Source organism: Peromyscus maniculatus, chromosome 2 (genome assembly GCF_049852395.1).
Source record: "Peromyscus maniculatus bairdii isolate BWxNUB_F1_BW_parent chromosome 2, HU_Pman_BW_mat_3.1, whole genome shotgun sequence".
Lineage (NCBI taxonomy): Eukaryota > Metazoa > Chordata > Mammalia > Rodentia > Cricetidae > Peromyscus > Peromyscus maniculatus.
The window spans coordinates 156,230,817-156,370,920 of NC_134853.1; the positions used below are offsets into that span (position 1 = coordinate 156,230,817).

The 140,104-nt window shown below is 50.0% G+C and overlaps 2 protein-coding genes and 1 pseudogene across 28 annotated transcripts in view; 2 read left to right on the forward strand and 1 right to left on the reverse strand.

Moving 5' to 3' along the window:
• Positions 1 to 2,622: 2,622 nt before the first annotated feature.
• Usp48 (ubiquitin specific peptidase 48) lies at positions 2,623 to 69,709 on the forward strand. 8 transcript variants are annotated; one of them, XM_015999280.3, is made up of 29 exons: positions 2,623 to 2,815; positions 3,220 to 3,432; positions 10,753 to 10,873; positions 12,128 to 12,284; positions 13,536 to 13,663; positions 14,852 to 14,976; positions 15,398 to 15,506; positions 17,291 to 17,424; positions 18,046 to 18,128; positions 21,490 to 21,669; positions 25,899 to 26,027; positions 26,522 to 26,671; positions 31,023 to 31,220; positions 33,248 to 33,362; positions 35,183 to 35,313; positions 38,650 to 38,721; positions 42,293 to 42,417; positions 42,622 to 42,744; positions 43,146 to 43,207; positions 44,126 to 44,236; positions 45,741 to 45,794; positions 46,600 to 46,724; positions 46,992 to 47,098; positions 48,308 to 48,412; positions 53,818 to 53,973; positions 60,961 to 61,086; positions 63,825 to 63,873; positions 66,252 to 66,278; positions 67,223 to 69,709. In XM_015999280.3, the coding sequence occupies exons 1-29, from the start codon at positions 2,811 to 2,813 to the stop codon at positions 67,243 to 67,245; spliced, it is 3,243 nt and encodes a 1,080-aa protein (XP_015854766.1). In that variant the 5' UTR covers positions 2,623 to 2,810; the 3' UTR covers positions 67,246 to 69,709. The 8 variants fall into 8 exon arrangements, 6 of the variants coding, with proteins under 6 accessions (XP_015854766.1, XP_006980918.2, XP_006980919.2 ...); XM_006980856.4 differs by having other exon boundaries at positions 25,902 to 26,027; XM_042272122.2 differs by lacking the exon at positions 2,623 to 2,815 and adding an exon at positions 3,074 to 3,092.
• On the reverse strand, positions 54,289 to 57,749 carry LOC121827104 (ubiquitin-like protein 5 pseudogene; annotated as a pseudogene).
• A 5,892-nt stretch (positions 69,710 to 75,601) lies between the features above and the next one.
• The window catches only part of Rap1gap (RAP1 GTPase activating protein), a 65,216-nt gene continuing 713 nt past the window's right edge, over positions 75,602 to 140,104 (forward strand). The window contains exons 1-25 of one of the 20 annotated variants that reach the window (XM_076565467.1): positions 75,605 to 75,708; positions 115,290 to 115,383; positions 121,041 to 121,076; positions 121,934 to 121,981; positions 122,729 to 122,767; positions 123,128 to 123,313; positions 126,694 to 126,797; positions 127,028 to 127,106; positions 127,450 to 127,503; positions 128,393 to 128,476; positions 128,669 to 128,769; positions 128,901 to 129,030; positions 129,959 to 130,114; positions 130,438 to 130,509; positions 131,085 to 131,171; positions 131,464 to 131,601; positions 133,215 to 133,346; positions 135,156 to 135,233; positions 136,092 to 136,201; positions 136,885 to 136,998; positions 138,086 to 138,206; positions 138,873 to 138,975; positions 139,247 to 139,350; positions 139,518 to 139,558; positions 139,854 to 140,104. The exon at positions 139,854 to 140,104 is cut by the window's right edge and continues 713 nt beyond it. In XM_076565467.1, coding sequence (XP_076421582.1) covers positions 121,059 to 121,076; positions 121,934 to 121,981; positions 122,729 to 122,767; positions 123,128 to 123,313; positions 126,694 to 126,797; positions 127,028 to 127,106; positions 127,450 to 127,503; positions 128,393 to 128,476; positions 128,669 to 128,769; positions 128,901 to 129,030; positions 129,959 to 130,114; positions 130,438 to 130,509; positions 131,085 to 131,171; positions 131,464 to 131,601; positions 133,215 to 133,346; positions 135,156 to 135,233; positions 136,092 to 136,201; positions 136,885 to 136,998; positions 138,086 to 138,206; positions 138,873 to 138,975; positions 139,247 to 139,350; positions 139,518 to 139,526 — 2,067 coding nt within the window. In that variant the 5' untranslated portion in view covers positions 75,605 to 75,708; positions 115,290 to 115,383; positions 121,041 to 121,058 and the 3' untranslated portion in view covers positions 139,527 to 139,558; positions 139,854 to 140,104. Of the gene's footprint in view, positions 75,709 to 93,450; positions 93,474 to 115,289; positions 115,384 to 118,643; positions 118,811 to 121,040; positions 121,077 to 121,933; positions 121,982 to 122,728; positions 122,768 to 123,127; positions 123,314 to 126,693; positions 126,798 to 127,027; positions 127,107 to 127,449; positions 127,504 to 128,392; positions 128,477 to 128,668; positions 128,770 to 128,900; positions 129,031 to 129,958; positions 130,115 to 130,437; positions 130,510 to 131,084; positions 131,172 to 131,463; positions 131,602 to 133,214; positions 133,347 to 135,155; positions 135,234 to 136,091; positions 136,202 to 136,884; positions 136,999 to 138,085; positions 138,207 to 138,872; positions 138,976 to 139,215; positions 139,351 to 139,435; positions 139,559 to 139,853 lie in introns of those variants that run through there. The other 19 variants (XM_076565468.1, XR_013049413.1, XM_076565457.1 and 16 more) reach the window with 19 other exon arrangements.

A 140,104-nucleotide genomic window follows, 5' to 3' on the forward strand; every position in this document is an offset into this window, starting at 1 on the left:
TTAACATAGCTCAAAGCTGACTCTGGTTGCCAGTCTGTCTCAGTGCTTACCTGTTTTACAGACTCCTCCTGGTTGGCATGCCTTGCTTGCCCCTTACCCTCAACTCTCAATGCAGCTGCTCGTCTGCCCCTCCCCCAGCTTCTCTGATTCCGATATAACCCAGCCATTTTGGCTACCACACAGGTCTCTTGGTTCTTGTTCTCCTGGCCTCTTGGCTTCTTGCTAGTCTCCTCTCCCCTCTCCTTTCTTCCCACATGGCCTAGTTTAGTCTGGTGGCCATGCTCACTTCAGACTCTTCCAGATGCCTCTGCTCTCCCTCATCTACATTAAACCTTCTCCTTCACCGTAGCTTGGTATGTCACGTGCTCAGTGCATTTTTCATTCATTTTCTCCATGAATGAAATCTCACATTGCCTTAGATTTCCTGTTTAACCAACCAGGCATGACCTCGATCTCCTGATCCTCTTGCCTCTGACTCCTATGTGCTAGAATAATAGGACTATGCCCACCTGCAGCAAGTCTTTGCAGCAAGTCCCATGAGAATTCCGTATCTAATTTAACCTTGACTCAGACTGAAGATGATGCAAATCTTCACTCTATCAATCACTAGCTATAACTTTCACAATCTCTAAGGCAGAGATTGACCTCTATACTCACCTCTCCCTGAGAATTTTCTTTTGGGTGTGTTACCAGTCAGCAAAGATGCCTTTTTCTAACTTAAAAAGTTGAACAACTCCATTCTACTTTTTTTTTTTGTTGTTGTTGTTGTTGTTGTTTTGTTTGAGACAGGGTTTGTCTGTGTAGCTTTGTGCCTTTGCCTGGATCTCACTTTGTAGATAGCCCAGGCTGGCCTCGACCTCACAGATCCGCCTTGGCTTTGCCTCCCAAGTGCTGGGATTAAAGGCATGCGCCACCACCGCCTAGCCTACTTTGTTTTTTTAATAAGAAATATTTGTTTTATGTGCATTGGTGTTTTGACTGTGTGTGTCAAACCCCTGGCACTAGAGTTACAGACAATTATAAACTATCATGTAGACGCTGGGGTCCTCTCAGGAGCAACTAGTGTGCTCTTAACCACTGAGTATATATCTCTTCAGCCCTTGAGTTTGAGAGCGTCTCACTATGTAACTCTGGCTGTCCTCAAACTCATTATATTCTGAAAGATCTACCTGCAACTGCCTCCCAGAGTGCTGGGATTAAAGGCAGGCAGCACTCCCATTCCCCACAACTGTCTTCAACCTTTTGTTTGCTTGCTTTTGTTTATTCGAGACAGGGTTTCTTTGAGTAGCCCTAGTTGTCCTGGAACTTCCTCCCCTCTGTAGACTACGCTGGCCTCAAATTCCAGGAGATCCCCCTATCTTTGCCTCCTAAATGCTGGGATTAGAGGCCTGGCTCGTGTTCAACTTTTTTGTTTGTTTTTTAAGACAGAGTTTCTCTGTGTAGTTTTGGTGCCTATCCTGGATCTTGCTCTGTAGACCAGGCTAGCCTTGAACTCACAGAGATTCACCTGGCTCTGCCTCCCGAGTGCTGGGATTAAAGGCGTGCACCACCGCTGCTCGGCTTGTGTTACTTTTTTTTGTTTTGTTTTTTCAAGACAGGGTTTCTCTGTAGCTTTGGAGCCTGTCCTGGACTACCTCTAGACGAGGCTGGCCTCGAATTCACAGAGATCCACCGGCTTCTGCCTCCCAAGTGCTGGGATTACAGCCGTGTGCCACCACTGCCCAGCTTCGTGACTTTTAATTAATGCATGTAGGAGTTATTCAGGAAAATCTTCCTTCAAATTTCTGCAACTCCCTATCTCTAAGGCCGAGAAAGTAGGTGTGTTTGTGTGTGTGTGTGTGTGTGTGTGTATAGACAAAGTCATTTGCTTTATATATACGCTTACCTAGAAGCTCCATTCACAAGTGTTATTGCAGATCTGACTCACCACACCTTGGAAAGGAGATCTTTTTTTCTTTTTTTTTTTGGGGGGGGGTGCGTTTCGAGACAGGGTTTCTCTTTGTAGCTTTGGAGCCTGTCCTGGATCTCACTCTGTAGGCTAGGCTGGCCTCGAACTCACTGAGATCCTCCTGCCTCTGCCTCCCAAGTGCTGGGATTAAAGGCGTGCGCTGCCACCACCGCCCAGCTTGAGATTTTTGTTTTTTATTTTCAATCCCAAATTCAACTTCAACCACAGGGACCAAATCTTGCCTTCCTTCAGTAAATTAGCTAATGACTTCAGTTAAAGGTTACTGGGGTCAGGGTGGTGACAGAGCAGATTAGGGAGGAATTTAGTGCTTGGATCCCCACAGGGCTTTTGCACTGTCCTGGAATGTCCTCTCTATAGCAGTAAGTGCTCTGTTCAGTTACAAAACACTGTAAGGTTTTAGCCTTACAAAAGGACGGAGTTGCAAAAAGGAAATTGTTTCACACCCGGGAGCTAGGGTGTACCCTCTGTAAACAATTAAGAGGTCAAAGTATAGACATAGAAGTCAGGAGACAGCTTTAAGGAAAGAACCCGCCCCGGACCTGCGCGTGTGCCTCAACACACTCTGCAACTCAAAGACGGAGCGTCCCACTTCTAAGACTACAAATCCCAGCATGCCCCGCACTGCGTGTGAGTGGCATTACGCAGTGCAAGCTGGGATATGTAGTTCCGTTCCAGCACCGGCAAAAGCACATAACGCCCCGTGACGTCAGAGGGCTCGGGGGAAGGAGTCGGAATCCGCCCAGGCTCAAGTTAAATCATCCTCCAGGGAGCCGACTCTGGAGTCTCTGGCTGGCCCGGTTTCTACTGTTAACAGGTCCCACCCCGCAATCCCGGCGGCTCCATGGTGTGCGTTGAGTACTCTTCCGCGTGACTTTTATCACAGTGACAGGGGAAGTACGGAGAGCAAGGACAGGCGCCCGTTGGTCAGAGTAGCAGACGGGCTGGAGCGTGGTTGCCTGCGCCACGGCGGAAAAGACGTGGCAAGCTCCCTTTGGGCAGCTACTTGGCTTTCTTCCGCCCGTCATATTTATAGGTGCTTTCGGCGCAGGGAGTGCTGGGAGCACGCATGCGCAGGCTGTGGCGGGGCTACACCTCCAACGTCCGCAGGCGCGGGAGCTGTCGGGTAGTGGCGGCGGCGCTTTGCGGCTGGTCGCGCAGGCTGGGTGCGGGCGGGCGCGGTGGCTGTGGCGCGCGCAGGTGATTGACTGGTCCTCTGGCTAAGGGGAGCGCTTGTTTCTTTCGGCTGGCAGGTGCCGGAACCCGTTCGGGCGGAGGCGGAGGCGGCGCCGGCAGTCGCCCGGCTCGTCCAGCGCCTTTTCGGTCACGGCCATGGCTCCTCGGCTGCAGCTGGAGAAGGCGGCCTGGCGCTGGGCGGAGACGGTGAGGCCCGAGGAGGTGTCGCAGGAGCACATCGAGACCGCCTACCGAATCTGGCTGGAGCCGTGTATCCGAGGCGTGTGCAGGTGAGGCTCTCACGTGGCCGGTGCGGCGTGAGTGACGGACCACGGAGGTGCGCGGTGCAGGTGCCTCGCCCGGGTGTGCACCACTCGAGCTACGCAGCCCCCGGAGTGATGCGGCTGCTGGGCTCTCCTCCAGAAGATGGCGGTGGAGATGGTTGGAGATAGGGCTTAGTGAACGCTGGAGGGTTGGTCGGTCTTGGCCAGAGCTGTGCCTTTTTTCATTTGTCAAAGAGGAACTTAGAGGCAGCGAACTTCGTTACGTTATATCTTCCGTTAATGCACGCTGAGAAGGCCTGATCACCTGAGTATCATTTTCAGAGAGCAGCTTTAGAAAAACCTTTGGTCAGCCTATGTCATCGGCCCCCCACTCTCATTGGCCGGCTCTCTCTTTGATCTGGTACCTGTTTCTTTTGGTCACCCGAACTTCACACCACTTTAACAGAGTAACACTTGACCTGTGCAAGTTCTGTTTCTTTTTGCTTGGCTCTTGAACGTTACCTTTTCTCGACCCCCTTCGTTTACGTTCAATCCTTAGGTGTAAAGTGGTTCTTTCTCTCTTTCCCACCTTGTCATCCGGTCCGGTGTGTTGAATCGAATTGATTAAGGCTTGAGTTAGGCTTGCTTTGTAGCTCCATTGCTTAGGGAGATGTGGAAGATGCACAAGCCTTGGTTCATGGTCCCGGAGTTGCCTCAATTGAGATAATGCAAGTTAGGAAGTTTTCGTAAGTAGGTGCATCGTTCTGATCTCAGGTATCTACTCATAAGGACATCTTGGATCCTCTCAGTTCTGGAATGACATCAACCTGTGTATTACGGAATTTAAACAGCTTTACTCATTTGGAGTAAATACAGTGCTGGAGGTTTAGCTTGGGGGTAGAGTGGTTGTTTTGTATACTTGGTTCAATTCCCCGGCCTTGGGGATAAAATAAGAAGCCAGCGTGGAAGTGGAGGGATGGCTTATTGGGGTTCAGGCTCCTTCAAAGGACCATAGCATTATTTGTTCCAACACCCACATCAGGTAGTTTACAACCACCTGTAACTCCAGCTTCAGGGTATGCAAAGCCTTCTCAATATTATGGACATCTGCTTATCACTACACATACGCACACTTAAACTTGAACACATAAATAATCCAATAATCCATTTTGAAAGTTGTAGGAAATTAGTAGAGTGTATTGTATCTAGGGTATTTCTTTTCTATTTCTTTTTGTAGGGCTGGAGACGTTTGTTTTGCATGATTGAGGTTTGTGGGTGTGTTTGTACATACCACCAGTCTGCATGGAGGGCAGGTGGGGATGTCTGATCCCCTGGGATAGACTTAAAAAGGTTTTGAGATTATTATTTATTTATTTATTTATTTTTTGGGAGAAAGGGTTTCTCTGTGTAGCCCAGGCTGTCCTGGAACTCACTGTAGACCAGGCTAATCTCAAACTCACAAATCTGCCTGCCTCTGACTCCTGAGTTACGGGATAAAAGGGGTGTGCCATTACGCCTGGCTCTAAAAAGGGTTTTCAACTGCTCTATGGGTGCTGAGAACCCGACCCTTAGCTCTTGAGCCATCTCTCTGGTAGTAGTTTTAAGACAGTCTCACTAGGTTGTCCATACTGGTCTCTGTGTGTGTTAGGGGTGTGTCACTCTGTACATGCTTGCCTGGGACATACAGTTTTGCTAGTAAGTACTGTGACTATGAAATCAAGGGAATGATGGGACTGTAGCCATGTGCCATTCTGTTGGTGCTGCAGCTCTTACCCAGAACCTTGTGCAAACACTGAGTTACATGAACTACACTCCCAGCTGGTAATTGTGGGTGTGAAGTGATGGAGTGTATAGTGTCTGTTTATTGCTTCCTGCTCTGAACCCTCCAGATGATAGGCAAACACTGCACTGAAAAGGCATCCCCCCAACCCCCTTTCCAGGTTTGGTTTGCATTTACTTAGTTAATGAGTTGAGGGTCTTTTCAGGTTCACATTGGCCATTTTATTTCCTTTTTTTTTTTTTTTTTTTTTTTTTTGATTTTTAGAGACAGGATTTCTCTGTGTAGCTTTGGGCCTTTCCTGGAACTCACTCTGTAGACCAGGCTGGCCTCAAACTCACAAAGATCCACCTGGCTCTGTCTCCCGATCCTTTTTCTCTCTTTCCTTTTTTTGGGGTGGGTGGTTTTTGACTTGGCGGTAGAATTGGAGGCAGGGTTTCTCTGTGTAACAGTTCTGTCCTGGAACTTGTTTTGTAGACCAGGCTGACCTTGGAACTCATAGAAACCCTCTTGCCTCTGCCTCCTGAGTGCTGGGATTAAAGGCCTGCGTGCACTACCACACCCAGCTTCTTTCTGTTTTTGTTTGTTTTTGGAGACAAGGTCTGATTATGTAGTCTCTGCCTCTGCCTTTTGAGTGCTGGGATCAAAGACATTTGCCCCCATGGCCCACACCATTTTTTCAGTAGATGGATGTGTAGATTGTTTCTTTTTGTAATAAATTGTGTGTGCACTTGTTCACTGTATCTCAGAGGGGAATTGTGTCATGAGGCAATTGTCTTTAACATTTTGAGGATAAAATTTTTTTTCTCAGTGTTTTACAAGCAGTGTAGGAAGATTCCAATTTCTTCACATTTTTTTACATTTGTGTGCTTTTTGTGGTTTGATTTGCATTTCCCTGATTACTAACTGGAATATCTTTTTTTGAGACAAGGTTTTTCTACATAGCCCTGGCTGTCCTGGAACTCATTCTGTAGACCAGGCTGGCCTCAAACTAACAGATCCACCTGCCTCTGCCTCCCAAGTGCTGAGATTACAGGCCTGCCACACCACTGCCTGGCTCATGTATTTTTTTTAAGAGAAATTATTTTTAGGGTTTTGTTTTGGACAGAGTTTCATATAGCTAATGTTGGTCTCTGACTCTGGCCAAGGACGACCTTGAACTTCTCCTTCTGCCTCTTAACTTCCCCAGCTGGTATCCTATCTGTGAGGTCCTGGGGTTCATACCACGACATCTTCACTCTCCCCACCTTTTTTTTTGGGGGGGGGGCAGGGTCTTACTACCTAGACCAGGAAGATGGATCACTACCTAGAGATCCGTCTTCCTGCCTCTGTCTCCAAGGAGTAAAGACTTGTGCCACCACACCCTGCCTCCAGGACTTTTGGTATCAGAGTAAGAACAATGGTACTAAGTACTTGGATTCCCCTTGGTGTGGGTGGATGGGTGGCTGTGGGTGAGTGAAGGTCTGAGAACAGCTTGGAGTTGGGTTGTCATGTGGGCTCTGAGGATTAGCCACTGAGCCATCTTTCTAGCCGCCTTGTCTTTGGGTTTCTGACTGTGTAGCTCAAACTGTCCTTGAAATTAATTTTCCTTTGCCTCCAGCAGGCATCCCTACTGCCTGCTTTTAATATGAACTTCTCACATGTATCCCTGTATGTCCTGGAACGTGGTGTGTAGATCAGGCTGGCTGGTGCTAAGATTAAAGACATTGACGACTGCACCACACTATTGCTGGTTTGGGAGATTTTGTGTTGCAAAGCCAGTGTCTTGTCCTGCTTGATTGCCTGTCTACTCTTAAGAGACTAATCCTTCCAGGCTGCTGAGGAGCAAGACAGTGAAAGTGATGTCTAATCCCAGGCCACTACTCACCATTGGGAGTTTGGTTTTTCGAGACAGTCTCATTGTGTAGCCCAGCTTGAACTTGAGATCCTCCTGCCTCAGCCTTTTTTGGAGTTGGGATTATGACTCTACCACCTTGCTCTGGTCCCCCTCTCCTCCACAAGGGTTTCTCAGTATAACAGCCCTGGCTGTCCTGGAACTCACTCTGTAGACCAGGCTGGCCTCTAACTCTCAGATCTGCTTCTGCCTCCTGAGTGCTGGGAATTACAGGTATGCACCACCACCACTGGCAAAGTACATTCTTATTTTTAATTGTGAGCCTAGCCTTTAACGGCTGAGCCATCTCTCCAGTTCTCCAAGTACATTCTTTAAAAGAAAGTTAGGACCAGGTGTGGTTATGCATGCCTTTAATCCCAGCTCTCAGGAGGCAGTGGCAGGCCTGGTCTACAACAGGTCTACCCTGTCTCAAAAACAGAAAACAAAAAAAGAAAGTTGAGGCTGGAGATGTGGCTCAGTTGGTAGAGTGCTTGCCTGGCATGCAGGAGCCCTGAGTTCTATCCCCACTGCATAAACAGGTTGTTTGTCTATAATCCAAACACATGGGAGGCAGAGGCAAGATTGTTGTTCTAAATGTAAGATCAGGTGGTGCAGGCCAGCAGAGGCTACAGAGTGAGACCTTGTGGTTTTGTTTTGTTTTTTCGAGACAGGGTTTCTCTGTAGTTTTGGAGCATGTCCTGGAACTTGCTTTGTAGCCCCGGCTGGCCTTGAACTCACAGAGATCCATCTGCCTCCTGAGTGCTGGGATTAAAGGCATGTGCCACCACGACCTGGCTAGCCTGGCTTCTTAGCCTAATCTTTCCACTTGCTGTCCTCTGCCTGGGATGCTTTGTCTTTCTGCAGTAAGTCCATTCTACCTGCCCTTGCAGACTCCCGGGGGGCAACACTTTCTCCTCCGGTGAGGTTTCTTCTGCTACAGTGCATCCGTTACCATAGCACTTGTTTATCTGAAGTTTCGTATTTTCCCTGTGTGTCATACCTGTTCTGAGCCATTTTTAATGACTGGGACTTTGAATGTCTTTCATCTGAGTTATCTCTGGTCTGTCATTGTTAGTTGTACCTCTCTGTGTTTGACAGGAGATGTGTGTATCTGTAAATTCAGTGGCTTTGCCGCCGCAGTGACAGGATTTGTTCATATGTAATCGTACCCCTTTTACTGGGAGGCATTGTGACAGGTCTGAAGGCCGGATGCTGCCAACATATCTGTCAACAGTATCACTCTATAAACCACCCAAACAGATCTTCCCCAGTACACGGCTCTTACTTAACCCAGTGCCACTTCCATAGCTGTCACCAGTGGGGTCTGAAAGGAAAAAAAATTGAATAAAGGGCACATGAGATGGCTTAGCAGGTAAAGGTTCCTGCTGCCAAGACTGATCTGAGTTCCAGGTTGGAGATCCACATTATGGTAGAGGGAGGGAACAGACCTTGCAAATGGTCCTCTTCATAGCATGCACACACAAAATTAAAAAATCAAGCCAGGCAGTGGTGGCATGCAAACCTTTAATCTTAGTACCCGGGAGGAAGAAGCAGGTGGACCTCTGATCTTGAGGCCAGCCTGGTCTACAGAGCAAGTTCCAGGATAGCCAGGACTACACAGAGAACCTGTCTAGAAAACAAAAACAAAAAAGGAAAAGAAAAGAAAGGCATGTGCCACCATGCCCAGCCCCCTTTGCTTTGCAAGAAATGAAATTAACCAAAGAGTTCTGTTTGAGGTGGGCATGGTGTTACATGCCTGTTATGTCTGTATTTGGGAGGCTAAAACCATGGTCCATCTTGGTAAAGTGAGTATCAGTATAGAGACTGACTCAAAAAACAAAAACAAAACAAAAACAAAAAGTAATTGTGTTTTTAAGGCTTGTGTGTGCTCTTCTGCTTGTACATAGGCTTAGGTTTACATACAGTCTCACTTCTTCCAAAATGCACTGGCATTGAACCCCAGTCTGGTCTCATGAGCTCTTGGAAACCCCTTCAGCTGCTCAAGGCTGGGATTGCAAGTGTGCCAGCCAACACACCAGTCTTTGATTGCCATTGTTAACTTAAACATCAGTTCCTTAGGAAAGACTAAAAGTTCTTAAAGTGATAAGTGCAAGTACTACAAAGTGGTGCTGGTTTGTCCTAGCTGAGCAGGTTCCCAAATGGGAGTGATCGATGAGTTTCAGCAGCAGTCTTATGAATTAACTGCTAGTCTCCTTATCTGAGGTGTTGTTACTCGCTGCCCACCTTTAGGATACTTTTCTTGACTGAGCTGTTTTGAACACTATTTTCTAAGAATTCAGGAACACGAAATGTGCATTGCTGTTTTGCTTACATGTCTGTCTGAGTGTCAGATCCATTAGAACAGGAATTACAGACAGTTGTGGGTGCTGGGAATTGAACCCAGGTCAACAGCCAGTGCTGTTAACCACTGAGCCATCTCTCCAACTTAATGTCACTTCTCGTTTCAACTTGTTTGAATTTAATGCAGAATGTGGTGCATCCTATGTGTTCTGTTGGATGGGGTAAGTATGGGGGCTGTTAACAGCACTGAAACAACTCTTCCAGGGTTTGTGAGTTGATTGTTGTATACCTCAGTTAATTTTTTTTTAATAGAACTTGGAGCTTTTGTTTTTGAGACAAGGTCTCACCTGTATACCCTCTGGCTGTCCTAGAGCTCACTTATGTAGACCAGACTGGTCTCAGATTCACAGACTGCTGGGATTAAAGGCATGTGCCACCACACCTGACTAGAATTTTTCTTTTTTGGGTCATTTAATGTTTTTGTTTGTTTGTTTTTAATAATTTATTTGTGCTTTATGTACATTGGCATTTTGCCTGCATGCATGTCTATGTGAGGGTGTCGGATTCCCTGGAACAGGAGTTACAGACAGTTGTGAACTGCAATGTGGATGCTGGGAATTGAACCCCAGTCCCCTGGAAGAGCAGCCGGTGATCTTAACTGCTGAGTCATATCTCCAGCCCCATTTAGTGGTTTGTTTTTTTTTTTTTTAAATAAAAAGTGCTGTGTAATGCTGTGATTTTTGAATAAGATTCAGTTAGGAAGTCAGTGTGATGGCACATGCTTTTAATCCTAGCATTCAGAGACAAGTGGAAAGTGGAGTCTTATGAATTCCAGGCCAGCCTGGTCTACCTATTTATGTAGAGAGATCTGTCTCCGAAAAAGAAAAAGAAAAAGGTCTGAAGAGATGGCTCAGTGGTTAAGAACATTGGCTGCTTTTCCAGAGGACCTGGGTTCAGTTCCCAAGCACCGACATGGTAGCATCTTACACTTGCCTGTAACTCTAGTTCTAAGGCATCTGACACAGACATACATGTAAGCAAGCAAGCAAGCAAAAAAAAGGATGGTATTCAAGTGGTTTAGCATAATCCCTGCCCGCAACTGTGGGTACTTGTCCAACTGAAATAAGTTCTGCTTCTGTTGGGTGCTGGGTTCCTGTCTGTAGCTATGGTGAGAAGCTATTAACCCCATCTCAATAACACAAGGACTCAAGTGTACAGAGTTCCAGGACAGCCAGGGCTGCATAGAAAACCCTGTCTTGCTGGGGGTGGTGTTGAGGGGCAGAGGGGAAGATAGACAAATAAATGAATAAATGAATAAAAACTCAATTCTCTTCCTTTTCACTTCCTGTGAATATTTTTAATTAAACTGTAATTCTTTTTTTTCCCCTCCTTGTAGAAGAAACTGCAGAGGAAATCCGAATTGCTTAGTTGGGATTGGTGAGCATATCTGGTTAGGAGAAATAGATGAGAATAGTTTTCATAACATTGACGATCCCAACTGTGAGAGGAGGAAGAAGGTGAGTAATTGTGGCTGGTAGGCCTTGTTTATTGTTGTTGAGGTCCTGTGTTTAGAAACCTGTTAGAGTGGACATGTATGTGCTACAGTAGTGGGGAGGGGCTGCATCCAATCCCCAGAATTCCTCCCTGCTCTGAAAAAGAAGTGGAAAGAAATCACCACAAACTGTCAACTATTTCAGTAACCTAAGAAGATGTTAGAGAACTCATGGCCTTGTGCGTTTGAATTCTTCCTTTTTAATTTGGAAAAGGCTAGTTAAGCCATAATTGCCACATTATAACTGTATGAAAGTATTTATTTGTGCTGGGGATCAAACCCAGGGTCAAGCACATGGTAGGCAAGCCATCCGCACTGAGCTACATCCCCAGACCCCAACATAATGCTTTAAGAACAGGTAATCATGCGGGGCAGTAGTAGCTCATGCCTTTAATCCTAGCACTTGGGAGGTAGAGGCAGGCAAATCTCTCTGAGTGAGGCCAGCCTGGTCTACAGAGTGAGTTCCAGGACAGCCAAGACTGCAGAGAAAAACAAAACAAAAACAGGCAGTCACACAGTACAGCAAACCCTTAGACAGTGGTCTTGGTTTGCATTCTGATTCTGTGTTGCTTTAACAGAGAGCATGTTTTGTTTAGGACTTAGAATGTCCTTAAAGGAGAGGTGCAAGTTGCCATGATGGTTTCTCTGCTTTCCAAATCATCAGCCTTCTGTAATTGTATACGCACACACACATACATATATTAACACACATTTAAAAAGATGCGTTAATATTTCTAACAAACCCATCATGCATCAGTGAGCTGTTGTATTGATACTTTCCCAGTTAAAAGGGATATTTGTTTTAAGTTCAAGATCTTTGATATAATAGAAGGGGCCTTCCTTTCTGTCTCCCAGCTCTTCTAGAAATCTCATTTTGACTTTGTACTAAATATAATGAAAAGCCTGAGCACACATGCTTCAGAGCAGCTGTTGTAATTGTAGGTTTAGGAGACTGGAGAGGACAGTAGTGCTGGAGAGGAACAGCTTGCTGTCTGAGGCCTCTTCTCTGGTCAGCCGCAATGCAGTGGTGGTCAATCAGAAAAGGCTCCCATCCAGGTTCTGCCCCACCTGCAGCTAAGGGGGTTGAGATGATCATTCATGCCAAACCAACTGGGACAGGCTTCAAAATGTTGAGTCCGTAAACTTAGGAATAATGCTCCTTATAAATGTTGAGTTTCGGGGAGCCTCATGTTGCTCTATGACTCTTGTGTTTCTGTAGAATTCGTTTGTGGGCCTGACTAACCTGGGAGCCACCTGCTATGTCAACACCTTTCTCCAGGTGTGGTTTCTCAACCTAGAGCTTCGACAGGCGCTGTACTTATGCCCAAGCACCTGTAGTGACTACACAATGGGAGATGGTGTCCGTGGAGGAAAAGGTCTGTAGGGATGGGAGCAGGGGCTGCCTGCTGAGGGTATTGCCAGCCAAATCTCTTATAAATCCACTACAAAGGAGGCAACATGCTTCTGGTTCCATCCAAGTGTAATGCTGTAAACATACTCTCGGGATTCAGAATATACACATAATCAACTAATAAGTGAATCATTTTTAAAAATTATTACTATTATTTCTAAAGATTTGAGGGTGATCGTGGCACACACTCCGGAGCAGAGGCAGGCAGATCTGAGTTCGAGGCCAGCCTGGTCTATAAAAAGCAAGTTCCAGGATAGCCAGACTACACAGAGAAACCCTGTCTTAAGAGAGAATGAAGGGAAGGGAGGAGAGAGGGGAGTGGTGGGGGAAGGGAGGAAAGAAGAGAGGAGAGGAGAGGGAGAGAGAATGAATGAGAGAGTAAATGAGAGAATTTCAGATAAAAAAATCGATAAATGAAAGAAATACCTCCCACTCTACCTCCCCCCCACCCCCCCAAAAAAAACATTAGAAATAAATGTGTTTTAGTTAGAGAGATGGCTCAGCTAGGACCATTCAGGTTTTAAGTACCCAAGTGGTGCACAAAACCATTTGTAACTCCAGTTCCCAGGGGTCATGTGCCTTCTGGCCTTCTTAAGCAACAAGCAATTGCAGTGTATATACATACATACATACATGAGCCAAAGCACTCATACATAAAATAAAAAGAAAATATCTTAATTTTGTGTGTGTATATGAATGTTTTGTTTTACATGTGTGTTTGTGCACCATGCTTGGCAATAGTAGAGGACATTGGACTCACTGGAACTGGAGTTACAGGTGGTTGTTAGCCTTCATATGGGTGCTGGGAATTGAACCCAGTCCTAGAAAAGAGGAGCCAGTGCTCTTAACTCCTGAGCATCTCTCCAGTTCCATATCATCCTGGCGTGCGTGCGTGCGTTTTGAAATGGTCTCTGTACAGCCCTGCCTGGCTGCCCTGGAACTCACTGTGTAGAACAGGCTGGCCTCAGACCTATAGAGAAGCATTTGCCTCTGGATTGCTGGGATTAAATAAAGGTGGGCAATACCACGTCTGACCTTTTTAATTAAAAATGTCAGCATCTACATTCTAGTAGGCTGACCCAGATGCCTTGGAACTCTTGCCCTGTCTCACAAGTGCAGAGAATCTGGGCATGTGTACCACCATGTCTGGCTGGGGTTAGGTAGATCTTTTTTTTCTTCCTTTTTTTAAAGTGAAATTTGCATTTTCTTTCAATAGATTATGAGCCTCAGACAATTTGTGAGCATCTACAGTACTTGTTTGCTTTGCTGCAAAACAGTAACAGGCGATACATTGATCCTTCGGGGTTTGTTAAAGCCTTGGGCTTGGATACTGGACAGCAGCAGGTAAGAGCGTCCAGTACTCCCCTCATATCCCTTTTACCCTTCTCACCTTCAAAGGTGCTCACATATGTCTTTCTAGGGAAGATGAAATAGGGTGCTTGTTAAATGTAATTTTTGACTGGATGTGGTGGTAGACACCTTTAATCCCAGCACTTGGGAGTCAGAAGCAGACAGATCTCTGCGTTTGCCAAGACCAGCCTGGTTTACATAGAGTTCCAGGCTAGCTAGGCCATACATAGTGATAACCATGTGTGTTTAGGTGATCATGGTGACCACAAAAAGGATTGTTCCATCCTTTGGAACTGGAGTTACAGGTGTTGTGAGCTCCTGATATGGGTACTGGGAACTGAACTTACTTGAAGAGCAACAAGAGTTTAACTGCACGTGGTGGTGGTGGTGGTGGTGGTGGTGGTGGTGGTGGTGGTGGTGGTGGTGGTGGTGGTGGTGGTGCACGCCTTTAATCCCAGCATCCTGTCACAAACAAACAAACAAAAAGAACTTAACTGATGAGTGATTTCTCCAGCCCGACTATATTCTTTTTGGTTTTTCGAGACAGGGTTTCTCTGTGTAGCTTTGGAGCCTATCCTGGAACTCACTCTGTAGCCCAGGCTGGACTCAAGCGCCATCACTGTCATGCCAACTATATTCTTTACTTTCCTTTTCTCTCCCCCCCCCCCCCTTTTCCAGACAATATTACTCTGTGTAGCCCTGCCTGCCCTGGAACTCACTCTGTAGACCAGACTGACCTTGAACTCACAGATCCGCCTGCCTTTGCCTCCAGAGTGCTGGGATTAAAGGCATGCGCCACCACCGCCTGCCCTCTCTTTCTCTTTTTAAAATTGTGTTTTGTTTTAGTTTATGTCTGGGTGCTTGCCTGTACATATGTATCTATCTATGCACTGTTTGTTCCTTGTGCCTGAAGAGGGTAGAAAGCATTGAATCTTCTGGGACTGAGATAGTTGTGCTGGGCACTGAACCTGGGTCCTCTGCCACAGCAGCCAGTGAGTGCTGTTGACTGCTAAGCCATTTCTCCAACGTATCAACTGTTTCTTAAAACTGGTTGGGGACCGATTCAGTATAGCTGTAGTCTTATTAAATGGTAAGTTGAAAATACTGGTAGTTTCTGATTAGCATTTGTATTAGAAGTCAGGGAGCTAGATACAACTTTTTCTTTCATTAATCAAACTGTAGGATGCCCAAGAGTTTTCCAAGCTCTTTATGTCGCTGTTGGAAGACACTTTGTCTAAACAGAAGAACCCAGATGTTCGGAACATCGTGCAACAGCAGTTCTGTGGGGAGTATGCCTATGTGACTGTGTGAGTATTGCAGCTTTCATGACACTGCCTTTCAGTTCAGTCCCAGATTATTGCTGTGCTGGGTTATCATGGGACCTCAAGTATTTATAGCAATCCATTTCCATGGGAACATGAAAGCAGCTACCTTGCCAATTGCGGTTGACTGCTTGCAGGTCTTGAGAACTGTCTGGCTGAAAGTCTTTGACTGTTTAATGTGGGTGGAAATAAAGGTAGGAAGCAGCTCAGTTTTCTAAGTCATGTCCATGTTCTAGACCTTAAGTGACTGATTCCCTAGTCAGCATTTATCTTTATTTTACCTGTAATTCAAATGCTACAATTTCTGTAGCAAAATAATCGAGGTTATAAACACTCCCTCCCCTCTGTTTAGGATGTGTTAATAGTGACACTGGGTTGCTCTTCTTAACTTTATTTTTCATTGCAGTTGCAATCAATGTGGCCGAGAGTCTAAGCTTTTATCAAAATTCTATGAACTGGAGTTAAACATCCAAGGCCACAAGCAGTTAACAGACTGCATCTCCGAATTCCTGAAGGTACTTGCATCTCAGCATACATGGCTTCTGCTCACTGGTGGTTCCATGCTATTTTGGATGGCATTTTGATTCATGGGTACATCCATTATTGGAGACTTTTCCATATAAGAAATACTTGCTTTTATAAAGGTCCAAAGGGAACTAAAAAGTACCAAAGCAGCCAGTATCTCTTAACTGATTTTTTTAGGGTTTTGCATGCTCATTTGTATGTAAACTATGTGTATGATTACAGGCAGCACAGTATTTAAGGGAATCTGGTCTCTGTTATCATAAAGCTAACTTATCTTCTCATGTAATAGAATGCATTAAGTGGGAACACAGCCTCTCCCTCTGTGTTTCTGCTTTCTGTGTGTTCTGAGTTCTGCAGAGATAGGCAGCTCCCTTTCCTTCCGAGTGAGGAAGGCTTCTTATCAAGCCTGACCAGGCAGACAGTGTGATAGATGAGCTTGGAGCACAGTTTCCTGTCTTAAACAGTGTCGTGTGTATGTTCTCTCTTGTACACAATAGCAGCCTGAAGCCATTAATTGTGCCTGGAATTATCCTATCTAAAGGTTTCCTGAGTGTTGACTTTGTGTAGTAAGCACCATGGTGATATTGGGCTGACAGTACTGGCCAAAACAGGCAAAATCAGCTTCAGTGGAGGTTGTAGTACAGTAGCATGGCTACCAGGGGCTCATTAAATAATAAGAGTAAAATTTGTAGTGGTCGACCACGGTGTGTGCTGTGGAGGAGGAGAATCCAGGTTTGAAATGAAAGGTTTGAATTGCAGGAGTGAGCAATACAAGAGAGCAGGAGAAGGGTGTTTGTAGGGTCTGAACACTGGAGGGCAGAGTTGCAGTGGGACAGGAAAGTGAGTGTGGCAGTGTTTAGCACAGGAAGAGTGACAAACATGGGTAGCTGGATAGAGATGGCACGACAGAGAGACCTGGTTTGAGTGTGACGTCCTCAGGGGAGACTCCAAGGCCGCCATCGTTGTAATCCTGCGAGCGACTTTGGAGTGTTTTAACAGGATGACTGGTGCTCTCTTGAAGAGGCTGAAGGGTGAGGCTTGGGTGGAACAGGATGCAGGGCTGCCAGGACCACAGGATAGATGGGTAGCACTGGCTAGCTGGCTTTTCTGTCTTCAAAGAGTCAGTCAAACTTAGGCACTGGGTAGGAAAGTGAAAGTCAAGGGATTTTAAGGTTTGTTACCTGATTAGTTGGGAGAGGAATTATTTGTGAGGTGAGGACAGAGCTGAAGGCTGCAGGTGGAAAGGAAAACCAGGAGTTCAAAGCCAGCTTCAGCTACGTCAGGTAAAGAGAGTTTTGTGTTGGATGAGACCCCCTAAAAGAGTTTGGCCTGATGGATAGCTCCATGGCAGAGAGCTTGCATAACATGTTGAGCACCTTGGATTACACACTCACTCACTCATTTTCTCTCTCTCTCTCTCTCTCTCTCTCTCTCTCTCTCTCTCTCTCTCTCTCTCTCTCTCTCTCTCACACACACACACACACACACACACAGGTATTGAACATGTTTCACTTGAAGGAGAGAAATGAGGATTTTATGAAGCTTGCAAGGAGGGAAGAGGACTAGGGCCAGTTTCCCAGCCCTAGGAGCCTGAAGTATGGAGTGACAGTGAGAAGGAGCAGCTGGTCATACAAGGAAGCTGTAGGCAGGACCTGTGAGGAAGGAGGAGTATAGATAGCATCCTCAGTTGGATGGGAGCTGCTGACTAATTGTGCTTTGCGCTTGAGCTTTCTTCACATCCTTCCCAATTGGCTGTCTTCTTATTCCTGATCAGGAAGAAAAATTAGAAGGAGACAATCGATACTTCTGTGAGAACTGTCAAAGCAAACAGAATGCTACAAGGAAAATTCGACTTCTAAGCCTCCCATGCACTCTCAATTTGCAGCTGATGCGTTTTGTGTTTGACAGGTGAGTATATTGTAGCAAGCAGAGAGGACGATGGTCCGATGACTCATGGAGCCTTTGATTCTTCTGAATGCATTTCATGATGGTGCAATAAAAAAATTTTTAAAGAGAGCCAGGCGGTGGTGGCGCATGCCTTTAATCCCAGCAGGCAGAGGCAGGTGAATCTCTGAGTTCTAAGCCAGTCTAGACTACAGAGTGAGTTCCCAGTGAGCATCCCCAGGACTACACAGAGAAAACCTGTCTTGAACTGTGCCTCCTGCTCCCCCCCCCAAAAAAAAAGAGGCCAGTTGTATATAGGTATATAGATGAGAGCTGGAGATATAAAGAGAATCTATGTTTCTAAATACTATTAATTTTTTAGCTTTTTAATTAAAAACTGTAAGTATCTGACTGAATTACTTGATATGATCATATATTGCATCTTTCATCTTGTAATTGAAACAATTGTGTGGCTCTGCTCCTGGAGTGCCTTGTTAGCAGAAGGGATCAGCCTTTGTCCATGTACACTAGATTACTAGATGGAATACAGCTGCTGTGGGGCTTATTAAGGAGCTGGCAGCATGTGTACACGTTTTTTTTTTTTGATGGATTGACTATTATTACTGTGTGTCCTCTTTATGGCAGGCAAACCGGACACAAGAAGAAGCTCAATGCCTATATCGGCTTCTCGGAGAGTCTGGATATGGAGCCATATGTGGAGCACAAAGGTACTGTTTCTATCCAGCTGTGTCTATTGTTAGACAAACCGCGGTTGGCTCTCCATGCACATAGCTGCAGCAGTCCTCGATCCCCGTTTTCAGGCTTTGCGGACAGCAACTTTTTTGATAAGATGTTATTTTTCATTTATTTTATTTTGTTTTTTTTTTGAGACAGGGTTTCTCTGTGTAGCTTTGCGCCTTTCCTGGAACTCGCTTTGGAGACTGGCCTCGAACTCACAGAGATCCACCTGCCTCTGCCTCCCGAGTGCTGGGATTAAAGGCGTGCGCCACCACCGCCTGGCCTTCATTTATTTTATAAGAGTAAGCGCACCTGTCCCATCGGACCCTGTTCAACCTATTAACACATTGATAAAATTTCAAAATAGAAATGTGTGATTCTGCAAACACCCAGAAAGTGAACATTCGCATGAACCACCCAAAGAGAGAAACCTTATTACAGCAACCTAGAGCCTGCTGGATGCTCATCATCCCGCTCATCTTTTTTCCCTTCCTTCCTTCCTTTCTTCCTTCCTTCCTTCCTTCCTTCCTTCCTTCCTTCCTTCCTTCCTTCCTTCCTTCCTTCCTTCCTTCCTTCCTCTCTCCCTCCCTTCTTGCTTCCTTCCTTTTTTCCCCGTGTTTTTGAGACAGGGTTTCTCTGTGTAGCCCTGGCTGTCCTGGGACTCACCATGTAGACCAGGCTGGACTCTAACTCAGACCCACCTACCTCTGCATCTTGAGTGCTTGCTGGGATTAAAGGTGTGTGTGTGCCATTATCACCTTGCTTTACTCCCCCCACCCCCACTAAGTATTTTATACAAACTCACTTTCCTCCAGTCTTGATATTTGGGTTTATTCCTTTTGCCTCCTGGGAGAGGGCCAGGCAAATGATAACATATAATTAACCCTGCTGTGGTGTTGCTCTGGGTGGGGAGGTTGGCTGGAGAAAACACCATCCCAGGTGTCTCTCAAAGTAGGTTTCTGACAACACACAAAACAGTCTAATTGGACCTCATTAACTTTATCTGGATTGTCTAGTCTGTTTATGCTTGATATGATTACTGATTTATTCCTCTAATTCAGACTTACTGTAACACAGTCCAACCCCTTTTAAATTAACTAATTTGGTTAGGATATAAATTATTTCATTGGGATATTAATGGGTTATGTATCTTTGTTATATTTAATTCTCAGTCATTCCCCTCCTCCACTGCCCTCCCTATACCATGCATCTTACTCGAACTGGTTCCTTTTCTTCCTAGCTAGTCACACCTGCTTTCCTACACATTATATTTATTATTATTATTATTATTATTATTATTAGTTTTTTGAGACAGGGTTTCTCTAGCTTTGGAGCATGTCCTGGATCTCACTCTGTAGACCAGGCTGGCCTTGAACTCAGATCAGCCTGCCTTTGCCCCTTGAGTACTGGGATTAAAGGCATGTACACCACTGCCCAGCTTCTTACACATATTCTCATTACCCTCTCTTACATCCATTTTGTAGTTCTTTACTTCATTGGCAGTTTCAAGCTCCTAGTCTCTCTAAGGTTGCACGCTTAGTTACTTTAGAGCCGTGACCTATGACTTAGTTACTTTAGAGCAGTATGGAATGGTGCCACTGTCTTTTCTGACCCTGCTATCTTGGACATGCTACCTTCTCTTTGTCAAAAATTATCTGCCAAGAGATTTTTCTTGAGTGGGACAAATGCAGCTTGCTCCATAAGACCCTTAGGTTTATTTCTGGGACACTTGCCTACTTAGATGTCATCAGTGTATGGCTTGAGGATCACCCAGATTTAGGATTGGTCCATCTGTGGTGATGAAGTTTCTTCCACTTTTTTTTTCTGCTGCTCTGCAAGGCTAGGGAGCTGTCTCCTCTTTTAAAAGGCCACACTTCCCAATCCCTTCCCAAATAGTTTCTCTAAGTGGGGACCAAACATTTAAATGTCTGAGCCTAAGGGGGACATTTTCATTCAAACCACCATAACTGATAATTCACTTCTGTTATTTAGTGAGCTTAAGAATTCTTGTTTTAAAGAAAACATGGGATATTTACATGTAAAGTGGAATGAATACATTTTAGCTCCAAAGAAATTCTGTCATTTGTGACAAGGATAAATCTGAATGACAAGACCTGAAAATATAATAAGCTTGGGTATAGAACGAAAAAATCCTTAATGTGGAGCTCATATAAGTAGATATGAACTGGGGAGCTTATCTTACAACGATGAAGCTCAAGGGATAAAAATTGAAGATCTGTTACATGATGTGGTGGACTGAAATTAACCCGTTCCAAGCCAGGCGGTGGTGGCGCACACCTTTAATCCTACCACTCAGTAGGCAGAGGCAGGCGAATCCTGGAGTTCAAGACCAGCCTGATCTACAGAGCGAGTTCCAGGACAGCCAGGCCTATACAGAGAAACCCTGTCTCGAAGAACACACAAACAAAAAATACAACAGTTCCTTGTGTTTTCTGGGAAGATTTGAAGAGTAGGAAGATTCATACCATTGGTAACATCTGCTGGCCTTGCCCTGATGAGCTGCATGGCATTTGTGTGCTGTTTAGTTCTGAGTTCTTAGTTCTTGCCAGTTGAGCAGTTTTTTTAAGACATGTGTCTTGGTGTATGTCTGGAGGTGTCAGAGGACAGTTTCTTCTTTTCCCCCTTGTTGAATGGGGTTTGTCTTTTTTCCACTATGCTTTTTATTCCAAGGCTAGCTGGCCTGAAATCTTCCAGCCAGTTCTATTCTCCCTCAGGAGCTCTGGGATTCTCTCCCTGGCCCAATTCAGAAATATTTGTGTCGCTCCTCTAGTATTTTTATCTTAACCCAGAGTTTTGACCCACATGTTAATCTTTATTAGTGTCCTCATTGAGTGACAAGTGTGCAGGGATTTTGTTCCTTAAGTCAACTGCTATTTTCTCCTAGTCTAAAACAAGGTCCAATATGTTCATTGAGTGATTCACTGTTTTTAAGGGTATTACAGCGGTGTAACAAAGTTGGGTGTGAAGTTGTTTTTAGAGCAATATTGTTTGTAAAAGCTTCCTAATCTTTTACCAGTTTAAATATCTATAGACATGAGATGGTTCCAAATATTGTGGTGATAAATTATGCTTAGTTATTGTAAGTAGTTTTTTTCTTTAAGAATTTTTTGCCCATTTGAGTAGTTTAGCTGTGTATAGCCCACAATAGCCTTGAATTTGTTGATCCTCTTACCTCAGTCTCTGGGATTCTGGGTTGTAGGGATGCAGCCACTATGCCCAGCTCTTAGGTGTTACATTTTGTATTCTGTGCATAAAGAACTATAGTGTTACTAGTTTATGCTCAAGCTATAAGGAATGCTATCATGGAAAGTTACTCTTTTTTACTTGCAGGTGGGCCGTTTGTGTATGAACTCAGTGCGGTCCTCATCCACAGAGGAGTGAGTGCTTATTCTGGCCACTACATTGCCCACGTGAAAGATCCTCAGTCTGGAGAATGGTACAAGTTCAATGATGAGGACATAGAGAAGATGGAGGGGAAGAAATTACAACTGGGGATTGAGGAAGATCTAGGTAAAACCTTTAAGTTGTGAGTGCCCTTTTCAAATATAAATTTTGTTGTTGTGGTTGTTGACTTGAGACAGGGTCTCACAGTGTAGCTCTGGCTGTCCTGGAACTCCCCATGTAGACCAGCCTGGCCTTAAACTCAATAGAGATTTGCCTGCTTCTGCCTCCTGAGTGCTGGATTAAAAGCGTGTGCCACCATGCCTGGCTTAAAATAAAACTTCATTCATTCATTTACTTATTTACTCTTGGCAATGTTTAAAGTTGTCATGGCCCAAGATGGTTAATGGGTATTGAGGATATTAACACCACTAGGCATCTTTTGTTAGCAGTTCCTGCTTCAAGAAAAACCAAGCATAATTTTTGCCCAGAGATGGTGTGCCCAGAAAGTATGAAGGCGAAGTAGTCGGTATCAGTTATAGGTTTATTCCCTGTGCCAGGGAAGGCTAGTCATTGGATCTTAGAGGAAGGTGTGCCATCTTCTTTCCCGTTGAAGTAATAACTGTGTCTGAGGAGACAGTCTCCTGACAGCTCTCATCCCCTCTGCTGTCGTCATCTTAGTTTTGTTCCCCAGTGAGTGGCCAGGTCTGATGGGAGCCCGTGATCTTCTCACTTCCCCCCAGGATCGGAGAGAGTGTTTATTATGTTTAGTATTTTGAGGTACGCCCAGGTTGGCCTTGATCTCTTCAGTTGCGGTGGTCCTGCCCCTTGGTCCCCAGTCAGATACTGCAGGGATTACACCTGTGCACCACCACACCTGAGGAGGAGCACTGGCACTTAGGCCTTGCTGGCTTTGAGTCTCTAAGTCCCTTTTCATTTAGAGACTATGTGTTACTTTTCTTGTCACTGTCACAATACCTGACACAGAAAGCTGTGGTGAGCAAAGCTCACGTTTCAGGGCATTGTGAACGGAACCTCCATGGACAGGAAGGTCTGAGCAAGCAGCTCAGCCTTGGGGGCTGGGGCATGTGGGTATTCATTCACGGTGGTCTTTGCAGTAGAGTGAGGAGCAGCCCTAGCCACACTCTCTACCCACCAGCCCTACTGCCCAGGTCCTGCCAGCAGCTGGGGGAGTAAGTGTTCAAAACAGTGTGGTGGGCATTTCACATCCAAGCTGGACTGAGGTGACCCTTAGGTTCCCAATATTTACTATAGTGTTTTTTATAGGAACAATGTTACCACCAACTTTATTTTATTGTACTTTTTTTAAAGATAAACCTTAGGTTGTAAATAATTGTGTCTTCATTTTGAGTGTCTATGGCAGTTGTCTACATTGTAAAAATGAAATTGTAAGATTTAAAGCATTTTTAAAAAGTTGTTAGGTCTACTGTGAGTAGTCCTCAATTTTAAAAGAGCTTAAGCGAGTCTTTTGTTTTACCAGTATTTTTCAGTTGTTTTTTTTTTGTTGTTGTTTTTGTTTGATTTTTCAAGATAGGGTTTCTCTGTGTATCCCTGGCTGTCCTGGAACTTGCTCTGTTCTTGAACACATAGAGATCCGCCTGCCGGTTGAGTGCTGGGATCAAAGGCATGTGCCAGATGACCTCAAACTTGTGACATTCCTTACCTCAGCCTTCCAAGCTCTGATATTATAGCTATGCATGTATTTTGATTTTTCTTTTGTTTGCTTTTACTATGTGGGTGGAGTAGTGTATTAAGATAGGATGTCATGTAGCTTAGACAGGCTGAGGCTGTATGTAGCATGAATCTTTTTTTTTTTTTAAAGATTTATTTATTTATTATGTATACAGAAGAGGGTGCCAGATCTCATTGCAGATGGCTGTGAGCCACCATGTGGGTGCTGGGAATTGAACTCCCGACCTCTGGAAGAGCAGTCAGTGCTCTCAACCTCTGAGCCATCTCTCCAGCCCCGTAGCATGAATCTTAAAGAGTCTTTATTAATAAAACAAACCTGGAGGCAAGTATTGGGATGAACACTGGAAAATCAGAGAAACAGAACAAGCCACAGCTAACCTCACCTGGCCAACTTCTCAGCTGGTCTTGTTTCCTCAGACTGGAAGCTTCTGTGTCCTCATCCCAATGGCTCTCAGCTGAACTGTGCTGCTCAAAACCTAAAAGCTTAACCAGCCAAATGCTTCTAGTTCCTGGTCCTCACAGCCTTATATATCTTTCTGCCTTCTACCACCACTCCCTGGGATTAAAGGCTGAGTCACCATGCTTGCCTGTATCCTTGAACACATGGATTTCTGCCTCTGGAATGCTAGGATTAAAGGCGTGTGCTACCACTGCCTATCCTAAGTATCTAGTGGCTTTTCTGTTCTCTGACCCCAGATGTGGGGAACACAATACTACCACACCAGGCCTCTTTAAGATCTTCCTCCCTCAGCCTCTCTGAATTCTATGATGAAAAGAAGCTGTTCCAGTCATCTAGCTTTGGATTAAATTTTATAATTCTGGCTAACATTTAGGGTCAGGCAAAGGTGGCACACACCTTTAACCCTACCACTCTGAGACCAACACTGTACTGAAAAGAAAGGCGGGGGTGGGGGACGACTCAAGCCACACTTGTAATAGTGCTGTTGGGTTTTGCCCTGTGACTTTTTTTTTTCTTTTTCCTTATTTTAAAATGCATTCATTCAGTCATTTAGTCATTCATGGTTTTTCCGAGACAGGGTTTCTCAGTGTTGTTTTGGTCCCTGTCCTGGAACTGGCTCTGTAGACCAGGCTGGCCTTGAACTCACAGAGATCTGCCTGGCACTGCTTCCCAAGTGCTGGGATTAAAGGTGTGCGCCACCACTGCCCGCACTGGAACATTAAACTGGCCACCATAGGCTTCCACCTTTTCTTAGGTTTCCCAGAATGGCCCCTGAGTGTAGTTATGTGTCCCATACTCAGCCATAGAACTTTGTCCTCAGGGGGACATATTTCCATCTTTAAAAAATGGAGTGATAAAGCCAGACAGGGTATCCTGTATGTATCCAACAGTCTTATTAAATAAGAAACACAGAAACAATGTAAAAGAGAAAGCCGAGAGGTCAGAGCTAAAATCTCACCCTTCCGCCTGCTTCCCGAAAAAGAGCTATTTCCTGTGTGTAAATCGGTTCAAAGTCATTCTGCCTTCTCATTGGTTGTAAACCCAAACACGTGACTGCCTCGTCACTGCCTGTAAGTACAGCCCTCCAGGTCTTAAAGGCATATGTCTCCAATGCTGGCTGTATCCCTGAACTGTGGGATTAAAGGTGTGTGCCACCACCGCCAAGCTCTTTCTATGGCTCTAATAGCTCTGACCCCCGGGCAACTTTATTTATTAACATACAATCAAAATCACATTTCAGTACAATTAGAATACCACCACATACCTGTTATTCCAGCATTCTAGCAGTGAGGCAGAAGGGCCACAAGTTTGAGACCAACCTTGACTGCAGTGCAGCACTGCCTCAAAACATAAAGGAGTGTGACAAGAGTGAGTACTTGTCTGTTGTACATACCTTCTCATCACCTTCCAGTGAGGAGATGGCTCTGGGCTACAGGAGCCTGCAGGCAGTCCTTGTTACCTGAGTTCTGTCTATCCCTAGAGCTCACGAGGTAGAAGACTCCCAAAAGTTGTCCTGACTTCTTCTACCAGTGCTGCCTGTGCTGGGTGACACACAGGCACAGAATAAACGAGTGTAAAAGAATTCCTGTCTAAGGAACCACTACATCTGTATGGCATTTCAGTCTTTTAGACCTTGGGTATATATATACTTTAGACATAATTATTTTATAATTTTCTGTGTATGAATATTTTGCCTGTAGGTTTGTGTACTATGGGTCTATAGTGGTGCCCCTGAGTTCTACTAGGGCCTTGAATCGCCTGGGACTAGAGTTACAGGTGGTTGTGAGCCACCATGTGGATGCTGGGGATTGAACCTTGGTCCTCTGGAAGAATAGCCAGTACTGATAGCTGCTAAGCCATTGCTCTGGTCCCTAGACATATTTTTTTAAGGGTTTTTATTTTTATTTTTTTTTTTTTGTTTGCTTTTTTACAAGACACGGTTTGTTTCTCTGTAGTTTTTGTGCCTGTCCTGGAACTCGGTAGACCAGGCTGGCCTCAAACTCACAGAGAACCTCCACTGCCTGATTACTGAGGTTTTAAGTATGTGCCACTGCATGCAGCTCTTTAAATGTGGGTTTGGGGCATACTTATTCAGGGAGTTCTTTATTCAGTGAGTCATATACCGCCACCCAGATCCATAAAGTATGGACCATGTGGTTAAGTTGTCTTAATTTCTTTATCCCAGCAGAGCCTTCTAAATCCCAGACCCGCAAACCTAAGTGTGGCAAAGGAACTCACTGTTCTCGAAATGCATACATGTTGGTTTATAGACTGCAAACCCAGGAAAAAAACCACACAATGGTTCAAGTCCCAGGTAATCACTTTTCCTGAATTGCTTCTGGAAATGCTATAGAAGTCTACTCCCAGGTTTATTAATGACCACCACCAGCTTACACAAATTGTGACAGATCTGTTGAGTATGGTAAATGTTAATGAACGTAAGTGCTGGTCACAAATGAACAATTATTATTGTGCTTTTGGAGTGACTAGGACTATTCTGTTACCCCAACTCCAAAAAGAGGCAGAAGCAATTTTCAGTAATGTTAAATAAAAGGTAACCTAGATTGGTTTTATTTCAACTTGTAGAGCCAAAGCAGCTGGTTTACCTGGCATGTCCCATGTACTGTAGTATAGAGCCATTTCATGCTTCTGGGCAGTCTGGGTGGGGATGACCTGGTTTCATTACACCTTCAGTTTCCCTGTAGAAGTTTCCATTCATTCATCTCCAGATGATAGTGTGCACATCAGTGTAGTCTCTGTCTTTGGAAAAGAGAATAAGGTTGGTTTTTGTGTTTCTCTTTTGGATAGCCTTTCTTCAAGAGCTGGTAGATCGGGACAATTCCAAGTTTGAGGAGTGGTGTGTTGAAATGGCCGAGATGCGCAGGCAGAGTGTGGACAAAGGCAGAGCGAAACACGAGGAGGTGAAGGAGCTGTACCAAAGGTTGCCTGCTGGAGCTGGTCTGTGAGATATTCCAGGACAACACTATTGCCATTGAATGCCTGGGGGTTTTGCTTTGTGGTGCTTTAATCTTTAAATGTTGCAAAAATGTTTATGAAAAACCCATTTTCTCCTCCTAGAGGCCAGCTTAAACATTCTAAAATCACTATGTAAACTGGCAGTAACTAGACAGAGATATAATGTTCTTTGTCACTTCCTTTTCAAAGTCTGAGGCTGCTACTGAACGATAAACTGCACATTCATGATCTGTAAAGACTTTCAGAAACTGTGAGCTGGTGAGACCACTCAGGGGAAAAGGTGCTTGCTCCACGCCTGACAACCTGAGATTGATTCCCAGGACACACATGATGGGAGAGAACTGACTTCTGTTGGCTCTTCTCTGACCTTTGCATGCTTGCCTGCCACCTGCCTCCCCATGTACACACATATTGTAATAAACATTTTTTTGAAGGCTATTTGACTGCTAGGTGTGGTGGTGCATGCCATTAATTCCAGCACCCGGGGAGGCGGAGGTTATCGCATGCCTGTGAGGTGTTTCTGTGAGATATAGGCCAGCCTGGTCTGCATAGCAGGTTTCAGGCTAGCCACAGCTTCATAGTGAAAACTTGTCTCAAAAAAACAATTTTTTCCTTCTGTGAGATATGAAATGTTTCTAAAGCCAGACCTGATTGGATCACTGTGACCTTTCTTCTGTTTTAAATCCTTTGTTCCCTAAGAATGTTAACTGACATTTGTGTACACTTTTTTTAAAAGATGTATTTATTTATTATGTATACAGTATTCTGCCTGCATGTGTCCCTGCAGCCCAGAAGAGGGCACCAGCCTCATTACAGATGGTTGTGAGCCACCATGTGGTTACTGGGAATCAAACTCAAGACCTCTGGAAGAGCAGTCAGTGCTCTTAACCTCTGAGCCATCTCTCCAGCCCATGCGTACACTTTTTAATATAAAATGTTGTAGGAAATCCTTGATAGCTCCCCTCTGACTTAGATGAACACAACCTGTTCATCCTATGTATTCTTGTTTATTCAAATTTACCTTGTGCCTTCTCTGGTTGTCAATTGTCAAAATCCTGCAGCCTCACTCTCCTGCATATGGTAGAGAGCAGTGTGTCCGAAGTTAAAATAAGTATTCGAGCATAAAATTATATGGATGGATGGTTTTGCTTTTTTTGTGTTCATTTCCCATTACTGGTATAATTAATATCAAAGATGACTAGGCCCATATGAAAAGTCTTTAGGTGTTCTCTTCCTGACTGCGGTTACAGTTCAAGGACAGAGCATGTGCTTGTATAGATATGTCCTCATTTCTACACCAGCACCCAATGGAGGAAAAAAGTCATCCCAAACTGCTGCTTTTTTAAATTCTGTTCCTTCTTTGTGACTTGGTACTTGAACTGTGTTTAAGCGCTAGAATTATCCAAAAAAGCCACTGACTTTTACTTAATAGGAAATGAACTCAGGAGTCAGATCACTCATTTCGTGGGCATTGACCCTAGAGATCTGTTCTCCAAACTCTTGCACTGTGCAGAAAGGAAAAGGACTCCTTCCTGCCCTAAAGACAGAATGGCATGAAGCAGCTGAGGGTGAAGGTCTGAGGGAAGAGCACATGCTCTGGAGAGGCCCTGGATCATGAATCACTCACTCTTATGGTGCCATGATGTCTTTTATACTTTGACCACTCAGGAGCCTTCTTAATGGAAACTCTTAAACAATTGTAAGCATTCTTTTGAAAGGCCTCCTCCCTCAAAATCCAAGTCTCATGAAAAACAACATCCCTCTGGCCACTGTTATTTAAACCTGAATGTTCTTAAAATCTAGATAAATGGTTATATTTTTCATGCTATTATTATTCAGGACATTTGTTGTACTCAAATCCATTGGGTTTTTTGTGTTTGTTGAAAAAAAAAAAACCCTCATTTTAAACTCATGATATTTGGCATTTTCAAGATGGCCTTACTCAGTAGCCCAGGGTGACCTCAAATTCATGTCAGTCCTTCCTCAGCCTTCTTGGTGCTGGGATTACAGGAGCATCACCACTGTATCTAGGCCACATGATTATTTCATAGTCCTAGCCATTGAAAGAGCTATCACAGCTATGGCTTTTTCTCCCAGGACCCCAGCACACTACAGTGAGTGCTGGAAATGGAAATGGGTTAGTGTTCTCTCTCTCTCTCTCTCTCTCTCTCTCTCTCTCTCTCTCTCTCTCTCTCTCTCTCCCCCTCCCCCTCCCCCCTCTCCCTCTCCCTCTCTCTCTAAGTTACTGTTAAGAACTGTAAAGTCAGAAGTGGTTCCCCCACCCCATCTTGGAATCTTGCATTAATTAAAACAGCAAACTTCGTTGGGAAATTTTCCATGGGATTCAAGTAGAGGATTGGCCAGGTTAACTTTGAATTCCAGTACATACTCAGTGTTTCTTTTTAGTTATTCTACGACTATCCCCTTAGAGTCTCTTGAGACAGGTCTCTAGCTCAAGCTGATCTGGAGATCACCATGTGGCCTCTACTGACAGGCTCAGACATGGGTGATCCTCCCACTTCAGTCTCCTGAGTACCAGGATCACAGATGAGAGCCACCTCGCCCAGCATCAAGAGCCAGATTCATTTAGTTTATTTTTTCAGCAACAGAAGGTGTTGCCCTCTGTTCACCTCCCTGGATGCTGGAAGAACAGAATACTTGGAGAAATAGTCCTTAAATGAGAACTTGTATCAACCCCCACTCCCCTTGAAAAACTTAAAATTACTCAAAACTTTAGTCTCTGACTTTGTATGGGGAAGTAGTAGCTGCTTGGACTTTTCCTCAGATTGGTCACCCCCTTTTTTTGATCCAACATAAACCTGATAAACGGCACAGAACTAGGGGGGCATTTTGAATATAATTGGCTATGGTATGATTTGGGGGCATGGGGTGATAATAGTACTGGGGATTGAACAATGGCAGTGTACATTCAAGCAATCTCTCTACTAAGGGAAGTGTATGTTACTGTTTTGCTTTTTCATTTATTTGTTGGTGGTGCTGGAGATTTGGCCCAGGGCTCCACTTAATGTTAGGCAGATAGTCTACCATTGAACTACAATTCCCTGGCCCTTGCCATGCTGATATCTTGTAGGATGCCACGACCATTTTTCCTGTTCTGTGTCTTTCGGTCTCCTCTTTGGATGTACAATTAACTTTTCTATATCTCTTTTCTTCCAAAAAGCTCAAAATGCTTCACATATCTTATCTTTTACACTCAGCAACATCTCTGTGAGGTAGGTAGAAGGCAGGTATTATTACCTTCATTTTGCAAATTAACTATCTGAAGCATAGAGAGCTTAGGTGACTTGCTCACGTTGAGTTTCTCAAGGCAGAACTGCCCAGTGCTGCCCTGTGCCCTCCAGTCTCAGTGCAGAAGGGGAGCTGTCACCTCCAATTTTTGTTTTCTGTCACAACATTGAGCTGCTTTACATTAAAATCAAGAAGTGGGAGTTAGCTTTCTGGATGTGTGACTCTGGGGCGTCGGAAACGGTTCAAGTGAGCTTTGCACTAAAGTGTCTGCCCTCAGATCTGCCAGAAGTAGCACACGATACGAATTCAACCTCTGTATGTTTTCTCCTATGTTTTATGCTGGGACTCACTGGAGATCTTTGTAAGTAATCAAAGCTGTCCCTTTATTTTTAATTTTGCCTTTTGGGGAACTCTGGGACTCCCTCTCCCCAAATTATAATTCATTTTGAAATGTCTAGTGATCTTAATTTTTGAGCTTCAAAACTATTAATAATTCATTTCTAGTGTACTCTGTCCTAGAACTTATTTCCAATACATTATTTTCTTGAATAGATCATAGCACAGACTGGGGGAATCATAAATCCTTTTTCTGAACACCAGCCCATCTTGGAGTCAGGAAAGTTAAGTGTTGAAATGAGCTTGTGAAGTGTGGCTTTAGCTGATAAGGTTAACTGGTAACTTAAGAGGTTGCTTTTCATTTTAATTTTCAGATATATAGCACATACTTGTGCAGGGTAAGGGACAAGGAGATTTCCACACAGCACCCAGGTGTCCTCATGGAAGCTCGGCTGTGTTCTCAAGCAGGGCACTTCTCTCTGGACTCCTCTTGTAGAATGTGGCTAATAATACCCGCCGATCCCATAGGGCTCTGTGCAGATGTGTTTCCATGCACAGCTGGAGCTCACAGGAGTGCTAGCTAACTGAAGTTCCTAGTCATCACACATCAGATACCTCTCAGTGATTCTTCTGATCCTGATGACTTTTGGACAAAGTTTGCACTGGCTTTGGAGGACAATGATTTGTTCTATCATGTAGTCCAAAAACTGTAAAAATACATAGTTTCTTCCCATTCCTTTTTTTTCAGAGCCCTATGAGTTTGTCTCTCTTGAATGGCTGCAAAAGTGGTTAGATGAATCGACACCCACCAAACCTATTGATAATCATGCTTGCCTATGTTCACACGACAAGCTTCATCCAGACAAAATATCAATTATGAAGAGAATATCAGAATATGCAGCTGACGTTTTCTACAGTCGATATGGAGGAGGTCCACGACTAACTGGTAAGTCAGGGCCTCATCTCTGCTTGCATGAGGAAAGCATGGAGTTTGCACTCTGCTTTTGAGATCAGGACAGGACGTCAACATGCAGTAAGTAAACTATATTCCTGCACCTTGACAATTAGAGCAGAATTGAAGCCAGGCCACTAATGGAGCGTAGACAAAACAGGTTCCCTTTAAAGAGAAGCACCCACAGTGCTTTGCCAGCTCACACAAGTGTCTTAAAGCTTTGAGTCTGTGTTTCGTTCATTCCAGTTTTGTGTAGGTTTGGGATATTGCTTCTAAATCTGTTTAGTTCTCCCTGGAATGTGCAGAGATATGTAGCCACAAGTAGCTAGCCAATCTGTTTAGTTCTGGCTGCTTCTTTTTAAGCAATTTTCTACTTACTTATATTAAACCTTTTATTAAGTGTGTCTGGGTATTGTGCTGGCATGTATGTCTGCACTACATGCCCTACCGTTGTCTTTTTAATGAGCAACTGGCAAAACAGATCCCCTTTTCATCTCCAGTGGGGCCAAGGGAATTGCATGACCTCCAGTTCCCCTTTCCTGAAGTTAAGTGCTATTTTGGTTATACACAGCATTTAATTATGCTCTAGGCCTTTCTGGGTACACAGGATTTTGTGTTCTAAAGTACTCATCATTCAGAATTAATAAACTGTGCAATGAGAAGCTATTTCTTTTTCTTTCTTTCTTTCTTTCTTTCTTTCTTTCTTTCTTTCTTTCTTTCTTTCTTTCTTTCTTTCTTTCTTTCTTTCTTTCTTTTTTTTCTTCAAAGATTTATTTATTATGTATACCGCGTGTATGACTGCAGGCCAGAAGAGGGCACCAGATCTCATTACAGAGGGTTGTGAGCCACCATGTGGTTGCTGGGAATTGAATTCAGGACCTCTGGAAGAACAGTCAGTGCTCTTAACCTCTTAGCCATCTCTCCAGCGCCCAGGAAGCTATTTTAATTTTTTTTTTTGGGTGTGTGTTTGTGTGTGTGGGATGGGATTAGCAGGGTTCCAGTCAGGATTTTTCTGTGTATCCATGGCTGTCCTGGGACCCACTTTGTAGACTAGACTGACTCTGAAGAAGCCAGAATTTCACCTGCCTCTGCCTCTACCTCCCAAGGTAGAGATTTATGCCACTACTGCATGACTAAATCTTCTTATGAGTATTTAGCTGCATGTGTGTCTGTGTGTACCGTGTGTGTCTGGTGCCAAGGAGGGCAGAAGAGGGCATCAAAAACCCTGGAACTGGAGTTATGAATGTTATGAATGTGAGCCACCATGTGGGTGCTGGAAATTGAACTAGGGTCTCTGCAAGAACAAGTGCTCTTAACCACTGAGCCATCTCTCCAGTCCCCACAAGCTCTTTCAAAGAATCACATTTTAAGACCGGTGCAAAGGCGTTGACCTGAATGATTCCCTGTGATGGAAGAGAACCAACTCCATGTAGTCCTCAGATGTGCACGGTGGCACATGCCTGTGCAAATGTATTATATACCCACAGTAGCAATAAGTGAAATTTAAACAGAAAATAATAACATGGCATGTGATTTCTAGGACCTCTATGCTCTTGTTATGTCCTCTATTGCTCTCATCTCTTTAGTGTTCTGTGCTTCGAAGGTCCTGTCCACATGAAGACCATCACTTGTACAGTGTCAGATATGTATGTGGACCCTCCCTCTAGTCAGATTCCCTCAAGGAACTTCACAAGCAATGTAGTGATACACAGTACTTTATGCTGTTGTTTACTATAGTCTTCATTATAGAGGAAACAATGTATGGGTGTCTGGATCAGCAAAATCCGGATATATATAAAAGACTGTATTGTAAAAATTTGTGTTTTTGCCAGGTGCGGTAACACACACCTTTAATCCTAGCACTCCAGAGGCAGGCAGAGCTCTGAGTTTGAGACCAGCCTTGTCTACAAAATGAGTTCGAGCCTAGCCAGGGCTGTTGTTAAATTCTTGTGTATTTTGTTCAATACTGGAAACATTCTCATAGAAAGTCTGCTTATTTTTGATGTCTTTTTTGCCTTTAGTGAAAGCCCTGTGTAAGGACTGTGTTGTAGAACGCTGTCGTGTACTGCGCCTGAAGAGCCAACTGAATGAAGACTACAAAACCGTCAACAATTTGCTGAAAGTAACAATGAAGGGGTATGTTACACAGCCCGCTGTTCACGAGAGCCTCTAACATTGCCAGGCAGTGGTCAGGCGGCTGCGGACTCATCCCGAGTTGGCTATTGGAAGGTGGATAGCAGAGTAGTTCGCAAGTAAAACTTATACTGCGAACACGGCTCACATTGTATTCCTAGCACGTTAGAGGCTATCCTGGGCTGCATTCTTTTCTGTGTGTATATGTGTCTGTTCATTGTTTGTGGACTTGTGTGCACGTGAAGGAAACGTGTAGACGTGCAAGCACAACTTTCAGGTAGTGTTTCTGAGGGATAACTCAGATGCCTGCCATGCTTGGCCGCAAATGTTTTCACTGCCGAGTACAGGACTGTGGCTGGGGAGATGGCCTTGTGGAGAATGGGCTTGCCTTGATAATGTGAAGATGAGTTCAGATCCTTAATACTCACATACGGAGTTATGATCGTCCCAAGAGGCAGAGACAAGCTGGACCCTTTGAGCTCTGGGTAAAGAGACCCTTCCTCAGAAAATAAAGAGGAAGACCCCTGACTTTGTACCTCTAAACACACATGTGCACATGTACCTCCTGTGCACCCTTAAACATTCCAAAACACACTATATACACATTTCTTAGTGTAATTTAAAAACTTTTATTTGTGTGTAGGTGTTTTGTCTGCATGTAGATCTTGTGTGTGCCTGTTGCCCACAGAGGCTACAAACAGACATTGGAACCCTGGGGAATAGAGTACAGTTGTGAGTCACCATATGGGTGCTCGCCATCAAACTCAGGCCCTCTGAGAATACAGCCAGTGATCTTAACCACTGAGCCATCTTTCCAGCCCTTAAACTAGAATTTTGTTTTGTTTGAGACAGGGTTTCTCTGTATAACTCTGGCTGTCCTGGAATTCTCTGTAGACCAGGCTGGCCTCAAACTGCCTCTGCCTCCAAGTGTTAGAATTAAAGGCATGTGCCACCATTGCCCAGCTAAATTAGAATTTTTTTTTTTAAGTTTTTTTTTTTTTTAAGATTTATTTATTTATTATGCATACATGTATGTCTGCAGGCCAGAAGAGGGCACTAGATCTCATTACAGATGGTTGTGAGCCACCATGTGGTTGCTGGGAATTGAACTCAGGACCTCTGGAAGAGAAGTCAGTGTTCTTAACCTCTGAGCCATTTCTCCAGCCCTAGAATTTTTTTTTTTAAAAACACAACTAAATTTTGTAGTGCATACTCTACAAGGATGAGGGATGTTGAAAAGGGATGTTGGATGTTGAGAAGGGATGTTGGATGTTGAGAGGGATGCAGGGTGTTGGAAGTCTGTGGAGTGGAACCCCACTCCACAGAGCACCTCAACCAAGAGTCATTAAGTGATGGCACTTGCTGTGCTCAGGTCCTTTGTTCCTATTAGTATTTCCCCAGCAGACCTAAGCCTGCTCTCGCCTTGGGCCCATTCTTCAAGGCCTGCTCTGTGGCCTGAGTATATATGTGTATGAGATCAGTACCGGTGTATATACATACCCAAGTGTCTCTGTGCCAACTTGAAGGTTCAGCTCTGTGTGCTGAGAGCATTAATCACATAGAAGAAGGTTGGATGTGATTGGAGTGGATTTGATGGACTCGAGAAAGAGCCAGATTTAAAATGGCAACCAAGTTTTAGACACCTGCAGTTCAGCAGTGAGGCCTGAAAGTGGTCCGATCAGGAGTTGGATTAGAAACAGCTGTGTGCACAGTAGTTGGTTAGAGTGTTTATGTCATTTTAGTTGTGAGCTCCAGGGGAAAGACAGAAAAGGAGGGAACACTGGGAATCAGCTGCTAGGGTTTACCATTCTCTCTTTCCGCAGCAATGATGGATTCTGGGTGGGAAAGTCGTCTTTACGCAGCTGGCGCCAGCTGGCTCTTGAACAACTAGATGAGCAAGATGGTGAGGCGGAGCAAAGCAACGGGAAGATGAACGGGAGCCCCTTCAATAAAGGTGAGGGGGGCGCCCACTTGCAGAGTTAGAGCCTTTTCAGTTTGTGTGTTGGGGGTGGGGTGGGGGGGCTTTGCTCTCTGTCCACAGGGTGCCTCCCACCACCTCAGCAGCTGCTGTCTGTGCACTGCAGATTTGTGTGCCTAGCCTTTTCTTGAACATGGGGATTCATGTGTGCTTGCAGACTTCCAACGAGTCTCCATGGCAAAGCAGCACTGTGGTCCCCACCATTTTGGGGTGCCTGATGAGGAGCCTGTGGCAGAGGACCAGTCCTCTGCCTGCTCATGATCTCTGTGGGAACCACTAGGTCCCAGCTCTTCAACTTTCATTTTCAGTTAAATTGCCTTAATAAAAATTTATGCCCATGTATGTTAAGACATTTAAGAAGTCTCAAGGTCTCAGAAACAGCTAAGGGCAAATAATAGATGTTCAAGCTTTTGAGATTCCCGGGGGCGTCTCCTTTATAGCAATGAGCTCTGGGCTCAGGTGCCACCTAGCTAGTCACGTGCAGGGTTCATGTCAGTTCTGCTCCAGCCTCAAAGGAGGATAATGGGCTCCAGAAACCTGCAGGCTGCTGAGCTTTACGATGGCAGCCATTGACCATGTGACCTCTGCACTGCCTCAAGGAGGGCAGGATTTGGACAGCTTATTGCTAGTCCATTCTTTTTAAGCCCTGCTTTCAGACAGGAAATCACGTTAGTGTACACTTACCAGAAAACAGATACCAAAGGAAATTAGAGCATTTAGAATGTCGGAAGACCTGTGATTCTGTCTGTTACTAATTTGAGGTTAGTTGGGCTCAGTAGTGCGGTGTAGTTAGTGATGGTGAATAGTTATTTTCACATACCTACACCCGGTGTTGTTATTTTACACTACTGGACCTGGAACCCAGGCCTCACACGAGCTAGGCGAGTCCCTCTGCACCACCCTACAGTTCTATTGATTTTATTCCCAGACACTGACATTTGCATACTTGCATTGTTGTTGTTGTTGTTGTTTTGAGACAGTGTTTCTCTGTGTAGCCCTGGCTGTCCTGGAACTCACTGAAATCCGCCTGCCTCTTCCTCTCAAGATTAAAGACGTGCACCACCACTGCCTGGCTTTATTTCAAATTTTTAAACTTTGTTGAAATCATGTATTTTTTAATTTTTTTACAGGTAAGGTCTTATGTAGCCCAAGCTGCTGTCAACTGTAAAGTTGAGCATGACCTTTAACTTCTGATGAAGTTAATCCCCAGGGCTGGGATTACAGGGCTGCCCTGCCACATCTGCTGATGTGTGGTATCCATCCCCCCCCCCTTTTTTTTTTTAGTCAGACTGTCACACTCACTATATACCACCGGCTGGCATGGGACTTCCTGCCTCACTCTACTGCTGTAGTTACAGATAGGCACTGTGCCTGGCTATGCATTACAGCTTATATATATATTTCTTAAACTTACCATGGGATTTCCAAGTGATGCTCCTTTTAGAGAGGTGCTCCAGCCCTGTCTTGAATGGGTGGAGGGACAAAGCTCACCCACACTGAGCATGCTGTCTACTGCTTAGCTGTATTTCCATTCTCTTGGGCTGTGTATTTTCAAGTTTTAGATTTTCTTTTCTTTTTCTTGATAGTTTGACTGTAGCCCTGTTTGACCTGGAACTTACTATACACCAGGCTGGTCTCTAACTGACAAAGATTGCCTCTGACTTCCAAGTGCATGACTGTAGGTGCCCCACCATGATCTGCAGTTTTTCTTTTGTTTCAAATAATCTGTTGGTCTGGAGAGATGGTTCAGTAGTTAGAACAGTGGCTTCTCTTCCAGAGGATCTGGGTTCAAGTCCTAGCACCCACACAGTAGCTTACAACTGTCTGTCACCTCCAGTCCTAGGGCATCTGATGCCCTCTTCTGACTTCCTTGGCAGCAAGCCTGCATGTGGGCATTCAGATATGTAGGCAAACACCCACCCATGTACATAAAATTTAATTCGGAAAGATTGTTCTCTGTGACTCAAGGGCGGAGCATTGATTTCAGTTGTGTGCTCCCATCATTTGAAAACCCTTGCTGTCACATGACTTAGCACACACCATTTTCTTTCTTTTTTCTTTTTTCTTTTGGTTTTTCAAGACAGGGTTTCTCTGTGTAGCTTTGCGCTTTTCCTGGAACTCACTTGGTAGCCCAGGCTGGCCTAGAACTCAGAGATCTGCCTGCCTCTGCCTCCTGAGTGCTGGGATTAAAGGCGTGCGCCACCACTGCCCGGCTCTGTTCTGTTGTTTTGACTCGCTGGGAATCAAACTCAGAGCCTTGCACATGCTGAGTAAGTGGTCTACTATTGTATGACACTTACTGTTTAAGCATTTTAAATAACTTGTAACATCTCCACTTCAATGGGGAGCCACATATCCCAGGCTGACACTAGACTTAGAGCCCTCCTGCCTTCCCCTCCCAAGTAGTGAGATCATAGGTGTGCACCTCCACACTTGGCAATAAATGTTCTTTATGTAGACTGAGTGTGCTAAAAAGCCATTTTGAGAAACCAGTCTCCAAATGTTTATTTATCAAAGACTTATGTAGTGACAGTGTAGACAGGCAAGGACAGGGAGGTGTTGACAGTAAGAGACTTCCTAAACATCACATCCATACTTCTATTAAAGTTTCTGTCCAACCCCTAAGGTGGGAGATGAAAATGACACATGACATGTAGAAGGCACTTGACGAGAACTAATAGGATGTGTCAATTTCAGATGGTTTTGATTTTCCAGACAGAGTTTCTCTGTGTCGCTCTGGCCGACCTGGAAATCACTCTGCAGATGAGGCTGGACTTGAACTCAGATCTACCTGCCTTCTGGCTCCTAAGTGTGACTCTCTTTTCTTTTCTGTTATTTCTTTTACTTTTTTCTTTCTAAAGACAACTTCCTTCCCTTTTTAGCTGATCGGTGGTGGCGCACACCTGTGATCCCAGCACTCGGGAGGCAGAGTCAGGCGGATCTCCATGAGTTTGAGGCCAGCTTGGTCTACAGAGCTAGGTCCAGGACAGCGAGGGCTCCACAGAGACAAATTCCCACACAGGTCAAGCTGTCCCTAATCTTTTCACCTCCACTGTCCCCAGTGCTGGGATTACAGTGTAGGCTGTTGTTGTGTAGGTTTACTACACAACAACTCTTCAAAATCATTAACTGTCACTCAGGTTTTCCTCTTTCCCTTTTAAGGGAAAGGAAGCATAGTCCTTCTCTGCACAGCTGTAGAAGTCTCAGTTGGGTTGATTTTTCAGACTTATTTCAAGTTTCAAGTAGAACTCTACTGCTTTGAACTTCTAACTACAACAGCCAGAGCTGTAATTGTCTCTTTCTTTTGATTAGATGAATCAAAGGAAGAAAAGAAAGAAGAGGAGGAGGAATTAAATTTTAATGAAGACATCCTGTGTCCTCATGGTAAGCTGGAAGCTCACGTCTATTGTCCGTTTGGCATCAGCTCCTGTCATGTTTTGTTCTACCCTTTTCCTAAAGGTCTGTTTGGGTTTCATTATGTAGTCCAGGTTGGAATTTTTCTGCCTGTTTCCCAAGTGCTAGGATTATAGGTATATGCCGGCACACCTTCTGAAGATTCTTTTTATAGATATTTCAGAGCTCGTTCTAGCTTCCAGGACGCTATGCACTTTTATTAGGTAGCTTTGGCCCTCTGTTGTAGTGTTTTCAGGTGCTCAGTACTCTTGCGTTGGTGTGGTCCCAGTACATTCATTGGCAGAGCTTGTGCTCTGGAAGTTCTTTCCCTTACCTGGAAGTGCAGACCTGTGTTCGTTGTTGGGGGACTGTATGCAGGAAGAGGGCTCACCTGTGTTCAGCTCTTCACCCTCAGGGCCAAGGACTTGATCATGTCAACTCTGTGGCTTTGGTTTTATATGTGCAGTTAGAGGAGGACATTCATTGTCTATGAGACACAGGAAGCTAAGAACTAACTACCTCGGAGATTAATAGTGTTGTGTAATTTTCTGCTTATTTTTGAAAAAGACTCATTCTTTGTACTATAAGCTTACATTGAACTTAGAGAGTGTCTGTATCTGTCAGTGTTTACAGAGCTGAATTACATGTGCTTGTGGGGTACGGGGTGGGTTGGCTTTTTCTTTTGCTGGATGTGGTAGAGCATCCCTTTAATCTCAGCATTCAGCGTTCAGGAGGCAGAGGGAGATCTTCTCTATTAGATAGAGGCCATCCTGGTCCACATAACAAGTTCTAAGGCAACCAAGTCAGTGCCATAGGTTCAGTTCCTTCCTTCCCTCTCTCTCTGTCTCCTTCCCTTCCTCCCTTATTGAGAAAGCTCAATAGCTGTGGGTCGGGTTAAACTGAAGTTAATCCCCATGACTCAGCTATAGCAGGCTAGACTGGGTTTTAAATCCCGTCTCAGCCTCTGGGGGCCCCCACCAGATCTTTTGAGGCAGTTCTATAGCATAGTAAATCCTGTTGCGGTTTTATGTTATTTTATTTATTTATATTTTATGTATGAGTGCTCTTCATATATGCCTGAGGCCAGAAGAGGGCACCAGATCTCATTACAGATGGTTGTGAGCCACCATGTGGGTGCTAGGAATTGAACTCAGGTCCTCTGGAAGAACAGCCAATGCTCTTAACCACTGAGCCATCTCTCCAGCCCCCTTTATGTTATTTTTAACACGTGTCTGTGTTAAAGTGCTGGTGTCCACAGAGGCCAGAGCATTGGAGCTCTTGGAGATGGAGTCACAGGTGGTTAAGCTGCCTGATGTTCATGCTGGGAATCAAACTCCAGCCCTCTGCAAGAACAGTACATTCTTTTAACCGCTAAGTGCTCCTCCCTGGTTCTGGGTCCTTGTTCTTAGCTTTGTAAACTTTATTTATTATGAAGTGGGGCACGCTTCTGCATAAGTTAGAAGGCAGCTTCATAAAGTTGGCTCTTTCCTTCAGCCTTTACACGATTTCCAAGGTGGAACTCAGGTTGGCAGGCTTACATGTCACATGTCTGCTCATTGGTCTTTTCCTGTCCTTCTGGTTACTTCTGACTTTTTGCCAACTTACTATATTGTGTATATCCTGTGTAGTTGTTCCTGGATCTGCAGCAGGGACAGAGAGGAAGACCAGGGGCCAGGTTGGAGGAGGGTGAACTTTAGAAGAGGACTTGCCTGCTACCACCTCCAGACAGTGCTGTAGCAGAGGCTGACCTTGAGCCTTTGTCCTCCTCAGATGTTGTGAATCACCATGAGGGTGCTGGGAAGTGAACTCAGGACCTCTGGAAGAGTAGTCTCCTAACCTGTCTCCAGCCCAGCTTATTATACTTTTGTGTTTTGCTTTGTTTTGTTTTGTGTTTTGCTAGGGTTTCTCAGTGTAACCCTGGCTGTCCTTGAACTCAGTCTGTAGGCCAGGCTGGCCTGGAACTCAGAGATCCACCTGCTTCTGCTTCCTGAGTGCTGGGATTAAAGGTGTAGACTATCAACCCCCATGTTATACTCGTACAGGAGTTCACTACTACATGCTCCCCACCCCCACAGGGTTTCTCTGTGTAGCTTTGGTGCCTGTCTTGGATCTTGCTCTGTAGACCAGTCTGGCCTTGAACTCAGAGATCTGCCTGGCCACACTTTGCTTAAGATATTCCTTGAGATATTCAAAGGACCAGAAGCATGGAGGGGTAGAGTTACTTCAAAAAGATTACTTTTGTGTTATTAGTCCTGGGCATGGCAAAGACAGCTTTGTTACTCAGTGCTGTGCTGCTCCAGTGCATTCCCCTCTTGACTGAATGTGGCTGCATTGCTGGTAACAAACACATCTGTAGGCGCCTGGTGACTGGGTGTGAAAGCAGCTTTCATGTGAGTTTCTGAGTGAGACCCATGTCAGTCATCCCGCTTCACTCTTGTTGTACTTTGAAATATCTGGAAACAAAACAAAACAAAACAAGTAAGTCCGGGAAATGTCCCTGATAAGGTGACTGTATGTGAATGAACAGTAAAACCAGGAGGCTCACTGAAATTACTGTGGTTCTGATCATAGCCCTCCTGACATCAGGGTAATGGCAGAGTGGCCATGTCCAGTATTCTTCCCTTGTCCTTTTGATATTTGAACATCTGGAGGATTTTTCAAAAGTAATTGCAGGATGAGCGATATCCCACACCTGTCATCCCAGCACAGGAAGTTAAAGGGCCATCCTGAGTCACATGGATAACATCTTGCTCCAAGGAAGCCAGATGGGTCGGAGAGATAGCTCAGAGGTTAAGAGCACTGATTGCCTTCTTCTGCCTTCCATCGGCATCAGGCACCCATGTGTGCACAGACATAGATGCAGGCAAAGCAGCCAAACACATAAAAGAAAATGTAAAAAAAAAAAAAAAAAAAAAAAGCCCAAACCAATTGCACATAGGGATCAGGGTCGGAGGTTGAATGGCAAGGGTGTAGACTAGTCAGGATATTGCCTTATTGCTTAACTTTAATTTAAAGAGAGAAGTCTGAGGTCCATACATTGCAAGATGCTTTTAGAAGTCAAGCAAAGTCTTTTAAGGGAATTAGGAGCTTTGTGTGTGGGTGAAGCTGAAGTGCTCCTAACCCCTGTGGGGGGTGAGGGAGTGGCTCAGATCCTAAAGTGGGTGGCAGCCTGAAGAACAATGAAATTAAACATTTAGCATGTGTGTTAGCCTGTGTGTGCTCATGCTGGCAGTGCAGCTGGAGCCAGTGCTGAAACTCAAATGAACCAAAGGTTTCTAAGCAAAAGGAAAAGAGCACTTACTCTCCAGAGGATAGAGAACAGGGATTAGAGAAGGATGTGGCTCTGAGCAAAGGTGCTTGGGATTGAGCCTGACCCCAAAGACCCACAAGGTAGAAGTAGAGAACTGACTCCTGTAAGTTTTTGTGATCTGTACACATGTGCTATGGCACATCCACACAGGCACACACATAAATAAATAAGTAATATATACTTTTAAAATGTTTAAGAAATAGATGTGGACTTTTATCCTTGTTTTTAAGTAAATTTTTTCTCTTAATTTAGGGGGGTTAAGCATATCTGAAAATGAAAGGAGGCTCGTTTCTCAAGAGGCTTGGAGCAAACTGCGGCAGTACTTCCCAAAGGCTCCTGAGTTCCCAAGTTACAAAGAGTGCTGCTCACAATGCAAGGTACACGGCCCTGACATCTGTGGGAATGGCATGCTCCTCCTTGGGAACGTGTGTGTGTGTGTGTGTGTGTGTGTGTGTGTGTGTGTGTGTGTGTGTGTGTGTGTGTGTGTGTGTGTGTATAGGGGTGTGTGTGTATAGGGGTGTGTGTGTATAGGGGTGTGTGTACGTGGGGGGAAACCTGCTGTATTGCTTCCATGTTTTCAGATTTTGGAACGAGAAGGGGAAGAAAATGAAGCCTTACATAAAATGATCGCAAACGAACAGAAGACCTCACTCCCGAATTTGTTCCAGGACAAAAACAGACCGTGTCTCAGTAACTGGCCAGAGGTACCGTGATTGCCACAGAGAGGAAAAAAAGTCCCACAACTCTAAAGGCCTCAGTCAAATGTGTCTCAGAGCATCCCAGCTCTGTTCTGTTCAGTTTGTTTCCTAATTGGGAGATACACCAGCTCACCATTTCCATTTTATTGCACAACTTTAATGGGGGAAACACTATTAAATCCACAAGGGCTTTGTGTTGAAAACAGTGTGCTTCACCCTGGGTATGGTAGCTCCAGCTGCATGGGAGGCTGCAGGAAAATTGTGATTCTGAGTTTGAGGAGAGAACGAACCTGTGCTACTTAGTGAGTTCCAGGATGATTTGAATTTGAAAGAGAAAATCCCCTTAAGTTTCAGGGGGAGGGGTGAAGATGAAAGTAACCCATTGTGTTTTTTCTTTTTGTTTCCAGGATACGGACGTTCTCTATATTGTGTCACACTTCTTTCTAGATGAATGGCGCAAGTTTGTTAGGTAGAAATAGAAATTTCTTTCTTACCTCTCTGTGGGTTGACTCTGGTCATTTTGAAATTTGCGTGGGTTCTCTTCATGGTGCGTTCTTGATTACTTTTTCCTGGCATACACAGATTTTCCTTTTGAATCAAGGTACATAACTAAACCCAAAACATTAATTAGTAATATCCATTTATATGTATCTCTAGATTAAAATTATTATTTAACAGAAACGCTGTGGAGCCTGGTGTAGTGGTGCAAGCTTTTAGTCCCAGCACTTGGGAGGCAGAGGCAGCGGATCTCTGAGTCTGAGGACAGTCTGGCCTAAAGTGTGAGTTCCAGGACAGCCAGAGCTACACAGTGAGACCCTAAATAAATAAAATGTTGCTGTCTATGGAAATACACGGCATAAGAACATATGGCCTAAGTCTTTGATTTGCTGAATCCAAGCAAATGGAGGCCCATCTGTAATGCAATTCTCAGAAGGCAGAGCCTGGGTGTCTCCAGAGTCAGTTTGCTAGTTGACCAGACCATATAGGTGAGGCTAGGGGAAAGTTGTGAAGACTTCCTGATATCAGCCTTGGGTTTTCACACACTGAGGAGGAGTACCAGTTACACACATGTTCCTGTCCACATATGAAGCATGTTATCTTCACCCCCATGCACACATGAAAACTTTTCCCCCCAAATTAATATCTCTCCAGGCATGGTGGTACAGAAATCCCAACACTTGGGAGATAGGGCAGGGAAATCTCTGATTTTGAGGCAAGTCAGGCCTTGTCTACAAAATTCCAGGCCAGCCAAAATTAAATAGTAAGACCCTGTCTCAAAAAACAAATACCAAAAAAAGAGAGAGAGAGAAATAAACAAACAAACAAATAAATAAATAAATAAATAATAAAGATATCTCTTCATTTACCTCCTGTCTTGTTTAAATAGAAAGCCTGCAAGGTCTACTCCTGTGTCATCCATTGGAAACACTGCCCTTCTGTGTCCGCATGGAGGACTCATGTTTACATTTCCTTCCCTCACCAAAGAAGATTCGAAACTGTGAGTTTCTTCTCTTGGCGTGGCTGTCTGTCCCCAGTAATAAAGTGTGGTTAGGGGGTTCTTGTCTAGCGTGGAAGTCTGTTGGGAATGTGCTGAACTACTTCACTGTATTCCTTCTAAATGTGACCTATGACTGGACACTTGTCTTTAAAATGACAACTTTTTCAGGCAGGATACGCAGCCACCCGGGGAAGTTTGTCCATGTCCTTTATTCTCCCGCTATCAGCCTGTTGCCTGGACCTTTTCCTTTGCTGGTTTCCAGCGGTCAGACAGTCTCAATATCAACTTCATTCCCAGTTACATAATCAGCGAAGTCTTGGTTGTATTAGGTTCGTGCAAAAGGAATTGCAGTTTCAGACTGAAATTAATCTTTATTAACATCTTTATTAATCTATTTAGGAACTATTACAAATGTTTTTTACCAATGAGAAGTCTTCCAGTAGTCTAAAACTCTGTGCTTCAGGATTTAATTTACTCTTAGAAAGCATTTTCTGCATCCTACTGGTAGTGGAAGGGTTTCTTTGCCACAAAAGTGAAGGTGCATGAAAGAGAGTGGGAGTCATTCGGCCAGAAATCAGTTGAAATTGTTGGATGCCGGCCCTGTTTGTTGATTGAGCTTTTGAAGTTGTGTGGTTGGGATTATGGATAGCTCGGCCCTTTCTGTTGACTGATCCTGGCTGTGGGTGTTGCAGCAGCAGTTGTTGGTGGGTCTCATTGATTTGCTGAGTGTGTTCTGATGGTTTTGTCAGCATTCAGAAGCTGCAGTGGATCAGACCAGCACCAGACATCAGTGACCAGACTTTTTAGTGCAGATTTTGCTTTGAAATTTCTCAGACTAGCCATTGAACTGGTTGTTACTAATTGTCATAAACAGTCCACATTTTGTTGCACATCACAATTGGATTGAGAAATGAATCTTCATTGCATAAAATAAGATAGAATAATACAAAGTCACTCATCCCCCCCACCCCCACTCCCTCTTTACAAGGCACCCAATCACCCAGCCTTTTCAACTTTCCAGTTTGCTTCAAATAGCAGAATAATAGTCCACACTGAGTTCATTGAATTCTTTGGCATCTTCTGACTACTCAGAAGGGTCAACCTCAGTGAGTGAGTCCTTCCTTGTCAACAACCGACAGCCAGCTACTGTACTCACTTTCAGGGCTCTTAATTCCTTTTGAATTTCCACTGCACTGTACGTTCTTAGCAGTTCGTTGAACAAATGCTATGTTTTATTATTGGAAGTTTTCTCTGGTGCTTTAGGACCCATAAAAAGAAAATTGCTTGAGTTTGTTTTTTTGTGTAACATCATTTCCATAGTATAAAATAAACATAAAATTGATAACAAGTCATTAGCAAAATACAAAGTGAAGAAATGTACATTCAAATGATGTATGACATTACCACATTAATTAAAAATGTTTCCTCATATCAAATGGCAGTTTCAGCAATGCAAAAACCGTAGTTGCTTTTGCACACACCTAATAGTTGTCTTTTTCTACAGCTGTCAACCTTTAGAGAGAAGAGAAGGAGGCTGGCCCCCTGCAGCACATAATAAGTAAATATCAGAATTAAAAAATCCCCTGGGATGATGCTGGACTATAGTTTCCATATATATATTTAAATGTTTGAAGGTCATTTAAAGGAACTCACTCCTTCTGTTACTGTGTTGCCAATTATGACCATTAGACATTTAGAAACTGTATGTTTTTAGCTGGGGATGGAGCTGAGTCACTAGAGTGCTGGTGTAGCACATGGCAGAAACTGGGATGATACCCAGCACTACATCATCCAGGTGTGGTGGTGCATAACCATAATCCAGCAATCAATTAGAAAACTCAAGTACAATTTCAAGGCCCTAAGTACTTCATTTCCTTCTTTCTTATTGCCATTTTCTTCTCTTTCTGTCTTGCAGTAACTATTATCAAAATTTAGTCCTCTGTCTCAGAACATCATCCTATTAAAAGATGCATACTGAAACGTAGGCAGGACAATCATAATTTCTGGGCCAACCTCAGCCACATCTTGAGACTTTGGCTTAAACTCAAACCAGGATTAATGTGTGCAAAGTTGAATGTATTGCACTTTTAATTATATTGTATATTTAATGCGTTTTCTATAGACGGCTTTATCCTGTACATATTCTTCTGTGTCTGACTTTTATTCAGCTTATGAGTGTTGATTCATATCAAACCTGTTCATAAAGTACCACTGGATTTGATGAGTTTCCCCTCCTGTTAATTTGCTGTAAATTGTCGGTGGTATTGATTTTGTTGTAGGGTCTTTGCTCTATCAATCTCCTCGTGTCTTAAGGCATATTTGGTTTTTGTTTTTTGTTTTTTGTTTGTTTTTTTTTTGCACAGTATAGCTCTCATATGGCCCAGTGAATGGCAAATGATTCAAAAGCTCTTTGTTGTGGATAAAGTAATTAAAATCACAAGAATTCAAGTGGGAGACTCTTCTGAAACACAGTATATTTCTGAGCCTAGTAAGTTTTCATATTGCTTTTGGTTTCTTTCATTAAATGTTGACAGTTTCAAAGGGGGAAGGGGAGGGTCCATCAGTACTCAATTAATGTTGACTATTATAGAGCAGCTCAGATGCTTCTGGCAGACTTGTGAGCTGTCATCATCTGAACATTTAGTTACAGACAGTACACAGATTTCCTCATCATTTGCATGCAGCCCAGCACATCAATTACTGAATACAATGTGTAGTTCCTGATGTGGGTTGCTTCTGCTCTACTCTTTTCTAGATCTCTGTCCAGATTGCAGAGAAGGCCTGCTATGCCAGCAGCAGAGGGACCTTCGAGAATATACCCAAGCTACCATCTATGTCCACAAAGTTGTGGACAACAAAAAGGTACCAGTTCTTGTGGCAATGACTAGGAAAGGTAGGCCATCAAATCTGCCCAGTAAGAGTTGCACTTGGACAGTTGAAAAGAGTAGGAGAATTTCCAGTGTGTCTGACTTCTCGTTTAAAAAAATTGCTGTTTTGCTGGAGAGGTAGCTCAGTAGTTAAGAGCACTGGCTGCTCTTCCAGAGGTTCTGAGTTCAATTCCCAGCAACCACATGGTGGCTCACAGCCATCTGTAGTGAAAATTGGTACCCTCTTCTGTCTGGTGTGGAGGCACACATGCAGACAGAACACTGTTTACATAATAAATAAATCTTAAATCGCTCTGTCTGTTGGCTTTAGACGAGGTGGTAGTAGAGTTGGGAGCATAGGAGAGGGAGAGCCAGACTGGGCTTCAGCATTGGTCTGAAGGGCGGGAGAAATTGGAAGGTGTGACTTCAGAACACTGTTGACTGAGAATAAAGCATGAAAGTCTGTCCGTGGATTCCAGGGTTTAGAGAATTAAAGGCAGTTAGTTACTAAGCACATTATTTTAGAATGCTACCTTCCAAATTATGCATTAAAGGTGTAGAGTTCTACTTTACAGATTTAAAAAAAAAAAAAAAAGGCTTTATTTCCAAACATTGCTGAAAAAAGGAACATGATATAAGCATCTCCCCTCCCCTCCTTAAACCTTTTCACCTTCAGCCCATTTATGTAGCAGCCAGTGTTTAATTTGAAATTAGTAGCCGTGTCTACGGTGTTATGTAGAAGAGCCTTTTTTCTGTCTGCTTCTCAGTTTCTATGTCACAACCTGTAACTCCAGTTCTAGGAGATTTGATGTTTGTTGCATCTGAGGCGTGCAAGCACACACACACACACACACACACACACACACACACACACACACACACACACAAATAAATACAAATACAGAATTAAAAATAAAACTCAGCCAGGTTGTAGTGTAAAGCACACCTTTAATCCCAGCAGAGTTCAAGGCCAGCCTGGTCTACATCGAGAGATAGAATAGTGAGACGCCTACCTCGGAAAAGTAAATAAATAAATGAATGAAGAAAGAGGTGGCGAGGCCACAGGGTTAGGCTACAAGAAGTTAAAGAGCAAGGAAGGTGGTCCTGGTTCCCAGTCCAACCACATCCCACGGATCCAAAGCCCCACCCTACCGCATGCTCCCCCAGGGCCTGACACACTTCTCTCTGCTCCCCGTGCATTCAGGTGATGAAAGACTCAGCTCCGGAGTTGAATGTGAGTAGTTCCGAGACAGAAGAGGACAAGGAAGAAGCTAAGCCAGATGGAGAGAAAGACCCGGACTTTAATCAAGTACGCATTGAAGCTCAATTATTCCACCTTTCACTCCAGGCATCTCTTCCTGGTTTGGGATATTGTTCTGGGTCCTCTTTTCACTTGTCCTGAAATTTTGTCTTCTTTAGGTTTTGTAGCATGCTGCAGCTCTCCTAATTTCCAATCTCTCTCTCTGTCTCTCTGTCTCTCTGTCTCTGTCTCTCTCTCTCTCTCTCTCTCTCTCTCTCTCTCTCACACACACACACACACACACACACACACACACACACACACACACACACACACACACACACAAAGACTACATACCCTCCAGAATTCATTTAAGAAAGTAGCTAGGTGTGGTGGCTATGGTGGTGCATATGGTGGAACATTCTTTCTGGAGGTAGAAGCAAGTGGATATCTGTGTGTCTGAGGCCAGCCTAGTCTACTTAGAAGAGTTCCAGAACAGGTCTACCCTGTCTCAAAACAAGCAAATAAACAAAAAGTGCTGAACGAGGCAGTGACTAAGACCACCCAGGAGGCTGTAGTAGGATTGTCCACCTGGGACTTTAAGGCCACTTTGGGCAGAATACTGAAACAGGACACATGCATATCTTGGTACGATGCGTAATTATGGGAGTTTTGGAGTTTTGTTTTGTTTTGTTTTGTTTTTTTTAAATACAGTATTTCTCTGTGTAGCCCTGGCTGTGCTGGAGCTTGCTCTGTGAACCAAGACTGTTTCAAAACAAAGCCCAAAGGGTGGCTCCTGTTAAAATTTCTTCTAATGTGTAGAAAACTATTCTAACAGAAAGTATGGATGGAAATGTGGATGAGCTTCTGGCTTCTGGAAAACAGATGACTGTGTTCCTTTTATATTCTATAGAACACTGTATACATTTTAAGAAAGCTATGTGTATGTATATTTTTGAGTGCATATACTTATGCACCATGTGAGTGCCGGTACCCACAGAGGCCTGAAGAGAGCACTGGATCCATGGAACTGGAGTTGCAAGTGGTTGTGAGCCTCTTAGTAATATGCTGGGAACCAGTTGTGGGTCCTAGAAGAACAGTAAGTGCTTTTTTACCCCAGTCATCTCTGCAGCTGCCACACCTCACCGTCAGCCGTACTCCTCCCTCCTCCCTCCTTATTCTTTTTCTTTTTTTAACAGGGGTTTACATTGTGTCCCTGGCTGGACTGGGTTCAAATTTTATGAGATTCTTGTCTTCCTCTGCCCCTCCCTCTCCTGGGCCTCTAATCCTCCCTCTGCCTCTGCTGCGTTTAATGTGTGTGCTCCCACATCCTTTAAAAACCTTGGGATTTATTTCTACTTGATGTTTGTCTTTTAGTATCTTTATCCTAAGAGAGTAGTTGGATTACACTCTGCTCCACCCCTGTTGGAATGGTCTCTGCCTTCTTCATCGCAGAACGGTCTCTGGACTTGCTAGTCTGTCTCACACACACACACACACACACACACACACACACACACACACACACACACACACACACACACACACACTGCTGCTTGAGTTTCAGTTTTTTCGAGACAGAGCTTCTCTGTGTAGCCCTGGCTGTCCTGGAACTCACTTATAGACCAAGCTGGCCTCAAACTAGAGATCCACCTGCCTCTAAATCTAGAGTTCTGTGATTAAAGGCGTGTGCCACCACTGACTGGCAGCTGCTTTATTCTTAATATCTCCAGTTGGGATAGAGGTGACTCAGTGGTTAAGAGCACTGGCTGTTGTTTCAGAGGTCCTAAGTTCAATTCCCAGCACCCACATGGTAGCTTACAACCATGTTTAATAGAACCTGATGCCCCTCTTTTGGCATGCAGGTATGTATGCAGAGCACTCACATATAATATAAATAAATTATAGTCTTAAAGTCTTGGTTGCCTCAAGGTAAATGTTGCTTATAGTTACCCAGTGTGTGGAAGGATATGCCAGTATTTGTTATCCATGCCTTGTTGGAATCTGTAACCTTAAAAAAAAAAAAAAAACAGAACAAAGAAGGAAGAAAACCACAGTTTTAGGCCCACCCTCTGACAGTGGGCGGGCCCATTTTAGTTTCCTTTGTTAAGCTTGGTGGCTGGTGGCTTTGCATTCTGTGGTAATGCTGGGTTCAGTTTGAGAGTTTTCTAACTGAGGTGCCCTCTTGCCCTATTAAGATCTGTGTTGGTGTCTGCTGTCATGTCTCCTGTGATGAAGGAGTCAAGTTTTCTTTGTCTCTGTTCTCCTTTTGGAGACACAGTCTTGCTGGCCCTGCATGTGCCACGTAACTAAGGTTGGCCTTGATCCCATAGTTGTCTTGTTTGGTTTCCAGAGCACTGGGGCTGCTGGTATGGCCACTCTGCCTGGCTCTAATGCAGACCTAACTTTGCTCTTTGTTTCCAGCTTTACTTTTCCGCCTAAGAGCTGTTTAGCAAATTCCACATTTCCATGTGATTCAGACTTTGAAAGGCAGACTGTTTCTATGCACATCCCGTTTTATTCACTGTGGTCATGACCACAGCAATGTTTCAGGTGGACGTGGAATTTCTGTCTCAGTTGTGGATAGCAACAGATTTCACGTGTATAAATATGATGATGCAGAATGTTGGAGAACATTGCTTTTTACGCCATAATTATTTTGTACACATTATAATTTTCTTCCATCTCCCTTCTCCATGTTTGGATATTGTAATACTCTAGAATGTTTTAAATACTTTTGGTTTAGAGCAGGGTGGGGATCTCAATACTAACCCTCTGTTTAGAGCATGGTAACTAGTCCCTAGGGATACCTAGTATCTTCAGAATGTCTCCTCCCCGCCCCCCTTTTTTTTCTCAGAACGTGGTGTGGATGGCTGCACTGCCGTAAATTCATGCCATAAATGGAGGCCTTAGTGCTCCTTAATGGAGTTGAGCAAATCCCCTTCCCTCTCTAAGCCAGATCAACCCAGTTCTCCCCATGTTATCTAAAATTCAGGTTAATGATACACTCAGTGGATATCACTTAGGTAACTGAAAGCCTTTAAAACCAGTGGCTGGAAGAACAACAACAACCAGTGTGCTGGGTTTAGTGGGTTTAGATGAGTTAAAGAAAAATAATTCCAGGAAAAGCTTTTAGATCCTCATAAAATCAATTTGAAAAGATGTTAGTTGCTGGGTGAGGCATGAGGTAAGTTTGAGTTTATGCAGTAGATATCATCTGTCTGTAGATAACCCCTCTTTCACAGTTGAATCGAGTATTCACCTTGGATGCAGATTTCAACACTGAAATCTTTTTCTTTTGAATCTTAGAATCACATTCATGGGTGTGGAAGCTCAGACTGAGAGTGGGCAGAGCCTTGCTAGTGACCAGCTTTTTGAGACCAGGTCCTTGCTAAGACTGTGCAAAGCACATGTGTTCACAGTGGCCCCAGCACCCCTTTTCACTCCAATTGACACTCAGTGACATCTTGGTAGCCAGAGGAAAGCTGCAGTTATCTTATCCAGATATAATTAAACCAGAGAAAAGACATTTTGTAAAATCCCACTTTCATTGTAGCAGGCAAACTTGACTTCTTGTTAGCCTCTGAGGCGTTCGTAAGTAGAGAACCACCACATATTAAGCCCAGCTATGGGAAGACAAGCTCACCCACTGCTAGGAGTACATAACAAGTTCAAGGCAGACCTACATAATGAGACACTTTCAAAACAGACCCAAAAAAATGTTCTAGAACATTTGGCCCCTCGCTGTTCTCTTTTCTGAAGACTGGTACCGCCCGTGTCATATACCCATATATAGGCCTGTACTCCTCCTGTGAATGTTCAGGTCAGTTACAATATCATGATGTTGTAAATACTTGATTCTGTGTATTCCAGAGGTAAACACAGCTTCCAGTGAGATGCTTATAGTGTGCTTCAGAGAAGCTAGCTGGCATCATTCCCTGTGTCCACCAACTCCCTCTCAACCTCAGATTAATCAAACTGGCATGGTCTGGGTGACGTTGGGTGATTTCGATCTAGACAAGGTTTTTTTTTTTTTTCTTAACTATTTTGTCTATACATTTCTATAAATTGCAAGTTGGGCCTGAGCATTGGTTTATGCTTATTTTTCACAGTTTTCACAAGACTATTTTATAGTTGAAGCAGTTTTCCTCTCACCACCACTGATATGACTCAAGCACAGTGTCTTGTTTTTAGTTTGATTTTTTAATTTAGTTGGTATTTACTTCTATATCATTCTCAAAAGAAGGGGTCAGAGATGTGGCTGAGTTGGCAGTATGCTTGCCTTGCATGCAGGAGTTCTGCTTTTTATCCCCAGTCCCATAAACTTGACAGAATGGCATGCTGATTTAATCTCATCACTTGGAGGTGGAAACAGGAGGGTTGTTTGGGGTCAAGGGCATCCAGTGAGACAGGGAGCTGGAGACTAGCTGACCCTCCCAGAAGAAAATGTATAAAACAACTTAGAATTTATTTACAGAGTCCTGTAATTTCAATTTATTGGCTTGTGTTTTGTTTTTGGTTAACTTCAACTTTTTAATGCATTTGTTTTATTTTGTGTATATGTGTGGATGCAGTTGAGATCAGTCAGACATTTTGCAGGAGTTGGTTCTCACCTTGTACTGTGTGGGTCCTGGGGAATAACCAGATGGTTGTTGCAAATTGCCTTGATCATTGTGGTGACAACCTCTTAACTGGAACAATAAATAGCCGATGTCTCCTCATGCAAATGATATTTAGCTCTGTGCGCATACACACTTGCCTTCAAGTGGGAGGCAGCAAGAGAGCTAGATGAAATATATTAAATGTCAGGCTTGGCAGTGATGGCCATTTCCCAGCCCCAGGCCTTGTATAGCCCTAAGCTGGCCTTCAGAATCCCTTTCTTACCTCTCAAGTGCTAGGACTAGAGGAAGGTCACCACAACTGGTAATTTATTGTTGCCTTGGTTGGAGGTGAAACTTTCTTTTAAATGTTTCTTATACCAAACATTTAAATTACTTAGAGGCAGTTAAAATTAATCTTTCTTTCTTTCTCTCTTTCTTTCTCTCTTTCTCTCTCTCTCTCTCTCTCTCTCTCTCTCTCCTTCCTTCCTTCCTTCCTTCCTTCCTTCCTTCCTTCCTTTCCTTTCTCTCTCTCTTTCTCTTTCTCTCTCCTTCCTTCCTTCCTTCCTTCCTTTTTTTGTTTTGTTTTTCGAGACAGGATTTCTCTGTGTAGTTTTGTTGCCTGTCCTGGAACTTGCTCTGTAGACCAGGCTGGCCTCGAACTCAGAGATCTGCCTGGCTGGGATTAAAGGCATGCACCACCTTAAAGTTAATTTCCCCCCCCCCCCCACACACACACACACTGTATGTGAAGCTACTAGTCTCTGTAGAGTCTTGGACTCACTGTGTTGGTGGTCAGAGGGTTTCAAGTTGTATCTAGCTTCTGTTTGCTGAAGAACATCCCAAACAGGTTTTCTCTTGGGAATCTTATTGCAGAGCAATGGAGGTGCCAAGCGGCAGAAGACGTCTCAACAGGGCTACGTGGCCTACCAGAAGCAGGTCATCCGGCGGAGCACGAGGCACAGAAAGGTGCGAGGGGAGAAGGCACTGCTGGTGTCAGCCAATCAGACGTTAAAGGAACTGAAGATTCAGGTGAGAGGAAGTGGATGTTATATAGCTACCATTCTTTCCCGGCCGAGACTTCACTAACCTGCCTGCTCGTGGAGTCAGCCAGCGAGAGGGCTTTTTTTGTTCCCCCAAGCTAACTAACTAATCTTATTAATGTGATTTTTGTTTGTTTGGTTGGTTGGTTTTTGTTTTTTCATGATGGTTTTGTGTGTGTGTGTGTGTGTGTGTGTGTGTGTGTGTGTAGCCATGGCTGTCCTGGAACTAGATCTGCCTGCCTCTGTCTCCTCAGTGATGGGATTAAAAAGGCATGTACACACATGCCTGACCATTCATGCTAATTTATAAAGGGCATCTAAGTATTCCTCTCTGTTGGTAGTGAAGTTCCAGATCCATCCTGGCACTGATCCCATAAGATCCTAGAGACACAACATGCTCCTTAAAGAGCATGTACCACTTTTTTTGTTAGGAGCATTGAGACAGGACTTCTGACCTTGATGCAGCAAGTGTCCATTTGGGGTGCTGTCAGTTTCTTTAGGTCGCCCATGGTGTTAACAGTGTTGCACTTGACATAGACCATCTTTCCCAGAGGGTTCTTACAATCTACCTTAATCTTAGCTGGAACTAAAAAACACAAAAACAAAAAATAAAGACTTAGTTTTCACGGTAACCAATGTCTTTATGTGCAAGTAGCCATATGAACACGAACGTGTTCAAGTGGGAGGCCTCGAGAGAGCTTGTTACTCCATCTGAATCTCAGGTTCTTCTAGAATAATTGTTCTTTGGTGGCTGGTGTTTGCGCACTTAAAGGAGTGTGAGTAGGTTGCCACGGGGAACCAGACAACACGGGAGCTCTTCGTTAGCACGGTCAGAAGCTCGTTGTTGTTCTCGCTGTTGTGTTTCCGTAGGAATGTGTCCGTGCACTCAAGTGTGGCCACCAAAGGTCAGCAACTGTCCGCCTTGGCCCCTCCCCCATCTTATTTATTTATTTTTTTAGATTTATATATTAGTGTAGGAATGTTTTGCTTGCATGTGGACCGCATAGGTGCTTGAAGAGAAGAGAAAACCATGTCTCTAATGGAGTTAGAGATGGCTTTGAATCACCATGTGGGTGCTAGGATTTGAACTTGGGTCCTCTGCAAGAACATCAAGTACTCTTAGCTACCGAATCTAAAATTTTATTGGGGTATGTGTCTATGTTTTGTATATAATGAGGGTGATAAGAGAACAGCGCCCTGGTGCATATGTGGAGATTAGAAGATATCTTTACCTGAGTTCCAGGGATCAAACTCAACTTTGGTTTTTTTTTTTTTGTTGTTGTTGTTGTTGTTAGGGCTTTATGTATGTATGTATATATGTTTTTGAGACAGTGCGTCAGTACATAAACCTAGCTGGCCTGCAACTCACTGTGCAGATGAGGCTTGCTTGAGCTCACAGATCTGCCTGCCTCTGCCTCCTGAGATTGGGGACCAAAGGTATGGTCAACTATACCATGTAACAGTGGGTGTCTTTGCATACTGAGCCATCTCAAGGGCCTATGTCGTTTTTGAGACTATAGGGCTAGGCCAGCTCACCAGCAGAGCTCCAGTAATCCACCTTTCCCTGTCTTCCCAGCACTGGGATTACAAGTATACACTACCATACTTGTAGTTTTTTAAATTATTTTTTAATTATATGTGACTGTGTGTACGTGTGAGTATAAATGCCTGTAGAGTCCATAAGAGGCAGTTGTTAGCTGCTCAACATGCATGCTGGGTACCAAACTCAGGTCCTCCGCAAAAAGGATAACATGCTATTAACTGCTGAGCCATCTCTCCAGCCCACTCAGAATTAATTTATGTTTATATGTGTGTGTTTCTGAGTTTTTACATATGCACCAAGTACATGCAGAAGCCCAAAGGAGTTATAGACAATTTTGGGTTTCCATGTGGGTGCTGGAAATTTCCCGGTCCTCTGCAAGAGTAACAAGTGCTGAGCCATCTCTCCAGACCCCACACCCACATTTTAAATGTGGATTCTGATGATCAAACTTGGAGCCTCAAACTTGTACAAAAACATTTTGCCATTGTTTACATTTGCTTGCTGCTTTTGTGTGCATGTGGGTCTGTATGGTAGAAGTTAGAGGACAGTTTTTCCTCTAGGGGAATTCGTTCTCTTCTTGAGTCATGTACTAGGATTTAACGCAGACGATAAGACATGGTGAGCGTCTTTACTGGCTTGAGCCATCTCACCAGCTGTCCTATTTTGGGTTACTATTGCTGTGATGAAATGTCATGATAAAACAACTCGGGAGGACGGGGTTCATTCACCTTCCACTCCCACAATGTGTCTATCACTGCAGAAAGTCGGGACAGGCACTCTAGCAGGGCTGGAACCTGGAAACAGGAGCTGATGGAGAAACCATGGAGGAGTGCTGCTTGCTACCTTGCTCAGCTCCCTTTCGGATAGAACATAGGACTGCCAGCCCAGTGATGGCCCCATCACTCACAAAGAAAAAGCCCGGTCTTATGGGTGCATTTTCTGAATTGAGTTTACCTCTTTTCAAATGATTCTAGCTTGTGTCAAGTTGACAAAACCAGGCAGCACTCCACATATTTGTGTATATGTCTCAGTCCCTAAGGAATTCAGAGGGGTAAGGGATCCCTTGAATCTGGATTTACAGGCAACTGTGAGTCTCTGTAAGAAGAGTGTCTGTTAATACCTCTGTTCCTACTGTTGGTTTGTTTTATTTTTACTCCTGCCTATCCTATGTTGGTCAGACTGACTGAAATCAAACTTAGAATAAATAACCCTCCTGCCTATGCCTCTGGTTTTCTAGCAAGTAACATATTACCTACTTGCTAGAATGTTTTCACATCTATATATTTCTTTACTTATTTGTTTTGTGTATGAATATGTTTATTTTTTGTATGTATTTATTTTGTATGTGGATATGTATATGGGCACGTGTGCTGTGGTGCACTTGTGGTCAAAGGACCATTCATGAGAGTTGGTTCTCTTCTACCATGTGTATCTCAGGGATCAAACTTGGGTCATCAGGCTTGGCGGAAATTTCCTTTACCCCCATTCATCTCACTGGACCCGTTTTCTAGGTCTTAAGTCATCATTACCTCTTTTTTATACAGTAGTGTTTTCCAAATTGTTGTTTAAATGCTCCTTACATAGACTCACTTGCAAATCCATAAGGTAATTTAACACAGGCAATTACCCAAGATTCTTTGTGATGGTATCACTTCTTGGTATCAGTAAAAGTTCCCTAAGTGTGTGTTGCAATGGTATGTCTCAAGCCCTTGGCAGAAAGAGCTGATAAATTCAAGATGTCCAGGAAAAACAATCTGGCCCCTGTGGTTTGAGTCACTGCTGGGTCTCCAAAGTTGACCACGCTTCCCTGTCTGCTGCCTTCATGTGGCGGCCTTCATGGCTATGCCGTTTTCTTGCTGATATTTATCATCGTAATTGAGGCAAAAGTACAGGCTTCCTTTGAGGGTGTTATGTGTCCCAGATTGTCCTAAGAACAGCATTTCCCTTGATTGAACCCACTGTTCTGAAAATAAATGTGTTGGCATAATATCTTCCTCTGTTGTTGTGCCCTTTACATCTGAGAAGGCTTGTTTCCATCACCGGTTTTCTGCCTGTCAGTGGTAAACCTCGAGCATTCAATCCCTTTAAATTACAAAAAGAGCCCCTGTGGACAAGGATGCTTCTAAAAGCCTGTGCTGCTCTTATTATGGATCACTGTTTTTGAAGAATAAATCAGAAGGCAGCAGAAATAACATCTCCACCCGCGAGAGTCTTACCTGCATGGATGAACCGCTGTTCAGATGAACCCCACACACACACGCTATTTAATTTCTTTGTGGCATTTCCTCTCATCTCCCAGTCTTGTTTCAAAGAGTGCTGTGAATCAAACAGGACTGAAAGAAAGGGTGGTGGGCTGGAATTTCCTCTTGCTGCTCAGTAGTGGCTTTAAGAGCAGCCGTGACCCTCCTGCCTCAGCGCTGTGGGCCTGCATGTAGCTCTCCGTTGGTGGTAGGTGCTTTTTTAAAAAAGGTTTGCACTTTATTTTCTAATGTAGGAAGGAGCTTTTCCTTTGGGCACACTGCTGTAGGTGAATTGGGTGGCACTGTGCCACAGTGTCAGCCCATGGTTGTAGGTGCTTTACCATATGCTTTTGCTTAGAACCTAACATTCATGCAGGTACCAGACTCATACACATAAAATATGTACATCTTGAAAAGAAATTTAAAAAAAAAGTTGTTTTGTGTAGTTATTGTTCATCCAATAATTTAGTAATGCTTCTCTACTGTTGGTTTGGTTTTCTGAACAAATAATCAGATCCAATCCTAACTCATGCTAAGTCCAGTGCCAAGTGGACTTCCCCAGAGATGTTATATGTCATCGGCCCTTCAGAAGGGGCAGTGTTTGGGCAAAGGATGAAGTGGCCGAAGCTCCTGCACTTCCCTGCCTTAGTAATGTGGATCGTGGGAGTCTGGCAGCATGCTCTGCTGTTGGACCGCCACAGTTAGGAAGCCAGGCCCCCGCCAGGCCCCCCGCACTGGGTGCTGACACTTGGGCCCTGTGCTGGCCCACGCAGCTGGGCAGCTGTTTTCCGTGGACCCTGTCTTGATTTGTCTCTTCTCCCAGCACTTCCTCTGTGCCACATTACCTCAGCCCTTGTGGTAGAATTGACTGTCTCTCCCCCTGTGTTGTGAGAGAGCCTGCATATATATACATTGTGTCACCCCATAAGGACTGTTGTACCACCTATCCTGGAGACTTGCTGGAAGGAGGGCTTGTTCTAGAGTATATTTTTAGTATCTAGCACAGTGCCTATCATGTGCTCACTTAATGAATGCTACATTCATTGTTGAACACACTTACATGTCTTTGTCTGTAGGTAGTAAGTGTGTTAACCCCTCAGAGATGGTACTGCTGTCTCAAGGGATTTGGTGCTCGTCCCAGCTCATGGTGGGAATATTTCAGGATATGAAGAAGCAGTCTGATGTTGAGGGGAATGAATGTGACCTTCCCCGTATGAAGTCAGTATCACCTACCTCCATTGAACTCTGCTGGATGTGCTCATGTACCTATTCCATGTTGGTGTGCTAGTTGGCAGAGTTAGCCTTGTCTGCTTATCTGTCACAGTAGAAAGGTAGGAAAGAGCTTGCTGCTTCAGGAAGATCACTGGCAGTGCCATGCCCACGGCATCTCTGGGAGAGAAGTTCAGGTAGCATTCTTACCTGGCCAGGGTTTCTGTCTGTAGGCTGTATTAAAGTCACTGCTGTGGTAAGCATCACACCAGCCCTTGGTTGCTGCACAGGGAGCTAGGGACTGATTTTGTACAGATGGCCCATATTTCTGCCTCTATGGAGAAGAAAGCATGAAAGCTGGATGACAGTGTATTAAGATGGGGTGTTAAAGAATACATTTGAAGGGTATGTCTTGGCTGAGTATGATAATGCATTCCTTTCATCTCAGCAGAGGTAGGTGGATCTCTGACAGTTGGATGGAAGCATATCTATATAGTGAGTTCCAGGACATTTAGGTCTATACATAGTAAGACCCTAAGTCAAAATAAATAACTTGATTATAAATTTTAAGTGAATATTATTAAAATTACCTTTCCTGTTAAGAATAGAAACAGAGCTGGGTGGTGGTGGTACCTCCCAGCACATGGGACGCAGAGGCAGGTGGATCTCTGAGTTCAAGGTCAGCCTGGACAGGCACCAAAGCTACAGAGAAACACTGTCTCAGAAAAAACAGAACAAAAGAATAGAAACAGTGTCACTGTTGGTGTCTGAGTGCCTTTTCAAGACTTCCCTCTACCCTCTGGGTGTAATTATTATCCAGAAATAATTGAAACCATTATTAATTATTTTGTGATTTCAGGAATTGAACCCAGGGCCTTGACATACTTGATGAATGTGCTATCACTGAGACAGAATCTCAATTACACTGGCTGGTTGGTCTTCATCTTGATCCTAAGCCTCCCATGTGGCTGGAAATAAAGACTTACCCCATGAAGCCTGGCTTAAATTCTCTTTAGACTTACTGAATCTGAAAAGATATTGAAGGAACGTGTCAGTGTTTTGGAATGTGTTTGACTTTTGTTACTTGGCCAACCTTGGGGTAAAGCATGTGGCCCTCCTAAAATTATATTTTGGTTTTCAGATACTCAACACTGAGTGAGTCTAAGAATATATGACAGTTCTCAGTCTGAATGACACAATTCAAGCTTCTTGCTAAAGAGTGAAAAATGTAGCTGAGCAGTGGTGGAGCACAACTTTAACCCCAGCACTCAGGAGGCAGAGGCAGGCGGATCTCTGAGTTCAAGGCCTGCCTGGTCTATAGAGAAAGTTACAGGACTGCTAGGACTACACAGAGAAACCCTGTCTTAAGAAACAAAAAGAAACTTAAAATGTCCATATTTATTTTTTGTTTTGTTTTGATGTGTGTGTGTGTGAGTGTTTCATTGTTTTGAAATGGGGGGGTGGGGTCTCAAGCCAGCCTGGAACTCCTACATTCAGAAAGTCCTCATGCTTTAACTCCTCTATAAATGGGCTTATAGGTACCAGACAACTCAAGACTAAAAATGTTTTTAAATGAGCATTCATACTAAGTGGACTAGTTCATGGAAATGGTTTTGAGTGACAACATGTACTTGCTTATGAAATGATGTAGGGCAGCTTGGGAATGGGGTGATCTTGATGAAGTGTGGGGGCAGACAACATAGCCCTACCTTTGAGCTCCATCTGATAGACTTGGGGAGGCAACAGGACACTGAAACAAGTGACCTGAATGTATAATTGTCTCTGTTCTGAGCTCCTAAGGCTCAGCCTCCTAGGGACAATCTCTAGCAATGCAGCAAGTGGGCTGGCTGCTTTTGTACTTTGGGGCCTTTTGATTTTTATTTTTTCCCCCTGTGGTTTTTCCAATCTGTTTTATGTTTTCCAGGGTGTTAGAGGGCTCAGTGATGTTCTTTGTATAGACTTTGTTTCTTTTGTATCGCCACAGATCATGCATGCATTTTCAGTCGCTCCCTTTGACCAGAATTTGTCAATTGATGGAAAGATTTTAAATGATGACTGTGCCACCCTTGGTACCCTCGGCGTCATTCCTGAATCTGTCATTTTACTAAAGGTGAGTAACGGCTGTCCAGCTGTGGCCTCAGGTTTCAGAGCTGCATCCCTGGTTAGTGAACATGTCCAGTGGTGAAGGAACGCAAGTCTTGAAGGGCAGGGGTTCTCAGTGGCTGGGAGCTTTGGCTCCATTATGATTATTATCCAGCTCTGTTAGAGTCTGAGGGGAGGTCAGCACATTTCCTCGTGAATCGTCATAGGCTGTGGTGATCTACTGCTTCCTGTACCCTAAAGACAAAGTGAGAAATCTCGTCTTGGTCCTCTCTGGATCTTTATGTGGCTTGGTGTCTGTGCTATAGAAAGTTAAGATAGACAGCCTTGTGAAGAACATCATTATCCCCACCTGATGCCTCCAGGTTGATTGTCTCTGAGAAGAAACCAGCTTCTACAGACCATAGAACTGTTTTTGATTTCACTCAGGCAGGGAAGGCTTGAGCTTGGGTCAGCACCAGGACTGACTGTCAGCCCAGGAACCACCACACTCAATGATCTGGTCTCTGGTTATGATTCTTGTGATTTTTATGATTTTCCAGCCCCCCTCCTCCTTTCTTGCGTTCTGTTTTACTTGCCCTGTGTACACACATTCCTTTCAGTTTGCTTATTTTGTTCTTGTTTTGAGACAGGGTCTATATAGCCTAGGTTGGCCTTCTGCCTTAGCCTCCTGGGTGCTAGGATTCCAGCCATGCACCACTGTGCCTGGATTGTTTTGTTTTGGACTAGCTGGATGCAGAGTTTACCCTTTAAAACCGGGAAAAAAAGGGGGGGGGGTTCAAAAGTGTGGCTTCTTTGCAGTGCTTCCCCTCTTTGAGAAAGAGCCAAAGATAGGGACTGCTGACTGTCGATACTTACAATTCCTTCTGTCGTTTTAACAAGATGTTATTAGATTTCTATTGCTGTGTTAAACACCATGACCACAAAGGCAGCTTGGGAATGAGGATTTATTTCCGCTTACAGTTGTAGTCTATCACGAAGGAGTCGCAGGAGCTAGAGGCCGGCGCCTAGTGGCCGAAGCGGTGGTGGCTTAGACTTCATGTCCTATCCAGCCAGACAGGGTCTCACCATGTAGTGCTGACTGGCCTGGGACTCACAGGTCTACTGTTACCTCTGGAGTGCTGGGATCAGAGATGTGTGCCATGCTTAGTTACGTCTGCTTACTTGTACTACCCAGGAGCACTTGCCCAGGGACAGCACCACCCATATCAGTCTTTAATTACGCGTCCCTCAGATTTCCTTAAAGGCCTAGCTGATGGAGCTGTTTTTGTCAAGTGAGGTTCATCTTCCCATGTAATTCTGGTTTGTGTTAAGTTGCCGAAAGACTAGCCAGGACACAAAATTATGAAAATCTCATTGAGGAGAGTAGGACTTCTTGTGAGATCATTAGATAGCCCTAGACACAGTGAGTATAGCACAGTGGAGTGGCCTCCACTTATGTACTGCTTCAGAGGCGTGGACTGATGTAGCTAGAGTTTCCTGCCTGGCCACAGTCAGGACAAATCCCACAGCCGCTCAGACCCAACCAAGTAAACACAAAGACTTATATTGTGTGAACTGTTTGGCCTAATGGCTCAGGCTTCTAGCTATCTAGTTCTTACATCTTAAATTAATCCATTTCTATAAATCTATATCTTGCCATGTGGCTTGTGGCTTATCTTCACATGCTACTTGTCATGGCAGCGGCTGGCAGAGTCTCCCTCACTCAGCCTTCCACTTCCCAGAATTCTCCTCTCCTTGTCCCACCTAATTCTTGCCTGGCCACTGGCCAATCAGTGTTTTATTTATACAGAACGATATCCACAGCAGACTGAGGGTCCCTTGTCTGAAGTGCTTAGTGCCAGAGATCTTGGACTTTTGAAATATTTGCATACATGTAATGAGGTATGTTTCATACATACCCCATATACATTGCCTGGAGGTAATTTTTAGTGTTGTACCTGTGGCCCATGAAAGGAGTTTGGGTATGGGAATTTTGTACTCCAGACATCCTCATACAAGCTCAGAAAGAAAATTTTGGGTTTTGGAATTAGCGACACCCTGTACATGCTGGTAAGGAAGAGAGGAGTGCTGAGGTCCACGGTTCTGTCACAAAGGAAACCCCGGTAGAGTGGTGGAAATGGCCTTCCAGGATGGAAATTGGCCTTGAATTTAGCAGGTGTTGGATGTGTTTTAGAGAAGGAGTCTTGATCTTCTCCCTCCCAAGGGCTTATTACTTTGTGCCTTCCCTTTGCTTCATTTCTTCGTGGCTAGAAGGACCCTGCTGTGCCAATCACAGTGCATTGTGTGGTAGAATAATCCCAAAGATTGCTGTCCTGGGTGGGCATGTTTTGTGACTTTAGGGGGAAGAACGCAGTGCTCTGCTTACACAGAATGCCAAAGCCATCTAGAGTTGGCAGGGCATTTGGTAAGTTTGAGCATGGCCTCTTCCTGCCCAGTGCCTGTTGTTTGTACAAAGCTAGGCAGCACTGAATGGGTGAGGAACCTTGTCCCTCAGCCACCTGTGAACCAGACTCCTGCTGAAGGAGCCGGCCCAGCTGCTGGCCCCGAGGGATGGATCTGAGCTTGTTCCAGCCAAGACAGGTCCGTCTTTTCCAAGTAAAAATCCCTCTGTAGACTGGGAGTACCACTTTACTTTTCCAAGGCTAGGACTGAGTAGAAAGGTATGGGACAGTCTTTGGGACCGGTATTGGAACCATGGACCCCCTCCTTCCATGTCGCTCTGAATTGTCTCTGTTTGTTTTCTAGGCTGATGAGCCAATTGCAGACTATGCTGCAATGGATGATGTCATGCAAGGTAAAGACCAGTTTTCTTTCAGGACTTGGTGATGAGCTTTGGATATGGGGTTATAGACAGAAGCTGAAGAGCCCCGGGCTTTACTTTTAACTTTGAAAAAGAGCTACTGCATGCTCTTCAGGTAGAATTTCCCAGTGTTTGTCATAGTATGGGGTAAGGGTTTGGAAATGGAAAGCAGGGGGAACAGTCATTGTTTATTAACATGAGGAAACAAACAGGTGAGGCCGGGGAGGAAAGAGGTAAAGAAAGAGGAAGTGAGACCCACACAGGAGCAGGGGCCCTGCGACTCGAGGGTGGACGCCCGTGTGAGAAGCAGTCACACAACTGCACCACGTTGTCCTCGCTCGCTCGCTCGCTCGCTCGCTCGCTTGCCACTCAGTCACAGCACATCTGTGTCACCCCTGGTGCATCGGGTTCCTCAGCTGTAGCTCTAGGAGATGGGTCGAGTTAGCACTGGAGGGGCTGTAACAAGGCCTGTCCGCACCAAACGGAAGGGCGGCCCCTTGGCCCTCCGTTTGCGCCAGTGCCAGCAACCTGCCTAGTTAGGCCAGGGTATCCCTCTCCAGGGAAACAAGCCAACACAAGAAAGTCAGTTTCCTAGGTCATCTCCTGAGATGGTTTTGACTCTACTGGCGCCCTGTGATGGAGCTTTTAGAAGTGTGTTAGTTTTACACTTCATAGCTTCAATATATGCAGCTAGAGTCACATGACAGCGAAGGACCAAACTAAGAACATGAAAACAAGGGGTGCCATTGAACAAGCTAAGAAAGAATAATGTAGGACGCACTGGAAAGCTCAAGGATGGCGTACAAACAGCTGGCATAGTGGCACACGCCTGCAGTCCCGGCACTTGGCAACCTCAAGCCAGTTTGGGCTATATAACCGAACTTTTCATATGAACTAAACAGAAACTACAGATAAATGGGTAGCTAGAACATATAGAAGTAAGGGACATTTGTGGGGGGTGGGGGGAGAATTCATAGGAATAAAACCTGATTGTCTAAGGGTGCGCCATAGTGAAGAATCTAGTGATGCTTTGCCTGGATCGAGGTGGGAACTTCAGGTGACCAAGTCTGCTCACATGCCTGATGGCTCTTAAACCTACAGAGAGCCTCTGAAGTTTCCTGCCAGCATGCTATGCAGGGATGGACTATTAAAGGGTTGGTAGAATAAGAAGGAAGTTACTGGGACCAGGCATGGGAACAGGAAGTACGAGGAGATTTCTGAGCCCAGGCTGTATGGCAAGTAGTATAGGCATTGGTCCAGATTTGGGGGGCTGGACATGGGTTTTAGGATGAGCTCTCTACAAGGATGATGGAAGTGATGGCGGCAGCCTTGACCAGATTACTGCAGCAGGATGCAGAAGAGACAAAGTAAGTGGTTAATGCAGGAGTTAGCAGACGCTAAAAGAGAGCACGTGAGCAAGGGAACTGGAGGCACCAGTGGCCATTGGGGGCATACTTGGTATTGCCAAGGTGGTGCAGGTGGTAGAAGAGCCAGATGTTCTTCACTGGAAGTAAATCAGAGGCTAAGATAAGAAAGAAAACTAAGCAAAGTGTGGTGGCCTATGCTTATAGCTGAGACAGGAGAATTGCCACAAGTTCTAGGCGAGTCTGGCTTACATAGTGTGAGATCCTGTCTCAGAAGTAGAGCTGAAGTGGTTAGGAGTGGATAGGAGCTCTTGTTTTTCTTCTAAAGGATCCAGGTTGCTTCCCAGCATCAACATGGTTGCTCACAATGATTTGTAACTCCAGTTCAAGGGGGTCCAACTCCCTTCTGATACCTGCAGGCACCAGACATGCATGGGGTGCACAGAAATATATGTAGACAAAACCCACATCTTTGGGCTGGAGAGATGGCTCAGAGGTTAAGAGCACTGGCTGCTCTTCCAGAGGTCCTAAGTTCAATTCCCAGCAACCACATGGTGGCTCACAACCATCTGTAATGAGATCTGGTGCCCTCATCTGGCCTGCAGGGATACATGCATGCAGAACACTGTATATGTAATAAATAAATCTTTAAAAAAAAAAATGAAATCTTTAACAAATAAAAAGGAAGGAAACTAAATATCAGAAGAAATTACTACAGAATCTCACAGTGGCATCTGTCATGTGGGAGTGAGTGACAGGAGGAGAGAGCTCCAAGGGGTCAGCCGTGAGGTCTCCAAGCATGCCACAAGCATTTGCCTTTCTAAATGGTGCATGTGTGACTTTGATGACAGAAGGTCATCAGATCATTGCTACCATAGGTTCAGAAGGAACCATTCCCGGTGACTAAAGCAATTAGAAGTTATTTTCAACTTCTCATCTTGAGGCATTTGACATGCTCTCACTAACTGACAGGCAGTCTTTCACTCTGGAATTCTTTTCTTTCTGCAGTTTGTATGCCGGAAGAGGGGTTTAAAGGTAAGGCATTTGTCATGCTTCCTCCATGTCAGAGCCATGCTGTGACTCTCTATTAAAGTGAAGGCTGTAATTTGATTTTAAAATTTAATCCAATCCAAGTCTCGTGACTGGAATTAATTTTAGCTGAAAGCATTTTTATTCCAGCTTCTGGTTATCGTTTTTCAGTACTGAGGCCTCAGATCAGGCCTGTGTGTGAGGAATTTTCCTCATTTTCATTTTGGGGAGATTGGAAATTAGTAACATTTCTAGATTTATATTTAACCTTCTGCCTAGTGCTCCAATCAGCTCCATCTCAGCAGGGCTGCGAGTGTGTATGTAACTGGTAAGAGTTAATGGTGGGAGACTGTACGCTTACGTCAGGTCAGTGCAGGCTTTGTTAATTATGAAGATTTTTCAGGTGGAGACAGTGGTGCCTTGGTTCCTCAACACTGTCTCTGTACAGACAGTTGGCATGTGTAGATGCAGGAGCTGAGCTGGTTCTCTGCTCACCACTCCCATGGTCTGTGGCAGGTTGGGAGTTTTCCCCAAATAGGATTGAATTAAATGCCAGCAGTTCCTCACTGGGCAGTGCCAAGGCTCCTGGCCTAAATACCTCCTTCCTCCCCGTGTGGCTTTGTTGTGCATGTGAGCGTCACAAAGGAAAGCCTGGCAGGGTCCAAACAAAACAAAGTAAAATTTTCCTTTATGGACATGGCCTTGAAATGAAAGCATCAATCAACACCCACCCCCGTTAACTTGTGTGATGCGCATAGGAAACCATGGCTGTCAACCAAAATGTGATTTCCCTGAGAGCTTGGAGTCTGCTAGTATTTTGTCTTGATCCTCAGTGCCAAGGGCCCTTGCATTCATTTATTATGGTGGATATTCCCTGTTGACACGTTCTTGCCAAACAGAATACACAAACTCATAATTTCAGCCATCCCTCCACGTGTGTTCTATTTCAGGTACGGGTCTGCTTGGACATTAATCTTTGACCACTTGCTGACTGCCAAGGAATAACCAGAAAGGAAGAGGAATTTGACATGTTAGGGCATTAAAGAAAAAGTGGATTTAAAAATTAAACTATTACCTGGCTCTTCCAAAAGGCAAAAATCTATTCAAAGAGACTGTCCCTATTGCCTTATGTCAAATAAAGCAGATTGCACTGATGGACGTCAGAGCTGAAGGAGATGTTTCAGATTTTCTGTGTAAGAGGTGCTGGGAGGGGGGCGAGTAAGCAGAGTAGCAGGAAGAGTAAATCATGTTTACACGAGATTTGGAGCCACAGGAGGGAGCAGAGTCCCGGTCAGTTTCATGCAGTAGTGGATTTGTGTGGAAGTGCATGGGATAGCGTCCTGCTCTGAACTCCAAGTGACTGTCTAGAGACACGACCTGCTAATCAATACCTGTCTTTGACCCATACTCACCTTTCAATAAAGCATGGAAGTGAAGAATTTGCCAGTGTGGAACATGTCTTCAGAGCTCTACTGCAGGTCAGCCATAGTCCTGCCGCCCGATCGATGTGTGGCGGTGCTGGGTAGGAGGGCACCTTTGTGCTTTCCTTGTCAAATGGGCACCATCGTTTCCGAGGTGATGGGTAATGTTCAGTGTGTGGCAGTGAAGCAAATATTCCCTGAACATTGGCAGAAGGACTGAAGAGTGCGAGCTGGACTGACGCTCAGCAGGACAGTACGGGCCTCCCCTCCTCCAGCTCCAGTTCCCGGACCTCACTTTGAAAAGCGTCCTTCTGACATCCCTTAGAGGGGCATTTGAGAGAAGATGCAGGGTGTGCTGTCTCCTCCAACTCAGGACTACTGTTGGCAGTGAATAGTCTAAGCAGCATCCGGATCTGCAGGAACAGGGGTTTTAATGGAGCGTGAGGCTGGGGTTGGGTTGGGAAGGTTGGCCGTTTGTATTTTCTCTGTTGAGTAGGTATGGATGTTTGTGGCCCAGATGCTGACACAGGCTTTTCCCCCCCCCCCTTTTTTTTTTAACCTCTAGTTTAAAAGGTTTTAAACCTCTTTGCTTAACTTATAAAAAGAGCCGATCTCAACATTAGTAGCATCTTTTGATAGCTCCCCGTCAGTGTTCATGGCTGCTAGGTAAAACTCCAGTGTAGTGTTTGTGTCTGCAGTGAAGAGTTGGTGTGCTAGAGGAGGTGAAGAGCCCTGTGCAGGGCCGGAAGAGTTACACACCTTCCACACTTCCCGGAAAGCTACCCTAGGAGCCCATGCCTGGGAACACTTGGACTCAAGTGACCTGTGTTTCCAGTTCTGTCCTTTTGAACACCACGGAAATGGGACCAAGCCTCACTCAAAAGAGCTCTTTCCCAAGGCCACGACACTTAAAAGGTCACCAAGTGTTTGACAAATGACCTTTACATCCTTGCAAAGAAGCCTGGAGCCAGTGGCTCTGTGACAAGGCACTGGCAGAGTCTCAGCGTCACACACAGGTGGTGGTGGGCATAAGTGACAAAAGGTTTCTCCCCTCTTCCTGGGATTGGATGCCGACGAGCCAGTAGTTGTAGAAATCTGATAGGCTTTTCCCAGGTTGCAGTGGACGGCTTGGAAGGTTTGTTGCATAGGCAGCCTCCGTTTCTTTACATCATGTTAACAAAGGAACAACCATTAACTGAGGCAGACGCAGGTGGGGTAGACCCAGTTTCAGCGACTCCGTGCTTCCACTCCGACTCCCCGCAAACTCAGCCATCGTCCCTCACACTGCAGAGTCTTATTGGAGCTGCAGCCCAGGCCCCAGAAAGAAGGCCACTCCCGAGCAGCTTGGAATCCCTGGGCTGCTGCTTCTTCACAGCTTGAAGTAGACAAATTTTGGAGAAAATGCACGTGTATTTAACAGTTCCTGCTTACTAATACGTGCTGTTTGGTTGGCTTCTGAGATGGGGTGGCCTTAAAACATAGGCTAGCTGTTCTACTGGGTTCTAAATGGCATTAAGTGGGTTCTAAAAAGCTGCTTTCAGAAATGGCATTAAACCAGATTATGATACTCTATAGGCTTCTCCTTTGTTTCCTTTTTCTTTCCCAGACAGGGACTCCTGTAACCAGGTTGGCCTCAGACTCACTGTAACAGGATACCCTTGAACTTCTGATCTTCCTACTTCCTCCCAGGTGCTGGGATTGCAGGCATATGGCCACTGACAGGTTTCCTGTGGTGCGCTGAGACCTGAGCACAGGGCATCGTGCAGGCTAGACAAATACTCTGCTTACTGACCTACATCCCCAGCTCCCGTCTGTATTTCTGATCATTCTTTAATCCCAAGCAAATGTGTAGAGTTCCCTATGCTGAAACGGTTATTGCCACTACCAGACATGTAGGCTATCATTTGATGTCTTCATTCCCTGAGAGAACTTTGTTTTCTGTATTTATGAACTTTATTGTTGAGAATCACTGTCAACCTTTCTGCCAAATTAAAGACACTTGTCTCTTTCCACGGATGTTAGTCCAGAGTGAGTTCTTTGTCCTCTCACCTGTCAGTCTTCCGTCCTGTGTCTGATCAGATCCTGATCAACAGCAGCCACTGCTTTTGATACCTAAGGGATGGTTTGTCTCTGTACAGAGCAGGGAAGCCTGTATTACCTGTTCTGTCGTAGCCAGGCAGGTCACCAAGTGCTCAAGGGTAGTCAGGGTACAGGGTGGTAGGGCAGAGTGCAGGTATGTTAACAGTGCTGATCAGGAATCTGTTCAGGCCCCATAACATGAAAGGGTGGACAACACTGAACAGTTCTCCTTAGGGAACTCTTTCTTGATGGTGGAGGTGTGCCTAACCCTGACACGTGGGCCTGGGTGTATAGGAAGGGTCCACATGGATTCCCAGTAATTCTACCTTTTACTTTGTTAGTTAGCAAGGAAAGCTGCTGACCGTGGTCTCTGTTTCCTCATCTCTGAGCACGTCCTGCCCTGCTCACCCCAGCTTCTGGAGGATTAGGTGTTCATGCACAGTCTGAAAGCCCGCTGAGGGATCCGGAAGCCTCTGCTCTGCCTTCACCGAGTACTTAAACATTCCATTCTGCAGGCTGTGGCGGTGGCTGGCCGGCCAGCCAGGTGTTCATTAACCTCTTTCATAGATCTTCCCCTTTAGCCCGTATCACCAGAGCCAGTGACTAAACAACACACGGCTTGAGCCCTTGTTTATCAGCAGAGACGTGCTGAAAGGCATTCAAAACGCGGTTAGAATGTGTGCGGGAGATTTTTGCCTTTCTGATGGGCAGTCCTTGCCCCCGAAGGGCAGCTTCAATTGTTTTGATTTCCATTGCCAATAACGTCAGAAACTTCTCTGTGACTGCACAGTCAAGGATGTGCAGGCGCCAGGGTGCCTCTTGGTGCTTCATTGGTAATTCTTGGCTAGAGAGGGGTGGTTTTTTTTTTTTATTGTTCATGGATTGTTGAAGTTTTTTGTTGTTTTTTCAAGACAGGGTTTCTCTGTGTAGTTTTGGTACCCGTCCTGGATCTCCCTCTGTAGACCAGGCTGGCCTCAAGCTCAGAGATTCACCTGGCTCTGCCTCCCCAGTACCGGGATTAAAGGTGTGCGCTACCACCACCCAGCTGGATTGTTGAAGTTTTACAAGTAATAATTGTTCAAGAGTTGAGAACTAGAAACAGTTGTCTCTGTGTGTCCCCCACAAACTCCAGAACCAGTTGTACTGAGCCAAGTTACCACTTGGCAAGTTGTAGGAAGGAGTGGTGGAACCATTATCACATCTGGCACCTCTGCACCTTCTTCAAGCTGACGGTGGTCTACCTTCGGGATCGAGGCCTGTGCTGGGGTGTCACTGTCTAAGCCTTTGCTGTGTCCTGTCCAGGGGAGGCAAGTCTTCTGCAGGAGAGCTGCTTCAGCATAACTGTGGTTTGAGATGGGTTTTCTCTGTGTCCCTGCCTGTCCTGGAAGCCTCTGCCTCCCGAGTGCTGGGATTAAAGGTGTGAGGCACCATTCCCGGCCTTTGTTTTCTTTGTTTTTACACAAGGCCTCACTAGGTAGCACAGTCTAGCCTTGAACTTGTTGATCCAGTGTTAGCCTCCACAGTGTTGGGAGTATGGTATGGGTTACCATTTCCTGCTTGTATTGGTCCCTCTCTGACAGGGTCTTAGCTAGGCTGACCTAAAACTGTAGGCGCTGTAGACTTTGAACTGCTGGTCTTCTTGCCTATAAGAGTCCGAGTATGCATCAGTACACCTAGTCTTAAGGGGTGCTCAGGATTGAACCCAGGACCTCATACACTGCTAGGCAAGCATTCTAACTAACTGAGCTGCATCCCTGGGCCTATGTTGCCCTCAGTGTCATCTGCTCCCTACCCCGGAACATAGACAGTGAAAGAAACTTCCTGCATTGGCTTGGCCAGCACCCCAGGGGCAGCCAGGGCCTGTCATTAAAGCTGCTGTTGGACATGGAGGAGCCAGCCCTGTAGCAGCAACTGTTGGGGCTGCTGGGTTCCAGATAGAGGGTAATGCTGCCAGGCCAGGCAGGCCCTGGGCCACAGGAAATGGGGACACACTCCAGGGAAGCCACCGCCTGGGTTGGACCATGGCCGGCTGGCACACTGGCCTCTGCACACTTGTATCTGGCCGTTCCTGCCCCTGCCACTCCTGTTTTGTAAACAGGGACAGCCAGCTCCTTTTATGATCCTGGGCAAGTGTGTTCCTAGTTGAACATACGGAAGTTTGCTGTGTGGACATTGTCAAACATTCTCCCTGCTGGGTAGAAGGAGAAAGGGGGGCCTCCTGGCACATCAGGCACTGTTCCCACGCTTCACTCCCTGACTCCCTGGAGGATGCTCCAGGTGTGCCTTTGGAAAGTTGCCAAACAGGGCTGACTCTGAGGACTTGTCAACCTCAGAGCTGCCTCTGGGCAGTTTGTGTCTGAAGACTGCAGTAGCGCCTCACCTCTCCAGATGAAAGAGAGGACCCAGCCTGTGCTCACTTGTCAGATTCCGAAACCAGACTGTACTGTTCCTTCCACTGGGAGCCAGAGTTAAGCCTGAAATGGCTGTCCCTCAAACCGTCGCAGGGAAAGGTGTCCTGCTTCGGGGCTGGCCGGGACCCCTGCCGTCAGGACGTGATCATCCTATTTGCGAGCCCTGGCCATGGCATTCTCAGAGTCCACCAGAGGTTCTCCGATGGGCACATCTGAGAAGAGAGAGTTAGGTAACACTCCTTCCTGAAGATTGGTTACCTAGCTCCTAGGCCCTGCACGGTATACCTGGGGGAGCCTTAGCACGAGTGTTTCCTAGATGCAGGCCCTGTGGGAAGTCCCTCCCTTGCTTTTTCTTCCTTCCCTTTGTCAGAGCCAGCAGAGGTAAGTGTCTTTCCCAAGGGGCATCATTTCTGTTTTAGAACACAATTCAGAGGCTGCAGATGTGCCATGTATGTTTCCATTCTTAGCCTTAGATGTCAAAGCATTTGAAGCCAGCTCGCTCTTAGTGATTGCAAGGGCAAGGTGGTAGCTGGGTTGGAGCATATTAAGTAAGGAAGAGAAAGCTTGTGCCTAGAGGCAGCCATGCGTGAGTGGTCAGTGCTGAGTGGTTTGGATTGAAATAGGCCAGAGAAAGCAAAGCTCCAGGGCCTTTGTCCAATCTTCCCTTCAATCCATGCCAGGCTGCACACACAGCCCCCTTCATAGGCACGTGTTGCCTCCTCCCCAGGGCCTCTGGCCATCTCAGAATGGCGCCCTCCAGGACCCACAAGAGATTATAAACCTCTCATTGAGGAGGCTTTCTGCAAAGAGGAAAAGGCTGTAATTGTAAAGCTCCTTGGTTCTAAAGAAACAGACCTGGAACAGAAAAAAAAGACTTCTTTTCTCTGCTCGGCCAGTGTCAGGCATGTTCAGTTCCCCCATGCAAATAAGCACCATAGCCCTGCGAAACTTTTCAGTGTACGGGTCCAGAGCACAGAAGGACAAAGCCCATAACGGTACAGCTGAGCTTTTTGCTCGATGCAGGATTTCTCTTTGTTTTTCTGTCTTTTGAGTCTCAATGTATGCCTGAGAGATAGACCTTGACTCTTCTTCCTCTACCTCCTGAGTGCTGGGCTCCCAAGCCTCACTGCCATACTTAGTTTATGGGCTGCTGGGGATTGAACCTAAGGTCCCATGATGCTAGGCAAGCAGTCTGCCAACTGAGCTATATCCTCACCTAGTGCTCTACCATTGAACTACATTCTAGGCGCTAGTTTTTTGTTTTAAGTTGGGCATGGTGGCTCATACATTTCATCCCAGCACTCAGGAGGCAGAGGCAGATGGATCTAGCCTACATAAAGAATTCCAGGACATCCAGAGCTACATAATAGGCCCTGCCCCCTGCTGCCACCTGCCCCCCCCCCAAAAAAAAAAGAGCTAAGGTGTCCAGGGAATTCTTGAATTCTGAGTAGCTTGGGCAGGCTTTGAACCTGGGATCTTCCTATCTACCGAGAAGCTAGGATTTCAGGTTTGAATCATCAGATCCAGCTCCCTGGTGTATTTCTACACCACCTGCTGCTGTCTGCTTTTCCCTTGGGCCCAGGAGGGACACTTCAGTTTAATAAGCTTCCTGGAGCAGGCTGTTGTCCATCCTTCTGTCTGCAGGGCCTTTGTCAGGCTCCAGGCGCTGAAGCACTAACACAGCTGGGAAGGAAGAGGCCTGTTTGGGGAAAGGAGTGGGAAGAGGCGCGGGGATTGTGCTTGAAATTGAATTCAAGTTCTGCCTTGCCGTGTACAAAAAAAAAAGCCAAAGGATGCCTAGGAGAACCCTGGAAGTTGGACTTCTGAGTTGGGTGAAGCTAGTCCATCACACACTGGCCAGAAGGTAAGTAGGCATTTGGGTGTCATTTCCTAGTTCGGGCTGCTTCTACCAAGCATCAGCAAGAACCAAGGCTGTGCAGATTATCCCTGCCAGAGACAGTTGCCACCACACCTCAAGGTCCCATCCCCATCCCTACTAGGGCCTGGGACAGCCTCATTCAATTTCTTCTCTCTCTCCCCGCCCCCCTTGGAGCTGAGGACCGAACCCAGGGCCTTGTGCTTGCTAGACAAGCGCTCTACCACTGATCTAAACCCCCAACCCCTCTTCCCTCTCTATAGCTTTTTTATAGTTCCTAGAGTGTTTTTCTGTAGAAAGTCAAAGGGACTGCTAGGGTGTTCTCCAGGAGCCCCGTCAGTGCCCAGCTACCTGCGGTACACATGTCCAGGGCCACTACACCAGGAGCATTGACACTCTGGAAAAGCTGGAGCCCAGGTGCTCTGCAGTCTGTCCATCCGTGAGAGATGCTGGGCTGTGGCCTCCACCCCATTCACACTACTAGGAGAGCTTGCAAGGAGAGAACATGCCCACTGCTCAGCCTTTTCCCATGGGGGAGGATAGCATGAGGGATTTCCTCTAATCTCCCTTGAGGTGAGTGAGGTCCCTGGGGGTCTGAAGTCTGGCCAAGTCCTGCAGCAGCTGGTGTAAGGGTTGCCAAAGCCCCAGATCATTTCCTTAATGAGATGCAGTCCCTGTGGCTCAGGAAGTAAGAGTGGGAGTGGAGGGTACTCATGAACTAAATTCAAGATTTGAGTCGTTTCTCCTAAGTCCTACCTTGACCTTGGACGGTCCCCTAATAAAGCGGATGAAAAAGATGGAAGTTCTTGCCACCACTCTTGCAGCCTCAGTTTCCCCAGTTAGAACAATGAGTGAGACCCAGAGATAGTAAAGGTCTGCTCTGATGTGTGACTTGGTCAGGATCTTGCATCTATCAGGAAGGCTCTGGCACAGGTCTGCACCGATGCGGACAACCTCTGTCCCTGGCCTCAGGAAGAGGGATGGGGGGGAGGAGGGGGGGCTTGCGTTCTGTTGGCCATCAGTAACTAGAGTCGGTGGGCAGGCCCAAGAGCCCAGGCTGCTGTCAGCCTCTAGGTGACCTTGGCAGCTCTCGTCTCTTCCTGGGTCCTCCGAGGTTACTCTTACTAGATGGAGGGTCCTCCTGCCTTCCCTCCACTCTTGCAGCCTAGGGTGGGGCAGAGAAGAACCTAAGGAGAAGCGGGGAGCCACGGACTAGTGGGCTTCTCTCTGTTCCCGCCCCAGCGTCGCCATGGAAGAGTGTCCCCCACCTCACAACTCTCTGGTCGCCCCGCTTGCCCCAGAACTTGTCCTTCGCAGCCTAGGCTGTCGGCTAGAGCCCCCAGCACTTCTACTGTCTGGCTGTGCAGCCCTGAGCTTGTCTCTACACCTCTCTGGGCCTTAGTTTCCCTACCTGTTAGATAGGGGTGCGCAGCAGGGGTGGCCTCCCTGCCGCTCCCGCGCCTGGGGCTCAGGCTCCGCAGTGAGGGGGGAGCGGCGCCGGGAAGGAGCGATCCGCGGTCACGTGACGTCCCCCTCCCCGAACTGCGGCGGCGGCGGCGGCGGCGGCGGCGACCGCGTCCCGGCAGAGCTGCAGCAGCAGCTGAGGGCACCCCAGTGCCGAGCCCAGGACGCCCCGGCCCAGGCCCGCGGTGAGTGCCGGCTCGGTGTAGGGGATCTGGGCGATGAGGGGCGCGGCCAGGCTAGATGGCGGCGTGGCGGGGCGGGGGACCCCCGCGGGCACCAGCCATGCCGCGGGGCAGGCTAGGGTTCCACCCTAGGTGCCCCGAGTCCTAGGCGACATCATTCTTGTCACCCTCCGGGGGGGACGGCAGAGAAGTGGGCGCACTGGGGAGAAGCCAGCCCGGCATCCGCAAAGGGAGGCATTTCGCTCCTCGGAGCAGGGAAGTCGGGGTCCTCTCTGGCCATCGCCCTGGGCCTTGATGTCCTTGCATCTCCAGGTACATAATGCATCCCTGCCCGACCCGATCCACCGCGGAGGGGGGCACTGGCGTCACGCAGTCCTTATTGCCACCCCTGGCTCTGTTGGCTCTGAGGGTTGGTGGCAAATCCACTGGCAGTCACCACTATGCCCTGCAGGCCCTTGGGAGCCCTGCTGATGTGACGGCTTGGTGAAGAAACCTTGTGTGCACTCCCTGTATCCCCCCCCCCGAGTGTGTGTGTGTGTGTGTGTGTGTGTGACTGTGTGACCCCTGTATCCATCCCTCTCCAATGCTTGACCTTGCGGGTGGCTGTCACAGCATAGGCCCGAGTGAGGTAGGGTTAGGAAGGACATCCCACCCCTCTTCACATGGTATATTGGCATCTGTCCCTGTCCTTCAGTCCCCTCCCTGCCTAAGTCAGAGGGCCAGACACCTATTGGCTTGCAGGAGGGATGGGGAGAGAATCCTGCCAGGTATGAAGCAGAGGAAAGGTCAAGAGGAAGTAGGGGTGAAAGGATACCTCTTCCTCTCCAAGGGAGCTGACTGTGTGTGTGTGGTACCCCACCGATACAGGACCTCCTAAAAACGCTTGAGGGAAGAAGTTGCTGGGCAGAGCACTGATGAGTGTCTAGGTCAGCAGGACTAGGTTGTGTTCAGACCCCTGCCCCGTGGGGTTCCCCTGTGGGACCTCAGCCTGATTCCAGGGCCCCCCAGCAGTGGGAAGACCTGGGCAAGGAGTGGGTATGCCTTTTGGCCTTGAAAAAGATTCCAGGGTGATAATTAACCTGCAGTGAGAACACCTGCCCTGTCCACCTTCTCTAGCCACGGCAGGATTCGGTCTCCCTGACAGAGGTGCGGGAACTGGCCTGGCCGGGCTAAGTAGATGGTGTGTGGCCCTGGGTTACCTGGAGCTGGGGCTACAGTCAGATTTTTTTTTTTTTTTTTTTTTTTTTTGAGATAGAGTCTCACTATGTAGCCCTGGATGGCCTGGGACTTGATATGGTAGACCAGGTTGATCTTGAACAGACAGATCTATCTGGTTCTGCCTCCTGAGTGCTAGGAGTGAGAGTGTGGACCAGCATCCCTGGCTCCAGTCAGAATTATTCTGATCTGAGGTGGAGGCTCGGCCAAGTGGAGGGCTCACCATGGGCTGTGGCCCTTTGCTACCTGGGGGTGGGGGTGGGGGGGGGGTGCCTCCGGATGGAGATAGGGAAGATAGGGAGCAGGTCTAGAGTCTGAACTTGCAGCAGCCCCTCTTCCGGTGGCTATGACGTTCCCCACCAGGCCTGGGCCGGCTCATTGCCTCATTTGAGAAAAGCCCCCCTCCCCTTCTCCCCAAGATATTTGCCTAGAGTGGTCCCAGGGACCCCCTTTGCTGTTCTAAACATCACCCATCACAGGGGACAGCAGGGCCCTTTCTCTGGCCTGTGGGTGTACAACAGGCCTTCTCTTCACCTTGACATTCTCTTGTCCGTGGACTTCAAGGCACATCCATCCATCCCCACCCCCACATCAAGGTCTGCACAGGTAAAAAGGGAGGGAGGCCTGCGAGCCTTGCCCTCTGCTCCTGCCCCTTCCCCGCCGTCACATTTCAGAACAGAGAGACCCTTCAAGGACTCACTCCTGGGGCAGGTCAGTTTCCCACGCCACCTGTCTGTCTTCAAGGCCTTTGTTCCAGCTGCCAGACTGCTGAGCAGCTACGCGAGCTGGGCAAACAACCTCGACCCTCGCACAGCCAGACCCAAACAAACACAGCTTGACCCCCAAATACCCTGAGACATAGACTCAGGGACACAAAGCCATACTCTACCCTGTCTGACCCCACCCACCCCGACAGATGCCACCTCTGTGACTAAAAGCAAGCTTCTTGAAGCCTTCATCTGGGGGGGGGGGGCTTTTCTACCTCAGTGGCCTCCAGTGTGCTGGCAGGATACACGAACATACAGAGAACACGTGGAGGCCCTGTGCCCTTAAAAAATGAACCTGGCAGACATGCTCAGGCGCCCACATGGATTCACGCTTGCACGCGTGCCTGGCATCAGCTTCCTGCGCGTGGGATGTAGCTGCCTCGTCACCCGTGAGGAGTGGCAGAGACCCCTCTGAACATCCCCCTCCCCAGCCAACCCTTACCTCATTCCCTCTTTCTGCTTCCTATGAACCCAGCTAGGGATAGAAGAGCAGCCTTTGAAACTGCCTTGTGAGTTTTACATTATCACCTGCCTCTGTTCCTACCCTACACTTACCCAAAGGGCGGTTTGAGAGTCTCTCCCCTTGCCTGCCTGGCCTTGAGGGTGCCAGTCCGCAGGTCTCTCCTGAGACCACACAGGACCCAGCACAGGCTTGAAACAGCTACTGCCCCGGTTCCCTTCCTTCTGCTGCCTTGGCAGTGCCTGGCCAAGTTCTGTTTTCGGCTCCCCCCCCCCCCCCCCCCCGCTCCACCCGACCCCAGTAGGGCTGGGGGCCAGCTGGTGCGAATGTAAAGAATCCTTAGATATCTCTGCTCACCTTTTCCCAAGGCAGAGCGACTGCTAGGCTGGGCCCTGGCACCCTGGCTGATTTCCTGCCCCCTCCCCCGACACAGGGTTTCTCTGTGTAGCCCTGGCTGTCCTGGAACTCACTCTGTAGACCTGGCTGGCCTTGAACCCACAGAGATCCACCTGCTTCTGCCTCCCGAGTGCTGGGATTAAAGGCGTGTGCCACTGCCCAGCTCTGGCTGAGCTTCTTATGAGCCTCTTAGAGGTTGGCATCTCTGGGAAGCTGCTACTAAAAAGGGGTTTGGGTAGGCTGAGGTGAGGCCTCCTTGGCGGGCAGATGCTAGATTAGGGGCAATGAGGAACTGTTCCATTATGCTCATTTGGGCCCCACCCCAGACAGCTGAGAGTGCTGATTCCCAGTGCAAGCTTGGCCCTTTCTCTAGCTGGGTGTGCAGCCAGGCGAATCATGTCCTCTCTCTGGGCCCAGCTCAGGTGCTGGGAAGCAGTTTGGCCCAGCTGGGTAGTGAGTGGGTCAGAGGTATGAAGAGGCAGCCCCTTGCCAATGAGAAAGGGAAGTGTGGCTCAGCTGGGCGGTGCGATCATGAGAGGGCCCTGGCTGGGGGCTTTCTGTGGGCCAGAAGCTCTAGGTCTACCCTAGGCTACATAGGCTTTGAATTTCAGAGGCAGCCATCCCGAGATCAACCCAAGGAATAGGGGGACCCGAGGGCAGGAGGCTGCAGTTGGTGTGCCCATCCGTTTGCAGCATGGATGGATGTTCCTAGCCTTCAAGATAGGCTCTATTTTTAGGGCTGAAGACTGACATTTAGCAAGCAGGTGATTTGGAAAAGATGCAAGGAGAGGAATCTGAAAGGTACTGGTAGGGAGGTACCCCCAAAACAGAGAGGATCCTTTTACATTGGAAAACAGAAACAACACATCCAATCTACTGTGTCCCAGCACAGCCCCGCCACCCGCTCAGCAAGCGCTTAGTGAGCGTCTCATACACACAGGCCAGAAGGACTGGGGACAGAGGTGGGTGACCTGGGAGTGGCAGTCGCTGCGGGATGTGACACTGGGCTTGTTGCCTGTAAAGAGTTGTGAGGTTCAGGGTGCTTTGACTGCTCTGTCAACATGAGACCACCCTCCTGTCAGGGTGAGCACACGTTTTTGACTCTGTTAACCAGTTGCATAGTTTGGGGTGTTTCCCTCTCTCCTCCTGAGGCTCTTGTTTCTTTATCTGTAAAGCAGGGACCGTGGGTTGTTTTGTTTTTGAAGTACTAAAATGATTAACAGAGGTGGTGGTGTACAGCTTTAATACCAGCACCTGGACTAAGACAGGTGGATTTCTGGGAGTTTGAGCCAGCAGGGTCTACATAGCAAGTTCAAGGCCAGCCAGAACTATGTAGAGACCGTCTCCAAAAACGAAACCCCAATAAAATAAATTAAGACATAGGATAGGAATTATCAAGACTCTAAATCCGATCCGAGTTGGCTCGGCAGTGAACACATTGGGAGGGCAAAGTCAGGAGGATCTTGAGTTCAAGACCAGTCTGGGCTACAGATGGAGACCAAATCTAAAACAACCAAATAATGAAAAATGCTGGACCTAGTGGCACAGGCCTGGAATCCCAGCTGTTCAGGAGCCTGCGCAGGAGGGGTGAAAGTTCAATGCCCGTCTAGGGCACAGAATGAGTTAAAAGGCAGCCTGGGCAACTCAGGCCCTGTCCCAAAACAAAAAGCAAGAAGGCTGGACTAGAGCTCAGCGGTGGAGCGCCTGGCTAGCATGTACCAGGGCTCAGCTCTAGGCCTGCAGGTGAGGGTTGCCACAGGCAGAGTCCACGTCAGAGCTCTGCTGTGTGACTTTGGACGAGTCACCTACCTTTGGTGACTCAGGGTTCTCCACAAAGCAGGAATGTTGAGCTCCTATCTGCTTTCCTCTTGGGGGTCTCGTGAGGATGGTGGCATCATCGCCTGGAACTACTTTGGATAAACAGGACTGGGCTCAGACAAAAACCCACAAATGGACCCGGGACAAACACACACCAGGACAACCTGGAGAGACCTCTTTTTACTTCCCTCTCTTGCCTTCTCACTTTTCATTCTAAAAAGGCGTTTGATTATTAGCTTGTGTGTGTGTGTGTGTGTGTGTGTGTGTGTGTGTGTGTGTGTGTGTGTGTGTCTGTCTGTCTGTCTGTCCATGACATGGAACCCATGTGGAGATCAGAGGAAACTCCTTGAAGGAGTCAGTTCCCTCTGCCCACCATGTGGGTCCCAAGAATTGAACTCAAGTTGTCAGACTTGGCAGCAAGCACCTTTACCCACGGATCCATCTCACAGGCCCTTGTTTTGTTTGTTTGTTTGTAACAAGTTCTCACTATGTAGCCCAGGCTGGCCTTGAACTCATAATAATCCTCCTCTCTCAGCCTCCCAAGTGCAAGGGATTTCAGGCATTCATCACCACATCCAGTCCAAACTTTATAGTAAAAAACACATTTTTTAAAAGCCTTTCCTTCGCCGGGCGTGGTGGCGCACGCCTTTAATCCCAGCACTCGGGAGGCAGAGCCAGGCGGATCTCTGTGAGTTCGAGGCCAGCCTGGGCTACCAAGTGAGCTCCAGGAAAGGCGCAAAGCTACACAGAGAAACCCTGTCTCGAAAAAACCAAAAAAAAAAAAAAAAAAAAAAAAAAAAAAAAAAATAAAAGCCTTTCCTTCAGTGTTTGGGGATAGTGGGATTTTTTTTTCCTCCCATGATATCACATTTTCAAGGTAATTGGCAATTGGGCAGTTTTCCCTCTTGAGGGGTCAGGGCCTGGCACATAGTAGCCGTCAGTACATTATAACGGGGACATCAGCAGAATTCTGAGCTGCTTGGTAAGAGGGGCAAAGGGGCAAAGCAGGCCTGATGGTGTGGCCAGCTACATTGAGGGCCAAAGTTGGGTTACTTGGGCTTCAGAGGAGGGTGATGAGGTGACCTGCTTTAGTAACGGCTTGACTGCCAGCCTGGGGACTCTGCATCACCCCAAAGTCACTAAGGAGCCCTCCGGGCATTCTGCACATAGCCTCTGGCTGCATGGCCGGACTCTGTAGCCAGGGAAGAGAAAGCAGCCTGGCTGTGCTGGGTGAGTACTGCCCAGGGCCTTCCTCTCTGGATCTCATCTTCCTCAAGTGTGCAGACAGAAGCAAGGCTGTGTCTTCCACCCCTACCTGGAGCAGGGGAGGGGCTCAAGACATCAGCCCTGCAGAGAACTGTATAGTTGTGAGTGCAGGAAACAAGACTGTCACCTGCACAGAAGGTCGGCGTCTTGTCCCCTGCCTCTGCGTTGCTGGTGGGGGGGCAGTGAGCAGGTTCTGAGGCTGCTGATAGGTCTGTGGCATGGGAGAAGCCTTGTGACTGCTGCCGGCCTCCATGATGATGATGGCTGCGCCGGGTGAGCCCCGGGGGTGTTTCTCTCTTAGGGAGTCAAGGCATTTCGGTAACTGCCTGTTCCTCAGGCACCCCTGGGAACTGGGAGCGGTTGGCAAGGTGCACAGGGCGACAGTAGGTGCAGAGCAGACACCTGAGCTGCCTCCTCAAGTCCGCAGGAGCCACACACTTGCAGAGGGAAAAGTGGAGGCCAGGCTGTGGGGTTCAGCCCTCTACCTCCTGAGAGCTGACTTGAATCTCTAAGGGACCGATTCCCCTGTCCTAGGTCCCCACCTTGAGTCAGGACTCCAGCGGCAGGTGGAGGTGGCTAATGGAGGATGACCTTGGTAGTGTCCCCTGCCTGGCTGCTTGGGAGCAGACCTTGGGGGGCATCTGATTTCCTCATTCTCTAAGAGGGCCAAACCACTGACCTCAGGGTGTCCTAGGACGAGGCTGGGTTGGTGGTTGGCCAGTCTTTTTCCGTGATACTCTCTTCTGACCTTGGAAATCAGCAGAGAGGCCACACACCTTCTGGTAGACAGATGCAGGCCCTTGTGACAGCCTTGGTGGCAGGCTAAGGGCTACAGCTAGGTGTGTGTGGGCCTTGGCCTTGCCCGTTCACACATACCTCCCACCTTGGAGTCTGTCTCCCTGAGCTCTAAGTACCGCTGGAAACAAAGCTTGGCAGAGCCCTTAGGGCTGAGACCCCATCCATCCCTGCCACCAGGCTTACAGCTGGAAAGATGTAGGTAGTTGTGGTCCCTAAGGATAGAGAAGCCTGCCGGGCAGTGGTGGCGCACGCCTTTAATCCCAGCACTCGGGAGGCAGAGGCAGGCGGATCTCTGTGAGTTCGAGGCCAGCCTGGTCTACAAAGCAAGTTCCAGGAAAGGCGCAAAGCTACTCAGAGAAACCCTATCTTGAAAAACCAAAAAGAAAAAAAAGAAAGAAAAAAAAGGGATAGAGAAGCCTGAGACTCACTCCTGCCCCACTACCCCCAATGTGTGCAGTCCTTACCAGCAGGATGGGCTGAGCAGCAGAACCCTGGAGGGGCATTAATTGAGCACTTATGGTGTGCTGAGTTCCATGTTAACGCTTTCCATGGACCCATCCCATTGACTTCCCAGCAACTGTTATTACCAGCTATAAGGTGCTCAGAGAGGTTAAGCAGCCTCCAGAGGTCACTCAGGAGGCTGAGATTTTAATTAGGGCTGTGTTAACCTCTGTTAACCACTGTGATGTACAGAGTAAGACCGGGAGGGAGAGGGGGCTGCTGAGAGGAGTGGGCTGTTCCCTAGGAGCCCTAGGAAGTTTGCTCTGGCCGGGGGGGGGGGGGGGGGGGGTAGGGGGCTAGGCTGAGGCCAGGACAGGGGCTTTCCCTAACAGTTCGGTTTATCATCCTGTCAGTGCCAATATGGAGAACGTGGATGTCTCGTGATCGGGACTAAAGAAGGCCTCCCTGGCTACCCAAGGACCTTCCTTGATTCTTGCCCTGTCCCTGTGGGGGCCTTCAGAACCAACCCTGTGCCAGTAGAAGATGTATCACAGAGCCACAGCACAGGATGCCCCGAGTGGCCCAGTGTGTTCAGGAAAGGGATGGACCCAGAAGCAGGGCCATGTGCATACCCACCGAGGCCTATCTCTCTGGACCTGTTTCATCATGAGATGGAACAGCAGCTGCCTCAGGAGTCACACTGCCTCCCAGGACACAGGGGGGGGGGCACCCAGATGTGACTCAGTCCTACTCAGGGAGACCATCTGGACCCCATCACGGGCTTCCCTGCAGTGCTTAGGCTGAGGACAGTTTGGGGGTTCCAGGCTAGAGGGTCCTGCGTACAGAGGGGCCAGGATAGCCAGAGAGCACCCCTTACTCCCTGCCCCATCCTAGTCTGGGGTACTGAACCCCAGGAATAATCTGTGGGGGTGTGGGACCGGGGGCTTCAGGGCTAGGTCCTGCATGTTGAGTGGAGGGTCTTGGAGTCTGAGCGTCACCACTGCCCCTCCCCGCCATGCCCATGGGGCTGGGGCTACCTGGGTAACCAGAGTGAGAAGGGCCCTTGGAGATTCCTTGTTATAGACAAAGAAAGGGGCCCAGAGAGGGGATGGGACTTGTCCCAAGTTACTCTGTGAGCCAGTGTGGCACTTGGCTCCTGGGACAGTTCATACTAACACATCCACTAACCATGTTAAGCACCCACCTCAGCCTTGCTTACTCGGCCTTTTCTTGGTAGGGTCTCACTATGTTGCCTCGGGTAGTCTTACACTCCTGGCAATTCTCCTGTATCAGCCTCTCAAGTACTGAGGTTACACGCATTTCTGTTTTGTTTTTGTTTGTTTGTTTGAGACAGGATCTTGCTATCCAGCCCAGGTTGACCTCGAACTTATAATCCTCTTGCTTCAGCTCCCCAAGTGCTGGGATTATAGGCATGCATACCACACAGGACTGTGAGTCCCTGTTGATTGGTGGTTCCTGTGTTAGGGCTGAGAACTTTTGAGTTCTAAAACCAACTGTGTGAGATAAGTACAGTTACTTCATCACCATTACCTGTTAAAAATCCCAGGCTTTGAAAGTTTATGAAAAGGACCCAGAGTCGCCAGTCAGGAATAGTGGAGCAAGGGATTCGAATACAGGCCTGACCCATTCCAAGCTCAAGTCATCACTAGACCATGTATGTTGTGATAGGGATAAAATGAACTTTCTTTCTATCCATAGCTGGCCTAGGACACTGTTTATGCATTCCTTGAACGCATATCAAGTGCTGAGCATGATGAGCCTGAGAGCCAGAGATTAGACAGTGAAGTGCAGGACCTCCAGACACCCCTCCACTCTCTGCCTCACCCACGATGGCTGCCACTCTCCTGTCTCCAGTCAGCCTTTTGAGTGCCCATGGTGTCCCTGACCTCCTCTTGTGAGAAATGGGGCAGGACCCAGCGGGTGCACCTGCTGCCATTGGTATAAATAACCACCCTGTGGAAGCCCTTTGTGAGCACCAGGCATCGCCTCTGTTACCGCTCAGCATCAGCCTCCACTCATGGGAGCTGGGCCCCTGTGCTGTGTGGCTCTTGTGGACTCTGCCCTGCCCTGTGTCCAGGCTTTGTGCCCAGGCTGTGGCTGTGCTGTGGCTGGGAGGTAGAGTATCTACCAAGCAGCTGGTGATTATTAAGCACTTACTGTGTGTCTTATGAGGCTAAGGCTTGGGCAAATGGGGAGACCTTGTTCCTTGTGAGGGATGCGGAGCCTCAGCCCCATCCACTCCAGCCTGTGAAAACCAGAGCAGAATAGTTGCTTTCTTTTAGAAAGCGCAGTGAATGTCTCAAGGAGTGTCTACAGCCATTCCCACCCCCCACCCTTGGGCAGGCCCTTCAGCCCCCAGGATCCTGGGGTTCCTAACCTGCAGAATGGGGACAGCAATCCAACCTAATCTACAGAATGGCAGGAGATGTGCTTGGCACAAAGCCTCAGTAGTGGGTAGCTACTGCTTTTCTGGGATGGGACATGAATGATGGGGATGGAGGTCTTGAGGAGCACCCAGGGAGCCATTGCCAGCCTCAGTTTCCCCATCAGTTATGGCAGATACACAGTTCTTGCACGCTCTAGCTCCTGGGGCTGTTATGGGATCACAGAGGCCCAGGGTGCGTGGGTGCTGCTCAGCAATCCTCTCAGAGGAACGAAGGGCGGAAGGAACACGGTAGGCGGTGAATCAGCAGGTGCCACCATTGTGGCACGCAGGTGTGCCATTGTGGCCTGGAGAGGCGCAGCCTAGAGGGAAGGGCGAGGACAGACTGTGGAGCCGCCTCCGCATCAGGGGGGGAGGGAGGGAGGGTGCCACAGCGGGATCTGGGGCGCTTTCCCTGGGGGCTCAGGGTCTCCACCCTTCCAGAGAGACGCTGGGGGGCTGGGGCTGGGGCGCTGTCCCTGGTCCTGGAGTGCTGCCTGCTCTGGCCTGCAGTTCCATCGATGACCAGATGAGGGCGCCAGGGACCGCCTCTGACTCCCAAGCTGTGTTCAGAGAGCAGTCTTCATTTCCAGACTTAACACTCCTAGATAACAAGCCAACCTGCTCAGCTCATTTCCGAAGCCACTGACATGTCACCATGAGGGAACCAAACAGTGCTCCACTTTGTCGGGGTGAATGCCCTGGCATGACCACACTGCAAGATCACAGAAGTAACCAAACCCTTGGCATTTATAACAGAGACACTTTTCCATTTAACAGTGGAAAATCTTACTGCTGCACCTGACCTCCAGCTCTGGAGGGCTCCAGTAATTGAACCTAAGAAAATTTCATTATGGATTAAAGCCACATCAAAAAGATACTCACGGGGTTGGGGCTGTAGCTCAGTGGTGGACCAATTGTCTGACTTACTCAAGGTCATGGGTTCCATCCCATGAGAGAGAGAGAGAGAGAGAGAGAGAGAGAGAGAGAGAGAGAGAGAGAGAGAGAGAGAGAGAAGCACAGATCAATACCGGTGTACGAAGTACTTAGGGACTAGGCTGCCTTACCAGTCTGTGCCCACACGCAAGGCAGGGTAGTGTGTGTGCAGGAGTCTGCCTTGAGTGGGACTCTCCCTGAATAGCTCTTTGGGCTGCCACCCTCTGAATGGCTGTGGTGACTCTCAGTAATTGCTAAATTAAAAACCACCTTCCTCTATTTCCCTAATGCTTCTCGGGGGCGGAGTTGTCCTCATTGAGAACCACAGCCAAAGTGGGAGCTTTGCGGCTCTGCTGAGGCTTACTGGGTCCTACACTGGCCGACTGAGTGGAAGGGGGTGTTTTGGGAATTGTTAGGGTACTCCCCCCTCATCTTACACGTGAACCAGCAGAGGCCAGAATAAGAAGGGGCTTCTCCTGGGTAGCAGCAAGTGACTCACAGATCTGGGGGCTGGATCCAGGTCTCCTGGCCCAGGAAGCAGGGCTCAGGCAGCCCGCTGCCCCGGTAGGTGTTGTGGGTACATCCCGGAGCTTTAACCAACTGCCCTGAAAGTGGGCAGGGAAGGTCGTACACTTAGCAGAGATAGTGAAATAGGGAGGCTAAATGGGTCCCTGCTGTACCACAGGACAGTGGCCTTGACCTCCCCTCTGTATTCTCCTCCGGGGTGCCATGGTTGGTCACACACCTCTCTGACTCATGAAGGACCATTCTCTTCATCTCATTTCTTCCCAGCGGCTTGCTGGTTACCACGTAAGATAGCCATGCATGTGTGGACGTGTCTGTCTGTCCACACACTGTATAAGTGTAAGACAGCCATCGTTAGGGGGTACAACTTCTGTGCACAGATCTGTGGTCTTGTGTGTCTTGTGGGTGTGCAAACCTGGCCACAGTCAGTAGGTGAGCACGCTTAGATTTGTGACTCAGGCAAGTAAACTTCATCTGACCTTGGCACGTGTGTGTGCATGTGAGCTGACAGAATGAGGGCTGACTTCCGTGTGAGCAGGTCTACACCTATTGTCTAGGCACAGGTTAGACATCTGTATGTGTGCTCTGTACAAGTTCAAGTGCGTGTGAACCTGGGAAACCTTGTGGACAGATGTGCACTCGGGTCCTCCAGGGAGTGTGTTATGTTGATGCTCCATACCAGAACCAGGACAACAGGCATCACTGGCAGCTGCTTGGGGAGGGTAAGCTGAGCCACACCTCCTCGCTCCCCAGGGAATACCCCAACCCCGATGCTTGAGAACTTAGATCACAGCTCCTGGGACTGGATGGATGTCACCGGGCTGGAAGGGTGAGGGGGCTTCCATGGCCGGCGAAATTCCTCCTAGGCGAGTGTACTTTGCCAGTGCTGAGCCTTTAGGCTGGTGAGAAGGAGGTTGGTGTGCATGTGTGAGGGAGATTGATTAACACATGAGCAAACCTGAGCCCTGGGAGGAAACAGATTCCAGCCAAGCCACTCAGGAGCTGCCAAGGCCAGGGCAGGGAGCCCAGACCTGCCATGTCTCCTGCCCAGGAGGCTCTGAGCATATCCCTGCATGGGAATGACTTGAAGGGGAAGGGGCTGTTTGGGGACCCTGGCAAGAGCCCACGAGTGGCATGCGGAGCCCAGCCTGGGATCTTCCCAGGGCTTGCCTTTCTCTCTATTCCCCGGTTCCCTGCTGAGGGCTGGCAAGGGCGTGCTGAAGGCAGGTGGGTAGGATGCTCAGAGTTCAGCCTGGGGTGAGCTTGGGAAAGGAACTACTCTGCACCCCTGCATCCTCCCTTCTTCACCAGGTTTGGAATGCGTTCATTTAACTTGGGTGCACATTCAGGAGGTCTAGAATAGGAGGTCTCTTCCCAGAAGGAGGCTGGCCATGGAGAACAGCCTGGCTCTGTTTTCTTTTTGAGAGAGGATCTCATGTAGCTGAGGATGACCTTGAACTCCTGACCCTCCTGCCTCCACTTCTCTAGTACTGAGATTAGAAGTGTGTACCACCAGACTTGGCTCTATTATTTGTTAATTGAGACAGAGTCTCACTATGTAGTGTTGGCTGGCCTGTGATTGGTTCTGTAGACCAGGCTGGCCTGGAACTCACAGAGATCCACCTGCCTCTGCCTCTTGAGTGCTGGGAATCAAAGACCATGCACCACCACATGTGAGCCTGATGCCCGGTTTTATTTTGTGCAGGAGAGTGGACCCAGGGTTTCATGCATGCTAGGTGAGTACTACTCCCAGCCTGTAGTTCCTTTTCTAGGTGAGAGACCGAGGAAAGGGGACTCTGACACATGCAGTCGCCATTCCCCAGAGCCAGCCTGCAAGCACCCCTCCCTGTCACAGTGGTCTGTGGTGGCTGATGTGGTCCCTTGTCATGCTGTCTCTCTATGCAGCTGTCTTGGAGTCTGTTCTGTAAATCTGCTCACACAGATTTACCTCATTCTTCAACAGTATTAAAGTTTTGTTTTTATTTTGTGTGTATGAGTATTTTGCCTGCATGTATGCATGTATGCATGTATATATGTGTAACATATGCAGCCTGGTGCCTGAGGAGGCCAGAGGAGGACTTTGTAGCCGCTAGAACTGGAGTTACAGATAGTTGTGAACCACCACGTGGATACTGGGAACAGAATCAGGGTCCTCTGCAGAAGCAGCCAGTGCTCTAACCACTGAGCCGTCTCTCCAGCCCCACCCAGCCCCACCCACCCTTTTCCTGAGACACTTGGAAGTGTGCACTGCCATGCCTGGGTCTATATTTCAATTAATTCATTAAATTGAGTCAGGGTCTCATTATGTAGTGTTGGCTGGCTTGGAATTGGCTATGGAAACCAGGCTGGCCTCAAACTCTCAGAGATCCACCTCCCTGTGCCTCCCGAGTGAGTGCTGGGATTACAGGAGTGGCTACCACACTTGGCCCGTCCTTTCTCATAGCTGTGTGGCCCTGCATCTCCATCTGGGTGGCCAGTTAGCTAGTTTACTAGTAATTCTTTGCTATCCTTGTAGAATGAGGCAGACTCATGTAGTCAGGCCTCCTCCAAATCATGCTGCAATGAAGGTTTTATTTACCACACACACACTATGCCAGGCAGGATCTCCAGTGCTTTAGGATTGGCAGTTTAATTTATGGGCAGTCAAACTGTTTGAATAATTAGCACCTTCATTACCAGCCCCACTTTACAGATGAAAAAACTGAGGCACAGAAAGGTTAAGCACCTTGCACCTAGGTCACACAGCTGACAGACAAGAAGGCTTGGTTGGGACCTTAGGCGAGCCCACAGGATGCAGGCCTCCCCACCCCTTGTCCTTGGCTCTTCATCTTCAGGACCCAAGCTGTGACATAAAGAGTGAATTCTTGTAGGTAGTCTTGCAGGCTAAGAGGCTGCATATAATGGCTGCTGGCCTGAGGGGCCAGGGGCTGGCATGGAGTGCCCTCCACATCTGTGACTGAGAGAACATGACCTCACTGACCGTCCCACCCCCACCTCTTGCCAACGAGGCAGCTGCAGTTGGGCAGAGCTCAGAGGCCGGAGTCCACACTGGGCTCTTTGTCCTCGGTGGGAACCCTGCAGCCCCCATGGCCCATCTCAAGGGCCTTCTGTCCCAGCCTCAGGGGGGCCTTCCTGGGGCCAGGCCCAGCTGGGAAACTTGGCGTGTTGGCAGCTCCTTGGCCAGCCTGCCAACTGGGCATTCAGAACCCACTCAGGACTTGGCCCCTTCGGGGAGCCTAGGGAGGCCGGAGCCCATGCTGCAGGGGTAAATGCAGTGCAGAAAGGGCTGGAGTCCTGGGTGAGCCAAGGGCGAGCCTGCCCGCAGCACACACATACTGCCTAGGCTGGATCCAGGTCCTCTGGCCCCACCCAACTCCTCCCTGGAAACCCCTGCCTCTCCACAGAAGGGGGGCGGGTTGTTCTCTTCTCAGTGGATGACTCTGGTGCTCCCACACTCGCCCCCCCCCCCCCCCGCCACCGCCGCACACAGAGTGAGCTCTTCACGCTGCCCCTCAGAGGAGGTCCCTCTTCAGTGTCTGCAGCTGGGGTCCAATGCAGTCTCCTCAACCCCCAGCCCCACTCTGAGCACCCTGCCAAGAGGGCCAGGAGGCAGCCAGACTGAAAACCTCCAGAGCTGAAAACCAAAGCAGGAGTTCCGTGCCCTCAAACCATCTCTGACCCCTTCAGGCCCCTCCTCAGGGCCCCTCCACTCATCTGAGCTTGGAGCAAATGGGCAGGGCTGAGGCAGCTGGCTCGGTCACTGCCATGAGCCCTCCCAGCCCTGCCCAGCCCTGCCCAGCCCTGCCCAGCCCTGTCTGGACGAAGCCAACGGGAGTCTAGACCCTCGTCAGTCACAGCTGCCATTTCCCAAGAGATGAAGGAGCTAGCCTGGCCCTAGCTCAGTACAAGCTTCTGAGGAGCCCTGCCCCAGGCCTTGTTCCTTTGGTGGGCCTTCTCCCTCTGCGTTTACAGCCTTAGACCCTGAAGTCCCCCCAAACAGAAAACCCCACAGAAACACCCAGGGCTCCTGGGGCCTCCCTGGACAGGGCTGAGGGAGCACCGGCAGGGTGTGTGTGTGTGTGTGTGTGTGTGTGTGTGTGTGTGTGTGTGAGAGAGAGAGAGAGAGAGAGAGAGAGAGAGAGAGAGAGAGAGAGAGAGAGAGAGAGAGAGAGTCCCAGAACAGGGACTGTGTCCCTCTGTCAGCTGGTATCTTCAGGAGTGTCCCAGCTGGGTGTGTGTAGAGGAGAGAGCTACTGTGTTTGTTGAGTGACTATATGAGGGGACTTTAGGATTCAACCCTGTTTGTCCCCAAAGGTGGATGGATGAGGGATCCTAGATGCATTTCCAAACCTAGCCCAGGATCCCTCATGCATGCTGAAGGATCGTGCTGAGAGTCCTGAGGGGGCTTCAGTTGAGACAACAGGAGGGTCCCTCTCTCTCTGACCTGCGGAACAGGTCCCAGGGCATCAGGCCCCAGGGCATCAGCCCGGAGACTCATGGACTGCGTGCTCTGTCTCCGCATTAGCTCAGCGTCTCATCGCCCTGGAAGCCAGGCTGACCCAACTTTCCCAGTGGGACACCCTTGGCACCTCTCCCCGGGGAGGACTGGAGGTGGCTATGTAGATGGGGCCGTGCGGCGGCCGGCGTGGGGGTGGCGCTCTCCTCTCTCGGAAAGTCCCACAGCCCGGAGCGAACAAGCGACGCTTTCTGCGCCACCGGGGCTCAGCTGGCTGGCGGCCGGGGCGCACACGGTCCCGCCGGCCGGCCGGGGCGGCGTTGCCAAGGTGACCCCGCGCTGGGCAGGCTGCGGGCGGCGGCGACCACACCATGAGCGGCCGGAAGCGCAGCTTCACCTTTGGCGCCTATGGAGGGTAGGTGCGAGTGCAAGCGCTGTGCGGGGCTTGCTTGGGTGCGGGGACCCCCCGAGGTGGGGAGGGCTGCGGAGGCTGAGGCGAGCTTCCATCCGAGTCGTGAGTGGGATGAGTGAGCTCCCGCGTGCTCTGCTGGGTGTTCACGTGCGCGTGTGGGGGTGAGAGTAAGTGTGGATTGCAGTGTCTATGAACAAGAGCGTGAGCGTGTGGAAGATGCCAAGATGCCTGGACCTGTGTGTGTGCGTGTGTGTGTGCCAACTGGGTGGGCACAGGGCTGGGAGTGTGTGGTGGGGTAGACAGCCTCAGAAGGCCCCACGGGGACCTCCCCTTGGCCTCTGCGGTCCCCCTACTGAGGCTTTGGAAGTTGGTCCCCAGGAACCTTCAGTAGCCCCCTCCTGCTCTGGCCACATCACCTTGTGGAAGCCAACCACCCTGTATATTTCCTGCTTGACCTGGAGGCTGGGGCTGGGGGCAGAGTCCATCTTAGGGTGGCTCACCTCCTTGACCCTAAGCACCCACCTGAGGGATCCTGAAGGATGGGATTGTCGCCAGTAGCAGAGATTTGGCAAACCAGAGGGAGCTGGTCACACAGACTAAGCCAAGTGGTCTCTCCTGGGCCAGCCACGGGGCTGCGTGACCTTCGCCAGCCTGAACTCCTAACTCCCCGAGGGGCAGGGCAGGTTTGGTGTGGTGCTGTGGGGTAGAGTCAGAGCCCCATGAGCTAGCTGTGTGTAGGAGAGGTCCGGTCCAGTGTGCTCTCTTCCTGGCTGCTCAGCCTCTGAGGGGACGTCCTGCAGAGGGACAGGGTGGGCAGACAGAGAAGCGCATTTTGGGAGTGAGATCCTGGATGTCAAGCAAAGCGAGGCGCCTGGGCTGGGTGGGGCTTCCTGGTCATGACATCCAGGGGCAGCCCAGACGGGGAAGACAAGGTCTTCTTTGTGACCTCGGGTGAGCCTTGGTCTTCTTAGTCTTACTTTCTCCCCAGCAGGATCTACTCAGTACCCCAACCTCAGCCATAGCAGCCCAGCCTTCCTTCCCTCGGCTCCCTGCTTGCCTCAGGCAGAAGGCAAGGGTTGTTTATTTTCCCAACAGCTGCCCAGTCCTGCGGAACCCCGCTAAGAAGGAGGGGGGAGCCCCAGTGCTCCCCCACCCCAAGGTGCCCTCTCTGAGAACAGTGGGGTGAGAAGCTGGGGAGGCCATACCTACCCACTCTCCTCTAGGCTGGGCTCAGGGAATGCGGCCTGGGGCGGGGGGTGGGGGGGTGGGTGGGTGCCCATGCACTCAGGCAAGAACATGTGTTGGAGTGAGGGGAGGATTGTCTAGGTCCTCAGGTGATCGGTTCCCGGGTGGATATGAGCTGGGACAAGGCTGTGGGACTTGGAGAGATCATCGTGGGATTCTGCCATAAGCCGTAGACACCTAGCTTACCTCCCAGCCTGTCCACACTCCTAGAGCCTTGCGCTGACCTAAACTGGAGCCACACGGTCCTTCCTACACTGCTTGGCTCAGAACTACTGACTCCACCTCTGCCAACACTTATATTCCCTGCTTCCTGGGCCCCAGACCCCCAATCCAGCTTCTGGTCCTTATTTGCATAGCCCCAGCCCACCTACCTAGGTGTCTAAACTGACTTTAAGAGTCTGGCCACATAGGATTTTGGAGGGCATCGGGTACCTTTAGCAGCAGTGCCTCCCCAGGCCACCAGGGGGCAGGATGGAATGGAATGGGTCTGGTGTGCCCTGCAGGGCCGCCGCGATGGATGTCCCCTCATGGGCTGCCCGCTTGCTGTGTTTCAGGGTGGACAAATCCTTTTCCCCGCATCAGAGTGTGTGGTGAGTACTGGGGTCTCTCAGGAGCATCTGGCTACTTTGGCCGCTCCCTGGGGGCACCCCAACCCATTCCTACCCTCTATAATGACAAATCAGACCTACCGGCCCCTCCAGGAAGGGCATGGGAGACCTTTCCCCCAGAACCCATATATCCTCCCCACACAGTTCTTTTTGGAGCTCAGCCTCAGAGTCAGATCTTAGCTCATGCTGGCTGGGTGATCACCAGTGCTTTGCCACCTCTCTGAACCTCAGTTTTCTCATCTGGGAAATGGGGGTATAGATGTCTATTTAGTAGTGTGATGTTGGGGAACTCAGGCATGCGAACCCGGCTGGCATATGAGAGGCCCTCATTCAAATCGTTCCTTGCTTTCCTCTTCTCCAATCCTTGCCCTGGCGTTGCTCCCAGCTGGGCAGGTGGTGGCCTGCCTTCTTACTGACCCCCAAGCCCTCTAGTCCCATTCATACCCAGCCCCAGAGCCACCTCCTGTGTCTGAGGCCTCCCTCTCTCTGGAGGAGGTGGCATCTGCAGCTTCCCCAACACCGAGAGGTGCCAGGCAGTGGGTGGAGGTGCCGTATCACCTCGGGATTCTCACAGCACTGGGCACCTGATGCCCCACAGGCGGGCACCTCCTGGCTTCCCTGGCACCAACATCACATGGCCCTGACAGCTGTTCTTCCAGGGGGAGGCTCCCCAGTGGCTCCAGCCCCTGTCCTAGGTTCCTGCCCCTGCTGGGGGCTTCCTGGGGTCTGCACACCCCACGGTGATTCGGTTGCTATAAGATTTCTAAGCAACCCCCATGGGCCCAGGACCCTGGGAAGCAGGAGGCACACGGGTGTCCAGGCTGAGCTCCGGGGCTACTTCCTCGCTTCCTTTTGTTACCAGCTGTGCAGCTGGGAGCCCGTGACTCTCTCTTTCTGAGCTTTGCTCCTGATGCCATGGGGGGTCAAAGGGGTGTGTTATGCCCAGAGCAGGGGTTAGAGTGGGGAGATGAACAGGTGAGGCGGACGGTTCCCTTGCAGGGTTTCAATCACCAATAGCTGCCATTTGTCAGGTACCCGCTGTGACCGATAGGCACTTGGTACGTGTTGACCACACCACCGATCGGGGACTGTTCTCTCTATGCACAGATGAGACAGAGTGACCTGCCCAAGGCCACACAGAGTTTGGATGTGAACTTTGACCTGATGTAGAACCATAATGGGGACCAGCAGCTGCCTCCAGGCATATCTGTCTTCAGCTCTGAGTAGAGAGATCTCCAGGCCTCAGAGAGATTCTAATGGGGGCAGGTGTGCAAGGCTGTCACAGACGAGCACTCTGAACCGAGAGGGTTCAGACAGACAGGGTACCGTGGCTGAGAGTAACTGGCCAGCGGGCTGGCTTTCACCCTCTCCGGGATGTAAGGATCTTGACACCTCAGGATGCACCTGTTACCCACAATTCCTTGCCCTGTCCCATCGCGGCTTGAGCCGCTGTCCAAGGTGCTAAGTCCGGGTGTGCCCCACCCTACCCCACCCCTGCCGCCAACCCTGAACTAGCCTAGTGAGTGGCAGCCTTCTCCACAAGTCATGATCTGATCCCTGTGCTTTGCCTCTGCATTCCTTTCTAGCAGAAGTTTATTTCTCACATGGCCTGCGTCTCTGTTCACCAGGGACACTTGATTAGAACCACCATGATGTTTTGCTCAGGCGTCTCCCCTGCCGTCCCCACATCTTCCTCCAGACACCTTCCTCAGCTGCTGGGTGGTGGGGGAGGGCGCTCTTTTCTAATCCCACATCACGCCTCCCTCTCCCTGGAACGCCCCCCTGTTTATCTCACACACGTTACTGATTGTTCCCTGGTTCGCAGAAAGGGCATGGATTGGGAAGGCTGACAGGTGTGGGTGGAATCCGCCTCTGCCATGTTCTAGTTGGGGACCTTGGGCAGGTCAGTCCCCTCTCAGAGCACTGCTTGATGCTCAACACGTTTGTTTGGAAGTGTCTACAAGGCAACCTCTGTGGCATTGAATGTGTCCACGTGACTCTGAAATAGGAGGCAGGCTCTGTACTCCTCCAGGTGGGGAGTGCTGAAGTTCCTCCAGGACTTGACGTCTTATACCTGTGTGAGTCCGAGATCAGCAGGGCTCTGTCCCCCACAGAGCTATTGCACCCAGCCGAGTGCCGGGTGATTCTGCTTCGGCGGTCCTAAGAACCCAGCCATCCTGGTGTAGGGGCTGGACATTTAAGGTCGGTCCAGACAGGGGCAGGAAGATAAAAGGTATTAGGGCAGTTGGTGGACTTGCTCATGGCAGAGGCTTCTGGGAAGAACTGTGGAAAAAGCAGTTGATTCATCCTTAAAACTAGGAGCCTTGGAGGCAAAGGCAGAGGCAGAGCCCAGCAGACAGGATGCTGATGATTCTGGTGGCCTCGGTCAGTCATGACATCAGGCCTGAGAGTAGACCTCTGTTTCACAGGTCACAGCTTAGCCAGAGTATGGCTGGTGGAGGCTGGATTTGAATCCAGCTCCCTCTCTTCCTGGAGAGGGAATCTTGGTCAGGCATGGAAACTCCAGAAACAGGAGTCTTGCTGTGGAAAAGGTAGAGAGAGGCAAGTGATCCCCAAATACCCCCAAAACGGGAGCCAGTGCTGAGTGTTCCATGAGGAGGGCTCACCTGCCACAGAGATGTGTCCCCTCAACACTGTGGCCAGGCCCTGTGTCTCCCTTGGATTATTTTATTCTGGAATAGACTTCCATTCCCACTTTACAGATGGGGAAACAGACTCAGAGGGCTAGTGGCTGACCCAGGGCAGGAAGTCGGTAACTGATGAATGGGACCTGTCAGCTCCAACAGTCTTCCAGGCGCAGGAATTGAGAGGCGGCCTGAGGTGGTGGCCCCTGTCCTCAGGAGGCTCCTTCACCTCTCAGGCAGCCAGAGCTCTTGGGGCCTGGTACTGCTGCAGGAGGCACAGGCTGGCCTCATTAGCTCTGAAATGCCAAGCAGGTACAGCCCGCTCGGCCACCTCATCTATTATGCATCTGGTGGGCAGGCCCCCGGTGGGCAGCGGGGCAGAGCCCAGGCCGGAGCCAGCAGCTGCTTCCTGAGCCCACACCTGCTCCCAGTTCTGGCCAGGGACTTTCTGGGGCCAACACCAAGGCTGGCCTGGCCAAGGCAATGCCATCTCCTCCAGCTAAGCTGGAGTGAAGAATCCCAATGGGCATGGGGGCAAGAACACATTCCAGCAGCCACTTCTGAGAGGGTGCTAAGTTCCTAGACCTGGATGGGCAGAGGTGGCTGATGTAGTCTGAGGTGTGCATGCCCTCTCCTGCTGGCCCAGAACCACAGAGGAGTGGAGCTGTGATTATTTACCATGTATTCACTTGGCCTCAAGCGACTCTTGTGTACCTACTATGTGTGGACAGGTTTCCAAGAACTGAGAATCAGCAACAACCATTGAACACCTACTATGTACGAGGAGTTTGCAGCAACCACTAAGTACCTACTGTGTGCTGGCAGGGTTCCAGGTGCTGGAGTTAGTGATCCATGAGACAGGCTGACCCTTCTCCTGAGACATCTATGCTTGGCCAGAGCTGGCTGTACTTCTCTGGGCCTTGGTATCCTCACTTGGGAAATGAGTAGGGAAGAGGACTGTAAATAGACAGAAACTGGCCTCTGATCCTTGCACTGAAGTCTGAGGCAGGCTTACAGGAGAAGGAGGAAGCTAGCTGCTCGGGGCTCTGCCACCGCCCTTCACACAGGTAGACACACTGCTTCGTCCCAGTGACTCCATGAACCATGTGTGGTTCCTGGGCCAGGAGGAAGCTGAGGCCAGGAGAAAATGTCCTGAAAGGTTTTTAGAAGATCTAGTGTTTAGACTCTTGAGGAAAGGTGGAGTCAAGAAGAGCTGGGTATCCAGAGAGCAGCAGGTGCTCAATACGTTCTGTAATGGTGAGGAGCCAGGTGTCTGAAGGACTGAGGGAGTGTAAGGTCCGAGGTTGGGAGAGGCTTGGACTGTGGGAGTTCTACAGGTAGGATGGGAGTTTAGGTGTGTCAGCCACTGGCCCGTGGAAGCACTGAGTCTCAAGTGCCTGGCTTCACGGAGTCTTAGAGATTGCAGGCTTCACGGAGTCTTAGAGATTGCTGGCTTCACGGAGTCTTAGAGATTGCAGGCCTCCTGGAGTCTTTGAAGGTGGAAGAGACTTTGAAGTACCTCTCATGGCCTTCCACCTGGAAGGAAGTACCGCTGCATTCACTCGTGCCCCTTTAGAGTGTTAGAAGTGATTGGGGGGCCTTGTGAGAAAAACACAGCCCTGCCTTCAGGGACTCATGGACCTCTTGAGTCCCTTGTACCTCAGCGGAACCCTTCAGCCCCTTTGTATTTTTTATTACATTTATTTATGTATTTATTTGTGTGTGGGGGGGTGCAAAGTGCCAATTCTCTCCCTCTACCAGATGGGTCCTAGAGACAGAACTCTGGTTTTCATGCTTGGCCGCAAAAACCCTTACCCTCCTATCACGCCTTCTCGAATATTCCCAGTGACGGGTGGCTCCCTGCCCTTGAAGTGACCCTTTGCATTGTTAAGCAGTTTAGATAGGTATCAGAGGGTCTTCTTTTCAGCTCCCTGAGCCTGTACGTGTTCTGGGGTCCCCCCGCCAATGCGCATACAGCCCTTCAGAGACAGGCGCTCTCTGAGGCTGCTCTTCCTGGTCAGTGTTGTGCGTTTGCGTCCCGGCTTCCATTTCATCCTGCAGCTCACTTACTGCTGCCCTGAAGCCACAGCCACTCTCCTCGATGGGGCCTCAGAGAGACACACACTCTCTGCCAGGACACTTCTTTGCAGATGCAGGAGACAAGAGTCAGGTCCCTTCCAGGTGGGCTTTGGTCCCGGACTGTAGTGGTTTTGCAGTGTGGCCTGGGGAAGTGATTGCCACGAACCCCATGCACATCACCCGCACCATGAAGCTGGAGTGTGTGTGTGTGTGTGTGTGTGTGTGTGTGTGTGTGTGTGTGTATGTGTGTGTGTGTGCTTTGCCTGCCTGTATGACTGTGCACTATGTACATATAGTGTGCACAGAGGAAAGAGGGCAGTGTCAGATGGTTGTGAGCCACCATGTGGGTGCTGGGAATTGAACCCGGGTCCTTTGGAAGAGCAGTCAGTACTCTTAACCACTGAGCCATCTTTCTAGCCCTGAAGCTGGGGTTCTTGTTCAAGGTTCCTGGTTTTTCTTGCTTGGCCCTACATCCTGCTGGTGCTCAGGCTGCCCCTTCTGTCAGGAAAGATCTGAACTCCGCAGTTAGGCAGACCCAGGTTCAAATGCCCACTCTGGTTTCCACTCACCTACTGTATGGCCTTTGCCATTGTCCATACCATGTCAGCAGTACTGCTTAGAAATGACTCACTGTGGGTCTTCAGGGATGTTTTCTGCCTCGTGAGTATTTGCACTGAAAAAGAAAAAGAAAAAAAAAAAGACTCATTAATCCACAGAGACTAAGTGTCATGTGCCTGAGCAGCTGGGGCGAGTGGATGATTGAGGAGGGTGCCCTCTTGGTATCTTAGGGCCCAGGGTTTTATGAAAGATCATTGCCCAAGTAGTCCAGTTCATATACTAAGGTGGGGAACCCACCGAGTGCCAAAGCTTGTGCAAAGCAGGGGGCAGGGTGGTGTGCAGTGGAGACCGCAAAGAGGCCATGCCTCTTGGAGTTTCTCAGCCCAGAGAGGAAAAGGATGAGGCCATACTAAAAGTACAGACCATCATGGCAGAGACATCAAGGCGGCAGGAACTTGAAGCGGATGTTCACATCCCACCCACAATCAGGAAACAGAGCCGTGAATGCCTGCTGTCAGCTTGCTTTCTCTACTCAGACAGTGCAGGATACCAGCCAGGGAATTGCCACCCACAGTAAGCGCTCTTCCCATCCAATCAAAACAATCCCCACAGGCATGCGCAGTGATGCTGGATTCTATCAAGTTGACTGTGAACACTAACCATCTCACTACAGTGACCCAACATAGAAGTGGGCTGCATGGCATTGTGCATGTGTGAGACGGAGGGGTGGGGAGACAGAGATTGTGTCTGGTGGGGAGAGAGCTCCATGCAAGAGAATGTTCTAGCAGATCATGGTGGGGAAGAGCAGATGGCATGTGTCGGCCACAAAGCCTGGGCTATGCCCGGCCACTGAGGGCAGCAGAGTTACTCACCAGGCCATGTGTCTGACCTCCTTTAGGGGACTCTGGAATCTCCGAACCCTCAAACTAGGACTTTTCCTGAACTCCTCTTTGAAGCTGCATTGTTGCTTGGGGCTTTGGAGCCCAGCACCCTGATGGTGCTCAGGGCGGGCTGAGCCCCACACCCGGATTCTGGGCCTGGATTGTGGCTGTCTGGATTTAGTAAGCTAGGGAGCTTCTCTGGACTGCAGTTTCCCTCCTTGTTAGGTCTTTAACCTGCAGAGATGGAGAGAGAGAGAGAGAGAGAGAGAGAGAGAGAGAGAGAGAGAGAGAGAGAGAAATCCTAAATGGTCTTATAATAAAAACCTGGAGCCAGATATTGGGGTAAATGCTGAAAGATCAGAGAGACAAAGGAACAAGCCACTAGAGAAACTTCTCACTACTATTGAATCCTCAGGCCAAACGGAAGGCAAGATCCTGTCTCCATGAATCCTCTGACTGAAAGCTTCTGAGTCCTCAGCCAAAAACTCTTGAGTTCCTGTCTCCTCATGACTTACATGCCTTTCTCTGCCCAGCCATTTCACTTTCTAGTGCTGGGATTAATGGCGTGTGTACTTCCCAAATACTGGTAGCAAAGGCATGAGATCTCAAGTGCTGGGATTAAAGGCTTGTGACTCCCAAGTACTGGGATTAAAGGTGTGTGCCACCACTGCCTGGCTCTGTTTCTCTCCTAAACTGAATCAATCTCATGTAGTCCAGGGTGACTTTGAACTTACAGAGATCCAGATGGATCTCTGCCTCCCAAGTGCTAGGATTAAAGGTGTGTGTGCCACCACTGCCTGGCTTCTGTGTTTAATCTAGTGACTGACTCTGTCCTCTGATCATCAGGCAAGCTTTATTTGATACACAATATATCACCACGAGAGAGAGGGGGAGAGAGGAGAGAGAGAGAGAGAGAGAGAGAGAGAGAGAGAGAGAGAGAGAGAGAGAGAGAGAGATTAACAATGGAACAAACCAAGACCCAGGGAAGAAGCAAGGTCGCATCAAGCCACCACACACAAGTCCAGGCTTGCTGTGTCTCTTGCCCAGACCCCAGGCAGATCCTGAATGAGAAGAACTAGAGAATGGGTAAGTTGTTTGGGACCCTGGCAAGAGTTGGCTAGAAAGAGTCCCACAAGGCGGTATGCACCAAGGGCCAGCTCAGGGACTGGCACAGGGCTGACCCTGACCACGGCAGCTACTACAGTTACTCCACTGTCATTGAGTGCATAGCAGGTCAGTCTGCTTGGTGCCATGGAGGCCTCTGCCTGTAGATGAGGAGACTGTCCCCAGTTCCCCATGTGAATGAACACGCTACCTACTGGTGCCCTGGCACTGGCCCACACAGACTGGCCCCCTCAGCTGACGACTCTGCGGAGTCCCTCACCTGAGTTCTGCTTTCTTCCTCTGTGCTGTGGATGTATGGGATTCCCTCTTCAAGGCCAGTGAGGTGGGAGGACATGCTGGAGGGAAGCCTCCCTGGTAACCCTGGTGACCCTGGTGGCCCTGGTGACATGTGGATGTATCCCTTCTCAGAGGCTTTTTTTTTTTTTTTTAATTCTCCATAAAACAAAGGTCGTCCCCGATAACAGTCTCTGCTGGCGAGGCCACAGCAGGGCTAGGTTATTTGTCCTGCTCTGGCTACTTGCTGTGTGGGTTTGGGTTAGAGGCTTGCCTTTGTCTGAATCTGTTTATGCTCATAATAAATACATAAATGGGGATCTAGTCATCACGGAGGTGGCCTTCAAGGCTTTATTCTTTTCTTTCATCCCTTCTTGTTGTCTTGAGACAGGGTCTCTCAGTTTAATCCTGGTTGTCTTGGGACTCTACGTAGACCAGGCTGGCTTCAAACTCACAGAGATCCTCCTGCCTCTGTCTCCCAAGTGTGATTAAAGGCGTGCGCTACCACGCCAGGCCCTGTAAGGCTTTTTATTAGCTATTTGTTCATTTAGCAAATACTTCCGGGCTCATGTCCTGGGCCAGTTGTTATCTGAGCTGCAGTTTGCAGGGAGGCCAGATGAATGAGGTCCCTGGCCTCCCACAGCTTCCTTCCAGCTGAGGTGGGGACAGGCATAAGATGAGCTAAGGGACCAGTGAGGTGATTTCCAATGGGTAATGTGGCCTATGAAAGGAGTCTGCTTTGGAAGGATGCTGGGGTGGCCCCACGGACTGATGGGAAAATCTGTTGTGAGAAGAGTGGTCCAGGCAGCAGAGGATTTAGGATAGAGAAACAAGAGAGTTGATGTTCTTACCTCAGCCAGCCTGGTGTCAGTCCTCTGCCTTCCTCCACCAGCTGCCCATGAGGCCAGAGGTTCCTTGAGGCCTCTTACATAGGTGCCCACGTGCCCAGGCACCTCCAAGTTCACCCTCACAGGCTGGTCTAGTAGACAGCTGCGTGGTGAACACAGGATCACATGAATACACCTAACAAGCCGGGTGTCCAGTGGGTCACACTGTGCGCTGAGTGAACTCCCGTAACAAGGTTCTGTGGGCTTGGTCCAAGCTTTTGAGGCACGCTGGTTTGTGGGGCACCTCTCCTGGTTTGGTAGGGACTTCAGGGGAGGCTGGAGAAGGGTAGAGCACACGAGATTCTACTGCAAGCGGGCACAGGCTGTGTGTGAAGGCCTGGCATTGTAAAGTGTCCCAGGGGCTGGGGAGGGAGGCCCAGACTGAAGGGGAGAGAGGGGGGCCACGTGAGACAGCACATCTTCTTTCTCACGCAGAGTGAAGCCATTAGGCAGGTGGGTGGCACAATCCCATCCAAGTACACTGGCACGCAAGCCCACGCACACCCCAGACACAAGAGCGTTCTCTGCCACCTCTACATCCTGTCGTGCACACCCAGACACCTCCCACCTATGATGCGCCCCCCCCTCGCTGCAGGGAACCCGGTACTCAGAAGGGACAGACACACCCACAGCAACCAGCCTGGGTCCCGGGGCCCCGCCCCTGTGCGTGAGGTGGCTGACTACCAGAGAACTTTCCCATGAGCCTGCAGGGTAGAGCTGCCGCCACCCCTGCACAGTGGAGGAAACTGAGGCTCCTCCACACACGGGCCACACTCACAGATCTTGACACAGCCAGGAGCTGAACTTGGGGCCCTGAGATCTCCAGTTCTTTTCTCAGCCCCCCTACCCTCTGACTCTGGCACCTGCAGGTGGAGTTGCTCTGCCGTTTCTCCCTGAGACAGGCACAGGTGACTTTCAAGGCCAAAGTCTTCCACAAACAAGCTGATCGACACAAAGTTATTCAGAGCTCAGGGAGGGGACTGGGCCAGCCTGTACCCACCTGCCAGGCGACCAGGAGGTTTCTGAGGTGGGACTGGGGTGCAGTGGGGCAAACGTGCAGCTGGTGGCCAGCTGGGCACAGAGCCTGGGTTTGCATTTACAAATGAGATAGACAGTGTTGGCTTCCTGAACACTGGTGTCACACCAGTGTCCTTCCTCAACCCTCAGGGAAAAGAGTGTGGCATGCCAGGGAGGTGAGTTTCCGGCTCTTCTCTCCTGGCTCTGGGCTCCGATCTTCCTAGGTCAGCTTCTCCCTCTCCTGGTGACTAGAGAAGGCAAAGGAGCTAGGTTCTAGCAGTCTGAATAAATGCTCAGTTTCTCTGTCTTTACTTTTTTTTCTTTTATCGATTATTTGCCAAACACTTCCTTCACATCTTTTTTATCTTCAGTGTAATAATCTGTAATTTTGCTGGGGGTGGGGGGTGGCGGCGGCGGCGGCGGCGGCGGCGGCGGCTTTGGTCCCAGTACTCAGGAGGCAGAGGCAGGAGAATCTCTGAGTTTGAGGCCAGCCTGGTCTACAGAGTGAATTCCAGGACATCAAGGGCTACACAGAGAAACTCTGTCTCAAAAATACAAAAAAAAAAAAAATCTGCAATTTCTTGTGGATCCATTAACTTTTCTGCATCCATACCTACAGTTCCAAACCCATATTTGTCTTCTGTGGCTGTGATGACCTCTGCTTGGTCCAAACGGTCTAAGCCCAGGTATTACCAATCTACAGAGCCTTTTCCTGGGTCAGTCTTGTCTCAGAGTTTCAAGATGTACAGAGGCTGATCCTCAATTCTGTCTAATGTCAAAGCTGGAGTGTCATTACTCTGTCAGTACACACGGGGAACCTTCTGTATACCTGCCTGAGGACCAACCTCACCGCATAGCCTTGGACCCCATCCATTCCTAGAGGCTCAAAGTGGTGCTGAGTGCCTGGGCCAGCCAGTATGGAAACCCCAGGCACTAGCTTGAAGACCGTAAGCAAGCAAGGGGTGGACACAAAGGACTGGAGTCACCATGGCTCCCCTGTTTTCTTTCTTTCTTTTTCAAGATTTATTTATTTATTATGTACGCAGAAGTGGGCGCCAGATCTTATTACAAATGGTTGTGAGCCACCATGTGGGTGCTGAGAATTGAACTCAGGGCCTCTGGAAGAACAGTTGGTGCTCTTAACCTCTGAGCCATCTCTCCAGGCCTCACTCCTCTGTTTTCTTAAAAGACAGCGTTGGGACCAGGGAGATGGCTTAGCTGGTGAAGGGGCCCTGCCTCCAAGCCTGACAACCTAAGGTCGATCCCTAGAATCCACGTGGTGGAAGACAAGAACCAACTCCCCCAGTTGTCCTCTGACCTCTCCATGTGCACGATGGCATGTGCTCCCCCAAGTAAACAAATGTTTTGTGTTTTGTTTTTAGAAAGGAAGGGTGCTTGGTGAGGTGGCGTGCATCTTTAATGCCAGCAGGCAAATCCCTGTGAGTTTAAGGCCAGCCTGGTTTACATAGTGAGTTTCAGGCTAGCTAGGTTACAGTGTGAGACACTGTGTTAATCAATCACAATCAGTCAATCCGTATAAAAAGGCGGGGTCTAGGGCTGGAGAAATGGCTCAGAGGTTAAGAGCACTGGCTGCTCTTCCAGAGATCCAGAGTTCAATTCTCAGCAACACCATCATGGCTCACAGCCATCTATAATGAGATCTGGTGCCTTCTTTTGGTGTGCAGGCATACATGCAGACAGAATGTTGTATGCATAATAATAAATAAATAAATTTTTTTTTTAAAGGCAGAGTCTAATTGCCACCCAGCCTGTGAGCCTCTTCCTCAGACTCCCAAGGACCTGGGCCTACATATGGCCTGTCAGGGTTTTTCATTAAAAAAAATTTTTTTTAGCCAGGTGGTGGTGGCGAATGCCTTTAATCCCAGCACTTGGAAGGCAGAGGTAGGTGGATCTCTGTGAGTTCGAGGCCAGCCTGGTCTGCAGAGTGAGTCCCAGGACAGGCTCTAAAGCTACACAGAGAAATCCTGTCTTAAAAAAAAAAAGAAAGAAAGAAAAAAGAAAATTGAGACAGTCTCACAGCCTAGGTTGGTCTTGAATTTGCTATATAGCCAGCAATGACCTTGAATTTTTAATTCTCCTGCCTCCACCTCCCAAATGCTGGGATTATGGGCATGTGTGCCCCACACTTGACTTTTCTCCTGTTTTAATTACAAAACTAAGACCCCCGGAAGGGCTGAGGCTAGCTCTCGGTGGTAGAGCAGTTGTCCAGCATGAGCGGAGCTGGAGGAGGGATCCTCTGGCACGGCACACTTGGCTCTCATTAAAATTGAAAGTAGAAGCCGGGCGGTGGTGTCGCACGCCTTTAATCCCAGCACCTGGGAGTCAGAGCCAGGCGGATCTGTGTGAGTTCCAAGACAGCTTGGTCTACAGAGTGAGTTCCAGGATAGCCAAGGCTACACAGAAGAAGCCTGTCTTGACAACCCCACCCCTCCAAAAAAAATTGAAAGTAGAAAAGTGTGTCACAGAAAAAGGCAGAAGCTGCCACTGTCCTACTTCTTAGACACAAGCTGTGGAGATGTTCACTGTAGTTTTGATTTTTTATGAAAGATGGCATATTTTTGTTGCAGCTTACATTTCTAATTCCCTCCCTCCCCCTCCCCCTCCCCCTCCCCCTCTCCCTCCCCCTCCCCCTCTCTCTCCCTCCCTCCCTCCCTCCCTTCCTCCCTCCCTCCCTCCCATCTTGCTTACTTGCTTGCTTGCTTTGAGACAGAGTTTTTGTAGTCTTGGAGCTCATTATGTAAACCTGACCTTAAACTCCCAAAGATCTATCTGCCTTGGCTTCCCAAGTGCTGGAATTTGAAGGTATGCACCACCACACCAGACCTAGTTTGCTTTATTTACTTAGTGTGCCCCAAACCATTGGGACCAGAGACCTCCATTATCCCTGCCGCCTGGTAGTTCACCAGTATCATTTTATTATGGTGGTGAGGACCAAGCCCAGGGCTGCACACATGCTAGACAAATACTTTATCCCTGAGCTACATGCCCAGCCTTTGCACATTTATTTGGGGTCATTGTCTCACTAAGTTGCCCAGGCTAGCCTGGAACTTTCCATCCTGTCTCAGCCTTTAGAATGGTGGGTATAGGCTTTGACCATCACACCTGGCAATGTTTTAGTTTTTGCGATACTTTGGATGAACTCAGAGCCATGTGACTGTTCTGCTGTTGGATTTGTCCTCAGAGCACCAGCTTCCTTTAATGGGTGTTGAGGAACCTTGCAGACTTTAGCTCTTGCAAACCCCACTGGCATTGAGTTGCCGGACCCCTGTGCATCCTTGCGTGTGTTTATAGGGGAGAAAGGAGAAACTGAGTCTCCAGGCCAAAGCGTGTATCTTTTGCTCTCAACTAGGAGATGGATAACATTGCCTGAAATACTGTGGTTGTATCCTTTTTGCCCTGGTGCATCTAGGGAACTCCTGGAAGTTATGGGGATTTATCCACTGCCTCATCCTTGGGATCCTAAGCAGCTAGCGGGGGCACCTCGGAAGCCTGACCCAGGCTTCTCTCTGCTCCTTCAGCTGCAATCCAGTGCTGGCCCGCCTTGGCTTCTGGGGGACCAATCCCCCACACAGCTGGCTGTCTCACTGTTCGTATTTACCTTCTGGAACAGAGACTGGTCTGTTGTCAGCACAGAAAAAAAGAAAGACAGAGAAGGGGAAGGTTCGAGATTAGCATTTACCACGAATGTTCTGTGTATAAACTTAGGAGTCCTCACAGGCTAACATTGTCATTATCCTTCCTTTTAAATCTCTGTGTGTGTGTGTGTGTGTGTGTGTGTGTGTGTGTGTGTGTGTGTGTGTGTATGTGTGTGTATATGTGTATGTATGTGTGTGTATATGTGTATGTGTGTATGTATGTGTGTGTGTATGTATGTGTGTGTGTGTATGTGTGTGTATATGTGTATGTGTGTGTGTGTGTGTGTGTGTGTGTGTGTGTGTGTGTACTCATACAGTGGAGATGGAACCCAGGGCTATGTACACAATGGGCAAGCACTGTGCCACTAAGCTAATTCCCCAGCTCTTTTTCCTGATTTGTTTGTTTGTTTTGTTTTTTTAAGATTTATTTACTTTATGCTTGGTGGTGGTGCATACCTTTAATCCCAGCCCTCAGGAGGCAGAGGCAGGCAGATCTCTGTGAGTTCCAGGCCAGCCTGGGCTACAGAGTGAATTCCAGGATAGCCAGGAATACACAAAGAGATTCTGTCTCAAAAAACAAAAACAAAAACAAAAAAAAACTTTATTTCTATTTTATGTGAATGAGTGCTTGTCTGTCTGTCTGTATTTGTGCCATGTATGTGCAGTGCCTCCAGAGGCTGAAAGAGGGTGTCAGATCCCCTGAAACTGGAGTCACAGACATTTGTGAGCCAACATGTGGGTGCTGGGAGTTGAGCCCGGGTCCTCTGCAAGAGCAGCCAGTGCTCTAACCACTGAGCCATCTCTCCAGCCCCTCTTCATTCTGATTTTATAGATGAGGAAACATAGGCTCTGGGAGGTTGGGTAACTTTTCCAAGGTTACAAAGCTGTTAAGCGTCAGACTTAGGACTAAAATGTGGGTAGCTCTATCTTAGGGCCTTCTCTGTGACCTAGACTGCCTCTGCAGGCGCAAAGAAGTTCATAAATCATAAAATGCCTACTGTATACTCAATTCTAGGCTAGTCAGAATATACATATGGCATCTAATTTATTACAAATAACAACCCTGCCAGGTAGGTGTTTATTATCCCATTTTGCAGATAAAAAACTGAGGCCTGGATCAGAGAAGCGCCTCTGAGGGGTTTAAGGTCTTCTCAGTGAAAGGTTTCCTTCTGGGTTTTGATTCTAAACAGCCCTTGGCCTAGGTCCTGTCCTCCCATTCACCTTCTGTGGGGTCTCCCAGCTGTGCTTCAGGAGTGTCCAGCCTGAGACCCAGTGTCCCATGTCAAAGCCGATGCTCAGAGAGAGGTGGCAGTCACACACCCACGTACCCAGATAGTCAGAGACAGAACTGGGGCTTGCCCTTGCCATCTTTGGTCAGGAGACGATGACCTTCTCCTTCTCCTGAGGTTTCTGTCCCAGCTTGGAGCCCTCAAGGTGGTGAACCTGATCTTTCGTAGGCCTGGTGCAGAGGGGGAGGGGTGGGTTTAACAAGGCCTCAGTCCTGGGGGTTTGAGCATCTTGCTGGTGAAATCAGAGGAGTCCTGGGCACAGCTAGAGAATCTGGGTATCTGTGTGGATTTGCTGGGGGGGGGTCACCCACTGGGGGGGGTCACCCACCCTCACCCTTTGCCAACACCCAGCACCATTGTCTGGCTCAGAGCAGGCGGCAAACCATGTGCTTTGGGTAAATGACCAAGCGTAGGAATGAAGGGCATGGGGACGGGGTGGGGGTGCGTGGGGCACTGATGGGCTGAGTGAGCACAGGAATGCTAGGAGCTTGGAGAAGGGGGACCCCCTGGGCTGCAGAGGCTGATTAGGACAATAGGTCAAGGGTGGGGTGGGACTGTAGGCAGCTATGGAACTCAGTGGCCTGTGGGTGCTGGAAAGGGCACTCTGGCCACTCTTGCTCTGTGTCTAGGGTGGGGGTGGCAGGCCCATCTGAGAGAGCTGGCACATGGTGCTCTGTCCCATGGCAGTGTAGGCAAAGACTAGAAATAGAAAGTGTGAGCTTCGGGTGTCACCATGGGCAAGTCCCTGTCTTCCTGCCGGGACTGCGGTTTTCTTCCAAGTACAGCATGGATTGTGTTACCTGCCAGTGGATTTCTGGGTAGCTAGTACAGAGGTCCTGGGGGAAGGCTGGTGGTGTGTTAATTGGAAGGTGCCTGGCTGCATTAGCAGATGTCCCCAGCAGGAAAAGTCCCAAGCTGGGTCTTCTCACAGGCCTTCTCCTATACTGTGAGAGCCAGAGTCCTTGCCTCAGGACCAGGGGAGCTGGGAGAGTCAGGCCACCTGAGCTGCGCAGGCCAGCACCCCAGGTTGGGGCCAGCCCATGACCTCCTCTCTGGCTTGCCAACCTGCTGTTTGCTCAGGAGGCCACGGCCTGGCCCAGCTCCGGGATCCGGGTATCTGGGCTCCCAGCCAGCACATGGTGAGGGCCCCACGTGCCACCCTCCTGCCCACTAGTGACCCCGGCCTGGAGTAGAAGGCCTCTTATCTGCATGCTCCATGGGGGCCCTGGCAGCTGTAGCCCCAAGCCCATCTTAAGACTTTTTGGGGGGACCTGGACTCATCTCCAAAATGGGTAGTGGCAGCAGTGACCTCGTTAGGGCATGTTGTTTTAAGGACTAAATGACATCACTGTCAACAGCAGCTCTTGGCCCCTCTCCACAGCCTCACGCTCCCTTCCAGTTGCTATGAGGTCAGAGGTACCTAAGACCTAAGGATCCTAATAGCTCAGGCCTATGTCTGGCTGCCTAGACTCCTGCCTCCACCTCGACAGAAGCCCCCTACCCACCCACCCCCAACTCCCCACACCTTGCTTTGAAACCTGTTCACCTGGCTGTGCCTAGCCACATTTCCTGGTACCTGGGCACAGGCAGGGATGGGCAGGCAGGGCATGGGGCATGGAGGAGGGCTGTGCCAGATGGCTGAGCTTCGAAAACAATGGGCCTCTGTGCCCCCTGGGAGGGGGCAGCTCCGAGGCAGCCGCCTGGCTCCCATTCTATAATAGAGCCCTCTTAGACTCAAAGTCCCAGGCCTGTGCCGGGAGACTGGGGCTCTGGAGGGCACGCCCCCCCCCTCAAACCCCATTCTCACTGGGAGATCTGTGCCCTTTTCCCACCAGGTGGGTAGAAGCACTTGGCGGGCAACCTCTGCCCCCAGTCCCTGCTGGCAGGCACAGGCTGGCAGGCACCCCTTAGGCCTCTGTCCCTGGCTAGCTCTGCCTGCCTAAGCCTTCATAAGCTGGCAGGTTCTCCCGACTACTGTATCTGGTTGCTCATGTGTGTGCCAGGTGGGTGTCCTCAGGACAGGCAGACAGGCAGAGGAGCATGAGAGGTGGAGGCTGGGAAGGAAAGTCAGCAGGGGCCAGATGCACTGGGGCCTCCATGTTTTTGGAACGCCTGTGTCGGCTTGACTCCCCTTCTGGTGCTTGGCATCGGCGTCCTCCAGGCTTCTAGGCGGTCCTTCACAGAAAGCCCCTCAGCTCCCACTCTGTAGATTCAAGAAAAGACGGGGCTCTCTGGCCGCTCTCCAGTTGGGTCACGGAAGGAATGTACCCTGGGGAAGTGTGCCGTCACTTATCCTCAGCCTGCCCTAATACGTCCAAAACCCCTCATGTTCAAACCTGGCTCGGACCCTGCTGTTTGCAGGGCAAGACCTCGTGAAGCATCAGAGCCCTGAAGGGTGTGTTGTGGGGGAGCTTAGATTTTCATCTCTGATCTGCCCGTCGGATGCTGGGCCACCTCCACATGGCCCCTTGACCTCCCCAAGCCTCAGTTTGCCTTTCTGGGCATGAGGAGCCTGGGCCAGAGCCTTATCTGCCAGCTTAGTTGTTCGGTTCCGGTGAGAGTCCCAGGAGAGCCGATAAAGCAAAGGATAAAGAAAAGAAGCCTTTGAAAAGCTCAGAGCCTGCACCCCGCCCCCCAGGTGTGATTATTATTGTTACCTTGATTCAGTGATAAGTGCGATGCAGAAGAGTTGCCAAGAAACCAGGAGCTGTCTGCGGCAGCTTCCAGCTGGCCCACTCAGGAACTGGGCCCTGTACCCTAGACCCCTGCCTGACTCTTTCTCAGGGAAAGATGGACACCACCAAGAGGTGAGGAAGCTGGGCCAACCGGCTGGGGACCAGGGAGTTGCAGGAGCTGAAGGTCACTCTCAAGTGTGCCTGGTCCGGGCTCCCAGGTTGGCTCTCCCTGGGACCTTGGGCAAGTCACCTCTTATGTGGCTGCCACCTGTTCGTATGTCAAAGATGTGCCCAGTGCAGACAGGGCAAGCTTGGAGCCAAGAAGGCCATGACAATGTCCGCAGAAGCCCAGGGCTGGGGTGGAAAGTTGCTGTGGGCAGGCCAGTTGACAAGATGAGGGACCTGTGTGATGGACAGCTGGGACATGCGTAGTGGAGTCAGGCCCCAGCCTTGCCCTTTCCTTGCTGTGTGATCTTGGGCTGCTTAGAGAAAGTCTCTGTGCTTCTGTGTTTTCACCTGGACAGAAGTGTGATGAAGTCACACCTCAAAAAGCCATTGTGGGGTGGGGGGCAGGGGGCATCACGATGGATCAGCAGGAAAAGGCGCTTGTCACCAAGCCTGAGGACCTAAGTTTGACTCCTGGAACTCACGTGGTGAAGGAGAGAACCAACGCCTGTGAGTTGTCCTCTGCACACATTGTTAGCATACACGCACACACACATACCCATGCACGCATGCACACACACACACACACACACACACACACACACGTACATGCACACATGCACATCGTTTTCTTTTTAAACACCTGTAGTGGTGGAAGGAGACTCTCTCTGTGTGAACTGTAGAAGCCGAACAGGGCATCTGGCAGGGTGGGCACCTTACCCTGGCTGCTGGAATAGGAAGAGTGGGAGATTCTTTTAACTGAGCTAGGCCTGAGGGTCAGGAAGGGTTTTGGAAAAGTGGGAAGGGGACAAGATTTAAGGGACCTCCTCCCGTGTAAACAGAATGACAGAGACGAGAATGGGATAGATGAGACGGGAGGGACCTAGAAGGCCAGGCTCCTGAAGGTGGTGGGAGATGTGCGGAGGCCGGGGGCTGCAGGGAGTGAGGCTGGAGAGGAGCAGGAATGTCTGAGCAGAAGCCAGAGTTGAGGGGAGGGAGGCTAAGTCTGCTGCTTCGAAGTGTTAAACGAACAGCTGCTATTTGCTAAGAGGCTCTGTCATGTGGGGTTAAAGGGATAATTACTTCTTCACCCAGATCCCCGGGAGTTTTATGGTCTTGGACTCACTGAACGTGACCTTCGGCAAGCACTCGATCTTGCAAGGTTTTAGTTTCTTCTCTCAAAACTTAAGGGCCCCAGCTGGTGAGAGGGCCCAGCAGGTAAAGTTGCTTGCCGCCAAGCCTGAGGACCTGAGTTCGATCCCTGGGACCGTGGTGGAGGGAGAGAACCAATTCCTCTGGGTTGTCCTCTTTCTTATCGTCATCCATGTGCCGACCCGGCTGCGGGTACTGGCATCTCTTCAACTGTCAACACGGTGTGGTTAGCAGTGCTCAGCCCCGGGGCTGGGAAGGCTCTGTGAGGATTGGTCCCTCAGGGTTGGCCACACGTTAAGGAGTTCAGATCTTGACTTTGGGGGCCTCAAACTAGGGTGCAGACGCCTGCTCTGCACGCCTTTCTGAGCCTGTTTCCTCGTGTAGGAAGTAGGCAGTTTGAAAGCACTACCTTGTTAGGCTAGAAGGCTTTTGTTATGACTGTCATTCCACCCATCAGGACTGAGGACAGAATGTCCTCGACCCCAGTCCCACCCCGCCCTTGCCCAGTCCTTTAGGACCCAGCTGAGGAGTTGCCTAGCTGGGGGAGGGCCAGGACTGTGGTCAATAGAGAGGGGGGAGCCCAGAGCAGGGAGGTGAGGGGTGGAGGTGGGGGTTACGTACAGGATGAGGGTCCTATAAAGGAGCTGAAGTATCCCCCCACACCTACACACCCCACAGCTGTGAGACACACCCCCTAGTTCTGTCCTGGCTTCAGTAGTTCTGAGAGAGATGGACATGGGATCTGGGGAGCAGACTAAGTTGCTGTTAGGACTTGCCACCAAGGTGACCAGCAGCTGTCCAAGCCCGATTCTGGGGCCATGAAATGGATAGAAAGTACCAGTTATTGAGCCTAGCTATGGAAATCACCATCACATGTAGCCAGAGGGTCCAAGGACAGTGGTCCTCACTAAGAGCACCCGTCCGGCCTCAACAGTACTTCTACTAAGTATATTCTTCTTTTTTTTTGGTGGGAAGGGGGTTCAAGACAGGGTTTCACTGGATAGCCTTGGCTGTCTTGGAGCCCACTCTGTAGACCAGGCTGGCCTGGAACCCAGAGATCCATCTGCCTCTGCCTCCTGAGTGCTAGAATTAAAGGTGTGGGCCACATCTTCTTTACACTGCTGTGTGGGTACAGTTTATCATCAGGACCACCAGCCAACTCCCAAATAAACAACAGGGAGACTTAATGTTAATTACATGTTCTGCCAATAGCTTATGCTTGTTACTAACTAGCTCTTACAACTTAAATTAACCCATATTTCTTATCTACCCTCTGCCACGTGGTGGTACCTTCTTTCAGCATGGCATGTTCATCTGCTTCTCTTGCATCTGGCTGGCGACTCCTCTGACTCTGCCCTCCTTCTTCCCAGCATTCTCTTTGCCCTGAAAATCCTGCCCAGCTATCAGCCAATCAGCTTTTTATTAACAGTGAGAGCAATACATACTTAGAGTGTACAAAGACTGTTCCGCAGCCCTGCTGGGCACCAGCCATGCTTGGTCAAGGCTGTGAGCTTTGAAGTCCAGCTGTCCTTTGTCTGTAAAATATGGGGGTCAGCAGGGGGCCTGAGAGCTGGCTCCGAAGGTAAAGTGCTTACACTGCAAGTATCAGGACCCGAGTTCAGATCCCCAGCACCCAGGTAGAAAGCTGGCACAATGGCACACATTTTTAACCCCAGCTCTGAGGAGACAGAGACAGGAGGATGCCTGGGTCTCATTAGCTCACTAGGCAATCAGTGAGCTCCAGGTTCAGTGAGGGCCCTTGCCTCAAAAAAAAACAAGATGGAGATCAATTGAGGAAGACACGTGACATTGACCTCTAGCTTCCAGATACATGAACACACACACACACACACACACACACACACACACACACACACACACACACACACACACACTGGGGGGAGAGAAAGGGAGAGAGGGAGAGAATAAGTAACCCCAAACTCCAGTACAATAAGGGCAGAGTGGGTCTCCACAGAATCTACCTGAACACTGTGTGGACCTCTCTGTCTAATCTCCCACCCCATCTCCCCCTCCCCCTTCCCCTGTCAGCGCACACTATGACAACAGAAGTTGTGTTGACACATTCCCTCACTCACCAACCTTCCATGGCTCCTTCCTGCTGCCCGCCTTCAGTCAGTCAGTCAGTCAGTCAGTCAGTCAGTCAGCAAATACTCAGTGGGGCCCTCCTTGGGAGAGAGTTCGCTGTGGAAATACCTGTGACTGTCCAGTCATGGTGCTGAACTGTTTTGGAGACAGGGGTCCAGAGGGACTGCTGTGTCCTGGACTCAGGCCACACCAGCCAGTTGTCTGCCATCCTGCCCACACTGATGCTATGGCCTCAAAAGGCTTCGGCCACCAGGTCTGTCCTTCGAGTCAAGCAATCCGGGACACAGACCTTGGAAGAAGTTGACAGCCCTCGGGGGTAGGGGGGTCCCTGTGCTAAGCGGGGCTGAGGCTGGTTCCTCTGACCCAGGGAGAGGCAAAGAGGCTTAGAACTTGCCAGGGTCGTCTTCTGGGCCAGGATCCTGCGGGTCCTGCCTCTCCTGGGTGTGTCTGCCTGTCTGTGCCTGACTCAAGCCTGCCACAGGCCACTGAAGCTCCTCTGGAAGGTGACTCACCCTCTTGGGACTAGCCTGCCTTGGTGGAACTGGGGCTGGGGCGCAGCCATGTCAGGCTGGCCTGGGGCAGCGATAGAAGCCAGGCCTGCTTCACGAGGCCATAGGTTCCCTGGATCCGGGAACCACTGGGCACGTCTTCCCCTTGACCTGGGAGGTGGACTCGGCAGGATTGTGTGGGAGACAGGCGCTGACGTCACTCTTTAGACCTCTCCCCTGTCCTTCAAGGGTTGTGGGTGTAACTTCATCTAGGCTTAGCGTCAGGTGGGTCATAAACGGTGGCCTGTTGTGGGCTGACTATGTGACCTCTGTGTACATCGTAGTCCATGTCCTAAAGCAGAAGTGAGGAGTTGTGTCTCTAAGGCCCAGGGTGTGGCTCACACAAGTCTGGCCACAGTGGGCCCACTGTGTGGCACTTACTGGCATTAGTAATAACAGTCCACAGGCTGCTGCCCACTAAAGACTCTGGGAGGGACCCAGAGAGCTGGGGAACCTAATAGCTCCTGCTTCTACAGCAACATTTGCTGTGCTGACTCAGTTTCCATCTTCAGAATGGGCTGGAGAACTGGCGGAGAACTTGGGGGTCCATTCCTCTGACCTCTGGGAAGAGGAGCCCGCTTGTCAGCCCTGCTGGGGGAGGGCTGCCCCTGCCCTTCCTCCTGGAGAGCGCAGAGCCCTCCCTGCCTCGCTCCCCCAGTTCTCAGAGGACTCTTCTTCCCGGAGGTCCTGAGTCTCCCAACCTGAGGCTCTCTCTGACCTCAGACTCCTTTTTCTCTTCCAGGAAGAGTGATGGACAGAAGCAGTGCTTCCCTCAGGCACTAGACCTGCTCCTAGTGGACTCAGTTCCCTCCCATCCTGCCTCACCTTATCCTAAGGTAAGTGACCCCAACCTACGGCCCTGGTCTGTGCCCCGCCATGCCAGGGCTGGGAGACGCCTAAACATGGCTATTGGGAAGATGTCAGATATTCGGTCGATGCCACTGGGGCTAAGTCCCCAAAAGGACACCATTCCTGACCGTGGGGTGGCTTGTGTGGTCTCAGAGGCTGAACCAGTGTCGACAGAATGTTAGCAGTGGGACTTAGGGATAAACTATTAAGCAGCAGCTCCTTTGCCTTCTTTCCATTATCATCATGGCCACAGCTGCCCCCACTATAGGCCAGATGTGCTAATAGTCACAGACCACACGCATCAGGACTGGATAAAAGGCATCTCTCCCACAGCCTGGGCTGTCTCTGGCTCCGAGCCCTGTGGTGAAGCCTCTTTTGTTGCTCTCATCAACAACCAAGGTTTGCCTGGTACCCGCTTAGTACCAAACTTAAAGATTCCTGGCAGGCCAGGACACAGCCCCTACCCCCAGAAGCCATGCCCTGGCTAGGAGATGAGTGACTGAATGGCTTCTGCACCGTGTCAGGGGCCAGGGGCGCTGGTGTTTCGGGGGATTTGGTCAGTGCTACATAGTACTTAGTGTCTTGTCTATGGCGTCGCTCTGTCCCTCAGCTCTGTCCACTCTGCTGTAGCCACGGCCATCCAAATCCAAGCTCAGTGATACTGTTATTCGCACAAAGGGCTGCGGGCTGGATGCTGTGGGGCCAGGAGCAGCTGATGCTTTTTGGCCGGTATGGGGCTCATGGACTCTCCGGTACTGAGGCAGGGTGTTCGGCAGTGACTAAAGCCTGCCTCCAGCCACCTTGCCCTTGGCCTTTTCATCGACCTCAGGCAGGGAAACTGCTCTCACCTGGGATCTAAATGCTCAGAGATGTAAAGTAATCTTCCCCAGGGTTGCAGAGCCAGGAAGGTTCTGTGAGGAACATCCTCCATAGAATAAGGATTGACGCCTTTCCTAGGCCAAGAGGACAAAGGACCAAGGAGTGTTATCTGTGTGTAGGACTGCTATCTCCATGGAAACCCCAAGCAGCGTGCTTTAAGTCACATACAGGCCTCCTGGGATCTTCTCCTGCCTTCCCTGGTGGGCAGCAGCCCCAGGCAGGGCCAAAAGCGTCCTCAGGAATCAGAGACTTGATGGCAGCCACTTGCTCAAGCAGCTGGGTTTGTGAGTGAGGTCTTCCCGGGCTCTGGACTGTTACTTGTCCTCTCTGGGCTTTGGTCTTTTCGTCTAGGGAGGAAGGTGGGTGTAGCACATCCTTGGAGCCTTGCACCTCAGACAGCCCAAGGTGGGTCCTTCTGATTTCCATGGATGCCCCTTCAGCCTCCTGGCCTCCACCCAGCTGGCTACCACTTTCCAATTGTGCTAACACAGCTCAGTGAGTTTCAGACCACTCCATTCCCACAGTCCACTGCTCCTCCAAATTAGGACCCATTCTGTGAACAGTTGTCCCTTTCCAGGGCTGGACATCAACTCCCAGACACTGAGTGACTCCTCTGGGGTTTCCAGCAGGCTCCTGGCTCCTGGAACCAGGCCTGCGATACCCTCCAGTTTTCCTCGGCACCCTTTATCGGTACATATTTATCACGATACTGGAACCAGTCTGAGGGGCACATGACCTCCCTGTGCATAAGGGCGAGTTCCGCCTATAACATAGAGTGGACAGTGTCTTCTCTATCAACCTTGCCAGCTCGCCACTGGGCGATGCCTGTGAAGTGTTGGGAATAATCAGTCTGCCTGCGTTCTCAGGGCTGGGCAGGGGAATTCTCTTCTCTTTGGTGAGCCACACTTGAATAGACTCTAGCTGCCCTCTGCAGGACTCAGGGACTATAGAATCTACATACAAGGGCACAAGTCCTATGCCTAGACACTGGGGGCCTGGCCACAGACAGACAGACAGACACAGCACATATCTATAGCGTATTCAGACTTGCACATGAACACATGAAGGAGATGGACAGTAAACACCCCTACCCATCCCTTCCAACCCCCCCCCACACACACCTCTGTGCTACAGAAACGCACTATGTCACATACAGTCACAACTAGCCTTGGAGTTGCACACGTACACACTGGAAGCGTGCACAGCATCCACTCTACCTGGCCTACATATCGCTGGTGATATGAGCAGGCTTGGCCTCCCCCAGGGCCAGTGTGGGAAAGGATGTTCCTCTGGCTGCATTGTGATGGGTGCCCGGAAGTGTGCAGGTCTGGAAGTGGTTGCGTAAATCAATATTTGCTGCTGTTAATTATTAAAGCCAAAGCTACTTGGTGTCTGGAATGCACATCTCTGGCGTTCCCGCTGGCTCTCTGGGCCCGAGCCTGACCTGGGGCCAGGTCTGGGAGGGAAAGGAAAGTGCTGCCTGCCTTCCTCGCAGAGGCTCCCCGGCCCTGGGGACAGAGGGTAGTGGGCAGTGCTTCTGGGAAGTTGCAAGAGGTCTGGCCCCCCCGGGCTGGAGGACAGCTCTACCCCTGCAGCACCCCGGATTCTCCAGCCTCCGTCTGGAGGATGGGTGCTATGGCTGGGGGCCTGTCCCCACGGCACAGTGGCTGCACCAGCCCAAGACACAAGGACAGGAGTGTCAGATGGGAGGACTTCAGAGGCCTTGTACTTCAGATGGCGAACTGGGTCAACAGAGGTGCCAGAGACTCCCTTCTACACTCTGAAGTTGTAGCAAGGCCAGAGCTAGACCCTGAAGAACCTAAACTATAGAATACCGGTCCTAAGGTTCGCATGTGCCTTTCTCTCCATTCCAGGCTTTCCCCCAGGGTTGGGCAGGGTGCTGAGGTGGAGAAGAGGTGAGGAGGAGGCAGGTCCACGCTCTTCCAGGGATCCCTGGTTTTCCTAGTGGTGTGATCTCGGATAAGCTCTTGCACCTCTTCGAATATGGTTTTCTTATCTGTCTAATAAGGATAGCCAAATAGCCAAGACAATGACCTCCTTGGCTATGGCAAGACGGTGAGCCACGCAAAAGGGTCCAGCTAAGGAAGTGCTCAAGAAAATCACTGTCTCCAGGACTTTTGCATTCCCTGGGCACAGCTGTCCCAAGAACCTTGTCCTTGAAGCCCAGAGGCAGGCAGGGTCTCCAGCCTGGGAAGGCACAGCTGCTAATAGAAGTGCTTAAGGCTTCCTGCGCGCAGGCGCAGTGTCCAGGCCGCCGGGGGCGTGGCCTAGATGTCCCGCCCCCGCCCGCGCCTCCCGCACCTGGCGCCCCGCCCCCTCGGGCCCGGCGGCGGGGCGAGCCCAGAGAAGGCAGAGCGGCGGCGGGACGGGAGCTCGGAGCTCCGGCTACGGGGCCCGGGGCCGGGCCGGCTTGCAGAGCCGCCGGGTCTGGGGCTCGGGATGGCGCAGCCGCGGCCCCCAGCACCCCAGGGCCGTCCTCGGAGGGGCTCGCTGCCGGCTGTGGCCGGCTGGCAGGTGAGGACGTTGGCAGGGGCGGCCTGGCCGACGGGGGACCCTAGGGCCACCCCTCAGCCCAACTACCCCGAGTCCGGCAAGCTGTGCCCGAGCCCCATCACGGTGGATGTGTGCACTTTTGGACTGACACCCGGACCACACGGAGCACCCCAGTCCCATGGGCAGTTTTCCACAGCTGCCCGTGGGACAGACGTGAGGACAGTGGCCGTTGGGCTGCAGTGGCATTGGGTGTGTGTATGTGACTGCTGCTGGGACCACCTGCTGCCTTTCCTACACGGAAGGGGTACAGATGTTACAGGGTGACTTTGTGGTGGCTTTTCCCCAGGTGGGATGCCCCGGCTTCTGGCCACACCACTCCTAGCCTTCCTTTGCCATGTGTCAGGGCGTCTGCTGCCGCCTGTGGGACTGTAACTGTGGGTGTTACTTGTTGCTGTGTGTGTATACTCTGGGTGACAGTACCATGTGTCAGTGTTGATGTAGTTGTGATTCCGGTGCAGCAGTGTGTGATGTTTCATTGTGCCTGGATGTTTGGTCACCTTCAGTGGGCCCCCTTCCCTCCTCAGCCCATTGCTGGGTGTCTTTGGAAGGGGTAGGGTCAGAGGCTGTCTGGCTGCCCCCCCCCAACAGATGGAGGCAGTGTTGTAAAACAGTTGACAGGTGTGTTTGTCTTCCTGGACTTTAGGTGTATGTCTGTCTGCCAAACTGCCAGTGGGATCTGTTCTTCCAAACTCAGAGGTGTTGGGTGTGGCCACAGGTGACCATGGCTCAGGGGCTCCTGGGTACTGCCGAAGTGGACTTGACAGGCTGGGTCTTGCTCTGTGGGCAGGCTTCAGGCCGTGAGCATGAGGGCTTAGGTTCCGTGACCTATGTGCATGTGTGGTGCTGGGTGGCTGTGCCCAGGACCCCATGGAGCTTGATGACCCCGGCAGTTGCCTAACTCCTCTTCCTTTTCCCAGAACTCTTGTCTGCAGTGTCGGACGCTGTCTTGGGTCTCTTGCGCAGCATGCCTCGATCCTGGCAGTGATGCCTGGGATTCTGTGTCTGTTTCCCTGAGCACCTAGCTGTCCCTGCCCATGCCAGTGTGTGTCCTGGTCTCAGCTGGGAGAATGACTGTGTTTGCATGTGCAGTGACGGGGTGCAGGCTGCACAGGTGTGGCTTTGCAAATGTGTGGATCTCAGGTACACGGACCTGAGTGGGTGTTGTGTGTAACTCAGGACAACAACATGTGTATATGTGTGTTAGGCTATGTCTTTAAGAATTACTGTGCATAGGTGCCATATGGACCCCTGTGTGTGTGTGTGTTTCTTGGTACACAAAAGGTAGGCCTGGTGCAGTGAAACTGTTCGAATCACGGTGTGCAGGCCTGTGTGTGTCCCACAGACAGAGTGTGTGTTTCCTGGTACACACCCCTAGCACATGTGTGTGAGCTCAGATGGCTCCACCTGGGCAGCAGGAACTGCTTGAGTTGAACCTCGGAAAAGTTGGGGGGAAGGCTGCCCTGGAGACTCTGGGGGCTTCCCAGGCCTGGCCCCCAATCTGCCAGCCTCCATCCGGTAGGGATGCCGCCTTCCAGGAAGACCCAGGAGGGAGTTGGCGTTGAAGAGGCCCATGCTGCCAAGCAGCTGCCAGACGCTGCATTAACCCTCTGTGTGTCCTGATTCGCCTTGGACAGGCTGGCTTGTGCATGTGGGGTGCATGCACAGGTGAAGGACCAATGGCAGGCCAACCTCTCTCCCCAAAGTGTCCCCAGCACACTGCTTGTGTTGAGGGCTGTCTGGCCCGGGCATTGGGAAACTGGCTCTTCCTGAGTGCTGGTGAGCCACAGACCCTCCCTCCATGCCTGGTGCCTGGTGGGTCTTGGCTCTAGGACTGGGTCCTGGGTACTCTCTGGGGTCCATATGCCAATCCTGGGAATGATATCTTGGTATTGGCAGAGGGGGAGATGTCTCTTCTCCTGAAGTAACTTCCTCCTCCTTCAGGAAAGCAGACTGAGTAGGGCGTCTGCTGGAGACCCAGGACCTAAGTTCTGGGCTTCCCTCACCAGGTGACCCAACTGGCCAAACTCTGGGGGGTTAGCCTTACAGAACCCCTCCCACAAAGTCCTGGTCACTCCCTCTGGCACCTGATGAGAGGACCAGGCAAGCTGGGGTGGCTAGAGCCTGTTCCAGGCTTGGTAGTATCAGCTGGGCTTCCCTCAGGATTGACCTCGCTCTCCCATCTCTGTTCCAGAACACAGATCTGTTTGAGATGATTGAAAAGATGCAGGTAAGGACGGGCCAGGGAGCCTCAGAGCTGGCTGGGCTAAAGGTGGCCATCCCCTGCCTGCTTCCTCTCTGTGAACTCATCCAGGGTCCCAGCTCCCATCCCTTCCTGGGTCCCCAGCAAGTCATCCCCACATGTACATACCAAGCCAGCTCATCAGAGTCCTGGGAGGCTCCTGTGCAGTAACCCCATGCAGGATGGAGGAGGGGATAGATGCACAGATGCAGGCGGGGGAGGCATTAGTGGGCCAGGCAGCCTGGGGTGCAGCGCTGCCCCTTGCTTCACCCCTGCTCACCCTCCACCTCCCAGCTCTGCTCTGTCTGTGGCATGGGTGAGTGTCTGGACGGGGGCAAAGGGTAACGGAGTAGGGTGAGAGGCGGCTTGAAGAAAGCTCAGGAGCCTCCTTCATGTCAACACTCCGGATGTCAGCCTCCCATCCCTCCAGTTTCTTTGCCTCTTCCTCTTCCCTCTCTTCCTCCTCCCCCTCCATCTCCCTCCCCTCCAAGGATCTCCTGATGCATGCACTAGCCCTTCCCTACAAACAAAACACACACACACACACACACACACACACACACACACACACACACACACACACCCCACATGCCTGCGTACACTCCCTGCCCCCACTCCCAGCAGCACGTGCGTTCCTGCACAGAGCCCCAAGCTCCTCTCCTGCTCCTCCCTCAGCTCATCACCACGGGGATGCCAGAGGCCTGAGGAGCAATCTGGCCAACACCCCACTCTGCAAGTGCCCCTACACACGTGGGCATCTCTCTCAGGGCTTTCTCTTCAGCCCAGGGAGGGCTCCCGGCGGCGGCAGGCATGACAGGAGGGTAACAGTATACCTTCTCTTGCAGGGAAGCAGGATGGATGAACAGCGATGCTCCTTCCCACCGCCTCTCAAAGTAGGTGGACCAGACTCTGGGCCATTCACCCTACTGGGCTGGGTAGGGTCCAGGAAGAGTGTCCCAGTTGCCACTGTGTGTCAGTATTGGTGAGCAGGGCACCTGGCCCTGGGAATTCAGTAGCTTGTAGAGCCTTTGCCCCGACCCTGGCAAGAGCTTTCAAGCCAGCCCTTGCTGCCCTCCTGCACCACCAAAGGCACCTGCCCCTCCAGGCCACCCCATACCAAAGCTGAAGCCTTGGTTGTCGAAAAGATGGTTGCCGTGACGTGGTTGTGTTTCCTTATTGGCCTGTGAGCCCCCGCCCCACCCAGCCCAGGTCCTCAGATAGGCATGTACCTCCATTGATTCGAGACTCCCCTAGAGGATGTGGCTGGGCCCAGGGGAAGGTTCCAGGGCTGCAGGCATGTGCAGAGCTGTAAGCCTGAAGCTTCATTCGGGGCCGGGGGCTCAGAGCTGTCCTTAGACCGATGCCACCAGGTGCTTGGTAGGAATGTCACTTCTAAGGTCCTACTTGGAGTGTTGCCTCTGTCTGTCCCGGCTTTCCTCAGGAGAGGAGAGGCAGGGAACCTCCCTTGTCCCTGGCAGAAAGCTTTGGAAGATATCAGACTCAGGGAGCCTCTGAGCAAGCTCGTGTGTGTGTGTGTGTGTGTGTGTGTGTGTGTGTGTGTGTGTGTGTGTGTGTGTGTGTGTGTGTGTAAAGGGTGAAGCCCCACCTCAGCTGGTCCTTGGCTTGTTTATATTTTGCAGACGGAGGAGGACTACATTCCCTACCCAAGTGTCCATGAGGTACCAGCCTCAGCCCCACACCCACCCTTACCATGACCCTGGGAGGCCCTCATGCAGGCCTGTCCCATGGAGACTCACTTTCCAGTCCTGACAGTGCTGAGGTTGTTTGAATCCGAGGCCTCTCGGCCACGTGTTTCAGCCCATGGCCCTGGGCCACTCTCTTTCACTCTCTCCCCCACCTTTTGGTAGTGCTGAGAGGTAAGGAGCCAAGCAGGTTCCCCAGCGGGTGGATGAGAGCCTTGGGTTTCATGGCCCTGGACTGTCCCGTAGTACCTGGTAGTCCTGGGGCTGAGGTGGGGGTTGCCCTGGGGCCCTTAGTGGGTGCCGTGTGGATTAGCTCTCAGCCGAGTCCCCCTCTAGGTCCTGGGGCGAGAAGGGCCCTTCCCCCTCATCCTGCTGCCCCAGTTTGGGGGCTACTGGATTGAAGGCACCAACCACGAAATCACCAGCATCCCGGAGACAGAGCCGCTGCAGTCTCCCTCCACCAAGGTCAAGCTGGAGTGCAACCCCACAGCACGCATCTACCGGAAGCACTTTCTGGGCAAGGTGAGTGGCTGGCTAGAGTTGGAGGCGGGGGCCCCACCGGAAGTGGCCTTAGGGTGAAGCTGGGTCAGTATCCCGGAATTCTGAGTCTCAGGGAGCATCATGTGGATTAATTCATTCACTCGACAATTGTTGCAAAAGGCAGACGGGCATGGTTGTGAGGAGAAGAGACCCCGTCATGGTTTGTGCTTTAGCTAAGTTATCTACTGTGTGCCTGCTTTAGCTAGGTTAGCTACTGTGTGCCTCAGTTTCCCCATCTGCAAAAATGGCAATTGTGACATCCATCTCATGTGGTTGCTGGGAAGCCTTAATGAGGAGATGCCAGTAGGGGTTTTTGAGTGGCATCTCAAACCAAGTAAGTGCTCTTCAGCATGAGCAAATAAATTATGAGCACCAGCTGTGTACCTGGTCTCTGAGCACCAGTTGTATACCTGGTCTTGCACTGAGCACTAGATATGGAAAACAAAATTGAACCAGACTTGGCCCTCAGCAGCCGGGGGAGGGGCTGGGAAGACACAGGAGTGTCATAGTTTGACATGGACTGGTGTCACCCTAGCCTCCGAGCCAGGGACTCTGCCCAGTAACTGCTCTGTAGACTGACCCACGGTGACACTCTGCTGAGTAGTTGCTGAGCAAGGTGATAACTCCATAGTTATCAGGTGTGCACTGGGCATGGCGATTATATGCCTGTAATCGCCAGCACTTGGGAATCTGAGGCAGGAGGATTACCAGAAGTTCAAGGCCTATCCTGGCCACAGACTGAGATCTTGTCTCAACAGAAATGAAACGAAAGAAGTTACTGGGTGGGAGCTGAGAACCCCTGTGCTGGGGCCCTGGATATCACACGGGATGCTGTCAGATTGCTGTGAAAATAGGAGAGGTGTGCTGTGTGCTCTGGGGCCTCGGGGCCTGCTTGCAAATGGCGGCTGGCTCTCCTTCTGTTGATTTGGCCGTGTTATCTTGGGTGTTTTATTTAACCTTCTTTATCTAACTGCTTCCTTATCTGTAAAATGGGGGTAAGACAAGTGCATGGGAAGCATGTAATAAACATGTGGTTGATGGTAGCTGCCACCACACCTGTCTGCTCCCTCTGTGAGAGCAACTCTCCCATACTTGCGAGAGAGGAAGCGGAAACTCAGGTGAGGTGACTTGGTCTAGATCAGAGTGTGTGTGTGTGCACAGAATGGAAGAAGGGGTACCCTTGCAGGATTAGGAAAATATGTGGCCTCAGTGTGGCCCCAGGGCACCAGGCTGCTTCTAGGAAATACTGGTGCTGTCTGGTTGGGGGTGGGGCGGGGCCATTCACTGTGTGGTGACTAATGCAGCCAGCCTTCACCTGGGGACAGACCCAGAGCACAGCACTTGAGTCTACCCCCTGGCTGGAGGGCGGGAGACCTTCATTCCAGGTGCCCACTGTCCAGTACACTCAGCTGTGCCTAGGAGTCAGGGACTGTGAGCCTGGCATGAAGTTGGCACTCTAAAGCTTCCTAAAGGAGTCCCAGTGCTGAGCGGGGGGAGGGTCTTCCACACAGCAGACACTAAGGTACAGGTGGGCTCTGTGGTGACCAGGGTCAGGTCAGCAGGACAGAGGGGAGGTGGTGGGGTAGCTAGGGAAGAGGCAGTGTCTAGCACAGGACCACATGCTGGTAAGAGGCAGTGAGGGTGGCCTTAGGAACCGATTTCTGATTTCCTGAGACCATGATCCCACCTTCCACTGTGTCTCTAGGGCTTCTCTGGCCTTGTGGGGAACTCCCAGCCCCTGGACTTCCTGGCCAAGTACCTGTCACTCATCTGTGGACAGGGTCAGGCATTTTGGGGTTTTCTCCAACCCTGTGCCTAGGCTGGGGTTCAGGGGGGCTCTGGTCTAGGTCCATTCATTGGACCTAGTTCAGGGGAGCTGCAAATTCGAGGGCACACCCCCTAGCCCTGCCTCTCTCTCCACCCTGCCTCCAGATGCAATGTTCATGTTTAAACAAGATTCACTTCCAGAATGATTCCCAGGGCGGGTGTGGCGTACAGTTCCACTCCCAGGCCCAGGCCAGCAGGGGGAGCCCAGGCCAGGCTGGGGCTGCAGTGCCTCTCTTCTGGGCTTAGGAATGTCCCCCCAGAAGGTTCCCCACAAAGGCCTGGGTTCCCATAGAAGGGGTACCATTGCTGTCATAGGCGTCCCCTCTTCTCTAGGTGAGGAGAGCAGGAACCTGCCTGGTTAGTTAGGATGCGTCACTTCCTGTTTCTCACGGGCCTTGGCTTCAGGGGCCACTGAGCCAAAGGTTGGGCAATCAGCTGTTCGGCGTCTTTTCCTTCTAGTGCCTGGCACATGCTAGTGGCCCCTAAACCTCCCTCCCTCCCCACTCCCTCCATTCTGTGGAGGTCAGAAGAGGGCACTGAATCCCCTGACCCTAGAGTTACAGGCAGGTGTGAGCCACCTGACATGGTTTCTGGGAACAGAACTCAAGTCCTCTCTACAAGAGCAGTCCATGCTTTTAACCACGGACCCATCCAGCCCCATCCTAGCATCTTCTTTCTTGAGGCAGCCTCACTGTGTAGCTCAGGCTGGCCTTGAACTGTGGATCGCCTATCTCAGCCTTCCTAGGCTGGAATGCCAGGTGTTCACTACCACACCTGTTTAGTTGGCTTTTCTTTCTCTTCTCTTCTCTTCCCTTTCCTCTTTCTTTCTTTCTTTCTTTCTTTCTTTCTTTCTTTCTTTCTTTCTTTCTTTCTTTCTTTCTTTCTTTCTTTCTTTCTTTCTTTCTTTCTTTCTTTCTTTCTTTCTTTTTCTTCCTTTCCTTCTTTCTTCTCTCTCTCTTCCTTTCTCTTTTGGTTTTTTGAGACAGGGTTTCTTTGTATAGCCTTGGCTGTCCTGGAACCTACTCTGTAGACCAAGCTGGCCTTGAACTCACAGTGATCCCCCTGCCTCTGCCTCCCCAGTGCTGAGATTAAGGCATGTGCCACCACCACCCTGGCTAGTTGGCTTTTCTTATTGAGCGATAGCTGGGTACTTAAGGACTGGGGCATACGTACGTACATACACATACATCTGCACACAGACACACAGATATGCATGTGGCTCTGACTTTAATAAGGAGCCAGAGACAAAGTTCCAACAGGCATTCTTACCATGGTGCCAGGCCTTTTACCTCACTCCCCCACCCCATCCAGGTGGCCTCCCTCCCATCTCATAGAATAGGAAAGTGAGGCATGGAGAACAGGTGTGCTCCTCAGGCTGCCCAGCTGCTAAGGGGCGGATCCATCTGGTGCAGAGTCCGCTGTTGCCCACGGCATCTGCTGCTTGGTGATAGACATCAGCCAGGACAGAGTTGGCTGTCTTGCTTCCAGAAGCCAAACGCTCAGCTCCCTCCCTTCCTCTGCCCCTCCCACCACAGGAACACTTCAATTACTATTCTTTGGACACTGCTCTTGGCCACCTGGTCTTCTCACTCAAGTACGATGTCATCGGGGATCAAGAACATCTGAGGCTACTGCTTAGGTAAGGCAGTCAAAGGGGGAACCCCAAGACAGGAGAGGACTGAGGTCCAGAATTCAGGTGCACAGTTCCCTGTACCTGCCCTCCTGACGGAGGCCCAGAGAGGAGCGAGAATTTGCCTGAGGTCACCCAGCAAGGTAGTGCCTTAGCCAGGCCTGGTGCCCTGCTGTCCCCTTTGGTCCCCCTGAGGTCTTCCCACCGTTGGGTCTCTCACCTGCTAGCTTTCTCCTCAGGACCAAGTGTCGGACCTACCATGATGTCATCCCTATCTCCTGTCTCACCGAGTTCCCCAATGTGGTCCAGATGGCAAAGGTGAGGCCATGAGCACCCGGGTCTGGCACTTCCGGGATCCCTGGGCCTGCATAGGGCAGCTGCTTCTATGGGCAGCCTCTTACCTGACCCCACCCACCCACCCAGGGTGCATGCTGCGCTGTGTTGTCCTGGGGACCTACACATGTGCTTCTAATGCTCTTTACAGCACCCACAGATCCCAGGTGGCCCCAGTTCTCTCAGCCCCAGCAGTGAGGGTCCCCAGTCTGTCACTAGCCTCTGTTGCTTCAGACTGGCCCGTCTCCCTTCCTTTCTGCTTACCAAGACGCAGGAAGCTCCCTTTCTCCCTGACCCCAGCTCACGCCCTCCCTGTCGTCTTTTACAGCTGGTATGTGAAGATGTCAATGTGGATCGATTTTACCCTGTGCTCTACCCCAAGGTACCTGCCCTGACTTGTTCCCCAGGGTGGGTGGCAGCGGGAGGAGTGGGCAACTGTGGGTACCCTTGGTGGCTGGGCATCTCCCCAGGGCCTCTTGTTTGCCCCGACAACCTTACCTTGCCCCCAGTGTGCAGGAGAAAACACAGGAGGGTTGTATGTTTACTTATGGATGCGTGGCTGATAAGGGGGCCTGCCTGGAGCCTTGTTCATGCCTAGAATATCTCAGTGCTACCTAGAGAGCTTCCTAGGATGCTCTGTGCTCTAGATTTCTTTCCCATGGGCCTTGCCTTCTAGGGGATATGGAGGGACAGAATAGCACTGATAGCCCCATAAGTGTGTCCCCATGCTGCTGGCTCCTGTGGCTGTGACAATAATGGAATAAATACAGTGGCTTCTGTCTTCTGAAGGATGGGGCCTTGAAATGTCCTGGGGGGTCCTGGATGAACTTGTTCATCAGGCTGAAGTCCTGAAAGGTGAAGGAAGGGATCTCAGAAATCAAGTCCCACAACTTGGTTTCAGTGGGAGAAACAGGCTCAGAGTGAGGAGGGACCCACCGGCTCAAGGCCCCAAGGCAAGCCGGTTGGACTTGGGGTGTTTAGGAGCATGAGGAAGTTTTTTGCCGAAGTGTCAGGGAGTGAGCCGGGCATTGCAGAGTGGTTTGGGATGGCCTTGGCCATAGTAAGTTCATGGTAGAACTTAGAAATCCAGCAGAATCAGAGCCAGGTCCCAGGCCTGTGCTGACTAGAGGCACAATGTTGAAGGTCTCTGAAAGCTAGCAGCAGGGGAATGATGGCGTCCCCCTCTGATGTTGTTTTGAGGATGGCGTGGGGAGGGGCAGTGGGGGAGCACAGTGATGCTCCCAGGGAACACTTCGCCTCTCTCTCCATAGGCTTCCAGGCTCATCGTCACCTTCGATGAACATGTTATCAGCAATAACTTCAAGTTTGGAGTCATTTATCAGAAACTGGGGCAGGTGCGTTTGCCCACCCCCTCCCCCGGCCTGGCCCTGTGACCCACCCCACCTCGCCCTCAACAGTCACCTGCCAGAGCACTCAGTCTCCCAGGAGCTCGGGGACCGCCCATGGGCACTCTGGGAGAAAATGGGGCTGAGGGAGGGCCACTCAGGAGCCGCAGCTTTGCGACTTGGCCCCCGTGCGGTCCCCAGACGTCCGAAGAGGAACTTTTCAGTACCAATGAGGAAAGTCCCGCCTTCGTGGAGTTCCTCGAGTTCCTGGGCCAGAAAGTCAAACTGCAGGATTTCAAGGGGTAAGTCCCAGGGTCAGATGGCTAGAGCGGATATGACCATGCTCCCGAGCAGGGAGGGAGCCCCATCCTTGCCCCATGGAGGCCTGCCTGGAGCTGGAGACTGAGCCGTGGCCCGGGGGCCCTGGGGACAGGTTCCGAGGAGGCCTGGACGTGACTCACGGGCAGACTGGGACCGAGTCCGTGTACTGCAACTTCCGCAACAAGGAGATCATGTTTCACGTGTCCACCAAGCTGCCATACACGGAAGGGGACGCCCAGCAGGTAGCCTGGGCACCCATACCTGTGACCCCCATCCACTTGTCTGTTCATCATTCGTTATGCCGGACTCAATGCTGGCTCTGTGATCCAGATACGGAAATGACCTGTTCTCTCCCCAGGGCGGGCTGCAGGTGGGACGGGGGAGGTGGGAAAGCCCTGGCGTCTGCCTCTGTGGAGCAGTGATAATAATGGCATCTACGAGGTAGAGACTTAGGGGAGAGGGAATGTGAACAGAGTAGATTATACACAGCAGGAGCCCTGCCTCCGGGAGCTTGTATTTTGGCGAGGAACAAGGGGCATGCGTGGTGGGGTCCTGTGAGGGTCCCGAGACCTAGCAGAGCCAGGAGTTAGGAAGTGCTTTAAGATGAAATGACGACAGGCTGCCAAGTTGCTAACAGAAGGAAGTGAGGAGTCCCACGAAGAAAAATAGGGAGTTCGGGCATGTTCTTCGACCTGACATCCAAATCCAGCTTACCTTCTCTCAGAGTTCCCATCAGGCCATCTGCTTGACTCTACCCCCCGAGCCCAGGGTGCTGAGAGGGTAATAATGATGGAGATGTATATTCTTGCTGGCTTTTTTCCTTGGCTTTCCCTTTTAGCAACACTAATGTCTTTGTTCAGTGATGGACCATGTTTGGGGGTGTTGAGATAGGATTGAGATAGGGGAAGGGCTGAGGTGGGACCTGGGTTTGAGACCTAGGTTCAAGTCCCCAAGGGCATTGGGAAACCTTGGAATCACTTTCTCTCAGCTTCCATTTTCTCATCTGTCAGAGGTATCCAAGGAAACCAGAATAATTTTAAGATAGGGAGCACACACCCCTAGATATGTTCTCTGCTTGCTCCATTCCCCCTCCAGCCCCCACACCCTCTGGGCACCCCTGTCCCACACCCTGCATGGCCAGGCTCTGAAGGCCCGTGGCCCTGTGCTCAGTTGCAGCGGAAACGGCATATTGGGAACGACATCGTCGCTGTGGTCTTCCAGGACGAGAACACGCCCTTTGTGCCGGACATGATTGCATCCAACTTTCTGCATGCCTACGTGGTGGTGCAGGCAGAGGGGGGCGGCCCCGATGGCCCCCTCTACAAGGTAGGTGAAACTGGGGCCTCCCGGGGCTTGTGGGCTGTGAGGAAGGAGGGCCCCTCCTTAGGGGGACCACTTACCTCCCATTCAGGTCCGGTCTTAATCTCACCTCCTCAGCCTTCACATCCTCATGAGGTCTCCCCAGCAGCCCCACCCTGCAGACTCAGGGCAGTGGCTGGAGGAGCCGAAATTCTGGTTTAAAAGGTCCCTGCCCAGAGCAGCCCCAGAGCCTCCTGAACCCCATGAGACAGGAACTAATTTAGGGGTTTCTAGATGCTGTGAGCAGGGTGGGCCCTGGACCCCACAGAAACAGCTTCTTCTCTTTCCAGGTCTCCGTCACTGCGAGAGACGATGTACCCTTCTTTGGGCCCCCCCTCCCGGACCCTGCTGTGTTCAGGAAGGTAGGAGGCAGCCCGGCTCCCCATCACCAGAGCAGGACTAAGTGGGAGGGGCCAGCGGGGGCCGCAGCCTTGCCTGAGAAGGACCTGAAGCCCCGCTCTGTACGGGGATCTAGGTCCCCTCACCCTTCAGCTGTGTTCCCCCTCTTTATCTTGATAAATGCTGTGACTTACTCTACAAGGCCACAGAGTAAGCCGCGGGGCTGTTGGACATTTTTCCTAGATGACCGTGGTCTTTCAGTTCTTTCTCTGAAGACTGTCCTCTAAAATGTGTTTTTTGGGGATGTGTGTGTGTGCACACATGTCCTTGTCAACCCCTCAGTAGCTACATGTCAAACCTTGGCTTGGTCCCTCCCTCCCCCTGCATGTTCTGCTGGGCCCTCCCAAGTTGGGGGTCCCTTGCAGGTGCCTAGCTAGAGAGCTGAGCCCAAGGAGAAGCCCTCTGGGAGTGAAGGTGGTCACTTCAGACCACAGTATGGCACAGCTCGGGAGCTCTAGCCGGATTCACCCAGCTCAGCCCCTGCCTGTAGTGTTCATCTGACCCCCCCTTTCGTCTCCTCCACTCTGGGGGCTCCCAGGGGCCTGAGTTCCAGGAATTTCTGCTGACGAAGTTGATCAACGCTGAGTACGCTTGCTATAAAGCAGAGAAGTTCGCCAAACTGGAGGTAACGTGGACTGGAGGGATGGACACCCTCCCTGGAGGGGAAAGGCATGTCCAGACCTTGGCTTTGGGGGGCTGGTGGGGGAGGACAGAGCTACAGGTCAAGTGAGAGGCCGCAGAGGGTAGTGTCCATCATGGGGTGGAGGGGGCGGATGCCATGCAGGAGGAGAGAGGATTGGGGATGCCAGTGCAGGTAACTAAGGGCCTCCCCATGCCTCCCATAGCGTAGGTGAGGCCGGGATTGGAATTGCCAGGCCAGGGGTTGATCTCTGGGGTCTCTCATGGCCGACCCACAGGAGCGGACGCGAGCTGCCCTTCTGGAGACACTCTATGAGGAACTCCACATCCACAGCCAGTCCATGATGGGCCTGGGCGGCGACGATGATAAGCTGGAGAATGGCAGTGGCGGGGGCGGCTTCTTCGAGTCTTTCAAGGTGAACGCCCTGGGCTCTGCGCTGGCCGGCTGGGGCTTAGGCGGGTGGGCTGATGGAGGAACAGTGGGACATGAGAGCTAGAGGCAGCTCGGGTGTGGGGGGGCCTGGGGAGGGTCTGAGGTGTGGCTTATGGTGGGGTTAGGGCTGGTCTCCAAGTGTGAGTCCTGGGGATGTAGCTAGAGGTGGGGTCTGGCTGAGGGCTCCTATCTCTGCTTAGAAGTGTGGCTGGGATTGAGGACGGAGCTTGGTGGACCTGCACTTTCAGGTGCTTGGAGATTTGGAGATGTGCTCTGTGCTTCGAGTAGAATATAAAGTGGGGCTCTCATTTTGGGGTGGAGTTAATGGCTGGAGGGGCTGGGGGGGGGGGTCTGTCTACCTGGGAGCACCACCAAAGGTTGGAGTCCTCTAGATGGCAGCCAGGAGCCACTGTGGCCATGGGCTGTGGCTGTCAGGTCTGAGGGCAGAAAAGAGAGGAGGAGGTCTGTCGTGTCTATAAGAAACAGGCTCAGGGGGCAGAGGCACCTTGCCATGTGACCTCCTCTGGTACTTTGTGGTTTAGCCAAGAGCACCAGGTCCCTGTGTTTATATCTGTTTTGCCGCTTACCAGTGTGGGCATCTCCCCAACCTCAGTTTATCCTCTGAGTAGGGAAATGGGGGCCATGACAGCTCACCACACAATGTTTTTTAATTATTTGCTAAGCAGTTAGGTTAGCATAATGTGGAGGTCAACTCCTGCCCCATCTACCAGAGCAAGGACAAACTAGAGCTGGGCAGTGGAGGGGACTTGTGCCTCCCTTTGGATGGGGCCTGGACCCACCCAGCTGCAGGGCACTAAGCAGCGTTTGCTTTTCCTAGGCCACCAGTGGGAGGTGGCCTCACTTACTCAGGCTCAGCTACAGTGGGAACTGTGGGTTCATATAGGAGGATTAGTCCAGTGGCCCACAAAGGACACCAGCAAATCAGCCTAGAGAGCCCTGGCCAAACCACCAGAGTCAGGGACCCATGGACCGAACATAGGTCTAGTGTTTTCTTTGAGCAGAATCTAGGGGTTTCTCATCTGACTGGTGCCAAGCAGTGGCCCTGGATTCGGTTAAAGGATGCCTCCAAGGCAACAGAGTCTACGGGGAAGGGCATAGGATTTATCCCTATGGGCCCCAGGCTCCCCTCTGCCTAGGTCTTCTCCTAGGTAACGTGGGCATTAGACAGTCCCACCTGGTAGGGAGGCTTGTATGGCAGAGTCTGTATACACCATCTGGCTCCCGAGGAAGCATTTGATCCAGCATGGTCTGGAAATGGACAGAAAGAGGGCGAAAGGACCCTAAGAGGGCCCCGCAGGGCTCCTGATGAGCCTAGTCAGCAGGTACCTGCTCAGTATTGCCTGCTGTACATCCACGAGACCGTGTGCTGGTGAGACATCCAAAGCCCTCTGTATACCTGCCTCTTGTGTGGCACCGAGGGAAACTGATATATCACAAAGAGGTGGGGCGTCCTAGGGTTGCCCAGAGGGTGCCGTTGGTGGGGAGGGACCAGATGCCTGTATCCCCGAGGTTTCCCAAAAGTAAGAGGCCCCCAGGAAGCCAATACCTCCTTTACGCCCACCTCTACCCCCGCAGAGGGTCATCCGGAGCCGGAGCCAGTCCATGGATGCCATGGGACTGAGCAACAAGAAACCCAACACCGTGTCTACTAGCCACAGTGGGAGCTTCACCCCCAACAACCCTGACCTGGCCAAGGCAGCTGGAATAGTGAGTGTCCCCCAACTTCCTCTGCCCCCCACCCCCCGCCCCTGGGCCCTTGGTTCTCCCTGCCTCCCGAGGCCTGGCCTTGCCTCTTCCCACTGCCCTGTTGTTCGTGTGCCCATGCTGGGCACTGGACTTGGTGTAGACACTGCTCTCCACAGTCAAGTGCCCCAATCAGGATACTGGGATACTGTTCCCCATCCCCTTGGCCTTCTCCTCCTGGCCCTTTGTTTATTTGGATGTGACTTTCTGCGGCCTCTGTGTCCCAGTCCTAACAGAACGCCTGCTGTCATTTGTGTGCTGGGAACCGGGCTGCTGTGTGGGCACTTACTGCCAAGCCTTGGGGTTCTGGAAGCACCTCTGTTATGTCAGGCATCACTGTGTGTCAGGACCTGGGCTGCTGTGTGGAAAATGCACTTTGTGAGCACCTACTGTGGTCCCAGCCCTGAGTTCTTGTGAGCACCTACTGTGTGCACCACCCTGGGCTGCTGTGTGAGCACCTACTGTGTGTCTGAAATGGGCTGCTGTGTGGGCATCTACTTTGTAAGCACCTGCTGTGTGCCCCACCCCTGGGCTGTTGCGTGAGCATCTACTGTGTATCAGGACTTGGGCTGCTGTGTGAACCAATGATGTGTGCTAAGCCCTGATTATCAGGGGACATCTGCTGTCTGTCAGGACGTGTGTTGCTGTGTGGACATTCCTTGTGTGGCATCCCGTGTCTGCGGCAGCCAGGGCCTCGATGCCTGTGACTGCCTTTTGTGTGTCTGGAACTGGGCTTCTGTGTGGGCTTCTCTTGAGTGAACCCTTTCACTGTGATTACTAATTGTCTGCCAGGCTCTACGGACATCTGCTCCCCACACTCAGTGAATTCTATAAACCTAAATTATGACTTAGTTGCTTGCGCCATCTAGTGGCTATCTCAGACACTGCCCCCATTGCTCTGCCCCTCCACCCCCACATGCCCTCTCATACCCACTAACTCACCCACACTCCCGTCTACCCCGCCACCCACCTATGCATCTGTCCATTCATCTACCCATGGTACAGTCCATCTACCCATCTGTCTACCTACCTGTCCATCTGTACATCCCATCTACCCACTTACATATCCATCCATCCATCCATCCATCCATCCATCCATCCATCCATCCATCCACACATCCGTCCACTTATCCATCAGTCCGTCCCTCTGTCCACCTACCCAGCCTCCCATCCTCCTCTTGCCGTCTGCTGCATGCCGAGCCCTGTGCTTCGTGCTGTGAGGCTGTGTCATGTGGCAGGAGTCTCCCCCCCCCCCCATCTCTCGTGTGGTCTGGTCTGGCCAGGGGAGCAAGGTGAGGTCTCTGCTCTCCAGTGGTCACCAAGTCCATTGTCATCTAGGAGCTGGCCCAGCTTCTCCCCAACCCAGGTTCTCAGCCCGTGGAGTGGCCTGGCCCCCTGGGGGTGGCTGTGGAGGGCCCCGGGTTAGGGCCAGGCCAGCAGCACCCACCGTGTAGTAACCAGACCCATTTCTGTTTTTGTTTTTGCACAACTCTTCCTCTCTTCACGTTGCTTCCTCCTCTTACTCCTCCTGTTTCCTCCTCCTCCTCTCCCTTCACCGTCTGTCATTCCTCCCCTCACCCTGTCCGCTTGCACCCACCTGCCCTCTCTTCCTGTCTCTCCTCTGCCCCACTGTGCCCCACTGCCCTCCCGACCCGTGGGTTCTCTCTGCCCACGTGGTGTGCTCCTGCGGTACCCACCTGCCACTGCCTCTTTGTCTCTCCCTCCTCCCCTCGTGTCCGCCCCGCCTCTCTGTACCTCTCTGCCCCACGCCAGTCATTGCTTATTCCCGGGAAAAGCGCGAGTAGATTCGGACGCCGGGGCAGCGCCTTAGGCATAGGAGCTGTGGAAGAGGTTGTCATCCCGTCCGGGGGCCGCGGCTCCGGAACCGCCTGCACCTGCACGCGCTGCTCTCTGCTGGCTCTCAGGACGGAGGCCATATTGGGGACGTTGCCCCCCCCTTCCCAGGACAGGCCCAAGGGCGTGCAGGGCAGAGTGCCACAGCTCTGGTGATGCTGGGACCTGGTCAGAGTCCCCAGGCCCTCGCTAGGAGACTCTGGCCCCGGCCTGGCCCCTAGAACCCTGACTGGGTCCTTGCCGGGATCTGGCACTCAAAGACCTAGCTGCACGTCTCCCAATATTGCCGGTTCTGCATGAAGCGCCACATCTCTCTCCTCTCCCTGTGTCCCCTCCACACCATGAGCTGCCTGCAGGTCCTGTCCCTCCCTTCACGCCTCCTCAGGGCCCACTTCCTACCTCCCCATGCTTCTGATGCCGGGCATCCCGCCATAGTGTGTGTAATGGGGATGTCCCTATTTGGGGGACAGAGCCTGAAGTCTGAGGGTGCAGATGCCCTGGTAGGGGCTGGGGTTGCCACTGCTTTCTCACTACTACTTTTAGGCTGCAGCTCCCATGAGGCCCAGGGGCAAAAGGCGGGGCCGTCTGAGGATTTGTCCTTCCTTCTGACCCTAGTGGCTGCCCCTGCCCTTCTCAGACTAAGGTCCAGCACAGCCGTGCTGTGTGTTCTCCGGAGCAGCACTGGCCCTCTCTGGGTCTGCCCGTCTATCAGGCCGCCCTCCGGAAAGCACATTTTCTCTCCTTTCTTGCTCACCACCTGTTGGCTTCAGGGCGCGGTGGCAGGGCCCCAGGGGGAGGTGGGGGCCGCTGGGGTTCCGAGGCAGGTGGGCACTGAGTCCGAGTCTCTCCCCACAGTCCCTGATTGTCCCTGGGAAGAGCCCCACGAGGAAGAAGTCCGGTCCGTTCGGCTCCCGCCGTAGCAGTGCCATTGGCATCGAGAACATCCAGGAGGTTCAGGAGAAGAGGTGGGTGAGTGGGAGCCTGACTGGCGGGGGCATCCAGCACACCTCCCGCCCTGACCAGCGGGGGCCGCCAGCCTGCTGCACACCCCCCCCCCCCCGCCCCTGCCCTCTGCCGCACACCCTCCAGTGAGAGCTATCACCTAGGAGGAAATGCCCCACCTGACGCTCAGTAGTTCCACTGGTTCCCTGGGGCCAGCACCTCTCAGATCAAGAAACAGCTTGCCAGTTCATTCAGCCAGCAAGGGCGGAGCAGAGAGGGGCTGGCGGCATCTGTGAACGCCTGTGGGCAAGGCTGAGCCCGGAAAGCCGACACCTATCTCGCTGTGTAGCCTTGGGCATGCCGACTTCTCCGAGACTCATCAAGGCAAAGGGCAAGCGAGATAGGAAAACAGGCCGCAACCCGGGGCTGTGGTGCAGGTTCCCTATCGGGAACAGGATGCAGTAGCCACCAGTAGTCTCACACCACCTGAACTCAGACTATAAATCCTGGCCTCAAGCCCTGGGTAACCACATCCCCGCTGGGCGTCCTTTAGGAGACCATCACATCCAGAGGGAGGGCCAGCTAGCCAAACAGTCCACCTACGGCTACACCATGCCCATGACCACTCCTCACGGCCTGGGCCCCATTCTACCCCACTGCCAGGCTCGGTGCTGAGTCCCCCCTGCTGCCCCCGTGTGCCCCGCAGGGAGAGCCCTCCAGCTGGCCAGAAGACCCCAGACAGCGGGCACGTCTCTCAGGAGCCCAAGTCGGAGAACTCTTCCACTCAGAGCTCCCCGGAGATGCCCACGACCAAGAACAGGTAGGGCTCCGGGTACACTGGGCTTAGGGAGAAAGTGTCCCATTCTGTTTCCTGACGTCGCATGGAGTGCCTTGTGTACCCTCTGTACTCTGGAACACAGCTGTGTGTACCCAGGGCCACAGAGCTGCAGGCCTGGAGAATCTAACCAACAAACCACATCTGCACAGAGAGCAGGGGGAGAGAGCAGGGGTGCAAGGAGGAATGAGGTGTCCTTAGTAGGTCTTTAGACAGAGCTGAGAGAGGAATCTGCCCTGGTGGACCTGGCAGAGAGAGGGTTCTGGGAAGGACCCCGAAAGTGCAGAGGCCCTGAGGCATGCCTGCAGTTGGAGCAGACTGGGGGACGGGGCCATGGGGTGGTGGTGGGAACGAGGTCAGAGGGGTGGGTGGAGACCTGCTCATAGATTTGGAGGCTCTGTGAGAGCTTTGAGTTTTACCTTAAATGGGATAAAACCCTACGAAGAGAGCCATGTTTTTAAACATGCTGTTGAGAGAGGCTGGCAAGTGGGCGGGAGAGGCTGGGAGACCTGAGGAGGTTGCTGCTCTGTCGGGCTGGTCCCTGCTGAAGTAGGGTGTGGGGTGGAGGTCAAGGGGACTCACCATGGGCTGGAGAGTCAGACTGCTGTGTGACGGGGACAGAATTGGGTTGTGGGATTTTTGGGATAGGCGAGACTTTGGGCAGAAGACACCTTGAGCTGAGTGACCTGAGGCTGAGTGCCACCCTCCTTGGGCTTCCATGTCTGTGAGATGGGTCCCATAATAACAGACTATCTCAGGGGACCAATGAATGTTTACTAGACTAAGCCATTTAGTGTCACGGTTGTTGAGCACCAAGCCAAAGCCATCAGACTTTCCCTGGGGCAGCGAGGAGCCACAAGAGGGCGTTGAGCATGGCGGGGGGTGGGGGGCATCCAGATCCATGCGACAGGAACAGCTTCGCTGGGAGTCCATGGAGGCGAAGAGGCCGGAAGAGCTGTAGCGGTAGCCATAGGCTGCTGGGCTGGCTCCAGGCTGGGCTTCGGGGAGGGCGGGGAGCCAGGGGAGGGGGGTGCGGCGCCCGAGGCTGCCAGCTGACGGCACTGTGTGGCAGAGTGGAGACTGCCCAGAGAGCCGAGGTCCTGCAAGGCTTTTCCAGATCCTCATCCAGTGCCAGCAGCTTCGCCAGCGTGGTGGAGGAGACAGAAGGTGTAGACGGAGACGACACAGGCCTGGTGAGATGCCCGAGGGCTTAGGGGCCCCACAGGGGTGGGATGGGGCCCCTCAGGCCTCTGGAGGTGCTTTGGGCAGAGGGATAAGCCTGGCTGTGGCTGAGGTGTTGAGGGGGATAGCCCAGCTCATAGGAGATACGGACAAATCTCAGCCTTCCACGGCTCCCCGGTGCTGTCCACAGAGACCCCCGAGGACCCAGGCGCTCCTCACGCCCTGTCTCATCTCTTCCTGAGACACCCTGAGCTCCTCTGCAGTCCCTTAGTGTCACGAGCTGACCCCACCCTCAGGCCTCTGTACCCAACGCTGTCTTTTTCCTGCCCTTCTCCTTCCCCCTTGGCCAGGCCGGCTCACTCTCTCCCCGTGGCCTGGGCCTCCCCTTCAGGACCCTTGGCTGGTTTTCATCTAACATACTCCCAGTGGGTACCTGCTACCGGCCTGGCCTGTACCCTGGCAGACACGGGTCCTGCCCGCTGGCCTTCTAGAGTGGAGTTACAGGGTTCTTCACAGCCTGTTGGCCTCTGAGACTCCAAGGCCTCTGAGGTCAGGGACCGGGTCTCTTCTACCCCCGAGACCCGGACCAGGAGAACAGAAGCAGATGTGTGTGGAGTGAATGAGGGATGGGGGTGGGTGGGGGCTGCGGGCGGGGCTGACCTCCCCCCCCTTCCCAGGAGAGCGTGTCGTCCTCAGGAACTCCCCATAAGCGGGACTCCTTCCTCTACAGCACATGGTTGGACGACAGCGTGAGCACTGCGAGCGGGGGCAGCTCCCCAGGTACGAGGAGAGCTGCCCTGGGCGGGGGTGGGGGGGAGCGGGCCGGGCGCAGACGGCAGGGGAGCGTGGGGATGGGGCCGTGGTCCAGGATAGGTGGACAGGTCTCACAGGACACTAAAGCGTGGCCGGGAGGTGAGTTAAGAGTGAGGTTACCTAAGGGAGGAACTTGGCAGGGTTGGGGGACCCCAATGCCAACCCCCCATCCATGCCTGCATCTCCTCGGTGCCTCCTCTTGGCCAGTGAGGTGGCTCCCTCCTGCCCCCTTTCCCAGGCCTCACGCGGTCACCCCACCCAGACGCCGGCAAGTCGGGGGACCCTGCGTGTCCCGAGATCAAGATCCAGCTGGAAGCATCTGAGCAGCACACACCCCAGATGGTATGAGGGACCCCTCCTGGAAGAGGGTAGAGCTGGTTGGGGACAGGGATCCAGGGGGGACCCCGATGGCTGGATGCTCCTCTAGGCCAGGAGGACTTGGGCTCATCCAGTGACTTCTGGTTCCCTGTGTCTTCTGCCCCCACCTCTGGCTGCATCTGTCCCCACAGGGCTGCTAGCTGCCACCTCATCAGAAGGCAGGACTGAGCAGGTCAGTCAGTACTTACCTGATCCTATGGGGTGGAGGAGGGGAATGTCCTTGGTAGCTGGGGACCTGGGCTGGTCTTGGTGCCTCTTGGCCTCAGTTTCCCTATATATGTAGTGGGGCTCAGAGTGCCCCCTCACCTCTGCCTATGAGTTGTTGGGGAGCTTGATGGAGCCAAAAGGAACTGGGCGATCATGGACCGTGGGGAAGGCTGGGGATGCCCATGGGATGGAAGGAGCCCATGCCTGGCCCTCCCAAGCTGTCCTCCTCTTCCTCTGAGTTTATCTCCCTTCCCCTGCAGATGAGGCCTCAGAAGCACAAGGAGAAGATGCTGCGCCACATCCAGGCAGCTGGCCCTCTGCCCCACAGCCACCCCAGCCCCTGGTACCCCTGCCTCCAACCCCCCTGGCCCACCCATCTGGGCTGTCTCCGCAGGGCGGAGCCATCCAGAGCTGGGAGTGGATGCTGCTGGCATCACCCTCCCCACCCCGAGGTGGGGCTCTGGGTGTGGGCAGGGACTGTGGCCCTGGCTTGCCCCCACCTGGGCCTCTG

What these genes read in the sequence shown, in the direction of transcription:
- Usp48 (XM_015999280.3), top strand. An exon ending in AGTGCTGCTCACAATGCAAG is followed by an intron (nt 42,418 to 42,621) that starts GTACACGGCCCT and finishes CCATGTTTTCAG; the next exon opens with ATTTTGGAACGAGAAGGGGA. An exon ending in AATCTGTCATTTTACTAAAG is followed by an intron (nt 61,087 to 63,824) that starts GTGAGTAACGGC and finishes TTTGTTTTCTAG; the next exon opens with GCTGATGAGCCAATTGCAGA.